At 38.1% G+C, this 136,203-nt stretch overlaps 6 protein-coding genes across 7 annotated transcripts; 3 read left to right on the top strand and 3 right to left on the bottom strand.

The window, feature by feature from the left end:
* Positions 1–2,325: 2,325 nt before the first annotated feature.
* Positions 2,326–7,976, top strand: LOC134755666 (small ribosomal subunit protein mS31). Its single transcript, XM_063692203.1, has 6 exons — positions 2,326–2,468; positions 2,553–2,827; positions 4,207–4,330; positions 4,994–5,185; positions 7,051–7,271; positions 7,708–7,976. Exons 1-6 carry the CDS (start codon positions 2,458–2,460, stop codon positions 7,965–7,967), a joined length of 1,083 nt encoding a protein of 360 aa, XP_063548273.1. The 5' UTR covers positions 2,326–2,457; the 3' UTR covers positions 7,968–7,976.
* Positions 7,977–9,857: 1,881 nt separating this feature from the next.
* LOC134755701 (uncharacterized) lies at positions 9,858–78,749 on the bottom strand. Its single transcript, XM_063692249.1, has 9 exons — positions 78,651–78,749; positions 76,293–76,344; positions 41,774–41,832; positions 34,495–34,651; positions 32,608–32,788; positions 31,273–31,429; positions 17,841–17,992; positions 15,240–16,023; positions 9,858–15,134 (listed from the first exon to the last, which is right to left on the bottom strand). The coding sequence occupies exons 1-8, from the start codon at positions 78,715–78,717 to the stop codon at positions 16,015–16,017; spliced, it is 834 nt and encodes a 277-aa protein (XP_063548319.1). The 5' UTR covers positions 78,718–78,749; the 3' UTR covers positions 9,858–15,134; positions 15,240–16,014.
* A 244-nt stretch (positions 78,750–78,993) lies between these two features.
* On the top strand, positions 78,994–93,724 carry LOC134755653 (protein disulfide-isomerase A3). The gene is made up of 9 exons (XM_063692183.1): positions 78,994–79,247; positions 79,333–79,541; positions 80,567–80,795; positions 85,075–85,191; positions 86,652–86,784; positions 87,453–87,613; positions 89,525–89,756; positions 91,590–91,724; positions 91,978–93,724. The coding sequence occupies exons 1-9, from the start codon at positions 79,099–79,101 to the stop codon at positions 92,083–92,085; spliced, it is 1,473 nt and encodes a 490-aa protein (XP_063548253.1). The 5' UTR covers positions 78,994–79,098; the 3' UTR covers positions 92,086–93,724.
* Positions 93,725–103,082: 9,358 nt separating this feature from the next.
* Positions 103,083–107,155, bottom strand: LOC134755686 (adenylate kinase isoenzyme 6). The gene is made up of 4 exons (XM_063692232.1): positions 106,982–107,155; positions 106,748–106,899; positions 104,546–104,691; positions 103,083–103,281 (listed from the first exon to the last, which is right to left on the bottom strand). Exons 1-4 carry the CDS (start codon positions 107,022–107,024, stop codon positions 103,092–103,094), a joined length of 531 nt encoding a protein of 176 aa, XP_063548302.1. The 5' UTR covers positions 107,025–107,155; the 3' UTR covers positions 103,083–103,091.
* Positions 107,156–110,400: 3,245 nt separating this feature from the next.
* On the bottom strand, positions 110,401–112,887 carry LOC134755602 (elongation factor 1-alpha). 2 transcript variants are annotated; one of them, XM_063692087.1, is made up of 2 exons: positions 112,755–112,887; positions 110,401–112,133 (listed from the first exon to the last, which is right to left on the bottom strand). In XM_063692087.1, exon 2 carries the CDS (start codon positions 112,120–112,122, stop codon positions 110,731–110,733), a length of 1,392 nt encoding a protein of 463 aa, XP_063548157.1. In that variant the 5' UTR covers positions 112,123–112,133; positions 112,755–112,887; the 3' UTR covers positions 110,401–110,730. The 2 variants fall into 2 exon arrangements, with proteins under 2 accessions (XP_063548157.1, XP_063548158.1); XM_063692088.1 differs by having other exon boundaries at positions 112,716–112,819.
* Positions 112,888–116,565: 3,678 nt separating this feature from the next.
* On the top strand, positions 116,566–130,427 carry LOC134755649 (FERM domain-containing protein 5). The gene is made up of 12 exons (XM_063692175.1): positions 116,566–116,825; positions 116,906–117,010; positions 117,091–117,133; positions 117,899–118,075; positions 120,254–120,354; positions 120,732–120,872; positions 122,162–122,314; positions 123,338–123,426; positions 123,758–123,893; positions 125,198–125,270; positions 127,633–127,791; positions 128,889–130,427. The coding sequence occupies exons 1-12, from the start codon at positions 116,742–116,744 to the stop codon at positions 129,209–129,211; spliced, it is 1,584 nt and encodes a 527-aa protein (XP_063548245.1). The 5' UTR covers positions 116,566–116,741; the 3' UTR covers positions 129,212–130,427.
* Positions 130,428–136,203: the final 5,776 nt, after the last annotated feature.

A 136,203-nucleotide genomic window follows, 5' to 3' on the forward strand; every position in this document is an offset into this window, starting at 1 on the left:
CATCATCATACGTAGGTATTCAAATATTACCACTATACAAATGAAAACTAGTTTTAATATAAACGTTTTTTATTTATTCAGGACAACAACTATAGGTATATTTTACATAAATAACGTTACATAATATTTGGTAAGTAATAGTTATCCGTTAGTTATTTTATAAAATAATTAGTAATCGTTATCAACATGTAGTTTTTTAGCAAAGCATGGCTGCCAAAAAATATACACAAGTAATTGTAGGTACAAATATTTCCTATGTATTACCCTTTTTTATTGTCTTCTCAGGATCTTAGGGCTTAGAAGTTCTGAAATAAACTTTGGAAAGTGCATTAAGACAAAAGTGGAAGAATTACGTTTTAATTACCTATTATAAGTTAGCATTTAAAAATTTGTATGATTACTGTTTTTCGCTCCTAATTTTTACAATAAACATAAAATCGAAAAAAGTCAAACGTAGGGGCATAGCTATGGTTAATATCAAGAGGTTAATATATGTATATCCAAAATTTTGTAAAAATATTTTCCATAATGTCAATATCCAGAGAGAAGAAGAGAAGCGGCCATCCCCTTTCCTCTTAAGATTAAAATACAAGTTTAAGATTAACAAAAAATAACTAAACAGGGCCTGTTTCACAATGTCTAATAAAGTATTGGATAGCTAAAACAAATAAATTAACTGCCGGATAAAACTTCCTGCAAAACTTAGCACTTTATTTTCTTCCAGTTAACTTTATTTGAAGATTTTGAAACGCCAACGATGACTTAATGCGTCTGAATCGTCGGATAAGTGGCAATAGTAATCTATTTAGGGTCGCATATTGTGAAACCATATTGTGAAAGAAGGCAGAGGACCGCGAAACATGGAAATTGCTCCACCGACAAGAGACTTACTCTTAAGTATATGATGATGATTGTGAAACCACCCTTAGGATATTTTACAGTCTGGCAAAAAGGAGTAGAAATTAAACAGTGGCAACACTGTAGTGTCGTCCCGTTTTTCTTAAATTGATTTGAAAGGGACGACACTACAGTGTTGCCACTTTTTAATTTCTACTCTTTTTTTGCCAGACTGTAGTCATCATATTCATCCTTCATACTCCTAGGCACGTAACTGGTGCATATCATTTATAACATCAGTTGGAATGTCTAATACCAGGGCTTTTACCAATTCTGGGATGTTATTTTGCATAGCAAAGGCAATGACACCATCAAAGTTCTCTGGTTTTACTGATTTGATCAGCTGAGCGATGCAATCTGCTTTCAGCGTCTCCATTGAGTAGAGGTCAGCAATCAACAGTAGCGATTCCAACTCCATGTCGGGCAGCTGCCCTAGATTGCCAGAGTAAATGTAACCCTTGAGGTACTCAAGAGTCAACACTGATACCCCGTCGAAGTCAATGCAACCTTCATTTGTTTCCTTCCATTCTTTCAGCATTTTTCGGAATTTGTTACTGTGAACGGCCAGGACACTCTTATGCACCGGCACTATACCATCGTATGCCTTTAAATTAAAATCGGTAAACTCATCATCTTCGTGTATATATTCTAACACACAAGTGTTTTTTTGCACAAGAGGCGCCACAGCAATATTTATTTCAAAATTATAAAAAAATATGCCGGCTCCACAACCATCCAGTTCGCAATCAAAATTGGATTCACATATTATATTTTTAATTTTAGCTTCTACCCATTTAGGGCTACAGAAGGCACATCTAGTAATGCTAGGTCTATGTCTGAAATGTAATCAAAGGGCCCTCCACACTCGTGCGCGAATCTGGAGCGAGCTTATAGGTCACGACCATAAAGGTCGGAACACACCATCGCACCGCACCAAGGTCATTGTGCGACGCACCCATAAGTAAGAGCGAGAAAGCGATATCTCTTTCTTGCTCTTACTTATGGGTGCGGTGCGATGGTGTGTTATGGCCTTAAGGGTATGCGCGCACGAGCAACTTAGTCGCCAGGCGATTTATTTGTCTCTTTAACACACTCGTCGTAACTCGTCGCGGGCTTGTCACCGAACCCGCGGACAAAAAAGTCTCCCGGGAGTCACGTCGCTACGTGTGCGCACTTCCATACTAGCCCATAGACATGATGTGAGTGACAAAATCAGACAAAATAGTCGCGACGACAAAAGTTTCTCGTGCGTGCATACCCTAAAGGGTCCACCACACTCGTACGCGAATCGCGGCGCGAAGCCGCGAACGCGAGTGTGGGGTCGATTTCGCTGAATAGCGAACTAGACTCCACACTCGCGTTCGCGGCTTCGCACCGTGATTCGCGCATGAGGATGCAGGGCCCTTAATAGTTGAATGAATTGTGGCGTTGTCAAAACATCGTCAAACGGAACGTTAAAATTCTAACCTTCAAATAAATTTCGAGATTAAACTAAAACAGTAAATAATATTGAATAACTTCTCCTAAACTCGGTCAAGGTTTATTGATAAAATATTTAAAATGCTAACAAGGTATTTGTACATTTTTAATTAAACCTTTTACTTAAGTTCCATATATTTATCAGTGCTAATTTTAATATATTTCACATATTTCAGACTTCGATTCAAACGGGATTTTAGAGTTATTGTGCGATGTTTATCAGACAAACCCTCCGACGGTGATGGGAAAAAACCTGAGCAACAACCAAATCCTGCAGCAAAAAAAGAGAAACAAACCGATTCCAGCACAGAAAAAATCCAAGCTCTGTTGAAAAGTATGATGGCTGAGCCTTTATCAAAGGAAGCCGAGTACAGAGCCAACTTTGCTTCGGCCCCAGACGTGAGGCGACAGCGGAAAAATGATGAAATCGAGGTTAAAATAGAGAAAATAGGTTGGTGTCTAGAATATACCATTAAATTCTAAATAGGGTCAAAGTGACGGGTGGGACATTTTTATTCCCTTTTTACCTACACTTTGATTTATTTCTTCCTAACAACTACAATATTTGTATTAAATACTATATAATCATAAACCCAAATAATCATTTTATACTTTACCATTGAAAAAAGTAATAATATATTTTTTTTTTGTATTAGAAATAGATGGTATTAGAAGTGTGACGGGTGGGACATCAAATGGCCCCTCCTCTGCGAGGGCACTGAGACACTTCGCAAATTGTAACAAACTATGCAACTTTGATTAAAAAACTTTTTTATTATATTGTTTCTAAGATTCTCTAAAGTAAATACATGTATAATTTATGCAATGAAATTTATGCAAATTGTAAAAAAAATATAAAAATGCTTCTCATAGCTTGTGACAGGCGGGACAGCACCTTGGGACGGCATGATCAAAACAACTACTATATGCACTTTTAAAAATGATTAAAATGCAAAAACGATTAAAATTCGAATTAGACTTATTGATTCCTAAAAATATGGTTCATGAACTTTCCTCTAGATATTGATTTCAATGTAAAACAGTTTATGAATTTATCACCTGTGGTGTCGTTTTCGCTGGAATGACCTAAAAGTTTTTCATACCTGTCTAAAAGTAAAACTTATACCCACCTTAGACAAATCCCCAGGTCTTTTCCCTGCGGAAGGGTGCCCATAAGGCTGGCTACATTCCCTTACCGAATGGCAATGTAAATTCTTTGGCCTATGAATGAGCCAGTCCAAGGGTCACTCGGCACCTCAAAGTCGTTTTTAGACCCTGTAAAAAGTTGTGAGCACGGGTCCACGGCCTCTACCATATATGTCTGTCGTAATTGTCTTATTTATTATGTCATGATACCTGACTTATTTATTATGTCTGTCTTATTATTATGTCATGATACCTATTCAAAAAACTTATTTATTACTTATTAAGTATTTCAATGCCTTTCACTGAGTTTTATGTATAACTGATTTCGCAAGTTCAGTGTAACCTTTTACCTTAACAAGATAGGTACTTTTTCGTGCTTCAGTACAAAGATATGTGTGAATTGAATTGAAATAGCCTTTATTTCAGACAAGTGTTTTGTAAGTACTTTTTGTTAGCATATATACATATAAATATATCTAATTTCCATCTGTATGCCTTTTGTAGGCAAAGGCCTTCCCTAGGCCTCCATTTATCCCTATCTTTTGTAATTGTAGTCCAGCAAGATATGTTTAATAAAAATGGAAACTATAGGTCTAGACTAAGAGAAGAAACTGTAACAACATTTTTATATGACCGTTTGTTTCGTATTTCAATAAGTAAATAAACTATTTTCTTTGTTTCCAGAGGAGAGCATTACTAAGGCAGCGGGCGATGTTGCACAAGCCATTGGTGGAGACGTGAAGCAAACTGAAGCAGAATTACTATCGAAAGTTTTGGGAAAGATTAATCAAACATCTACCAGTCTTAGGTAATATCATGTAGGCCGAACTACCCGTCCTTTACTAACTATATGAATTAAAGAGGGACGGGTAGTCTATGTCGCGGCGAGATACTCTCGCGCTAATCATGTGCTAGCCCGGCTGTTATATAAAATGTGAACTTTAATTAGTGTCCAACCAAAACCGGATTTTATGATATTCTAAGGGTCGGAAACCGGTATTGCTCCATAAAAAACTACCGGTATTATTACTTTCTTTTTCGTTCTTTGGTTTATTATTTCATTTTTAATGGGACAATCAAATTACACAAAGTTTTAAACTGAATACATGATTCAATCCTATGTAAAGAGCATAAAATTAATAAAAATATTGGGCTATTTCGGGGTGATTGGGGTTCCGTAACTAAAGGGTAAAAAAACGGGTCCCTGTTACTAAGACTCCTCTGTCCGTCTGTCTGTCACCAGGCTGTGTCTCATGAACCGTGATAGCTAGACGGTTGAAATTTTCACAGATTATGCATTTCTGTTGCCTTATAACAACAAACATTAAAAAGTACGCAACCCTCGGTGGGCGAGTCCGACTCGCACTTGTTTGGTTTTTTAAAAACACCCATTCCGAGCCCTGTCATATTCAATTCCAAAACAGGAGAAACAGTTACTTGAATTTTGAATATAATAAACATTACGTTCCAGTGACCTATTGATTGGCATGAAGGTAGACCACTCTAAAGGCGGAGATGAGAGAGCCTCCGTCCAGAGAGAGACGCGAGGAGAGCAAGTGAAGCGGCTGGTCAGAGCTAAGGAAGGACAAAGGCAGAGCACACAGCAAAGCAGACTAAAGCAGGATGAGACAACAGTCAGGCCACCAACCAGGGAAAGGAAGAGGTTAGTATTATAGCCCGAACTGGAGAAGAGTGGCCCACGACAGACCTCAATGGAAAGAGCTAGAGGAGGCCTTTGCCAAGCGGCACACTGAGCTACGGGACATACTCTAGCTCAGAATAAAAGGGCTAGATAGATAGATAGATTATAGCCACCAGCCGGGCTAGCACATGATTGGCGCGACAAAGACTACCCGTCCCCCTTTAACTCATATAGTTAGTAAAAGACGGGTAGTCGTATCTCGCGGCAAGATACTGTCGCGTCAATCATGTGCTCGGCCTACAGAACGGTAGTATGAAAATTCCTTAACGGTAGTATCAAAGATAGATTTAACTCCGTAATAGATAGATACAGTCTAAGGAAAAAACGTGCCTCGAAAATCAAGAAAATTTGATTCTCGTTCAGAGGGCGCTACTAGTTTTGGCCTACAGTCGTATAGATGGCGTTGACGGTTTCGTTTGTTATTTTACAATTTTAACGCATATCAGTGAAAGAACATGGATCAAAATAATATAAAAAAAAAATGCAAATAAAAAAAATCATTTATCTATATTTAAATACATTCTATCGTATTTTTATAAATCTTCATTTTTAGTTTTAAAGTGTGTCGACAGATGGCAGTGAATTTACTGGGGTTACAAAATTTACTATGACAGTACCGCTCTAGTATAAGTTACTCTATGGTAGTATGAAAATTCCTTCATAGATCGAGGAATCCAGCAACATAAAAACTAGTTTGATGTATTCAAAAGGTACGTAAATACAAAATACAGTACGTAGCGGCGCCCTTTTTAACTAATCACAATTATTTAGCAGTGGCGCTAGTGAGCACGTTGATGGGCTCTTAAGGCCGTTCCATCGGTTTGCCGCTGTCTCGGTCACATTTCGCAAGAAAGAACGGGAAAGATCATGCGCGCCAAGTGTCAATTTTGATCGAATTTTGTCGATTTTTATTTATTTTAAAAACGTTACCCTACAATATCGAAATTCGAAAGCTATGAAATTACTATTTAAGTTAAGATTGTTTTTTCTTCTTTTTTTGTTTATAGTATCACATAATAAATAACCGAGTAAAGTTGGTTTAAAAGTCCGAGTTAGAGGTTACTTTGGGAATTAATTGTATCGAGCGAAGTGTCATAATTCGTGTATCGGAAGCTATGATATTAAAGATAATATAGTCAAGAACTACATATATTTTTTCCACGTCTACGAATATCAACGCCTCTTAGAAAAACAGGATCATATAAGGAGATTTTTCGCCTTCTGGCTCAGGGAACCGCCTTAAGAGTGAAAGGGACTGAAACTATATATCTCTATACCAAATTTCATCTAGATTGCTTTCGTGGCTTAAGCGTGAAGGGGTAATGGGGTCCCTTTGTTTGACATAATTATTAAAAGTCATAATGTAATGATTGTCATATTATCATTAGTCATAATTCTGAAACCGTAATCTTGAAAAGTTACGCGTTTCTGAGAAAAACCAAATTATGACTAACGAAAATGTGGACAAACAATACATTATGACTTAAAACTTTATGGGAAACAATAGAGACCCAGGGGTAATAGACAGACAGTTACCTACTTTCGCATTTATAATATTAGCAGGTACCTCTTTTTTAGCATTCGAAAAATGGTAAACAATCTGGAATTCTTGACGTCTTTTTATTGTTTTTTTTTTATATAAAAAATAGTAACTAGTACTTAACCAAAAGAATGTAAATGTAATAATTATAATTTTGCTTTATAATCGTTACATACTTGCTGTTACTTATTTTTCATGTGTTTTTCAATAAAAAGACACTTCGAGATTGTGTGAATTTTCTTATGTAAAAAAAACGAGGTATAAGAAATCATTCATTTCCTTTCAGCGTACCCCAGCCAACCACCATCGACATATTCAGCGGTGAACCCCTAAACATCTTCGAAGCTAAAGAACCCAACTACGGCACCAAACTGCAAGTGTGGGAGAACCTTAAACAGCGGGAAGTCTCGCTGGCCACGTCGCAGCAACCGGCCAATTACTTCCAGAAGATGATGTTGTGGACGGAGCAGGGGAAAGTTTGGAAGTTCCCTATCAATAATGAACAAGGTTTATTTTTATTATAGCGATTTATTTCCGATCCTTGAGCAGTGCAGCTCCGAGCAATTATGAGGGTTGGCACAACTTGACGTCCCTTTGCGTGGACAACCACAGATAAGATAATGACTTGAATTTTGACAATCCTAAATAGCCGAAAGGGATAGTGCCACATATTAGAAAGGGACAGCATGATTCGACCCTCAATCGCTGTCAAACTTCGGGTTTGTAGGAAGTGTCCTTTTTGTACGGTAGTAGTAGTACTTATTCTGTGCCTTGTATAAAAAAACCGCATCAAAATCCGTTGCGTAGTTTAAAAGATCTAAGCATACATAGGGACAGACGGACGGACAGACAGCGGAAAGCGACTTTGTTTTATACTATGTAGTGATGTCAGTGTCTCACGGAAGTTTTGTTATTAAAATTTTATTAATTATATTATTTTCAGGCCTAGAAGAAGAAGCAGATGTCCACTTCTCAGAGCACATATTCCTCGACGCGCAGCTGGAAGGCTGGTGTCCCCCCAAGGGGCCCATTCGACACTTCATGGAACTCGTCTGTGTCGGCCTCTCGAAGAACCCATTCTACACGGCACAAGAAAAGAAGGACCATATCATGTGGTATAAGGAATATTTTGAATCGAAGAAAGATGTGCTTGCTGATGTTGGGGCTTGGAATGTTGGGAAGCCAAAGGAGGTTTCAGCGTAGTTATTTATTGTAGATAGTTAATAAATAAAATTAGTTGATGTTACTTGGGTTTTTTATTAAATGTCGGTAGGTAAAACCCCGAGGAGAGGTAAGGGTCACATGACCAGAAAAGTCCTCAGTATAAACACCGGTCCGAGGAAGCCCGGAAGACCCCTTCAAACTTGGATGTCCGTTATCAACAATGACCTAATGAAACCCCAAGTCAATGACACGACGACCCAGAACCGAAGTGTGGCGAAGAATGACGAGGAGAGCCGATCTCAAATGAAATGGGATGTGCCTAGGCAAAGAGAGCGTCGGTAGGTAAAACATGAAACTAATATTTAGGCAGGGGTCCCTTTGTTTGACATAATTATTGAAAGTCATAATGTAATTCTGCTACGAGGGAATTGCTTAAGATTGTATACACTTCGATATGCGAATCCATCCTGTCTTACTGCATTGGCGTGTGGGGTGGCTCCACTAGCTCTGCACTACTGCCTCTCGAAAGGGCCCAAAGGTTTGTGCTCAAGGTCATGCTTGGGAAGCCTCGGTGGTTTTCAACGGTCACCCTTTATAAAGACGCGGATGTTCTTAGTGTGAGACAATTATTGATCCTACGAGTTGCAACTCACGTGCATCGAAAAACTATAAATTCCGAAGAATATCTTACCCTAATCCGTAATCGAATCTTCAAAGTTCCTACTCCCATCACAAAATCCGCATTCGCGAGGCGTTTGCCTAACTCCCTGCATCCTTATATTTACAATACAGTAGTAAAGGCCTGCAACATATCTAAAAAGTCTCCTCTTGAAGCAAAATTCGTAATTAAGAACTGGTTGAAAGGTCTTAACTATAGTCAAACTGAAATGCTGCTGAAGGTCGTCACCTAATCACTTACGTATGCTAACAATCTCTGTAGCCTTAATACATGCGCAACCCAACACACACTCACACACATACACACACACACACACACTTACACACACACACACACACACAGACAAAGTTTTTCTTTAATTTTCTTTCTTTAAATTACTTAATTTCTTTAATTATTACTTCTATTAATGTCACCTAGTTTTTTACTTAACCTTTGGTTGTTTAATGCGAACCCGGCTACCACGTGACAGGCATTGCCTAGTGTGGGGCCACTGGATATTGTCGAATATTATTAAGGTTTTTTCTTTTAAATAAATATATTCTTATTCTTATTCTTCTTATTCTTAATGATTGTCATATTATCATTAGTCATAATTCTGAAACCGTTAACTTTTCAGGATTTTCCTTAGGTTATCCTATAGATAGGTTAGGTTAGGTTTGTTTTATGGCAATCCTGAAAAGTTACGCGTTTCTGAGAATAACCAGATTATGACTAACGAAAATGTGGACAAACAATACATTATGACTTAAAACTATATGGGAAACAATAGAGACCCATTAAGGCACCGTGCGCGTTTGAGAATCTTGTGGCTTAAATCCATAGAGTAACTTATACTAGAGCGGTACTGTCATAGTAAATTTTGTAACCCCAGTAAATTCACTGCCATCTGTCGACACACTTTAAAACTAAAAATAAATATTTATAAAAATACGATAAAATGTATTTAAACATGGATAAATGTTTTTTTTTATTTGCATTAATTATTTTTATATGATTTTAACCCATGGCAGTGAATTTACTGGGGTTACAAAATTTACTATGACAGTACCGCTCTAGTAGAAGTTACTCTATGCTACTACTTATAAAAGCCTGACCAGTTATTCTCATGTATAGGGTGACAGTTCAGTTTAGTATGAAAACATTAGTTCCAGTGAAATTCCGCAACATGGCGCGTGATCATATATTACTGGTCAGGCTTTACTTGTGGGTTACTACTGGTACAAGGTTTAAAATGTAAATAAAACAAGCTATAATTTTATTACTTCACTTTATTGCACCTATTGAAGTACAGTTTCGTTGCTAACTTCGATGTTTTCATCACTATAGTTACATTACAACGATATTCCATACAAATGTACAGCTCGTACACACAGTACAAAAACGAGTTATCCTTGATATTGTGCAATTAACAACCTTATGCACATACGCTTAAGGTTAACTTTACTTGTTGGATCTTAAACGTTATATTATACTCCTAAGGGCCACCATTAAAAAATCAACACAGGAATTTGAATCAATAATCTAGGACATAAGGTCGATTTTACTTTGATTTAATGTCAAACGAAACAAAACAAATCTGTCCCAATAGGGTATATAATTTGACTACAAGTCAAATCAGTTTCTTTTTTCGAACTGTCAAAACAATTTTGCTATTATTGAAATTATATGAAACACTAGCATGTGACGTCACAATCAAATTACCTATTCTTTATAGTTTAATACAGGTTTTAAAATATAAATAGTGTGTAAAAATAACTGCTGTCTATGTTTATCTATTAATCTTCTGGTGCTTTATTTCATGCATGATGTAAAATAATTTATTTTAAATACAGTCATAATACCCTATCGAAAAAGGTTTAAATTTCATTAAATACAAAAACTAGTATATAGGATTCAAACTATGTATTTACCCTGTCAGGGTTCATGTTTACATATATGTTACCTTGTATACTTATTATGTTGTACATTAATACAATGATTAAATGACAAGTATACAAGTACTTAGTACACAAGTACTTCGTACACAAGTACTTAGTACACAAGTACTTAGTACACAAGTACTTAGTACACAAGTACTTAGTTCACAAGTACTTAGTACACAAGTACTTAGTTCACAAGTACTTAGTACACAAGTACAATCGTGATCCTTAGGAAGATAAAATAAGATCTTAGACAAGTATTCGTTCATAGCGGTTATAGTTAGACGGAGTTTGGGACAATTTATATTATTCGGTTAGCAAATTATTACTTAGCAAGTCAACATTTATCGCGGGAATGTATGTCCGTCTTTCTCTAACTTGTAAAGTTAGAATAAAGAGGGATCTCAATAAGTGGGGGAGGGGGTATTAGGAGAGGGATCGCGATACATGCTGAAAAGCGTATTGCGTTAATATAGTATTTAATGGAAATGGCCAAATGTTTAAAAAAAATTACAGCGTTATTCTTGATTAATAAATACGGTCAACCGGGGTGAATAGGGATGGCCGGGGTGAATAGGGACGAAACTGAAACTGTGATTTACCTGACAATTTCTTAATAAATACCCACACAAACTGTATCATATAAAATCTACTATTATTTTAGATCGAATTATACAATTTGTGTGGGTATTTGTTAAGAAGTAGTCAGGTAAATCATATTTTAAGTTTTGTCCTTATTCACCCCAGCCATCCCTATTTACCCCACCCTCATCCCTATTTCCCTATTTGTTGACGGTAGGTACTTAAATTCGTCACTACTTTGAAAAAATCTCGAATGTTATAACGCAGTACTGCATACATACAAGATACGAGTTTTTTCAAAGTAGTCACGAAGTAATCAATATTGACCGTAGTAATCAAGTATGTAAAATGAGAGCATGAAAATTATTAAAAAAAAATTACAAAAAAATATTGTATTTATTGTATTACATTTTTAGCCATTTCTATTGAACTAAATTAAACGCTAACAAAATCAAAACCATACACAGAAACGAAAATATATGATATTTTTAAATTTCAATTCGGTGTTGTGTTAATCATACATTTTCGCTTCCTAGTTCATATCGTTGTGAACTATTTTGAACAGTGGAAATAATCATTCTAAGACATCAGGGGCCTAGCCATGGTGCCAATCGTTGACAGAAAACGCCGATCGAAACGACCAATGTCAATTTTATTTGATGTAATGTTTTTGCCTCATTTTTTTATACTACGTCGGTGGAAAACAAGCATACGGCCCGCCTGATGTTAGGCAGCCTCCGTAGCCTATGTACGCCTGCAACTCCAGAGGAGTTACATGCGCGTTGCCGACCCTAACACTCCGCACCCTCGTTGAGCTCTGGCAATCTTACTCACCGGCATTAAACCTTAGATTTCATCTGTCATACTGATACTTTGATTAATTTTCGTTTGACTTTTGTTGATGTACGATTGGCATCTTTGGTAAACCCCCCGCGGTTCATTTGTTAACCCTTAAATGCATGATTTAAAAAATTACTACTACAACTTGGCGTTTGGTTTGAAGGTGCGTTCAGAAACTTGCTTTTTTCTGTTGAATCTGTGAGCTGTCCAATGCTTTGTATACATTTGGCAACAATGATGATGATGATGCTCTCTTGACCGATTTCGGCCACAGCGACTGTGTGCTCTGGAGTAGGCAATTTTTAATTCGCGTTATTAGCGTGTAGCTGATCCGCTCTCTGGTGCGCCCTTAGGTGGCTCACGTACCCTATCTTCTTGCTAAATACTCGAGCACATTTTGCTTTTGGCAACAATATGCATTTAGGGTTAAAATCCTTATATTATATCTCGAGCACAAGCCCTCCATATTGCATGACCTCGTAATAAGGAACTCGTTATATCTATAAGTACATAAATCTTACATTTACCGTCGTATACTTTAAAAGCCTCCAAAATTCTTCAAATTAAAAAAGGTAAAAAAAATGTAAATAAAAACACATTAATTTGTACAAATCGTTCGCTTATGTACATTATTATGCACGGAATGTTTTAGAAATTTGTACATTACTTGGAAATTACAATTAGTTTAGATGTTTACGAGGCAATATATTCAGTATTATTAGTGTATAAAAGCTTAAACATTAGAGAATTAGGTATAGCTTATTATGGGGCGAAAAAACTAAACATTATAGATATTGCGATTCAAAATAACAATGAGGACAAAAACATCTGCCCCATCGAAAAAAACTTAATGTAAAATTACAACCACGGTTACGTAAATAACAATTGAATAACACAACAATGCATGAGTATTTTGAGCTATCAATAATTAAAAACGACTCTGCGACAGAAACTTCGAAACATATCATAAGCAAAATGTTTGTTATATCCTGTTGTTAAAACAGCAATAATTTGGTAATAGTACATTACGATACAAGTGCGAAAAATGGGAAATTAAAACACGACCGAAGGGAGTGTCTAAAATCGACACGAGTTGCGAATTGCCTATATATAAAGTCGTCGTCAATAGAACTTGCAAATAATGTAAAGAAATATGACAGATTTTCTTAGCGTTTGACACATAACCTAACATTTTTACGAAGGTTATTCTCCCTGAAATATTAACAATTAACATTTAATTTAGCTAAAAATTTATATAAATACAATATTTAAGTATATAGACTGTTGATAAGGTCATGGTTGCCCTTTTAAAGAGCGAGATTACGAAGTTTTATTTACATTTTTTGCAAGTTCTATTGGCGACGACTTTACGCACATGTATCGTACAACGTTTTACAGTACATCTTTGAATTTTCGACATAGTGACGTAATGTGCTAATTATCGCACTAGTGCGGTAAAGTAGTACCATATGTACTGTAAAACTACTTACAGCAAGAAACGTAAATAAACCTAGTTTGCAAAAGTGGTGTTATGCGAGTGGCTGTACAGACCATCAAATAGAGTCGATGAGTTTATTTTTGCTCCAAAAATCCAATAGCTTGGTTTTTTTTTCTCTCGGAATCAGGCAACTATTTTGTTTGACATATTTACGATTTAAACTTAAAGAGCACTTTTGCCCATTTAGTCATTTTGGTGTCAAATCTATATAACAAAGTTAAAATCCCTGGAACTAGGTACTGAAAACGGAAACTAGTGTACAGTCAAGTTACATTAAAGCTAAAGAAATAACAAGTATCACAAGAAGTACGGAAGACGTGAGAAACGAAACAGTTGTATAAAGAACACGAATAATTAGCAATTATGTTTGGCAAGACGAGTGTGCTTAAGTTAAACAATTAAACATTTTATGTTATCCGCCATTTTTAAAACAACCAATCAACTTAACTTTTGTCAAAACTTAACCCATGACATAGCCATGACTTTCTAATTTTAATAGAATTGACAAATCAGTGATAATTTAAAAAAAAAAGGTGTATTCCCATCTGTGCCCGCCCCACGTGACCACCGCCATACAAGAGGTGGGCACAAATGGGAATGATTTGTATGTAGCGCCTATTCCCACCTGTGCCCAGCGGGGACAGATGGGAATACACCAAAATAATTACATTCGAAAGTTGAAAAGCTACATCTAGTTGTACAATAATTTATGAGCGATTTTGTATTATTTTATTAAAAAATTGATAGCAAAGAGCTATATTAGTGACACCGCTATTATAGCGACAATTAGCTCCATGCATGAATTTATTTTTAATTTTGGATTCATAATTTATATCGTTGGAACACCGGAAATGATAAAAATACTTTTGTAAACCTTAACATTATTTTATTAAAAAATATTTAAAATGTTGAAAATTTTTGAGCGGTTGAAACGCTCATAATTTTTGGCGCGAATTCGACAGAGCGTGATGACGTCACACGTTGGGCGGCCCAACTGACGTTTGCTACTAATGACACTAAACTGTCGAACGCGTGACGTCACGTTGCGTTTCGAGCGTTTCGCTCACTAGCTTTTCGCGGGCAAATTTTTGTACTTTTTATTTATAATTTTAAGTGATTAAATGGTAATTTAAAAACGGAAATGCATTTGTAACATGATATAACGGTAACAAACATCCGAATAAAACATATTTCGTTCAAATATAAACTTCATGCATGAGGCTAATTGTCATACATTATTAATTAAACCCTACATAGTACATTAGTTATTGTATATTGTACACACGGGATGCCATTATACTTTTGTATTTTTATGAGTCAAATAATACAGGAAATCAAAAATATTATATTAGATAAGTCTCGATAACATTTTAAACGCCTTTTTATTTAATGATACCACGTCATGGTATAATATACTTTTGCATTATTCATTTGACATAACTTGAATCCAAATGTTTACGATCAAACTGTTTTCTATCTAATTTTGGATGAAACAACTGTTGAGGCACGATTATTATCCTTCTAAACTAAACTCCCGAGTTTTATAGCCCGCAAGAAAATTAAACATTTGAAATTGTAATCAATAGGGTAAAAAATCTGGTTAAATTTCTTTTGCTTTGAAATCGAATGAAACGATACGTTGAAGTAATTAGAATTAGTACTATTGGTAGGCCTTACACGCTGGTGGTCTAGTGGTAAGAGCGTGCGACTTTCAATCCAGAGGTCGCTGGTTCAAACCCAGGCTCGTACCAATGAGTTTTTCGGAACTCAGTCGCTTTTCGGTGAAGGAAAACATCGTGAGGAAACCGGACTAATGCTAACAAGGCCTAGTTCTCCCTCTGGGTTGAAAGGTCAGATGGCAGTCTCTTTCGTAAAAACTAGTGCCTACGTCAATTTGCATATTTCTGCGGGGTGATTTTCTTGAATCAACTGCTTTCAAGAAATCACCAACGTCGTCATACAAGGTCATATTTCGCGCCTCAACAGAATGGGTTGGGCGGGATATCCAGGGGGATTTCGCGAGCATCGAATTTCGTTATCAACCCTCTCTATCATGCAAATATTCAAAAGAAAGAGAAGGAGAATTTTATTTTCAATGCTCGCGACACGTCCTCTGCTTAAATATGTATAAAGTGGATGAACATTTGAAGGTGGAAGATGGCAGGGGTGCGAAACTCCTCGCTTCGGGCAAACTCGGCTCCGTTCGGCTCAGCATTGCTCCGAGCAATTATTAGGGTTGCTACAACTTGACGTCCCTTTGCGTGCACGACCACAGATAAGATAATGACTTGAACTTTGACAACCCTAAATAGCCGAAAGGGATAATGCCATATATCAGAAAGGGACAGCATGATTCGACCCTGAACCGCTGTCAAACTTCGTTTTTGCAGGAAGTTTCCTTTCTGTACGGTAGTATTATTATTTATTCTGTGGTGATGGAATCTGGCGTTCAAAAGTGAAACGTTACACTATGATACCTGAGGAATGTGTGTGTGTGTATAGTATTGTCTGCGGATCCGTAATTGACGTGGCGCTGGACGGCTGCGAGGCGACGATAGCGCCATCTGCTTACATCACCTGGAAAATTATAAACATGCCCTAAACATCGGATATACGAGTCTTTTTTATGCAATAGAACACTGTTTGAAAATGAAATGGCAATGGGCAGGCCATATAGCGAGGATGACCGACCAAAAATGGACCAAACGTGTGACACTGGAAAGGGCTACATAATTGAGTCATTATATGTTTTCAGACAAACAAATTAATAAAGTTTTCAAACCTGTGTGACATGATACATCTAGGTGTACTCTTTAAAATTCACCACTCTCCCCCACCCTCCACCTGACGCTCGAAGTATTACTTATTAAAATGAAGTATTACTTATTCTTAAACTCCTTCATTTGACGAAGTTATGCCATTTTGAAAATACATCGTCTTCAAATGTTTTCAAAGTCAGCGAATATAGTTATACACATACGTTATCTATAAAGATATAGTATGTGTTTATATTACCACTGGGTAATAATCGTGGGTTCACCCTCGGTTATGCTGTATAAAATTCGGTCAGGATTCGTTTTATATACAGACAAGTGGTTAATAACGATATTCGCTGACTCAAAAAACCATCACATTTCAGGGGTCGAGCGTCAGGTGGAGTGGTGAATTTTAAAGAGTACACCTAGATGTATCGTGACACACAGGTTTGAAAATTTTATTAATTTGTTTCATTTTCCCATACATTGCTTACATAGAATAACCCAATTAACAAGGAAAAAGAAAGTCTGGCAGGTCAACCACAAGATGGGTCGATGACGTCACCGACACCGTACCGCACAAATGGCAAGAGGTAGCGAGCGCAGGACCGCTCAGAATGGCGGCGGCTAGGGAAGGCCTTTACTCGCGAAGAGATCACCAATCATAGTAATTAAGTTATTTTATAAAATTAATAATTAAGTATGTTAGCTATAATTTATTTATTTTTTAAGTATTGTTCATATTGTGTGGAATTAAAGGCATTTTTATTTTTTATTATACGTGGGAATCATTAATCAATTTAAATACAACTCCGATCACAGACCTGTAAGAGGCAAACTTAAACTTAATATTAGGATACATAGGCCATTTTTTTTATAAACGTATCAAACGTCTTGAAAACGATACACTACTAGGAAATATGGATAAGTTTAATCTAGAACTAAAAAATAGTTTCAGTGTTCTCTCATCGGTCCCGGAAATGGATGCTGAATCTCAGTACAAAGTCATTTTTGAAAACATAAAGAGAGCAAGTAGAAAAATTAATAAGTTAATGGCGTTGTTGATAATTGTCTGTCGTGTTATAATAGTACATTATGATACAAGTGTGCTAAGTTGGTCATCACACACGAGGCGATATTGTGCGCGCGAGCTGTAAGCGAGCGCGCAATAAGAAAGCCGATGTGTGTAATGACCAATGCACACGCGTTTCATACGACGTTTTTCAACACACTTGCGAGAAAAAAAGAAACTTTCATATTAATCAAATTTTAATAGTTAAAACAGTTAGTATTGTGTGTTACATCTGTCATACTCGTACTGCCGGCCGGCCCTCGCCCCGGCCGCGGGCGGCGCGGCGGGCGGGCCGGCCGCGCACTGCGCAGGCGCGAGGAGCGCGCCCGTGCCCGCCAGTCCGACAGATTAAAGAAGGCTCCCTTTCCATGCATATTATTAGCAATCAGTTACCTTCTTAACTCAGTCGGATATTATAATGAAAAAGCACGAGTGGAATAATACACTGAAAGAGCACGCGTGTTTAATATCTAGGATTATGAGCCAAAAATCGGTGGAATAAAAACGTCGTTTTGAGTGTGTTGAAAAAAACATAATTAAACAGAAGTTAGGTAAGTGTAGTGTACCTGTAGTATCTGCGAAGCTTCGAAGGCGGTCCCGGGCAGCAGCACGATGGGCGCGGCGACCCGCGCGGCCTCCACGCACACCATGTTGGGGAACTCGTCGTCACCGAAGTCCGGGATCTCCTTGGCGTAGTCCGCCCAAGGGTTCCAGATCACTGGAAACAAGGATAAACTCAAATGTTATGTTTTCCTTTTTTATTGTGGGACGTACCACATTATTACAAACTATAAATTGTATATACAGATGTCAATCACAATGAAAATATCAACGATGATCAACTCTGGTCAACGTAGGACTCGAACCCACATCCTTGGATTGCCGGTCCAATGCGTTACCAATTGCGCTAATTGGGTTCAAGTCCCATGTTGACCAGAGTTGATCTTCGTTGATTTTGTCATTGTGATTGACATCTGTGTTACGGCAATACCTAAAGTGCATAGAAACCGGCGGCGGCCCGTGACCTTCAGCCCGACCCGCGCCTAGCGACCCGCGCGCTTATCCCCGGCTGCGATGCGCCCCTACCACGAGTACCATGACGTCACACACATGTCATCGCGTCATGCCCCCAGCAGCCAATGAGAGGCGTGCATCAGACATGTCGTGATCGGCAGCCAATAGTGTAGCGGCTCGTCATCCCTGCGCGCACCAATGAAGACAGAGGATGACAACACAATTTGATTCTCACCGAACAACTTACCAGCCTACTCCTGTTTTAGTTTTGCTTATTTTTTTATAGATAAAGTTAATTTAGTAAAAATCCAGAATTAATCATTTCAACAACCTGCCATCCACATCAGCGCAAATCCTGGCCAGCAGAGCTATCTACGTATGTCTATACGCGCAGACATAATTTTGATCCATCGATACCGGATATCAACCAGCCTTGGATCCACGGATTGGGTGTGAGAACGCATCGGCAGAGTGCTGAAACGACCAGAGTCATCGGCATCGGTGAAGATCTTCGGTGAGACGAGCCAGCTTACCTATCCTACCTTTCCCTTTTACGCTTGCGTCATACCGTGCTTTTCTCAATTCCAGTGCTTGTGCTTTCGTTGTGACCCTATCGCACGTCGTCGAGTCGACCTTCGCAAAAGTCTGCAAGCAGCCCGCGTCAGCTTCACTGCTAGCTAGCAGTGCTCGACCGTGGTGGTGATTGCAACTGTGAGTACTTAGCGTCTGCCTTTATTCGATTCGCAAAATGACTGGCAAATATGATTTTGTGTTTCACGCCGCGTTAGGTCCTAATCAAGAAGCGGACTCGGAAACGATAAAACATTTAAACCGTAGACGAGGTTCCGTAAAATGTAGGCTGACTAATTTCAAAAAGTTTGTAAAAACATTTGAGGGTTTAACTTTGTCCGATACCCAACGCACAGAGCTCAATTTACGCATGCAGGGAGCTCAGGGTATTTTCGATGATTTTAGTGAAATTCATATTCAGTTAGAAAGTTTAATTCTCGATAGCGAAATGGACTCACTTTTTGAAACCAGAGAGGTGTTTGAAAGCGAATATTACGCGATTTTAGCTCAAACGCAATGTATGGTGAAATGCTCGGAGAAAGCTAATGAACCTATAGTGCAAGCTTCTAATAATTTGGCGCAAACAGTTCGGCTCCCCGTCATTTCTTTACCTACCTTTGACGGATCTTATGAACACTGGTTACAATTCCGAGACACATTCGCGTCTTTAGTGCACAACTCGCAAGAAATAACCAGCATTCAAAAGTTCCATTATTTAAAATCATCGCTCAAGGGTAATGCGCTTCTTGTTATCGATTCGCTTGAGTTTTCGGCAGATAATTACGCAATTGCTTGGGAATTACTACTGAACCGGCATGACAATAGTAGATTGCTAGTGCACAATCACGTAAAGGCCTTGTTTTCTATACAATCGCTTAACAAAGAATCGCCGGCACTGTTAAGAAAGTTATTAGATACAGTTTTAAAGAATTTACGCGCTTTAAAATTGCTCGGTGAGCCCACAGAAAGTTGGGACACACTAATTATTTATTTAGTCGTCTCTAAATTAGATCCCACCACCGAACGTGAGTGGGAGCAGAGATGGGCATTAATCGATTAATCTTTTAGTTAACTAATCAATCGATTAAAAATATCAATCGTCATTTTTTAATCGCGATTAATTTAGTTGCGATTAAATTAGTTGTGAGAATGTTCGACTAACAACTAAATTAGTTTTAGTTTCAATCGACTAAATTTCACGATTAAATCTATATTAAAACTACGTAGTCGCCCGTTTTTGCATTTTTTATCTTGCAATATGTAACTACAAGTACGTATGTATGTAACATACGGAGGTACTCGTATGTTGTAACTATGTTAGTTTGGGTAGAATTTTGCGACTTATTTTGAAGCAGATATCTTCATCCGATTGAGCTAAAATTATGTATACACGTTTAATTTGAAATGCTTGAATGACAATGCAAATAATGCCATAATATTATTATAACGATATATTGGTAATAACGACAAATAGCGAAAAACTGCATTGTTTACAAATCGCAAACAATAAAATAGGTTGGTGCATTATTAATACTTTGAATTATACGATACTGAGTAAATCTTAGACATAGAAACTTTAATATACTACTTTTAACATTTTGCTGTCTCTGACAATAGTAAAACTCTTTTTAGTGTCACGCGGTGACAAAACAATGGGATAATCCTACTTACCTGGAACTGGAAGTTGTTTGTTGCATTTTGGTGCAAGTGCCGACGCATCTTCTAAAAATAACACGTTCTATTGAATGACACATCTGCATGTTGTTTATTATCTATATCTACGCGGTCTATTTTGTTTTCAACGTGTGGTCATTAAACTTACTTACTTTAGTAGCAAAATAATAGTGAGAACAGATCTCACTCCTTAGAAACGGTCAAAATATCGTAAGTAATACATGACTATTTTATTTTTAAACATCCGTTAAGATGTCCTAATCAGTCTGTCAACATAGCCATACCGAGGTATTCTATTCAATTTGCTTCTAACATTAGTCGCGAGAAAATAGTCTAACTAATTAGTCGATTACAAAATTTAGTTGTCCGAAATCAATCGGCAACTAATTTAGTTGCAACTAAATTAGTTGCACTCTATACAACTAAGATTGATCAATCGTCGTTTTCAATCGTCGGTCGCAATTAATTCTTGTAATCTTAATCGTTAATCGTTAGTCGATTACATTTTGCCCATCTCTGAGTGGGAGCAATACAAAAGCACTTTAATACCAGTGTCGAACGAAAACAAAACCGCGCTTAAGGTAGATGATTTGCTAAAATTCATTCGCGACCGCGCTGATATGATGGAAACATTATTGGTTACGCACAGCCGGTCCAACTCACATAGCACTTATCCGCAGCATGATGCTAAAAAATCATACACTCATAACGCGCAGTCGCGCACACGGCTCCAAAGGTTCACTGTAATGTTGTTACCGAAAAGTCCGTGGACAAATCTCACTCCAAACAAACACCTAACAAAAAATTATGCATTATGTGCAACGGTAAACATCCTTTGTACTCGTGTCAAGCATTCATTGATTTAAGTTTGCAAGATAAATTAAAGTTAGTTCGCGATAAATGTTTGTGTGAGAATTGTTTACGAACAGGGCATGCGCCCAGTGAATGCCGATATGGCCCGTGCAGAAAGTGTAACAAAAAACACAATTCCATAATTCACGAGGACGAGAAGGAAGGTGCCAGTGACAAGCGCTCCGTATAGTCATACTTGTTATGGCCATTTTTTGCCCGGATGCTGCACTTCATGATAAAAGCAAGCCGCTTTGCACAGTGAAAGGAGGGACCAAACTGAGTGATTTGACCCGCAGCAGCGCAAGTTTCACCCCTTAGGAACAGAGATGGCGCCACTTCTTTAAAAATATTTCAAAAAATTCTACAAGCTAAACCAATGAACCGATCTAAATGTTTAATATCTCAAATGAAAGCTTATTATATACGTTACTTTTAAAAAAATACTCAAAAAATATATACTGAATACTTTTGACAAAAAACGGCATCTTAAGTTTTTTTTTTACTCGATTGATAGTTTTTACTTGATTTCTTAAAAAAAATGTATGGAACATGAATAGTTTAATACATGTGCATATTACTGAATAAACAACAAGTATTATACAAAAAACATGACACCGATACCTCTCATACTTCACGAAATATGAAGGTTTGAATGTGAGTGTAAATTTCTTCAAAATATATTTCAAAAAATTCTACAAGCTAAACTATTTGACCGATTTCAATATTTAATATCTAAAATAAAAGCTCATTATATACATTACTTATAAAAAAATACTCAAAAAACATATACTGAATACTTTTGGCAAAAAACGGCATCTTAAGTTTTTTTTTCTTACTCAATTGATAGTTTTTACTTGATTTCTTAAAAAAAATTATGCAACATGAATAGTTTAATACATGTATATATTACTGAATAAATAACAAGTATTATAAAAAAAACCCGATACCGATACCTTTTATTCTTCACGAAATATTTAAGTTCAATTATGCACGCTCTTACAAATAAATTTATTTAAAAGAAATCTTCAACTGCAGTAAGTGCACTGATTTTAATATGAAATGTGTCATATGAAAAGAAATCACCCAATTTATTTTAATAAATAAAAAATAAATAAATTAAAACTGAATAAAGTTTTTTCCTGGTGCTGAATTACAAAAAAAATAACAAAATAGAGATAAAACTATGAAAACGGATTATATCGCGTATATTGAATTTATAATACATCCCGACGTTTCGAAACGTCGGGATGTATTATAAATTCAATATACGCGATATAATCCGTTTTCATAGTTTTATTTCATGAGTAACTATCGCGGTAACCGAAGACAATATTAACAAAATAGAGATTATTTTTATTTAAAGTGACTACATTTGTAAACAAAAAACTTAAATGTCCTCTTCGGTAGATGTAGAACTGAAAAAGAAAAGTCGTTTTGAAGCACTCGTACCATTTCAATACTCAAAATCACCGATCATACATGAACTGGTTGCTGTAGATTACTGTTGAATTATATTTGTGCCTAGCTGATTACCATTAAACCTATAATTTTGTGCCAGACCTATAATCAGTGGTCAGCATGCAAAATAACCCTGGATTGAGAACTACATTAACTTACTTTTGATTTGTACAGCCACCTTTGCATGATTTACACTGGGCCGTACATGGTATGCTGACGCGATGACACCCATAACGCATAGTTTCGCAGCCAGATTTACAGCCACAATGGTCCAAGAATCTTAATTGCGACCAAATCGCTGTAACTGCCGACCATTCTGGAGTGCAACTCTCTTTTTCCTTAATCCATCCCCAAGAAGATGGACATGGTATGGAAACTTCTGGTTTCAGAGCGTTTCCCCATATATTGCCCGCTTGGTAAGCTGCTCGAAGTGCATGATGTAGGTGGCAGGGTAGGCAGGTTCCAATTTCTCGGCCAAATCATCTGCTTTAAAATTGGCCGAGAGATTTGTTCCCTGAACGAAGCCCTCCATTAACTGACAACGAACGTGGACAAATTTGGTTTTCGTACTGGAAGAATTCGTTCAGATCAAGCTGCCTTTCTCTGGCCACTATAAAAAGACGGGAAAATAGGAGTACGTCAACTTTTAAGTTTTTGATTTTGTCAGTTGTTAGGTGTGTACCTACATATTTTAATTTTAGTATAAAGTAACCCTAGATTTGTGTTATTGTTTTGCTATAGTTACAATTTCAAAAAACAAGCTTGTTACAAGCCTGCCACCTACATCAGCTGCTCTCTATAAACATGCACTTCGAGCAGCTTATCAAGCGGGCCATATATGGGGAAACGCTCCTCTGGAACCAGAAGTTTCCATACCATGTACATCTTCTTAGGGATGGACTAAGGAAAAAGAGAGTTGCACTGCAGAATTGTCTGCAGTTACAGCGATTTGGTCGCAATTAAGCCTCTTGGACCATTGTGGCTCCCAATCTGGCTGCTAAACTATGCGTTGTGGGTGTCGACTGTCGTCGCGTCAGCTTACCATGCACAGCCCAGTGTAAATCATGCAAAGGTGGCTGTACAAATCAAAATTAAGTTAATGTAATTTTCAATCCAGGGTTATATTTTGCATGCTGAGTTGCTGACCACTGATTATAGGTTTGGCACAAAATTATAGGTTTAATGGTAATCAGCTAGGCACAAAAATAATTCAACAGTAATCTACAGCAACCAGTTCATGTATGATCGGTGATTTTGTAGTATTGGAATGGTACGAGTCCTTCAAAACGACTTTTCTTTTTCAGTTCTACATCTACCGGTGAACCCGAAGAGGACATTTAAGTTTTTTTTTACGAATGTAGTCACTTTAAATAAAAATAATTTCTATTTTGTTATATTTTTTTTTTGTAATTCAGCACCAGGAAAAAACTTTATTCAGGTTTTATTTATTTATTTTTTATTTAGTAAACTAAATTGGGTGATTTCTTTTCATATGACACATTTCATATTAAAATCAGTGCACTTACTGCGGTTGAAGATTTCTAATAAATAAATTTATTTGTAAGAGCGTGCATAATTGAACTTAAATATTTCGTGAAGAATAAAAGGTATCGGTGTCGGGTTTATTTTATAATACTTGTTATTTATTCAGTAATATATACATGTATTAAACTATTCATGTTCCATAATTTTTTTTTAAGAAATTAAGTAAAAACTATCGATCGAGTAAGAAAAAAAAACTTAAGATGCCGTTTTTTGCCAAAAGTATTCAGTATATGTTTTTTGAGTATTTTTTTATAAGTAATGTATATAATGAGCTTTTATTTTAGATATTAAACATTGAAATCGGTCAAGTAGTTTACCTTGTAGAATTTTTTGAAATATATTTTGAAGAAATTTACACTCACATTCAAACATTCATATTTCGTGAAGTATGAGAGGTATCGGTGTCGAGTTTTTTTATAATACTTGATATTTATTCAGTAATATATACATGCATTAAACTATTCATGTTCCATACATTTTTTTTGAGAAATCAAGTAAAAACTATCAATCGAGAAAAAAAAAAACTTAAGATGCCGTTTTTTGTCAAAAGTATTCAGTATATATTTTTTATGTATTTTTTTAAATGTAATGTATATAATGAGCTTTCATTTGAGATATTAAATATTTAAATCGGTTCATTGGTTTAGTTTGTAGAATTTTTTGAAATATTTTTTAAAGAAGTGGCGCCATCTCTGTTCCTAAGGGGTGAAACTGCCGCTGCTGCGGGTCAAATCGCTTAGTTTGGTCCCTATTATCACTGTGCAAAGCGGCTTGCTTTTATCATGAAGTGCAGCATTTTGTTCATAACAAGTATGGCTAGTAGCGTTGCTGGCAACAGACAACGCATCAAAGTCGCCCTCCTCCTCGATCTCTGATAATAATATCGCACGCGCACAACACGTATTGCAGGTATCGAACGCACACATAGACGAAGACTTATACGCGCGATTGTCTTCGAGGCGTCCTGTAATATTAGCAACCGCCATTGTCGAAATTCCAGATAGTTACGGTAACTATCATAAAACGCGAGTGATTCTCGATAATGGGAGCGAAGGTTGTCTAATTACCGAAGCGTTGTGTGACAAATTAAATCCGCTATGTATACAGTCCACAGAAGAACTAAACGGTATCATGAATTTAGCTACACATAGTTCGCGAGTATGTGAGATCGAAATAAATTCACTTGTTACCAATTTTAAGGCGCGATTACAATGTCGAGTTTTACCGAAGTTAACCTCGTCATTGCCTACGTTTCCGAGTAAACGTAATCAATTCCGCATTCCAGACAACGTACGTCTGGCAGATCCTAGCTTTCATGAAAGTCAACCTGTTGAGGTCCTTATAGGAGCTGACATATTCTGGGAGCTCCTCGTAGGGATAGTTGAGATAAGGCGCTTAACGAACGGATCATTTTTAATAAATACCCAGTTAGGATGGATCGTTTCTGGACCTGTCTCCTCTAATACGCGCAATACAAAGCCTATTAATTGTAATTTTATGCAATCTCTTGACGCGACCTCATTAGATAATCAATTACGTAGGTTTTGGGAAATAGAGGAGGTGCAGGTAAATAACAAATCGCACGATTCGCGCAGCGAAGAGGAAATTGCATGCGAAGACCATTTTGTCAAAACGACTACCCGTCTCGAGGATGGTAGGTTTTGCGTGCAACTTCCTCTCAAAGAATCTCCCGAGTCTCTCGGTGACTCATTCGCGCAAGCGAAAAGACGCTTTATGTCGTTGGAAAAGCGCCTCAATCGCGATCCGGTATATAAAGGCATGTACAGCGACTTTATAAAAGAATATCCCGCATTAGGTCATATGAAACGAGTATATACCTACGGGACCCCTAATTACTTTCTGGCCCACCATGGAATTTATCGTGCACATGCACAAAAAACACGTCTAAGAGTCGTATACGATGCTAGCGCCCCCACGACCAGTGGCAAATCGCTGAACGACATACAACGCGTAGGCGCGCCTATACAAGGCGATTTGATTGCTATATTGTTAAGATTCCGTGAAAATAGGTTTGTTGCATGCGCTGACATCGAAAAACATTATAGACAAGTCCTAATTGACGAATCTCAACGCGACTTACAACTAATTTTATGGCGCGATAATCCAAGCGACGACCTTGACATATATCAGCTGAGTACCGTCACAGATTAATAAATAGTTACTACGTAACAGATACATCATTCCCATTCAAAAGCGAAAATACCTACGCTATAATAGCCTACAAAATCTTAATAATAATACCTGCTGCTCAGGACGAGAAGAAATATACCATAAGTACGCGCACAAAGAGTCGAGACTGCCTTGCTCGCCGTGCGAGCCACGTGCCAACGCGTCATCGTAAGAATGCGCTAGGGTTGTACCATAGAGTAACTTATACTAGAGCGGTACTGTCATAGTAAATTTTGTAACCCCAGTAAATTCACTGCCATCTGTCGACACACTTTAAAACTAAAAGTGAAGATTTATAAAAATACGATAGAATGTATTTAAATATAGATAAATGATTTTTTTTATTTGCATTAATTATTTTTATGATTTTGACCCATGTTCTTTCACTGATATGCGTTAAAATTGTTAAATAACAAACGAAACCGTCAACGCCATCTATACGACTGTAGGCCAAAACTAGTAGCGCCCTCTGAACGAGAATCAAATTTTCTTGATTTTCGAGGCACGTTTTTTCCTTAGACTGTATCCATCTATTACGGAGTTATATCTATCTTTGGTTGTACTGTTACTTATGTTATTATTGTAATAAAACGAATGTTGCGAATCAACCATATTTTTCATTAGTCAATCAAATATTTAAAAACAACACTTATAATACCTGACTCAAAAAACTCCTTAATTTACGATTTACCTACTTATGTTCAAAGAAATAAATGATGACAAAATTCATAAAGATAGATTTAAAATACTACTCACCTTTCTTCGTCTCTCGGAAATGAAAAAAAAACGACAAATTTTCCTTTGTTTTTTGACTTTTACACCCATCTACTGCACAATAATTACGTGGTTTCGGCATTTCGAAGCGTAGGCGCGGGAAACGTGCCGTGCGAGCGCTCAGGCGGGCGTTCGGCGGCCCTCTGTCGGTTGCATCGTCGACGATACGCCGAGCGGTAGGCATATAGCGCGTGGCTTTGAGCGAGTGAAGGAGGCCTGGTACCGTTACGTACGGTACGGCGGCCGCTGCCTTCCTCAGTTGCAGGTGTCTAAAACAATTGGCGCTAGAATGTATAGATCCCGAAGTAGCTAGAACTATTAGAGACGATTTTTACGTAGACGATTTTATTTCTGGATCGTCTACGATTCCCGAATTGCTACGAATTTGTGACGAAACCGCGAAAGTTTTAAGTTCTGGTTGCTTCCCATTACGAAAATGGGTATTTAACTTCGATTGTAACGATCAACGTTATAATGACGACACGTCAAAGGAATTATCATTAGGCGAGCACGCGCATAGTAAAACTTTAGGTCTCGGGTGGTACAACAAAAGTGACGAATTGTTCTATCACTCGCGACACGAGCCAAATCCTAAACCTGTCACGAAACGCATAATATTATCCACGGCATCACAGGTTTTCGATCCGCTCGGATTATTAAGTCCAATGATAATTATCGCCAAATGTTTATTACAACGGTTGTTTTTATTAAAGGTAGATTGGGACGCAGCTGTGCCCGATGACGTCACGCAAGCCTGGCACCGCTTCGTAAGCAACCTGGCTATTTTACCTAACATTCGCATACCACGTCATGTTATGTGCAATGATCCTATATGTATAGATTTGCATATATTTTCAGACGCAAGCCAATTAGCTTATGGCACTTGCGCCTATTTGCGAACGATTGATAATAAATCAGCTGTTACCGTCCGGTTGCTATGCTCGAAAAGTAAAGTGGCCCCAATTTCGCCTCCTTTGAGTACGCCTCGACTGGAGCTGTCCGCGTGCTTATTGGGCGCTAAAGTATATAATAAAATAAAAGAATCGTTCCGCGCGAAATTCAACCGAGTAATATTTCATACCGATTCAACTATCGCACTAAGTTGGCTCCGAATGCAGCCTAATTTACTAAAACCTTTCGTTCAAAATAGGGTTGCAGAAATCCACGAACTAACAAAAGAACATTCGTGGCATCATGTTAGCGGCAAGTGCAACCCGGCCGATTTGGTTTCTAGGGGAGTACAGTTGGACGCACTTCGCTCATCCAGTCTCTGGTGGAGCGGCCCTGACTTCCTTCATGACATTAATTATAATGCTCAGACTGTAGATCCGTCATTGTTGCCAGACGAGTCCCAGATACCCGAACGTAAAACGAATCCGATGACTAGTCTGGTATGCAACGACAATAACAATAATAAACTATTTACATTCGACAGGTTTTCTCAGTTCAACCGAATGCAGCGCGCAGCCGCGTACGTAATTCGCTTCATTCATAACTCGCGCAATAAGGATGCACGTCGAACCGGCGCGCTCACTGTAGATGAACTGAGGGAATCTGAGATATTACACTCGCGCTTATCGCAATTGGAGTCATTATCGGATGTTCACAACGCATTGACAAAGAACAAATGTATCGCAAAGGGTTTCTTAGCCAAATTAAATTTGTTCATTGACAATAATAACCTAATTAGAGTCGGAGGACGGCTTACCAATTCTTCTAGGTTTGATTACGATAAAAAACACCCGATATTACTTTCTAGTAAGCATCATTTTACTATTTTGTTGTTCCGATTTGAACATAAAAGATTATTGCACGCGGGACCGCAGCATATATTATTCTCGCTTCGCGAGGCCTGGTGGCCCGTAAGCGGTAGGAATCTTGCTAGGAAAGTGGTTCACAGCTGCGTTGTTTGCGTTCGTTTTAAGGGTAAAACGTTAACTCCTATTATGGGTAATTTGCCTTCTGAGCGATTAGAACCAGGGTTCGCGTTTGTCAATTGCGCTGTGGACTATGGAGGTCCATTCTACATTTTAAACCGCAAGGGTCGGGGAGCCACAACTGTCAAGGCGTATTTATGTATATTTATATGCTTTGCTACGCGCGCAGTTCACTTAGAGTTGGTTACCGATCTCTCTTCAGATGCTTACCTACTGGCGTTGAAAAGGTTCATTTCGCGTCGTGGTAAACCTTCAAAAATATTTTCGGACAACGGACGGAACTTTGTAGGTCTTATGAATGACTTTTCAAAGTTTTTAAAATCATGTTCGAGCGAAATAAAAGAGTACGCAATCTCACAAAAAATTGAATTTATTATGACGCCTCCTTATGCTAGTCATTTTGCCGGTCTGGTCGAGGCTGGTGTTAAGAGTTGCAAGCATCACTTGCGACGTGTGATAGGCGATGTCAAGCTAACTTACGAGCACTTTAGCACTATTTTGACGGAATGCGAAGCCATTCTGAATTCCAGGCCTTTGAGTCCTTTGTCCTCAGACCCGCAAGACTACACCCCTTTAACCCCTGCTCATTTCCTTGCTGGACGTCCGCTGACAGCCCCTGCGTGCGCTGACCTCAACGACGCTCCCGTGCACCGTCTGTCCCGATACCAGCGAGTGGAACAAATTCAATCATATCCGAGCTGCACGTCAGGACAAAGTGGACGCAAAATTTGGACGACCTAAAGGTGGATACCCTCGTCCTAATCAAGGAGGACCATGCTCCGCCCCTCAAATGGAGCTTAGGGCGAATCACCAAGACTTACCCGGGCAAAGACGGCGTCTCCCGAGTAGCCGATATCCGCACATCCCGCGGCACTGTACGCCGAGCTTTTTCGAAAATCTGCCCGCTACCTACGCATGATGATGACTAACTTCACCGTCTCATCTTCACATTGGAAGTGCACTCTTCCAAGGCCGGGAGCTTATGTTACGGCAATACCTAAAGTGCATAGAAACCGGCGGCGGCCCGTGACCTTCAGCCCGACCCGCGCCTAGCGACCCGCGCGCTTATCCCCGGCTGCGATGCGCCCCTACCACGAGTACCATGACGTCACACACATGTCATCGCGTCATGCCCCCAGCAGCCAATGAGAGGCGTGCATCAGACATGTCGTGATCGGCAGCCAATAGTGTAGCGGCTCGTCATCCCTGCGCGCACCAATGAAGACAGAGGATGACAACACAATTTGATTCTCACCGAACAACTTACCAGCCTACTCCTGTTTTAGTTTTGCTTATTTTTTTATAGATAAAGTTAATTTAGTAAAAATCCAGAATTAATCATTTCAACAACCTGCCATCCACATCAGCGCAAATCCTGGCCAGCAGAGCTATCTACGTATGTCTATACGCGCAGACAATCTGTATATACAATTTATAGAGGGATAAACACATCATCAGCATCTTGCGGCGGCTGACGACATTGGTAACGATGTGTTCCTGCATCGTGTTCTGGTAGATTCGGTCCCACTCGTTAACTGTTCGAGTCAGGTAGACTGTGCGATACATACCGGTGTCAGGGAAGTTGTACTTCTGTATCCACATCTTATAGCTGATCACGTTGGTGATGATGTGCTCCTGCATCGTGTTCTGGTAGATGCGATCCCACTCGTTGACTGTTCGAGTCAGGTAGACTGTGCGATACATACCGGTGTCAGGGAAGTTGTACTTCTGTATCCGCATCTTGAGGCTGATCACGTTGGTGATGATGTGCTCCTGCATCGTGTTCAGGTAGATGCGGTCCCACTCGTTGACTGCTCGAGTCAGGTAGACTGTGCGATACATACCGGTGTCAGGGAAGTTGTACTTCTGTATCCGCATCTTGAGGCTGATCACGTTGGTGATGATGTGCTCTTGCATCGTGTTCTGGTAGATGCAATCCGTGACTAGTAGATTGCTCGAGTCAGGTAGACTGTGCGATACATACCGGTGTCAGGGAAGTTGTACTTCTGTATCCGCATCTTGCGGCCGCTGACGACGTTGGTGATGATGTGTTCCTGCATCGTGTTCTGGTAGATGCGGTCCGTCCATTCGTTGATGGTGACCACTTCCCGGGTTTCTTGGTACACTGTGCCTTCTCGCGTCTGAAAGCATTTAGTTTCATTTAGTTAACGTGAACAAAAATTACGCTTGAAAGGTCCAGAGTAACAATAGTTGAACCAAAGTTTAAAAGTTTTGAAGACGGGAATTTTCTAATTATCCATCGGTGGTGACTGGAAGTTTGAAAATCGCAGATTTTATCTCTACTTTATAGCCATCGCTAGGATTATTTGTCGCCAAATTGCAGTTTTTCCCCAGCCAGAATAAGAGTGCAGGCCTCTACGAAGTGTTTTTTCATTATCAATGTTTAGCTATATTCTGCAAACTGAATACCTACGTGTAGGTCATATTTAATAAGCTTTTACTATAGGACCACTAGACTTATATTGACCGGGATATAGACCGTGATTACCTTTTGAATTGTTTATGAGCTCCCGATATTTCGACGAAGTTACATAACCAATTCAAAAGGCAATCACGGTCTATATCCCGGTCAATATAAGTCTGGTGAAACTAACCGTGAATCTTTCAAAACTCTTACCCCGACCAACCCCGAAATCACAAGATAAATTATTGTACTTTTGAAAGCATAGATCTGATATTTCAAACTGCATTAAAGAATCTAATTTTTACGATTTCGAGGTTGATTCCATAGTAATAGGTGTTTAATATGACATAGTAAATATGCGGGGTTACCGCACAGCAGGGATGTTGCCAATATTCGCATCCGCATCCGCGACCGCGGAACTTTCGCATTATTTTCAACATCCGCATCCTCATCCGCATAAAATTGATGCGGAGCTTAATGCGGATGCGGATGTGGAATAGGTAGGTACAGGAACGTCTTAGCGGCGGCGTAAGTGCTAGGTAATTTCGTCATTAGCCAATAGGAATCTCGTTTCGTTTTTGTGATTCGTCGATCGAGCACTTTAGCCTATGACGGACAGCGACAAGAAGTGAAAAGTTTGTTTTATTTGGACTTTAGTATAGTAATGCGATTGTGGGGCACCTATATTCTTGTTCAAATACTAAGTTTAGTTTTTTTTTTTTCAAATAAAAATTACTAGTGTAATATTTGACGTTTTTTATGTGCCTTATCTCGACATCCGCATCCGCATCCGCGGATGTGAACCTTTAAAAATCCGCGTCCGCGGATGTCAAAAAATCGGCATCCGCAACATCCTTGCCGCAGAGTAAGGCTATGAAAAGAAGAGTAACGAACCTTGTCAATGAACATGCAGCCATGCATGCCGGTGATCTGGCAGCGGCGCACGTCGGGAACCTTGAAGTACGTGTGCAAAAGGAGCTGGCAGCTGAACGTTAGTTCCTTGCTGGGGTTGTACACGCCGATGTTGAAGTGGAGTTCCTTCTCGCGGAGGATCAGTCGGTATGTCAATCTGAACCTGCAAAGAGATTACGTATTTGTTATTAATTGTCTGTGATGACTGATTTGTAGCAGTAAGTTGCTATAAAAACTTACAAAGCGGAGATGGCCCCGGCATTTGCAATATTAATTGTCGTTGTCAAAATGCGCGCTGTCTCGCTGTATAGTTGACTCGCCCGCGGCACAAAAGCCTTGGGGTAACATTTGAGCTCTAGACAAACTTCTACACCTACAGTTATTCTCGTTGATACTCACTGGAAGTGCCATATGGAGCGTGTGAAGTCGTCGTCTATGAGACAGAGCACGGCCTCCACGTCGCCGCTGGGGAGCCGCTCTTGCGCCTTCTCTAGATGCCAGCGCGCTATCCGTACAAAGCCGTCTGTGTAGTCTGTAGGTACTCACTGGAAGTGCCACATGGAGCGTGTGAAGTCGTCGTCTATGAGACAGAGCACGGCCTCCACGTCGCCGCTGGGGAGCCGCTCTGGTGCCTTCTCTAGGTGCCAGGGCGCTATCCGTACAAAGCCGTCTGTGTAGTCTGTAGGTACTCACTGGAAGTGCCACATGGAACGTGTGAAGTCGTCGTCTATGAGACAGAGCACGGCCTCCACGTCGCCGCTGGGGAGCCGCTCTGGCGCCTTCTATAGGTGCTAGCGCGCTATCCGTACAAAGCCGTCTGTGTAGTCTGTAGGTACTCACTGGAAGTGCCACATGGAGCGTGTGAAGTCGTCGTCTATGAGACAGAGCACGGCCTCCACGTCGCCGCTGGGGAGCCGCTCTGGCGCCTTCTCTAGGTGCCAGCGCGCTATCCGTACAAAGCCGTCTGTGTAGTCTGTAGGTACTCACTGGAAGTGCCACATGGAGCGTGTGAAGTCGTCGTCTATGAGACACAGCACGGCCTCCACGTCGCCGCTGGGGAGCCGCTCTGGCGCCTTCTATAGGTGCTAGCGCGCTATCCGTACAAAGCCGTCTGTGTAGTCTGTAGGTACTCACTGGAAGTGCCACATGGAGCGTGTGAAGTCGTCGTCTATGAGACACAGCACGGCCTCCACGTCGCCGCTGGGGAGCCGCTCTGGCGCCTTCTATAGGTGCTAGCGCGCTATCCGTACAAAGCCGTCTGTGTAGTCTGTAGGTACTCACTGGAAGTGCCACATGGAGCGTGTGAAGTCGTCGTCTATGAGACAGAGCACGGCCTCCACGTCGCCGCTGGGGAGCCGCTCTGGCGCCTTCTCTAGGTGCCAGCGCGCTATCCGTACAAAGCCGTCTGTGTAGTCTGTAGGTACTCACTGGAAGTGCCACATGGAACGTGTGAAGTCGTCGTCTATGAGACAGAGCACGGCCTCCACGTCGCCGCTGGGGAGCCGCTCTGGCGCCTTCTATAGGTGCTAGCGCGCTATCCGTACAAAGCCGTCTGTGTAGTCTGTAGGTACTCACTGGAAGTGCCACATGGAGCGTGTGAAGTCGTCGTCTATGAGACAGAGCACGGCCTCCACGTCGCCGCTGGGGAGCCGCTCTGGCGCCTTCTCTAGGTGCCAGCGCGCTATCCGTACAAAGCCGTCTGTGTAGTCTGTAGGTACTCACTGGAAGTGCCACATGGAGCGTGTGAAGTCGTCGTCTATGAGACACAGCACGGCCTCCACGTCGCCGCTGGGGAGCCGCTCTGGCGCCTTCTATAGGTGCTAGCGCGCTATCCGTACAAAGCCGTCTGTGTAGTCTGTAGGTACTCACTGGAAGTGCCACATGGAGCGTGTGAAGTCGTCGTCTATGAGACACAGCACGGCCTCCACGTCGCCGCTGGGGAGCCGCTCTGGCGCCTTCTCTAGGTGCCAGCGCGCTATCCGCGCGAAACCGTGCTGCGGTCCGAATGCCCATTGCCCGAATTGAGCTGCAACATGAAGACATTTCTTTAAAAAAATGTCACCTTAAAAAAAACTGTGACTTGGATGTATTCCTATTTTAATAATAATAATAAAATATTTTATTGTACATAAGGAGCACGTTACATAATAAACAATTACACAAGGGTTTGTACAAACATGACAGTATGGAGAGGTCAGACTTTCGACCCCTAAACTAGGTAAGCACCTGTGCCTTAGGGGCTAAAGTTCGTCTAAATTCGATGTCGAAACAAAAATGAAGGTCGTGTACAGCAGTAAGATAGTAAAACATTAAACTAATTGCTATAAATAAATAGTTGCTTAAGTTATTTAAATTTATCTACACTTTAATTATACATTAGCTAGTTGCCTCTGCCTATGTTATTATAACGAGGAGATTTTCAGTCTCATTGTAAGTTAGATTTAGCAGCCAGTCTTGTACTTTAATTTTGACTTCCCGCCTTGTCAAGCTATAAATTGCGATTAAATTATTAATTTTGTTATATAGACGTGCGCCCTGCGCTTCGATCTGTCGACGGCCAAACGCTGTGCGGCAAGACACCGTTTTACAGACAGCGTGTCCCTGTCGTTTTTGGGCGTTAATATTATTAAATGGCACTAATGAATGCTGTCTCAAAATTGTACGCAGTAAGTATATCTGCCTTACAGAGAGCACTTTGGACTCTAAATAGAGTTGAGTTGTAGGGTAGTCGCGTTTTTTAAAGTGCATCACTTTGAGGATTGCCCTTTGCGCTCTCTCTACCCTGAGCAGTGTGGTTTTATAGGTTCCGCCCCACACTGGGATGCAATAGGTAATGACAGCTTGGCACAAGCTCTGATAGACTAGGGAGAGGATTTCAGTAGATGCAGTGTGCCGAAGCTGCTTGAAGATGTATATTAGCTTGCGGAGTCGAGTACATAGAGCGTCAGTATGCGACGACCAATCAAGCTTGTGATCCACATACACGCCTAAATACCTAATGTGGGGGACTACAGAGAGGGAGGTACAAGTGCAGTTTGTAGATTTAGGGGGGCAGGTGTGGACCCTAACTGTATTGGTAATATCCGGAGGTTTTGAAGAGTGTGGAAGACGGAAACGCACTGCTTTCGATTTTTCAAGGTTGAGCGTTAAAATGTTCTTCTTCAGACACTCCATGACCTTGACTAGTGCGGTTTCAGCGTTGATCTTGGCCCCTTCCCAGGTTTTATCGTACACAAGCAGAGCCGTGTCGTCTGCGTAGGTGAATATGTCGCAGTTAGGGATAGAAAGTTGGCATAGTTCGTTATTATATACAAGGAAGAGAGTTGGACCAAGGATGCTTCCTTGGGGAACTCCGTAGCAAATAGTTTCGTCATTACTACAGTAGGTGCCGATTTTAACACATTGAGTGCGATTAGATAGGTAAAAGGTATTTGTCTACCCCACACCCCACAGTCTGGTAACAGTTAGGGACCTCTAACAAAAAACCAAAAATCGACGTAAATGCCACACTACTTTGCTTAAATTTACAATTTTTATAGTACCTTAAACATAATTTTCGTATATTATGTCCATATATTAAAAGCAGTAATCCCTACTGCGCACTCAATATTTAATAGGTATCGTAATCAAAAGTTAAATTTATGTATCAATAAATTAGTATTACTCCGACGCCTATTTATTGCAAAAAAAAACCTTCTTAGTGCACGGAGCCAATAATAAAAACCATATAATTGTATGTGCACTCACTACCAATTACATACGATAGCTATAATAAATTTGTAAAATACCAGTAATTTTATTTTTTAACGTTGAAATAACGATATAATTTAATGTGTTATATTGCCAAGAATCAGTTAATAGTAAAGTTACCATGCAGTACCTATTGTACTACGGCTTATTAATTAGATATAAATTACTATTCAAGAATTGCAATGACACTAATGAGATTTGACGTAATACATACACACAATAAACTAAATAACTGACTCTAAACTAAATGTCCTGAGAAAGTGACCCTTTTTATTGGTTTTGAGAGATTTTCCATGATGTAAATGGAAATAGTAACTTGAGACATTATTTCTCTAATCTACCCATGGATCGAAAAAGTGAAAAAAAAAACCCGTGTGATTTAGAAAACCCACACAATTATACAATTTAAAAAAGTATGCAATTTTTTTAACGGCTCAAGAAATCAAAACCCGACATTTATACGTAACAACCTAAATTAAAAAAAAAACATACATCGTAAAATATCAACATGTACCTAAATGTACCTACATGTACCTGTAATTATGACTACCGTTTGCCCTATAGTTTTAATTGCTTAATCCAAATTTAGAATTAATAATTCACGAATATGTCCTTATATGTGTATAACACCTGTGGGTCTGTACACTGTCATGAATGTCATGATACTGGCCTCTTAAGTGTGACCAGTTTAAAATGAGCTAGAAATTCGTGATAACTATATGTATTCGAAGATCGCATTTATACGAATTTGCTTGTACCAGACCAGTTGTCAGTTATGGAACGGGTTCCAGTAGTTTATACTGTTTATAGATATTGGCAGTTTACTCTCAGTTCCCTGAGGAGTTATAACAGGTGTTACTGCATCCTACGTTGTAACGTTACAAGTGTATTTTCCGCATAAACAGTTAGGTCTAACTTTAGAGCATTTTCACATTGTCCGATCCGATATCGGATGTATTTATTTATTTTATTTATTTATTTAAATATGAAACAAACGGTCATACATAAAATATTGTTACAGTTTCTTCTCTTAGTCTAGACCTATAGTTTCCATTTTTATTAAACATATTTTTATATATAGCACGAAAAAGTACCTATCTTGGCTTAAGTTCAGCAGATTAGTAAAAGGTTACACAGAATTTGCGAATAGGTATCGACAAACATGACATATAGCCATACTTGTTATGAACAAAATGCTGCACTTCATGATAAAAGCAAGCCGCTTTGCACAGTGATAATAGGGACCAAACTAAGCGATTTGACCCGCAGCAGCGGCAGTTTCACCCCTTAGGAACAGAGATGGCGCCACTTCTTTAAAAAATATTTCAAAAAATTCTACAAACTAAACCAATGAACCGATTTAAATATTTAATATCTCAAATGAAAGCTCATTATATACATTACATTTAAAAAAATACATAAAAAATATATACTGAATACTTTTGACAAAAAACGGCATCTTAAGTTTTTTTTTTTCTCGATTGATAGTTTTTACTTGATTTCTCAAAAAAAATGTATGGAACATGAATAGTTTAATGCATGTATATATTACTGAATAAATATCAAGTATTATAAAAAAACTCGACACCGATACCTCTCATACTTCACGAAATATGAATGTTTGAATGTGAGTGTAAATTTCTTCAAAATATATTTCAAAAAATTCTACAAGGTAAACTACTTGACCGATTTCAATGTTTAATATCTAAAATAAAAGCTCATTATATACATTACTTATAAAAAAATACTCAAAAAACATATACTGAATACTTTTGGCAAAAAACGGCATCTTAAGTTTTTTTTTCTTACTCGATCGATAGTTTTTACTTAATTTCTTAAAAAAAAATTATGGAACATGAATAGTTTAATACATGTATATATTACTGAATAAATAACAAGTATTATAAAATAAACCCGACACCGATACCTTTTATTCTTCACGAAATATTTAAGTTCAATTATGCACGCTCTTACAAATAAATTTATTTATTAGAAATCTTCAACCGCAGTAAGTGCACTGATTTTAATATGAAATGTGTCATATGAAAAGAAATCACCCAATTTAGTTTACTAAATAAAAAATAAATAAATAAAACCTGAATAAAGTTTTTTCCTGGTGCTGAATTACAAAAAAAAAATATAACAAAATAGAAATTATTTTTATTTAAAGTGACTACATTCGTAAAAAAAAACTTAAATGTCCTCTTCGGGTTCACCGGTAGATGTAGAACTGAAAAAGAAAAGTCGTTTTGAAGGACTCGTACCATTCCAATACTACAAAATCACCGATCATACATGAACTGGTTGCTGTAGATTACTGTTGAATTATTTTTGTGCCTAGCTGATTACCATTAAACCTATAATTTTGTGCCAAACCTATAATCAGTGGTCAGCAACTCAGCATGCAAAATATAACCCTGGATTGAAAATTACATTAACTTAATTTTGATTTGTACAGCCACCTTTGCATGATTTACACTGGGCTGTGCATGGTAAGCTGACGCGACGACAGTCGACACCCACAACGCATAGTTTAGCAGCCAGATTGGGAGCCACAATGGTCCAAGAGGCTTAATTGCGACCAAATCGCTGTAACTGCAGACAATTCTGCAGTGCAACTCTCTTTTTCCTTAGTCCATCCCTAAGAAGATGTACATGGTATGGAAACTTCTGGTTCCAGAGGAGCGTTTCCCCATATATGGCCCGCTTGATAAGCTGCTCGAAGTGCATGTTTATAGAGAGCAGCTGATGTAGGTGGCAGGCTTGTAACAAGCTTGTTTTTTGAAATTGTAACTATAGCAAAACAATAACACAAATCTAGGGTTACTTTATACTAAAATTAAAATATGTAGGTACACACCTAACAACTGACAAAATCAAAAACTTAAAAGTTGACGTACTCCTATTTTCCCGTCTTTTTATAGTGGCCAGAGAAAGGCAGCTTGATCTGAACGAATTCTTCCAGTACGAAAACCAAATTTGTCCACGTTCGTTGTCAGTTAATGGAGGGCTTCGTTCAGGGAACAAATCTCTCGGCCAATTTTAAAGCAGATGATTTGGCCGAGAAATTGGAACCTGCCTACCCTGCCACCTACATCATGCACTTCGAGCAGCTTACCAAGCGGGCAATATATGGGGAAACGCTCTGAAACCAGAAGTTTCCATACCATGTCCATCTTCTTGGGGATGGATTAAGGAAAAAGAGAGTTGCACTCCAGAATGGTCGGCAGTTACAGCGATTTGGTCGCAATTAAGATTCTTGGACCATTGTGGCTGTAAATCTGGCTGCGAAACTATGCGTTATGGGTGTCATCGCGTCAGCATACCATGTACGGCCCAGTGTAAATCATGCAAAGGTGGCTGTACAAATCAAAAGTAAGTTAATGTAGTTCTCAATCCAGGGTTATTTTGCATGCTGACCACTGATTATAGGTCTGGCACAAAATTATAGGTTTAATGGTAATCAGCTAGGCACAAATATAATTCAACAGTAATCTACAGCAACCAGTTCATGTATGATCGGTGATTTTGAGTATTGAAATGGTACGAGTGCTTCAAAACGACTTTTCTTTTTCAGTTCTACATCTACCGAAGAGGACATTTAAGTTTTTTGTTTACAAATGTAGTCACTTTAAATAAAAATAATCTCTATTTTGTTAATATTGTCTTCGGTTACCGCGATAGTTACTCATGAAATAAAACTATGAAAACGGATTATATCGCGTATATTGAATTTATAATACATCCCGACGTTTCGAAACGTCGGGATGTATTATAAATTCAATATACGCGATATAATCCGTTTTCATAGTTTTATCTCTATTTTGTTATTTTTTTTGTAATTCAGCACCAGGAAAAAACTTTATTCAGTTTTAATTTATTTATTTTTTATTTATTAAAATAAATTGGGTGATTTCTTTTCATATGACACATTTCATATTAAAATCAGTGCACTTACTGCAGTTGAAGATTTCTTTTAAATAAATTTATTTGTAAGAGCGTGCATAATTGAACTTAAATATTTCGTGAAGAATAAAAGGTATCGGTATCGGGTTTTTTTTATAATACTTGTTATTTATTCAGTAATATATACATGTATTAAACTATTCATGTTGCATAATTTTTTTTAAGAAATCAAGTAAAAACTATCAATTGAGTAAGAAAAAAAAACTTAAGATGCCGTTTTTTGCCAAAAGTATTCAGTATATGTTTTTTGAGTATTTTTTTATAAGTAATGTATATAATGAGCTTTTATTTTAGATATTAAATATTGAAATCGGTCAAATAGTTTAGCTTGTAGAATTTTTTGAAATATATTTTGAAGAAATTTACACTCACATTCAAACCTTCATATTTCGTGAAGTATGAGAGGTATCGGTGTCATGTTTTTTGTATAATACTTGTTGTTTATTCAGTAATATGCACATGTATTAAACTATTCATGTTCCATACATTTTTTTTAAGAAATCAAGTAAAAACTATCAATCGAGTAAAAAAAAAACTTAAGATGCCGTTTTTTGTCAAAAGTATTCAGTATATATTTTTTGAGTATTTTTTTAAAAGTAACGTATATAATAAGCTTTCATTTGAGATATTAAACATTTAGATCGGTTCATTGGTTTAGCTTGTAGAATTTTTTGAAATATTTTTAAAGAAGTGGCGCCATCTCTGTTCCTAAGGGGTGAAACTTGCGCTGCTGCGGGTCAAATCACTCAGTTTGGTCCCTCCTTTCACTGTGCAAAGCGGCTTGCTTTTATCATGAAGTGCAGCATCCGGGCAAAAAATGGCCATAACAAGTATGACTAATAATAGGTATATTAACACTTTTAGATATTGACAGATCGCGGCTAGATTTACATACTAGTCCTGAATAAAAATTTTATTGAGCCTATGGTACAATTAAATATGTCTACATTTTTTACAATGTTATTATCATTATAAAGTGCACATGCTCGCTTAATAAACATATTTTTAGAATAGTTAGTTCTACTACATGGGATGGAGAATAAATGCTTGTAGGATCCGATATCGGATGTAGGATCCTACATCCGCGTAGTCAGGCCGCGGAGGCACGCCCGGGCGCCGTCTTTAGCGGTCACGCTCACTACAAGAAGCATTATGCCTAATTTGCAAGCATTAAACTTACATTTCTATTTAAAAATAATCATTTTCAAAATCAGTTGTAATGAGTTACCGTCATTTAGCTTAGAATAGTATAAAATATCTGTCACACTATGATTCTTTTAAAATTATACTTATATTTTTTATAAAGCTCATAGAGATTGATATAGCTACTTTTGACGCATATTATTAGTATCTAACTATACTTCCTCTCTATGTATTTGGTTTTTACTCCAAATTATTATAGCAAATTAAAGAAGAATGATCAAATACTTACGAAACACAAAAGGTATCCCTCCTCGTATCGCTCGCTTGCCATCGAAGACTGCTTGTTTACTGAAACAAAAATACAAACAATTGTCAAAAACTTTTACAAACAATTGTCAAAACTTTTACAAACAATTGTCAAAACATCGAAAGGATTACACGACGCCGAAGAATTTCATGAAAAAAATAAGTTTTAACAATAATTCTTCAGAAACCTTATGGAAACTGCTTTCAAAGGAAACTGTTTTTACAAGAAATAAAAGACATTTTGTTTTTGAAGTTTCTTTGAAAGTAAAAACATGGTTATTTTACACAAATTGGCATTGATAGGTCGTTATGCTACCCTGTTACGGAAAAACGGCGTATCTTAGTTATTACATACATATATATCATATCTATAACGGTGTTTTACCGTACCTAACAGGTCAGTAATGTTATAAATAAACAATTCTAGGTTAAGCATTACACCAAATCATCTTTTTTGGATTACCCACTATCCAAAAAAAATAAGCTTAAAACAAATCGTATTCGGTGTCTCTTGGAACGCTGCTAATATGAGCCTATTTTTGAGGGTTTCGTAGTACCTGCCTGCGGCGTTGTCTAACAAATCGCCCACGGTGCTAACTCTTCTCTTTTGTAATAATTAGGTTTTTTTTAGTAGTATTAATTTTTGGTTTTCGTTTGTATCTCTGACTTAACCTGTCTCCGTTGCAGTGTTATTATTTTAAACTTAGTTATTATCTTAACCATTACGGTTTCAGGCAAAAAATACTTCTAATTCGTTTTCCAGAAAGTTCGTGGAATAAATGACTTGAAAACCTCACAAAAGAAATAGAGAAAAACCCCGTAAACCAACTTAAGATATAACGTGTTGTCCTAAAATTTACAGTTTTACATATCCTTTGACCCGTCGACTTGCGGTCTAATCATTGAACAATCCAAGGTAAAAACCCCACAGGCCAACGTACACACTTTTAAATATCATCATATTAAATTATATGTTCTATTCTATAGGATACATTTTGAGTGTGCGAAGGAATACACCTTCCTTCAATGAATTGCGCCTTCCTTGGACTGTATGCATCTCTATCTCTCGAATACGAAATTGTGATAGAGGCAAATAATGAAATTCCGATTTTCGGTGTTCGCGGTAGCCTCCATGTTTCATCACTCATCAGTTCATCACCGGACGTCCAGGCATGCATCCTTACGCTTTACATACCTACCATTTATTAGCATAACACAAATTAATTTCGTTTTTGATAAGTGCGTGCGTAACTACACCTATCCACGATGAAGTCTAAAACTAGGCATACACTTTATCTCAATAAAATGATAGACAATTTGTCAAATGTCTACATTTAATTCCCTGTCCATAACTTCCACACCTTTCGCGTTAATAATTTTAATAGGCTATCCCTATACAATAAGGACTGGTCATGCCTATATCGAGTATCGAGCATCACATTGCTCTGCATTACACAGACATAAGTCTGAATAAAACACGAACCATTACTATAATGTCTACAATACACGTCAGAAGTCATGACCACAGCTAACCGCAAACAAAAAGGGTTGCCACAGGTACTTGATGAAATAATCTGATCTTCAGTATAAAATCCAGTTATCTTCAGTACAAATATTTCTGTTAATAATGTACAACTATTATAGTTGGCAAAGGGTCGGTGTCACCAAGAGAATCTTTTTATCGCACTAGTATTTGTTTACGACCCCAAAAAAGGCAAGAGTATTATCTTTCTACTGTCACTGCCAAGTTTGGCTAGCCAGACCGTAATTTTCAACTATTTTTGGTAAATCAAAACCTCGAAAGATATTTTATAACAAAATTACATATATACATGTCACCTACGTGTTCAAACGCCTGCTCGTTTGCCTCCTATATCATAAAAAAATACCTATGTGACCTAAATCGTCCCTATAATATCCTAATTCCTAACCCCTGTGGGTTCCTAACCCCCATAGCGTGATCAAAGGTCTCACACAAGCTTTTGTTAACATAAATCCTGAAATCCACATGTCATGGTAAGTAATTCCGTAATTTTGTGTACCCCTGGGCGATTTTGTGCATTGCGAAAAACGAAATTCGTAAATCGTCTATTTGTGACTCATGCATATTTTCGATATAGCGAACCAAATAGATGAACAAAGCGGTTCGCGGTTATAGCCCCGGTCTGGTAACCCTAAAGTAGTCTACGCACATCACCAAGGCATTCAACCCCTCGAAGAATTACTTCTCGAAACAAGATCAATTTTAGCGGTAGCATTCCATCACGGCTCGGGTACTGCAAAAAGCACCCTTATATTATAAATGCATCAGTGGACAGGACGGCAAAAACGGCCCGGCCGAGTTGGATATAAATTATTTATGCTATTTTAAACATTTTGGAGTCCGCGCCGAGAGGACAGCGGTGACAACGGGTGTTGTTGCCGCCACTTGCAGTCAGTCGCCTCCTACTCAGTCTTTTTGACAACCAGTCTGGTTCTTGGTAGCCTATGAAGCCGATTGGGTTCGAATCACGGTAAGGCGTAAAGTTTGGCTTATTGAAGTTAATTATTAGTATTATTTTTAAACCGATGTCTTCTTCTTCTTCTTCTTCTTCAGTCGGTCCCTCAATGCTGAGGATCGTGACATCATGTCCATCTGCTGTAGATCAGGTTCTTCCATAGGCTTCTATTCTTCGCCAAGCGCATGGCCTCGTGCACCGATGTTTTTCTATTTTAAATGATACATATTGAAACTCGTTGGTACAAGCCGGGATTAAAACGCACGACCTTTTCATACGGTTCTCTTTTTTCTCAAGGTCCTAAAATGGAAGCTACCGCAGCAGTTTCAGATGAAATTTCTTCCACGAAAGTTCCGATTCGGGTGTTGAATGAATTTCCTGCCGAAGGTTTACTGCAGTAATGGAATTACTCAAAAGGATTGCACAGGTTTAAGGGTCGCAAGGGTTGCAGACTTGGTATAAAAAGGGGAACTGTAAGATGATGATGATGATGATGATCTCCAATTACATATAGCCTGAGGCGAACGCTCGCTAATGCTCAGAGAGCAATTGGAAGAACTGCCAAGAACTACTTTGACATATAGGCTTATAGGTACACTAGAGATGACTGCCTGTAACGGATGTCTGGTGAAAAAAAATGACTTTATGTACCTAAAGACGTGACTGTATGTGTATGTCACTGTATGTGTTCAGTGATACGGTGGAAAAATGCATCTTTTAGATCAAATATGACGCGTTATGTACACTACCGCTCATATCATAACTATTTAGGCACTCGTAATTTTTTCCATACAATTGTATACAAAATTGACTTTCAGAATTATACCGCTAAGTCGCAGTCGAGTAACAGTTTTTTGTGCAGTTTACTTTTTTAATTTAACAGGCATATCGAGCTTCAAAACGACGTGCAGAATATTCGTGTACATTGCCTATTTACCAAATGGCAAGCGTAAAAAAATCCATAAATCGTTTTCCAGTTATGAACTAGTACATAAGGATTTTTTAAATCGTTGCATAAAGTAAACTCGAAATTTTAAAGGATGTCTTTGGCAACAATTTGAGGCTCAATATATTTACCTAAATAAAAATTCAATCCAACATGTAAGAGAGTTATTTGCCTGCGATCGAACAGTATGATTTTGAAAATAATTTTTGTATATGTATTGTATGGTGAAAATTGCGGGTGCATTTTTACTTTTGAGCGGTAGTGTACAGAATGCAAATGGAGAAGCCTAGATTCAACGTGCTTATTAATACTGATAATAAATTATACAGACTGACAGTTATTTAGATTGCAATTCATAAATAAAATATTGCCTTCATTGCTTCGACAAACGCAATAATTAATACGAATAAGTTTATATGGCTACTGTTCACGTTATTGCATATATGTGGTATTTTCTATAAAAAGGGACCTTATTGTCGATGGCGCTTACGCCATTATAAACGATGCTCCGATATAAATACAATGCCGCGCGACACTGTGCGGCGTAAGCGCCATCGACAATAAGGTCCCTTTTCATAGAAAATGCCCCATATATGTGTCGCTTAACTTCAAACTCAGGTAAATCCATTCGACCCTCTTAGGAAATATCTACCCTATAACCTTTTCTTAATACTAAAATCGCAAATTCTGACAGTCGACTAGTCTTTATGGTAACAAAACTGATGTATTGAGTGAGCACTCTCTACTTAGTTCTCTTTGATATTATTAATGCCTGAAGTCTCATAATAAATGCAATGTAATATAAGTAATAAAGGTTGATAAAATAATTAAACATAATTAAAAACTCTTCTCTACTCTACTTAGTTCTCTTTGATATTATTAATGCCTGAAGTCTCATAATAAATGCAATATAATATAAGTAATAAAGGTTGATAAAATAATTAAACCTAATTAAAAACAGGATAAAAAAGTTAGTTCATTTACGATATATTGAATAACCACATATCTTATTTTTATAATTAGGTTCGGATGTGCATTAATTGGTTGTAAAAAAAAGTCCCGTTCGTAATGACGGGAATACATTTAATGACATTTCTAATACCATGTATAGAAGTCACCTTTTAGCGTGGTCTATAAAAAGAATAAAACTGGACAAGTGCAAGTCGGACTCGCCCACCGACGACTCCGTACTTTTTAGTATTTGTTGTTATAGCGGCAACAGAAATACATCATCTGTGAAAATTTCAACTGTCTAATAGCTATCACGGTTCATGAGAGACAGCCTGGTGACAGACAGCGGAGTCTTAGTAAAAGAGGGTCCCGTTTTTATCGTTTACCCTTTGGGTACGGAACCCTAAAAATGATACTTGGAGGGCAATTCGTACCACTTACCTTCTGTACCACTAGTGTACAGTCGAAGGCAAAAATATTGATCCAGACAAATGGCTCAGAAATATGTGAACACGACTTTATTGTCTAAGGTGTAAGAGTGTACACATATTTTTGAAACTTTGGGAATGTATATATAAATATACACAAATAAATATTATAGGACATTCTTACACAGTTTGCGTTCAGTCTCATTTTGTATGGGATTTTGAACAGCGCGCCTCACTCAATTGCGTTATCTGTCTCTATCGCTCTTGCATATTCGAGCGATAGAGGCAAATAGACGAACGAAAGAAGTTCGAAGCCCTCAACACCCCGAATCGTCTGCAACCTTTCCACGAAACGCAGACTAGATAAACTTTTAATTGAGAATTCCGAATGAAATTCCTTCATGAATCGAAGCCGATACATTCCTTCGGCAGCCGTTTTTGTAACAGCTACATTTGACCATTGATAGACTCTATTCCTATGGTATTAAGGTTCAATAATAGTCGTTGATCGAAACTTGATCCAGACAAATAGCAGTAAATATAACCCAAGCTTTCTTCTACCTAATTATATCCGTTTCGGAAACGGTTAAGGTATTCTGCAATTAAAAAGTTTAAAGTTATGCTAAATGGGCCATTTAAAAACGCCATTTGTGCTTTTGGAAACAATGAACGGGTTCGCGGTTAAAAAAGGTGTTTAGATAATTTATCAAGTAGAGAATTCCTTTAAACTTTCACGATTTTTACTCATTATTATTTACAACGACGGGACTTAATCTTTTTGCCCGAGACCACGGGGACAACGCCGTCCTCGAAACGTCGGAGGTAAATTTAAAACTTATTTTACGCGATTAAGTCCCGTCGTTGTAAATAATAATGAGAATTCCTTTGTTCTCTGAGTCGATATTCTCTTAATCACAGACCATACATTGAAGTAGATGTACCATGAACTCCATGAATGCTCGTACTTCATTCGAATCAATCAATCAATCAATTAAAATATTTATTGTTGGTCATGAGTCCATCATCATCATCATCATGTCAGCCGATAGACGTCCACTGCTGGACATAGGCCTCCCCCAAGGCTCGCCACTCCGACCGATCCTGTGCCGCTCGCATCCACCGAATTCCCGCGACCTTCACCAGGTCGTCGCTCCACCTCGTTGGAGGCCTACCGGCAGTCATGAGTTACAGAGATGTTATTCTAATGTACAACGGTCTTCATGTCCTGCCTCAGAGAGGCGTACAATATGGAAACTTAATTATAAATGAGATCATTTATGTAAATGATGTGCTAAGATGTGCTAATGGGGCATTCCACATCCAGAATAATGTCGAGGAAGTGACATTTGGCCTGATTATTTTTCATGACTTGGATTGGCATTGGGGGCGTTCAAATATTACGTATGTGCAAAGTTTCATTACAATACAACACGTAGTTTTAAAATGAGAGCGGAACTACGTTTGTATGGGAAGGTGCAATTGGGCCGAGCTTGCCGGGGACTCTTAAAATGGGTCAAAATTCTTTTCGTTGTCTTGTTTTTTGTCCCCAAAAAATGTGAAGGAGTGGAGCTTTTTGTAATGAGATGAAATTTAGTGTTTAATTTTTCTCGTTTAAAATATAATTTACAGATAGCACGCGTTTTTTAGGGTTCCGTACCCAAAGGGTAAAAATCCCCTAGGGTCCCCTATTACTAAGACTCCGTCTGTCCGTCTGTCACCAGGTGTTAGCGATCCAACCTTTGTGGTCTAGCGCGGATGCTATTTATAACAACTATGATTTCAAATATATGTCATTATAAACATTCGCAAAACAATAAGACAAATGTCAATACACAATTATGTAAAAGTTACAATAAATATTGTTAATTATATAAATAAAAGCGTAAAAGCAATATCGAAGTTCAAGAAAGAGTTCACGCTTAATAAGGGCGTGAACACCAGGCTTTATCTCATGAACCGCGATAACAGTTGAAATTTTCACAGATGATGCATTTCTGTTGCCGCTATAACAACAAATACTAAAAACAGAATAAAATTAATATTTAAGTAGGGCTCCCATACAACAAACGTGATTTTATTGCCGTTTTTTGCGTAATAGTACGGAACCCTTCGTGCGCGAGTCCTACTCGCACTTGGCCGGTTTTTTGTTTTATATATTTGATAGAAGACGGAAATACAAGCGTGACAGAGTGGTCAGAAACAAGACAACAAAAATAATTTTGACCCAAATGTGCGAGTAGAGCAGTGTGTGGCCAGAGAGGGCAACACCGCGGCAGCGCAAGGAGCAGCGTGGGGAGCATAGTGTGGCAGGGGTATTTGTTCAATCTACTTGCCTATGGCACAGGGCGGACACGCTATACATCAAAAATCACTCTCGTTTCTATGTGTGAACGGCACGTCCGTACACGCGTCATGCGTCATAGTGTGAGTAAGTTGCTTAAAAATAGTACTGAGAGCACGCCAAAAGTCTGCCAGATTTCTGTCGCGGGGCGAGGTAATTCGAGTCGGGGCGGGGCGGTGCGTGGCCGTTCTGTATGATAATACTATTTATATGCCTATGGTCTATGGTCTTTGCTAATCATATTTGCGGTAATTACGTTTTGTCGCGGCTCACAATCGCAACAATGTTAATCCGCGCTCGGGTAAGCCGCGATAGTTGCAAAAACAGCGACCCGAACAGTTTCTCGTGCCCGTTCCCATTGTTCTCTACTTTCATAAATATTGATTAAATATGCTCGTCATGTAGACGAGTGGGTAATAAAGACTGTTAAAGCCTGATCAGGAATATATGATCACGCGCCATGTTGCGGAATTTTACTGGAACTAATTTTTTCATACTATAGTGAACTGTCACCCTATACAAGAGAATAACAGCACCCTCTTGACGTTGATCATATATTATTGGTCAGGCTCTATATTATTATACATGTGGTAGATAAGTTAACTAGTGCCTACGTCAATTCTTAGGATTAGTTGTCAAGCGGACCCCAGGCTGAATGAGCCGTGGCAGAATGCCGGGATAACGCGAGGAAGATGATGATGATGATGAGATAACCGTCCGCTAGAGGGTGCAACATCAACCGGTGAGGAGGACAATCCGAACTTAACCCTTAAATGCATGATTTTTTGTATAACTTTTTAATAAATTGAAATAGATGTGTCATGCTGTATAAAAGTAATAAATGTGATTTTGGATAGCTGCATATTGAGCCACGGACCATCAAATATACGATGCATATTTTTTTTTTTTTTTTTGGCACAAACAGTCATTACAGAAAAGTGACATTGAAAAGTATTACATATAATATTGACAATATATACATCATTATGCATTTAAGGGTTAAATTATGATATCTATATGATGTCATTGTTATCATTCGTGCCTGCATTTTGCTCGTTCTTGTATTGTGTATATATGTATACTCGTAGGTATTATATAGGTAGGTAGGTAGATACGAGCAAAAAGAAAACAAAATAGTACTTACGTAATAACAAAGTGATATTATTTAAATAGATATCACAATGTACGGTCGAATTCGACTCCCGGTGTGTGTAATTTCATCGTCCTCTCCTTAATGGGCGTATTTCTAAAAAATGCTCATATGCATCCTAATATGTATTTCTAGAGATGATCTTTATTAAAACCGGCGGAGGAGATCTTCGATTTTGAAGTTTCTCCTCTCACTTTTTTTCTTCGTTTTTGTTAAATAGACGTTAACAGTCTATAATGTACTAGTCTCTGGTAAGCTCATCATATTTCTCAACATTGTTATAATGTGAGCTTCGCGCACGACACACCCCGGCTAGGGTTTCCACATACTATACTGCATTTTTCTTAGGTGATTTAAATAACCAGTTAAACATGGACAAAAGGCTCTCTATGAATGCATGTGCTCTGTCGAATTTAATGACATTTAAGTAAAAACGTTGCCTTACAATATCGAAATTCGAAAGCGGTACAATTACTATTTAAGTTAAGATTGTTAATAAATAACCGAGTAAAGTTGGATTAAAAGGCAGAGGGGGCAAGTGCCCCGGGCGCCATTCAAGGGGGGCGCCAAAATGGGCAAAAAGCAGCAGCAGGGAAACTTTTGTCAGTCGTCAGGGGGCGCAAATTTGGTGACTGCCCCGGGCGCCATATGCTCTAGCTACACACCCCTGATTAAAAGTCCTAGTTAGAGGTTACTTTGGGAATTAATTGTATCGAGCGAAGTGTCATAATTCGTGTATCGGAAGCTTATAAATTAAAGATAGTTTAATTAAGAACTACATATATTTTTTCCACGTCTACGAATATCAACGTCATTTAGAAAAATATGATCATATAAGGAGATTTTTCGCCTTCTGGCTCAGGGAACCGCCTTAAATCAAATAAATAAATAAAATTTATTTTTAACGTGTAGCAACCCTATCAATTCGCCGATGCGCCGGCGCCGGCTACCGCGCTACACCTTAAGGGTTATAATTACATTAAGATGCAAACAAACCTGTTGTCCATATACGGCGTTTCATTAATATTGCGAGCTGAGTGGAAATTATACCAGTAATTTGTTGAAAAAATTACTTTAAACAATTTTTGGATTAACGTGGTTATTGTGCGGATCCACTTGGGTGTGTTTTGCACGTATACAGCATGTATTTTTAATACGCCCACATATTCTAAGGGTAGTTAGTATAGGCATTAATGAATTAACTTTCACATGTTTTACAAAAAAAAATACTGCTTTTATTCTTCCTTATAACAATACTAGCTTTTGCCCACGACTTCGTCTGCGTGGAATTAATTACTGACAGCATATGCTTATTTGCTTAATTCAAATAACAGGCATTTCATTAATTATCTCAATACCACCCCCCGTTTCACCCTCTTTAGGGATGATTTCCGACATAAAAACTATCCTATGTCCTTCCCCGGGACTATTTCTATGCCAAAATTCAACTAAATCGGTTCAGCGGTTAAAGCGTGAAGAGGTAACATTCAGACAGACAGACTTTCGTATTTATATATTATAGTATGGATAACATTATTCAGCACGCAATGTATATTTACTTTGTTTTGATTCAAAACGTCGTCGCACTTGGTGCCGCGACGTCACAGTCACAACTGTCACAAGTGTCACAAGTGGTAAATATGGTTCGCAATACATTGCCGCTCAAAAATTAATTACATTCTCGATTCATAGCATAAATAACCTCCTAACGCGCTGGCAACGACATTGCGCGACTGGCTTCGGCTAAGGCGACAACCATAGGTTGGAGTGAGGCACAGCGATCGGACTTTTCATTCCCACCTATGGTTTTCGCCTTAGCCGAAGCCATGTCGCGCAATGTCGTGGCCAGCGCGTAAGGCTCATGGACCTATTTACTGTACTTATTAAGTTCGATGAAATTTGAATCATATTTCAATTTGCAGTTGTATTCAAATTACACGCTGTATATGTATAAATAACGATGTCTCGCTCGCACATCGGAGCGGCGTTCGGAAGATATGAAGACCGCTTAAAGGAGTAATTATAAGATTTTTAAAGTTCCGCTTAGTCAAATGTATTCCTTATTCTCATGCTGTAAGTTACAAGATTGTAAAATTTCATTGTATAAGCAAGAATTACAGTTATTATACAATCTGCACTTCTGATTAATTATAGGCAAAAAAAGTTGTTAATATTCGCCACCGATTTGCAAAGGAAGTGAGGAAAAAGCTCACAAACACCCTTTCTTTTAAGTAATGAGTTGTCTAATTATTTTAACTAGTATACGTTGTGAAAAAGCTCCCTTGTTGCAAAACCGACGGCGTTGTTTAAAGACTACCTCATATAGAGTCTGCATTATGAAGTCAAGCTTTTACAAAGCGTCGCGGTCTACAAGCGTCGCGGTTTATAAGCCGTGGTCTACACACTGAAAGAAATAGTTGCATAGCAGTTGTTAAGACACGGGTCCGATTTTTAAAGATTCGTCTATCACTTGAATTCAGTCAAATTGTCAAAAATTGTCCTCAAAAAGTACGTTACAAAAGTCATTGTATAAGCAAGAATTACAAAGATATTATCTCACCAAAAACATTTTCATGTAAAATGTTGCCAAGACGATACCATATGGCTCGCACTGTCAAAAAGTTATCAGATCTCATGTAGAGCCAAGCTTCTAACTCTTCTACACGCCCTAACATAACAAACTACACCTTAGTCAAAATATGTGGCTTGACTCGGTTAAATCCAAATTCCAAACATTTTATTCTATAAGAACCCATAATTATTTACTCCTAGAACAATTGTATTGCTTATAATAATTTTAATTGAAGTTTACGTATAATAGGATTAGGCCGTAAACGTGAAGGCCACAGAAATGAGTTTAAATCAAGAATCGGCAAACTTCGGCTCTTTGACTTTAAAAGTACTGTTGCTGCTCGTCAAGCCACTCAAAATATTAACACGAGTGTTCTTAGACTACTGAACACAGCATTTGCGACTGAGGTTTCAAAACTCAGTAATTTCTATTGCAATTGTCTTCTTTTCAAAAGTTTGCCGAACCTTGTACTAAATCAAAGAGAGCTCCTATACGTAGTGATCGAGTCGTTTTATATGCTCCATCTAAATAAAGATATCTGTGACGAAGCTTTATGATTCGCAGCGGACCGTGTTACTTTGACATATTAAAAGAATACTGTAAACCAGTTTCTTTGAAAAAACTATGGGCGTCGAGAAATAAAGGTCGCATTAAAGATGCGACAAGTCAATAGTGCAATTAGATCATTTTAGGACCCAGCTGTATTAAAAACCGGTAATGAGATATGGACGTTATATACTATAATACACAATTGCACAGGGTGGAAGAATTCTTGGGCCCTCCAGGGCCGCTTGAGATCAGCAAGGCTCGGAACCGGTTTTTTACAAAAAAAAACCCGAAAAAGCCCAATATTTTTAATTATTTTATGCTCTTTACGTAGGACTGAATCATGTATTTAGGTAACAACTTCGTATTTATTAGATTGTCTCATTAAAAATTAAATGATAAACGAAAGAACGAAAAGGAACGTAATAATGCCGGTATTTTTTGTATGAAAAAAAAAACCGGTTCCGAGCCTTGCTTGGGATAGCTCAATTTAGCCAAAGGAAACTTTTTTTATTTGTACAAAGAAGAAAAGTACATGTAAAATATTCAGTGGAGAGTCCTTATTTTTTATAGTTTCTCACAAAAAAATCGATAATATTCCCATCAAAAACCTTTTAGAGACACAAGAAAACTCAGAGAAATGAAAGATTTTTATACAATTTAGCACGGAAAAATGCGAAAATTTTCCAAAAATTCATTAATAAAGTTATTCTTACGAAAAATAAAAGCATGTTTCCTTTTAGCAACTTAAGGTAGAAAGATTTCTGGAAGGCCCAAAAAAAACTTCCACCTGTATAAAGTTATAATTATACAAGCGTAAACCATCATTTAAAATCGCCTCCCGCCATTGGTCAAGCGCGTGTCAATTGCGCCAATATTGCCAGGTGTAACTGTAAAATTATAAAAAAAAAAAAAAGACCATGGTCGTGTGACATTAAGGTGGAGCGAAATTAAGATGGCTGTTTATATGCCGGCATGTTTTGAAGCGGGAAAATGACGATATTAGCATAATCCATTAGGCAGGTTCTGGTTGTAAAAGATAAAAGATATGAGTATAAAGTTTTATGAATGGCTTTATCGATCGGTCCCGATAGGTAATAGGTACTTTGAAGTCGAACTTGAGACGCTCTGTAAGTGCATGCTACGCCTTCTACGGCAATAAGTATTGCGATATAAATAGGTAGGTATTCACTTCAGAAAGTTTTGTGGCACTTTCGATTGAGGTAATATCTGAAAAAGCCTGACACTCTTTTTTAAGTCCGCCCGCAATCGTGACTAGAGATGGGCCGAATATTCGGTATTCGGCATATTCGGCAAGTTTTCCAATGTTCGTATTAGGCCGGAATTATTCGTTTATAGTGCCGAAGATTCGACAAACGTTTCATTATATTTTGTAAAATTTAAGCTTAATTTTCAGAACTTTTTAAGTACGTTCTCTTCCACCGGGTTACGTTTTCCTGTTGTCAGTAAAACACATGATGAGACGTGTCGAGTCCATAGGATATTTTGATTATTTGGAGTGTGTTGAAAATGTTCATGATGAACCTTGCCTTTGAACTATTTGTTTCTAGGAAAATGCCTCGATAGCGATTCATCTTTAGCTGCTAATGTAAATGAAGCGTTATCAAATAGTTTATTAGAATCATACAGATGAACCGAACATTCGACCGAATATTCGTATTCGGCCCATCTCTAATCCCGAGAAAGGAATAAAAATCCTAATATATCAGGGGAAGTCCTGACGTATGGCAACTGGCAACTCTAAAGCGAGGTTTAGACTAGAACTTGCACGCAATTTTCATTATATTGCGGTATACGGTATATGATCAAACTTTTGAATTCCGTTTACCTTAGTAGTCAGCAATATAACGTAAATTGCATGCAAGTTCTTGCTAGTCCAAACCTCGCTTAAGAAGTGTTACTGCTAAGTACAAAAGTTGATTTTGTCAATGCGACATTGAATCGCGGCTCGCAAGTGTCGCCTCCAATATTTTAGTTTCTGAAATGCATTTAAACGCTGTATATTCGCGGACACGCAGTGGGAGGTCTAATAAAATAGACCTTAACTAATTGCCAAGTAAAGCGTGGGACGACAACATTATTCTAGTTAAAACTTGTTTATCTAGAACTTGTATTCCTTTTAGTTCCTTCAGTTTTTTTTACAAGGATTTAAGTACAAGAAAACATCTCGACAAATCCAAAACTTGGTAAACTTTTTTGCGTAGTTTGCTGTCATCTGAAGTTCTTGCATTTTGCTCCCACTAGGGTTGCCACCTTTTTCCTATACACATATAGTATTTTTGTCAAAATATTGAAAAAATATAGTATTTACTGGGAAATTTGAAAAAAAAATAGGGCCGATTTGAGGCGAATTAAAAATCCAAGTCGCATACGATGCGATATCGGTGACATTTGTATACCCCATTCTTGAGTGATGAAAATATAGTATTTTTCGTACTATATTGTTTTTGTATAATATATAGTACAAGTGACTAAAATATAGTACGATACTATATTATAGTATGGGTGGCAACCCTAGCTCCCACATGCCGTATAGAAGATTGCCAATTTAGGTTTAGTGCTGGTGGTTATGTCACTTTTGGCCGATATAAGTAAGCAACAGCAGGCGTGTATCACTCCGCGATTTCGTCGCGTCGCTACAAGTACCTGCGGCCGCCTCAATTTTGAGGTATTGCCATAGTAATTGCCGCACACCGCTATGGAACGGACGCCTGCACGCGCTTGCGCCGCCTTGCGCGTAGTAGTCGCGTTTCGTTAGGGAGTGAATCTTCTGTACCTGGTAATTAGGCCCCAGCATCCTTTACTTCCGCATACAGAAGCGACATTATTTTTCATTGTGTGTAGGTACTCTTCTTCAATTTTAATAAAGCTTTAGTTTTGTTTCAAAAACCGTTTCATAGCACTAAAATCTACATCTCATTTCATTTTGCGCTTGTATTAAAAATACACGCGGTATACTGTATACTTATATAATGATCAGAGTAAGTACCCTAAGTTTAATTTACCCTTTATACTTAACCCCCAGGCCCGGAACTAACAACGGCCTCACTTTCAAAGACCGTCTTGTCCCAGACTGGATAAAAACTACAAATTGAACATACAAAGTGTCCCCTCCGGCACAGGATACAAGTTTAAAGTTAAACGTCTGACTACTAACAACGCTTAAGAGGGGGCTAATACATTTTCAATATAAGTTTTTATATTGAATTTATACACGTCTTAATCAAGGGCAACGTCCATAAAAAATATGTTAACTAGACTATATTTAGAAGGGCAGACTACAACAAAAACCTTAACGCCAACGACGGATATATCCGAATCGCAGGTCCGGCCGGTCCAACGCCAAAAACGGATTAATCCGTCACAGACCACAGAGCAACACCTACGTGCATGCATAAATTTCAATTTCAGTTTTGACACTTCGGTGACGTCGCGCGCGAGTGACAGCTTTTGTGTTTGACACGAAAAAGGTTAAAGTTGGCTGGATAGAAAAAAATCACGAAAACATGTTTAATTTTCATATAATTTCAATTGTATATCGTTACCCTGCATATCATAGCAGTATAATTTTAGTATAAAATAGCTAGTGTTATAGCCGTGGGTCCTGACTAGCAAAATTTTACACAGAAGTATGTATTTTCATAGATATTAAGGTAAAACGTTAAAACCCGCGCGAAGACCATTTCTTTCGTCGCAAGTTTTGGCGCGGCACGCCATATCTTTTGTCTCCTTCTAATTTCCTGACTACGCCCCCTCTAAAATATAGGACGATGGTTCATATTATAGGAGCTTTCCGTTATACAAACTTAGTTCATTTTCAACCTTAAGAACTTGTAATAGAGTCTAGAAATGGTAATTAGTATAAAAAGATCGGTATTGAGAAAATTACACGTTACATCAAAATGCAGAGAGCAATAATTAAATATATTCATGTTCGAATGTATTATTAATATAACCAAAGGTTTTGCTATCAGGAAGTAACACTAATCATATAGACATGAGTCAGATATCAATCATAGTGGTCAAGAGTGAATTTAACTTAATGTGAAGGGGTTTTATACTCCGTTTTACTATAAATATAACTAAGGGTCGGTTGCACCAACTGTTTGTCATCGTTAAAGAGTTCGCAATTTTTTTTATTGTATTGAAAGTTTCATAATAAACCATAGACATAGTATATACAAGTAGTTATAGACGCGCCACCGAGCGACCGGGGATAAGAGAAAGAATATTCATATAAAATTTGGGCAGCGTAGGATTTTTCTCTTTCACTCTTATAAATTTCGGTATTTCGCGTTCGCCTCCTACCTATGATGCCACCCGGTCGCTGATAAGGACAAAGCATAGCACTATTTTCTCTTTCCTCTTATAGGAATCGCAATAAGACTATCTTTCTCTATCAAAGAGTGTCAGGCCCTTGTAGTAAACCGCCGCGGCGCGCCGGGTGACGTTGATCAGTCTATCAAGTGCGGATGGTTCAACTGGCACTAAGTATTTTTTTTACAGTACTTAAGAGGGAAGTATACCATTTTCAATCGATATTCAATATGAATCTGAGAAACCATATTTTTTTCTGCTTAGGTAATAATTCTGTTTCGTTTCCCTACTAACTGGGGCCCGTTTCTCAAAAGCTTGTAACTTGTACTACAAGCGGATGTCACTTTTTGGCAGCTTTTGTTAGAAAGGGACTTCCACTTGTATTACAAGCTACAAGCTTTTGAGAAACGGGACCCTGATCAATTAAAAAGGAAAACGGTTTGACGGACTTTTGAGTTTTTGTACAGTCGCCATCAGATATATCGGAGCGGCCAAGGTGGTCACAATATCTGAACACGCACTCTAACGCCTTGACAATAGAGGTGTGTTCAGATATTTGTGAGCGCCTTAGCCGCTCTGATATATCTGATGGCGACTGTACGTTGACAGACGGTTTGGTGCTTGGGTGCTAGCCCTTACAAATAGAGTGTATTTATGTACTGTATTAGAATAGATATCAATAACGTTTTTGTACGTAGATCCAGATACACGAAATCGTGTTGTCTGTTCCTTTGTGCTGACGTGATTGCATCTAAACCTCATAAAACAATGCAACGGATGAATCACTCATCAAAACTGTTACAAATTTTGTAGACCCACAATTCAAAACGATAAATAATCGTCCAAACTGTTGACTATATCTAACCCTTATTTCAAAGCGGTAAAGTATATCAATGATCAGTTACGATTGCTTCTGTTCTTACAACTTTTAACAGCAGTTTGCGAGATTTAAAACCTTTCTTACTGGATGAAGATAGATTTCTAGTCATTGAAATATAGCTTCTATCAAAACGTCTTAAGGTACTCTAAAACCTTTCCTCAAATAGGTTATGGAGACAGATAGATAGGTTATTATTCAAATATAAACTTTATAACAAGACACGAAGGTGCTAAATACGTTGTAAGCGACGTGCTTAGCGCTCGCCTACGTTTTCCGGGCAGCAAAAACACTTTCATTCCGGCGTGCCGAAGGTTACGGCTGGAGCATTAGAACTTTAAAAATCTGAACTTGATTCGTTATTAGTCAGTACATCTCGGATCAAATACATAAGCGCGAGGGAGATGCATTGAGAAAAAAATCTAAATCAGGAACATATTTTTATGTTCGAATACGGTTACTTCTAATGATGAATTTGAGTACAAGATACGCGACCACTTTTTGGTTACATTGAGCACGTGCCACTGGTCGTAGAGTTAACAGTTCGGTTATTTAAATTACTCTCGGTTGAATAGTCATCGAGGTAGTTTCCACTGGTTAAATGTGACGTTTTCAACCAAAAGGGTGGTACCTTTTGGTACATTGTCGCTTGTTAATAAGGTTGATTTTTAATTGAAGCTATATGGAAATAGCGCCTTACTGACAAGCAACAATAAGTACCCTTTTGGTTGAAAATGGCACAAATGTTAAAGTCGGACCAAACTAACTGGCCTTTGCAATGAAAAAGTGGCAATGTCATAATGAATGTCAAACTATGAATATGCGACGTTTTAATGACACCGCTCACTTTGTTCTGTTTAAATCGATGCAAAGTTAGCTTTGACGGACTTCAGTTAACAAGTTTAAAAAATAAAGACATGCGTGGGATTTAATGTCAAACTATAATATTAAAACTAACACGACTTTTCACAAAATGATGCTCTCCTGACTGATTTCGGTCACAGCGACTGTGTGCTCTGGAGTAGGCAATTTTTAATTCGCGTTATTAGTGTAGCTGATCTATTCTCTGGTACGGTAGTACTAATAGTTATTCTGTGTCTCTGGTGCGCCCTTAGGTGGCTCACGTACCCTATCTAGGGAATTGAGATTGGCGGCCGAGCCTTGAGCTCATCTCGTTTTCAAACTCGGTTCTCCATACAAACGTAGTTACGCTCTCATTTTAAAACGACTAGCTAGATTGCTCTGAAACTGTATAGGTTGGGCCAGTGGTAAATTCTCTTTTCGTATTGACGTCTTCCGTTAAAATGCATTTATCATTGGCCCACCCTATACTTACAATAAGATAAGGTATATCTAGATCTGTAATTAGTTTATGCAGCTTGAGATACCATAGAAAAATACAGGGTATTAAAAATTTTCATACAAAACTTGTTTTTGCTCTATTTCGTTTGTTTTATAAACTGGAGCTATATAAACTAATTACAAACCTAGATATACCTCATGTCGTTGTATATGCAAAGTTTCGTTACAATCCAACGCGTAGTTTTAAAATGAGAACGAAACTCCGTTTGTATGGGAATGAAATTCGGCCGAGCTTGCCGGAGACTTCTCTGTATCCTAGATATTTTGCAAGTTACCCCAAATTAGCGTATCTTCACGCTCCGCTGCATTTGTCTGTAAATCGGCTTATCTGTAGACGTTTGTAAATCGGTGGTGTTACTGGTGTTAAGCCACAGAGGGAGGGGCGTCTTATTAATACCCTGTCCCCAGCATCTGCTGACCCCAAGGCACCCCTGAGGTGAACACTACTTACTTAAATTAGAAACGACGTAAGTTGTTGAGTGTTGTGTGTGAGATACGACGTTTGGGAGAGCACTAGGCTCTTAAAATAGAAAGGACGTAAATGGTTTGACGTTGTGTGTGAGATACGCCGTTTTGTAGTGTTGTGCAGGTTTTGCTGTGTTTGTCACTGTCCGTTGTTTGGTTTTGGTAATGGACGCCTTTTGTTCACATGTGTGTTTTTGCAAGTTGCATGAGTGAGTAGAGTATCTAGGTAGTTAAGGTGGTTCCCTGAGCCAGAAGGCGAAAAATCTCCTTATATGATCATGTTTTTCTAAGAGGCGTTGATATTCGTAGACGTGGAAAAAATATATGTAGTTCTTGACTATATTATCTTTAACAACATAGCTTCCGATAGACGAATTATGACACTTCGCTCGATACAATTAATTTTCAAAGTAACCTCTAACTCGGACTTTTAATCCTACTTTACTCGGTTATTTATTATGTGATACTATAAACAAAAAAAGAAGAAAAAACAATCTTAACATAAATAGTAATTTCATAGCTTTAGAATTTCGATATTGTAAGGTAACGTTTTTAGAATAAATAAAAACCGACAAAATTCGATCAAAATTGATAATTGGCGCGTATGTTCTTTCCCGTTCTTTCTTGCGAAATGTGACAAAGACAGCGGCAAACCGATATCACGGCCTTAAGTCGTTATGTTAATGTGGTGAAAGAGATTAGAGATTTAAAAAACAGTAGGATTGTAAGTTAATCATATGTAACTTATATTTACTACAATAACGAAATGCTAGTTTTTAAAGTTTTTAACTACATTTTAGAATTAGAGTTTTGAATGATTCACGGTTAGTTTCACTAGACTTATATTGACTTATATCGGGAGCTCACAAATAATACAAAAGGTAATCACGGTCTATATCCCGGTAAATATAAGTCTACATTTTAGAAAACAATAAAACTATGAAAGTTGCTGGTTTATTTCAAATGGTCCTTCAGATTAACTTCGCAAATTATTGCAGGTGACTAAATAAACAACAGGATCTGTATAATTAAATAACAAACTATTAATTACCTAAAATACATATATAGATGGTGTAGTTGTAGTGTATAATTACCGTAAATAAATATTATTCTGGATTCTAATTGATAATCAATTGCAGTGGTTTTGTCTGAACCAGTAAGTATCTGTCTAACGAACCGCCCTACGTGCACGATTGGCACCTTTGGCAGATTTAGCACCAATTTGTAATTTACTAATCCAAGCAAACACCCACTTAGAATATTTAATGTCTGATTGCTCTCGTGATTTAATACTATCCTTAGATTTATAGACGACATCCTGCAGACTCCACGTTATAAAGCCTACATGCCATTCTCAACCAAAAGCTTATTGTCGGTTGTCAATAAAGCGCTATTTAAATATATTTGAAATCAACTTTATCGACAAGCGACAATGTGGTACCTTTTGGTTGAAAACGTCATAAGACTACGGTGTGGTGCGAGTTTATCCACTAAACTGCCGGTATTTTTAGGGTTTCGTACCTCAAAAGGAAAAAAGGGAACCCTTATAGGATCACTTTGTTGTCCGTCCGTCTGTCTGTCTATCTGTCAAGACCCTTTATCTCGGGAACGAGTGGAGGTATCTAGTTGAAATTAAAACTACATAACACACCTCCTACTTACAGTCACTTGAAGCTGTGAAAAAATTAAAGTTCTAACTTAACGTAAAAAAAAGATACGGCCGTTTATGCCGAAAAAACACGTATATTTTTCGACACTCAAGGGTATCAAAATTTATAGGGTATTACCCGTTGACCTTAAAACTATGAAATTTGGCAAAAAATATCGTCTTACACTACAAGTCCTGGGGAAAATCTGAAAAATATAAATTTATAAAAAAATGCATTACAACCTGTATAGTACAAATAGCAGAATAAGCAACCAATTGTCACTTACCACCTAAGACACTATTGTACCTCCTTATTCTTTGCAAATAAATACTTACTTACTTACTTGAGTACAACTTTGAAACATACTCACAAACGAAGATAGGTATGTAAATAATATATACCTAAATTTAAAGATTTCATTTCTATCATAATATTTCGAGCGATATATAGTCACTGTAGTGCCTTATCTAGTGGATAGTGATCTGTGGGTTGATTACTATCCTAGATTTAGGTATCCTGCTTCGATAAAAAATGGCTTAAGCGACGTGTATTTCTTCGTAACATAACCTTTTTGTCGGACCAGGTTAAGATGTGATTTATCCATGAGCTAACTAAGCCAACGGTAATTATTATGCAGGATGATTTATTATAGTTAAATGTAGTATATTTGACGTAAGTGATATGACCTTATAGAGTATAGAGGGCACTTAAGGTGAAAAAGCTTTAAGCCGATACAACGTTCACAAGAAATAAATAAAATGTAATGCTACTCACTTTGCTTTAAAAAAAAAAGTGTAATTGTTCTATAGTCTTATGTAACGTATGTATGTTTGATACTTAGGTACTTTATTATTTATTAGTTGTGTATCTAATTGTTACTTCTGTGTATCTTCCTATTTATAGGCAGTGCCGAACAAGCCCTGTTTCTACTTGTTATCAATATCAGTGTGTTATAATTAATGGAACTATAGGTCTTATTGTATATCTGCAAGTTTAAACTTATCTGTATGTGACTGTTTGTTTCCTAAAAAAAAAAAATTGCACTCAAACCGATATAACTATAAGTATCAGTTATAATCCAACTAAAAGTAGCAGGAACATTTCATGATATTGTCGCTTACGAAAGCTGTCTTTATTAATTTATTGAGAATGTTAGAAAATCGAGTTTTTTTTTTAACTTAAAATTCGCATCCAATACAACAACGCTTTCAGAATGCTGCTGAGACTTCCAAAATGGTGCAGTGCATCAGGAATGTTCGCCCAAGCGCACACGGACGATTTTCACGCAATTATGCGTAAAAAATCACGTCGCTAATGGGTCGCGTTAGGGAAAGTCGAAACAGCATTCTGAAGGTGATTGCTAACAGATTTAGCTGCCCCATAATGTGGCACTGGATGGAGCAGGTTAGGTCTACTTTGACCTATATCAAGTGACCTAGGTGTGTAAAAAAAAATGTAATTAAAAATACTTAGTGTATGTAACTAATATAGCTTTTAAGTTAATGTAACTAACCATGACTTATGGGTCTGAAATAAAGATATATTTAATTTATTTTAATTTTTAACAATGTTACATTTTTAAACCAAGAAATTAAATTAGACCGTAAATCAACTTCTTAGAATTTAAAATGCTAGGAAGTTGATTTTCTGTCTAGGTTCCGTGTTCCGTACACGAAGCGAAGAGTGACAATCGGAACCCTATTTTTTTCTTCATATAATCACACTAACTTAATTTTTTGTTACTATTTTACACTTACAGATGATTCAGCCGGACGTTTGCGAAAATTTCAGTTTGAAATAGCGAACAATCCCAAGTGAAACAGCATTATCTAAAATGGCTGCCAAATCACGCTATAAATTGTAAACATGTGGTAATCCTTCATCTCATTATGCATTTCACAACTGTTAATCCGCACTGAGATCGTTCTTGCTTCATTATCATCCTACGCTTTAGTGTAAGTATTAAAACAATTCGTTATAGTTTAACAATAGTCAGCAGAAGTGGAAAGTGCTTCAAAAGGGTGAGGCCTTACTTAATTCTAATGTTGTTTTGTAAATTGACTGTACTTCAAAAAGGTGATAAACAGAAGTAGAATTAGTATAACTCTAACTTATGCGTTTTAATTACTGGTGTAGTTTCAAAATTGCAAAATTTCCACATGGAAAAATTTCAAGTTCTCTTTTTTTTGTTATAGAAATCGAAATTTTCCATGTCCAAAATGAAAGCCCTTTGTTTCCTGTGCAATATTTTTACGAAATTTCCGACAACTTTTCTAATTTTTTGGAAACTTTCCGTAACTTGCACATATGTAGTTTTGATTATGCGTAGTCTAAGATAAGTCATCTTTAATTTAATTCAAACCAAGATGTCAGATACATATAATACATACAGTCATACATACGAGAAATTGCATTTACAATTGCCTATCTTAAGCTAAAACAGGGGCCAAAAATGTATATTCTATTATCTCTGCCATGGTTTACATGTACTTAATGCTTATTTTAACGCATTCTTTATCATATCCTTGAGGAAAAACAGTGTCCGGACTGCACTGGCCAAAAACAAACCTATACATATCGTAACGCAAAAAGAAGCTACACACAATGTTCTTTTATCATACATTTATTTACAGTTTTTATTAAATTAGAAGAACTTCATTTCCGTTCTCATTCGTTCCATTCAGCAACTAGCTTTCTTTGCTAGTATCCTCACACTTTCCTAACACGTTCGATTTAAGTTTTAACAATTGTTAATCCTATCAGTTTTTCTGACGCATGACATCATCAGATTATGTCGTGGCCTTACATGGTAGCGGCGTATGATCTATCGATCGGTACTTGTGAACAGCTGACGAGCATGATAGTGACGTGGTTTCGGGACTTGATACAGCTAAAAATGGGCACACGAATGTTTGGCTTATCTAAGTAGGAGTCACTTGTTTTTGGGCGAAAATGTTGCCTATGCTTAATGTAGATTTATTTTATCAACTTGGCGTATGATCTTTCAATGGGTACTTGTGAACAGTTGACGAACGTGATACAAGTGACCGATCCAGCTAAGAATGGGCAGACGAATGTTTGTCTATGTATATAAAAGTCACTGGCTCACTGGTTTTTGGACGAAAAGATACCGGTCAAACATCTTGAATTTGAAAAGCGCGGAAAAACCTAAACAGTTTTAGGAAAGTTTTTATAACTTTGTTAGCTACTAATAATAATTTTCAGTTACATTCTGCACTTATTTATCATAAATTAGGTACCTTCCAGGGAAAATTGGGTCATATTCACGGCCTACTCTTTATTTTTTCGCCCAAAAACATTACTCTTAACTTTATCTTTTACCTATGCATGCTTAACACTTTAAGTTGAAATGTATAAGTAGGCAATTGACATATTATTTTAACTTTCAAGTTGGTATATATAATCAGTCCTATTATAGGATTCCTATTCTCTTAGCAACTTGATATCAAACCCGCCTCTGCCTCGTTGTTGTCTAACATTTAATTGTAAATTTAGATTCAATTTTTATTTTCACCGCTATTAACATAAAACATATTTAGGACCTCCTACGTCACTCCTACTCTTTCATCAATAGGGATATTTGATCAATGAATATACACTAAGATGATTGGAGCAGTAGAAGATTGCAAGATTTCTAGCCCCTGTTTCACTACGCTGACAATTGTCGCCTAAGGGCCTAGCCAACATGACAATATTGACGATCTCTTGAGCCGTAGCGAACGAAACGCTAATGTCTCTCTATCACTCTTCCATATTAATGCGATAGAGAGAAAGAGGCGTTTCGTTCGCTACGGCGCAAACGATTGTCATCATAACTAGGCCCCCTGATATTGAACTCGCCGTCAAAAAGCCGCTCTCTTATGCCAGCACCACACTCCGCTGTATATTTTGGCAAATATTCGTGTTGCATCCCTTTTGTTTTGTATGTCAAAGGAAAGAGATGCAACACGAATATTTGCCAAATAAGGCGAAGTGTGGTGCCAGCATCACAATCGACGTTACACTCAAATGTGACGTTCCACGGGTAAAGGTGCTTATGGGATGTACCAGTCCGCCGGACGATATCGGCCTGTCAGTTGTTCGGAACTGTCAAATTTTTGTTTTAACTGACAGGCTGATATCGTCCGGCGGACTGATAATCAGTAGACCCCTTAAGTGAAATTAAGTTTCACGTCATAGCATGGCACCATGTATTTATAGACTTTTAAATTCCTCAGTTTTCTAACTGCCATTTTCCCTAAGGAAAACGTAATAATTCAAATTACTGCAAAGGTTTACGACCTCTCTTCTAGCCTAATATCGGGTCGCACACGACGCATAAATTAATTTGGATTTATTGCGTCCTGCTCGCGCTAACGCGCAACTGTCTCGCTATCGCGATTCATCTAGGCCCGGAGATGTCCTCAGTATATCGATGGAAATGGAACCAATTGGGAAAGTATAGGTACTCTTGTATACAAAAAAAAAACCGATCAAGTGCGAGTCGGACTCGCCCACCGAGGGTTCTGTACTTTTTAGTATTTATTGTTATAGCGGCAACAGAAATACATCATCTGTGAAAATTTTAACTGACTAGCTATCACGGTTCATGAGATACAGCCTGGTGACAGACAGACGGACAGCGGAGTCTTAGTAATAGGGTCCCGTTTTTACACTCTGGGTACGGAACCCTAAAAAGAAAGAATTATACAAATTGGTTCACCCATGAAACCTGAAGAAAACAAAAATCATTTCCAATCGAAAACCTCCTTTTGAAGTCGGCTAAAAAGGAACACTGCGCGTTAACCATCTTAGATTAAGAACAAACGAATTGTGGCTCATCAATTACTGAACCGCAAAGAGACCGAACTCAGCACATGGTTCGCAGTTATATGTCTTTTCGGTTGTGGATAGTATGTAATGTAGCTATAAGTATACCGTGCGCATAGAATCATTAGCGGCTGAATGTGTTCCCATTGCGTATTAGTCGAAAGTTCGGGCAAACTGAGGTCCTACTTCGAAAATCGTAAATCGCTTATCTCATGTTACCTAAATCTCCGTCAGCGTCGCACTACGCAGTTGTCAGCAATTAGGCAAGACAACTGCACAATAGATGATTAAAATGGTTTTAAATGGTTTGTGACTACCAATTTGCTGTACAAAAAAGTCTGCCAATTTTTGCGGGGGAGGGGAACGTCAAATGTATACGTAACATAAAAATAGCCATGTCAGATAAACGTCAGTCCATACATTGTGTATGACCATTGGCCGACTATTTTCGACAGAGGGGAACGCCTGTTAATGGTTATGTCCTCCTAGCTACCAATGGATAGTCTAAAAAAAAAAACTTTATTTCGGAACGTTTAAAATTCCATACAATATTGTTAGTACCATCGTTATAGCTATGTGTTAGTAAATACATTAAAAATAAAAACAAAACCTTTAACAATGAAATCACAATCCAATAAATTTAAATAATCTAAAAAGAACTCAAATTCTTAAAAAAATCGAATCAACAATCTGCTAAAGACTCAAGTCCCCAAGAAGTTCTAAAGAAAACGAGGTCGATTAATTACTATAGAGCCAAAAAAACAATGCGATACTTTTTAGGGTTCCGTACCCAAGGGGTAAAAACGGGACCCTATTACTAAGACTCCGCTGTCCGTCTATCTGTTACCAGGCTGTATCTCATGAACCGTGATAGCTAGACAGCTAGACAGTTGAAATTTTTACAGATGATGTATTTCCGCTACAACAACAAATACTAAAAAGTACGGAACCCACGGTGGGCGAGTCGCACTTGTCCGGTTTTTTGATACACTGGAATGACTTGATCTCTAGGCAAGAGATGGAGATAGGCGATTTTTAAATTCCAATATTCGCGATTTGAAAGATCAGTATCACTATCCAGTATCCACTCATCGTGCAATTTGTGGTTAACTCGAGGCCGGGAAGTGTAATGTGGTTTTTGGTTTATCCGTTCGAGTTCTAGAAGCCATTGTTTTGTTTTATCATTTCGAACCCTTTTACATAAATAAAAGTTCAATATAAAACGCTATACAGAGCTTCTGGGGGTTATACCAACTGTAAGGATCTAATAAGAAAAGGAACAATGCATCAAATTGCTCAAATGGAAAGAGAACACCAAACCGGACACCAAAAAAGGAATTTTTTTGTAACTTAACAATTCCAATTTGGATATAATGCCTTGAGATATTCTCTACCAGTCAACCATAAGGCAAAACAGAATTTTGTAAAGTGGGTGAAGTGAGAAAAATATTTTATTTATCCAACATAGCAACTTGTGAGTTGATATGATGATGTGCAATGCAACATATCAACTCACAGTCATAAATGCTGAGCTGATTACAAATATTGAACAAAATATACTCTGGCAAGCCAGCTGTGTCAGTAGAAAAGGCGGCAAATTTCAAAAAAGCAGGCGCGAAGCGCGAAGGATCCCCCATACAAATTTTTAATTTCGCGCCTTTCTCTACTGACAAAGTTGGTTTGCCAGAGTAAAAATTGGTTAGCCAGATTAAAAAGGGATGACTAGAGAAAAAGATAAAACCTAATATAAGCGCGATAGTTATTTGCAAATTTTAACCGGTAGATAGATGGCAACCTGTCGGTTACACGTTGGACTAATGCTTCGGTATCTCCGTGAGCATACGGAATGGCATCCCTGGTCGTTTGTTAGAGGCGCTCAGAGACGAGTTTTTGTCTCTCCGCCAAATTGCATCCTCACAATACGTGCTTCTAAATTGATTTCGTATTAATTGCTATATAATTCGGCGTGTAGTCGTTGATTATTTAATAAATTTGGCTCTGGAAAATAAGACTATAGGATGACAATGCAGAAATGAAATAACGCCCGCAATAATGTTTTCGAAACTGAACTCAACTAAAACTCGGTATGCCCTTACAGAATGTTTGTAAAAAAGTCATGGAAAATGGGCTGTGCTTTGAATTTCTTATAAGATCAATCCTAACTTTTGATTTAGTTAAAATGTGTTTTGATATGTACTATTTCGTTTTTGTAACTAGCAGACTATTATTTAAAAGCTTCTTTTTACTAAACGATTCAGTTTATGAAACTGAAAAACATATTAGAGTGCCCTCATAATTTCAGCCTTTGTCAACCTCACTTATCCCGATCTTGAGCTAGTCTCAATGAGTGCCTTATAGCTAGCCAATAAGCCCCCCATACAATCAAAGTTATGAGAGCGAATACAAGTTTTGTATCTGTAACCTACTCGCTCGCAATTTCACGAAACTAATACCAAACAAACTAGAATGTTCATACCAAGTTTTATGACTGTTATATCAGCATTTTACAATGAGAGGGTTACTTAGATTGTATGGCTGTTCTTTCTATCTCTTTATATTGTAGGCACATAGTGATAAATTGGGGCATTTTCAATGAAAAGGGACCTTATTGTCGATGGCGCTTACGCCGCACAGCTTCGTGCGGCATTGTATTTATATCGGAGCATTGTTAATAATGGCGCAAGCGCCATCGACAATGAGGTCCCTTTTTATAGAAAATACCACAATTGATAATCCTTACATATGTCAGTACTTGATTCGACGCGTCTAATAAATCGCACCGACTAATGTGCGGCTAAAACCCACGTGCTCAGATCGAGCGCACATGTTGATTTTTTCTCCGAGTGACATCCATCGCTTATTACACGCGCCAGACAGCTGTGGTGAAATATTAGAGGGACTGACCAAATGTTACACGTTTTCTAATGTACTGAGAAGGTTGTGGCTGTGATATGATATGTGTAGTTTTGGCTATAGAATAGAATAGAATGAGATTTTATTCGTAAGCACAAACAAACAAGACATTACATAATATAATAGAAAACATAAAATAAGATTAAAGTGCCACGAAATGGCCTCATCTCAGCATGTTGCTGGTGACTTCCAGCGCTGATCTTCCGATGAGACCATCAGGTGAGAAGAATCACGGAAGGTAGCAGACAAGAGGAAAAGATACATAAAATAACATACAATGAACAAATAGTTAAATTAGAAAAAGATACACAGCAAGAAGATACAACATAACGCAAAAATTATTTATATAAAGCAAGCATCGTACTTATAATATAACAGTCAGTCCCTGTATCGGTCCGATCCAACCATACCTTGGCTGAACATTACAGCTACATATGCAACTAGCGCCAACTACACGATACACGAACTATAAAATAAAAAAAGCTATAGGTAAGTAGATAGAGTAGGTATTATTAATTACGAAAAAGTAAATGAACGTGTTAAAGTTGATTCGTCCGTTTGCCAACTAGAATTTACATAAACCCTTAAAGTTAAACAACACCCGCTGACGCTCTTACACTCCTGGTCATCCTCGAAAGCATAAAATTATCTGGGCATTAGCGGGGAGACCATTAGTCATCGGCAGGGGGGCGGGCCCAGTCGCACAAAAACAAGCCCGGGAGCTTCGCTGCTCCAGTGTTCCCATTTATAGTGAGATGCGGTGCGGACCAGTGTAAGGAATTGTCCACAGGATAAGTAATAGTGCTAAGTTGTAGTTCGAAAAATGTTGAGTGTCTTGCTCACTTTGCTGTTGTCGTTTAGTCGGATGGCGCGTTGTGGGCCAGTAAGGGCTGGATTGTAAATATTGGTAACAAATAAGTAATATTGCAAATTTGGCAGCAGTTTAAAAAATATTGAAGTATTGCTTTGCTCTCTTTTATAGTGTGATGGTACGTTACGGGGTGTAAGGGATGTTGTACCCACAGAATAAGAGCAGGTTGAATATTGAAGTTTAGAAATATAAACTTATTCGTGTAAGTACTTAACTGAAAAACAGGTAAAAAGTAGGAAAAGCAGCAAACTACACACATTACAACAGACATATCAGCAACCACGAAATGGCTTTGCTGTTCTTATTTATAGCCTAGGTTCCAAAAAGTTTCGCAATACGTTAGGTGCGAAATGTCAAGTGATTTACTAGTTTTCTGTGGTGAAAAATATGCACAACATACATCTGCGAAAAACTCCATACTTATAACTGAATGTGAAGAGCCGTTTCTGTGTGGGGACTATAACCCAAACCCTCTTGTACAATGTGAAGGGTTGTGCAGCAGCAGGCCACTAGCAGTGGGACATGTCTAGACTGAAGATGACCTTAGTGGTTTAAATTTAAGATCACATTTAAACTGGTTTAAAATTATTCTCTCAATAAGCATGGGAATATGACAGGGTTGCCTACACATTAGCGCAACGTTGACAAAGGCACAACAGGGTTGTGCCAAAACTAAGAAAATAATAGGAAGGGTCAAGTCGCGCATTTGACACAAAAACTTGGGGAAACTATATATCGGATATGAGACGCGTGCCCGTTTTTGTGGGGTTGAACGCGTTTTAATTCCCAAACTTGCAACCCTCATCTTTTAGGAAAGGCGGAATGTCGTTTAAGTGACAATACGAGTAAGTAACCCTATATTCACACGAGACTATTTGTTCTTTAGGGTTCCGTATTCCGTACCCAAAGGGTAAAAACGGGACCCTATTACTAAGACTCCGCTGTCCGTCTGTCTGTCTGTCACCAGGCTGTATCTCTCAAACCGTGATAGCTAGACAGTTGAAATTTTCACAGATGATGTATTTCTGTTGCCGCTATAACAACAAACACTAAAAAGTATGGAACCCTCGGTGGGCGAGTCCGACTCGCACTTGGCCGGTTTTTTCTTAACTGCTAATGTTTCATGGAATTCGCTTACCTTAATTATGCCTCACAAATATGATGTTATAGTTTTCATCAAGAATTTCTTAAAAACGCTATCACTATACGATGAAGGTACAAACAAAATCAAGATGCGCAAATTAAAATATGTGGTTTGAAGTCTCATCCAGTCAATGTCGGCTTCTACAAATATAATTCATAATTCAGGGTCAAAAGAAAACTATAGAAGAAGTATAAGTAAACAAACCATCTGAATCTGAAAAGAGACCTTTGGATGCCTATTATCAGTGACGGTTTACACTTGAGCAATCGCCTAGCTTTTTACAGTATACCCAAAGCCTGGAATCGCATTTTCATAGAAGAGCAAAGAAAAAGGGCACATTCATTTTTAGCTTTAATTTTTACCATACCCAAAGCTAAGTTCGAGAGCCGCATTGTCGTAGGTACTCGTGTGTACTTGGGCTTCATTTGTCCAAATATTCGTTGAATCTTGCTTTAAAGAGTTTAAAGTGACGCATTCGTTGTAAGGCCAAGTGTGTAGCGGGTTAAGAAGAGCTAAGACGAGTACTGGGATAGACAAGCATAAAAAGGACCAGCCTAACAGTTAGGGCGTGCCCACTTGCCTAGACACTATCAAAAATAGAATGCGACGCAAGAATGCAATCCGTCAGGCGGCGACCTCCGCCGGTCACACTCCAATGCGTCCACTCAATGGTCTCTCCGAGTCCCGATTCGTTCGTTTACCGAGTTTGAGGATAATGAACACGGTAGCGGGGTTAGATAAGAAACACACTGGGTAATCATTTTCAAAGGATTTGAACGAAAAATACCTACGTCGAGAGGTGGTGAATGATTAGACACTGGTAGATGTGTGTGTAATCATTCACCGAAACTGTAACTGTGTGTCTGTGAAGAAAAAAAGGAAGCGAATGAACGGACGAGTGAATAAGATTTAAATGCATGATATTTATAGTCGGAGTAACATAAGAATTTATTTTTAAGAGTTATGAATTGATCCTTATTTACTATATAGGTACTATAATATATTTATTTTATTTTTATTTTTTATTTTTTCTTTATTGGGGAAAAAAACAGACATAGGAAGATAATATAAAACGAAGAGAATGGTTTTTACATTAATAGGTGCAACCTACATCCTGAGACAATTCCCACTAAGATTTATAAATCAAGAGTGTATAAGTGGCATTGTCATCGGATTGAGGTACTTATAACATGTGAGGTAGGTATAGTAGATAGGTACTAAACTAATAATGATATAGGTATATCAATCTAAGATCTACCGTATAACTGATAGAAAGCTTCATTGATAAGCGTCAACTCCTGTCAAAAATATTTTTTACGTATACATAGTCATAGAGTAATAAATGTAGTGAATGAACGGACGAGCGAATGTGATTTAAGGGCATGATATTCAAGATAAATAAATTAGATAATACTTTTTGGTCATATTTCGCTGTCGAACTTTTTGAACTATCAGCCGGGATAAAGGCTGAAGGAATCGTAATTCGTAGTTCTGCTGAAATGATTAATTAAAGTCAATAACGTTTATATACTATCAAAGATAGATATAACTCCGTAATAGATGGATACAGTCTAAGGAAAAAACGTGCCTCGAAAAGCAAGAAAATTTGATTCTCGATCAGAGGCGCTACTATATTTGGCCTGTCGTATAGATGGCGGTGACGGTTTCGTTTGTTATTTAACAATTTTAACGCATATCAGTGAAAGAACATGGGTCAAAATCATAAAAATAATTAATGCAAATAAAAAAATCATTTATCCATATTTAAATACATTTTATCGTATTTTTATAAATCTTCATTTTTAGTTTTAAGGTGTGTCGATAGATGGCAGTGAATTGACTGGGGTTACAAAATTCACTTTTTTTTTTATTACAAAAAGGCAAGCACTTGACCGCAATCTCACCTGATGGTAAGTGCCGATGCAGTCTAGGATGGATCATGCTTACCTAAAAGATGTCTATTCACTCTTGATTTAAAAAGATCCAAGTTATAGTGGACTGGGAATATATTTGCAGGAAGTGAATTCCACTCCTTAGCCGTTCGCATGATAAAGCTGGATGCATAGCGCTTAGTACGAATCAGTGGCAGAGTAACGACGTAAGGGTGAAACGCAAGTCCGCGTCTAGTCCCACGGTGACAGAATGGAGATGACAGTACCGCTCTATCTTATTATAGCCTCTTTGATATTATGAACCTTAATTGACAAACTCTCTTGGAAATTTCTCTACCTCAACTACGATACGATTACCGATCACTAGACATGAGAACTTATTATCGCCCAGTTCCCTATATATCTTTAACGCCATCTTCAAGCCTCTAACATTACCATATGCAAAAGCCGACTTCCTACATAGAATTAACATACGAACGCCAACGGCAATTACCGCCATTTTAATTGCAAATTTACGCAGTGTCAAAGATTCCGGGCATTTGCATGCGGGATTGATATTTCATTACATGTGACTAAGACAGAAGACAGACCCTTGAGGCGCGCTTAGGAAAATGTTAACTTATTTCTAAGGAGGTTATTATACGAGCAGTTAAGTACCTAGGCCGGCAAACCACGGTTCGCGAGTCGCATGCAGCTCTGACGGCAAGTACGGCTCTTCAAGTTACTCAAAAGATTAACACTCGAAGACACTGAAACGACACACGACCATGTACGGAAAACAATATTTGCGGCTCTTTGAGATTCCTATAACTGGTAATGTTTAATGCGGTTGGCTCTTCTCAAAAGTTTGCCGACCTTTGACCTGGCCATGAGTAAAGTGAAGATATGTTGTTGGAAAAATAGAATTGAATACAATTTTGTGCGTTCAGATGGGAAGCCGAAAGGAGTGTAAGTGGAATATTTAAACCTTTCGTTCCAAGCGCTTTTATGCGGCTACCTATCAAACAAGATTCTTACGAATAATACTAGTCATCTAATCAATAACATTAACCATTGTCTTTCAGCCCAGATCTGAGTTTGCCAATGGTCACTAAATCGTTACACCTCCGTATTTTTTCCTGTTGATATTGACGTAAAGCCGGCAGAAATGTCTAAAGAAGAGTGCCATAATGTATGTATGTATTTTTTGTAATAAATAAATAAAAGATTCTTGCGTTTACGAAGTACAAAGTACAGTCAGTATCGGTAACAGCGGATGAAATCACGCGCCAAAAATATCTGCCACAAACTTTAAAAGCTTTCACCACCCCCTGGAGGAAAAGAGGAAATGGTAGACCCAATGCCACGCAGAGGGCCGCGAAAATCGACGTTATCTGCCTCGATTTCCACTATAAGCTCTGGTGAAGTCCGGTGGTAATCATTGTTCAATATATGAATGATACCAATGTACCTGAAGATATAAAGCCTCAAGTCATCATAAGACATAAATTGTATGATAACGGATTTTGCCAGGCATTATCTCAGTCTGATAATCATTATAATCAATAAGGTGAATCAAGCTTGAGATGATCAAATCAGACAACTAATGCATCGTTGATAAACACTATGAAAAAAATTAAGTTAAGTCATGACAGGTATACTAGTGATACCTCGTCAATCGTCGTTACAGTGCGGCAGGCATGTGTGCACGCGCACACGAATGGCGTCCATGCCATCAGACGCAAAAGGGTATCCTCTTTGCTGAGACGAGTGTGAGACAGTAATAATAACATCCTGATCCTGATGATGGTCAGGTTTGTGACGGGTAAGGCAAAGTAGCAATTCTTTTTTTCTTTTTTTAGGTATCTAACCTTTTCGACGCCGTGTCAAACACAAAAGTTGTCACTCAGACGTAGAGTTGTGCCATTCCCGGTAACATTCCCCATTTTGTATGGGGAAATTTCTCGCTCGGTAACATTCTCTATACAAAATGGGTAATGTTATCGGCAACGGCACAACTCTACTCAGACGCCACGTCACTGAAGTGTCAAAACTGAAGTTGAACTTTATGCATATGCCCGTAGGTCTGTGTTGCTCTGTGGTCTGTGACTACTCTGTGACGGATTAATCCGTCTTCGGCGTTGGACCTACGGTGCGTCATATCCGTCGTTGGCGTCAAAAAGATTAATTACTTATGTTTTTTTACACATGTAATAACATTTAGTTTCTTAATTTATTTTTTAAGTTTCTATAGAATAAGTTTAAGTTGTATACTATAAGCGCCAGTTGAACCAACCACAATTAACAGACTGATCAACGTCACGCAGCAGATATCTATGAAACTTTTTTCTAAACAATAAAATTTACACACTATCGGCACAGGGCGGACACGCTATACATCAAAAATCACTTGCGTTTCTGTGTGAACGGCACGTCTGTACACGCGGCATATGCGTCATTGTGTGAGTAAGTTGCTTAAAAACGGGTCAATCTGCTGTCGCGGGGCGAGGTAATTCGAAACGGGGCGGGGCGGTGCGTGGCTGTTCTGTATGATAATACTATCACTTCTGTGCTATCGGTGACAGACGGTTTGGTGCAACCAACCCTTAGTCTGGGTCAATAATGTTTTGTATAAAGAAAAAACAAATTTCTCTTCATTAACACTAGGATAATAGGAAAGATGTGTTTAGAATTTCAATAAAATTGGATAATTATTATGACGTAAAACAATACCTAACATCTAGACTTACCTTACAAATAACTGTTCTTGATTATTCACCCTCCATGATACAACCGTAGCTCCTGCAACAAAATTTACATTAAAATATAAAAAAAAAATACAAATACAAAATTCTTTATTTCTTTTTTTATGTAATAGGAAGCAAACGAACACGAGCAGCCTGATAGGAAGCATTCATCGCCGCCCATGGACATAGGAAACAACAGAGGAGCCACTTAGCTTAGGAACCCTAAATACCTGCTTCTTGAAGAACCCTATAAAAGTCTTTCAAAAACTTTACAAATATTACAATGGCTAGTGTCTCCTTTGAAGTTATTTACAAAATAACCTGTGCTAGGAGGCACCGCTCTTCCATATTCTAATTACAATTTATTTTGTATCATACTATTCTTAAAACTATGTTCCTTAATTATTATTTTAGTATATGGATGCTATGGATTACACAGACAGACCGATGGACATGATAATAATAAAACTTGTTAATGCTGTTTTAGCTATAAAACCCAAAAAAATATTTCCTGCAAGATTATTTAATTAATAATTATGTTTTACAAATGCATACAGGAAAAACTTGGCATTATTCTTTTTTAAAGTTGAAAAGAAGGGTTCTGTGCCATTACGCAAAAAACGGCAAAAAAATCACGTTTGTTGCTAAACATTTCAACTGTCTAGCTATCACGGTTCATGAGATACAGCCTGGTGACAGTCTTTTTTTTTTATGATGTATAGGCAGGTGTTTGACCACGATCCCACCTGATGGACAGACAGACGGACAGACAGAGGAGTCTTAGTAATAGGGTCCCGTTTTTACCGTCTGGGTACGGAACCCTAAAAACCACATTTGACCAATTTGCAAGACCAAAGTGATCCCATGAGTGTTCCGTAAAAAAATCTACTTATTTCTGCTGAGGTTTGAAGTGGTATTTATTCACATACCAGTTTTATATAACCCGATAATTGTATCTGTTACTAAGATTTGTGATATATGTTATTGAGCCAGTAATATGAATATGATTTCATAATAGATAGATAGATAGAATAGGTACTCTTTATTGGCACACCTCAGTAAAAGATACAGCTTAAAGAAAAACAATTGGTTAAAGATAGGCAGACAACAAGCGGTCTTATAGCTAAAGAGAGATCTCATAATTCTGTTATTACCTGTGTCAGTAAATTATGGTTCAGTATCAGTCAGAGGTTGCTGTACGAGTGTACTGATAAGACATATTGAGGTCTCAAGTCTCAACTCAATATTAGTAATATTAAAATAAAAATAAATAAATAAAAAAGCCTTTATTTCCAAATTTCCAATTTTACATTAAAAGTTTTTGCGTGTTGTTAGTAATTTTCTTATAGCTAGTAGTTAGTGTTAAGTTTGTGTATGTTATTTACTAATTTAATTTAATTTGGACCCCTCTTTGAGTGGAGGCCTCCTCCAATTCTCTTCATTTTTCTTTCCCTGCAGTTTCATGTCATTTTGTAGTGTTTTTCTGCGTACAGGTTCTTCATTTGTTTTGAAATTGTTTTTTTGTTGAAGTTTCTGTTGTGTAGTTTTTTGTTGTTTAGTTTCGCTGGGATTACTGGTTAGAGTTTTGTTGCGCATGATTTGTTTGTGGTTCTTTCGTTGGAGGGTAGTAATATTAAAGTAAAATAAAAACATATCTGACCATCCTCAGTGTTCTTAAAGCAAGTATTTCTACAAATTGTTATACAAACATAAACCATACTGAAAGTTATATCTTTTCCTGCTTAGTTTTTTATTTACTGCATGTTGATGCATTGGAATAACTTCAGAGGCCAGCACAAGGCAGTCACACTCAAGTTCAGCATAGTAACACTAATATTCATGTGGCTATAATTAACTATTATAATTTACAATAACATTACATCACTAAGCTCTCATACAAAATTACTTCTCAATTCAATTAGTTTCTCATACAAATACTGACTACGAATATTACTTATGAATATTTTTTGTGAGTACATCAAATACCAAACTACACTAAAGGTAAGTACCTAACCAAGAGTTTTACTTCCTACAATCCAATAGCCAAGGTCAGCCCGCCGCAGACTACTTATTCTATTCACTATGAAAAAAAACTCGTTACCAACAAGCTGAAGCGGACCACGCTCCTTGCGCACTCGACAATTAAAAAAAACTTTATCGAATCACGAAATTATAAGAGACAAATTACTAACACAATTTTAAAACTTCCGCGCGTCACGTCCAAAATAAATAATAATAAAAGCAAAGGTTAAGCGGCTCTTCTAAATATGAATAAAACATGAGAAAATAATTGAGTTAACGTAAAAATCAAACAAACCGCAATAAACGTTAATAATGCACATAACAGAAAAGATCACTTACCGAAAAGATTTACGGTACAAGTTGTATTATTTCCACGGTCGAGAACGACAACACTCGTCGCTGCCATTTTCCGATTGACAGAAGCCAAAGCCGAGTTGCTTGCTAGGGTAGCGACTTGTCGAACATTCAAGTATCGATAGAATGTGAACGCTGCATAATTCTATCGACTTTTGATCTATTATAAAATATATGTTTAAAACTAATTAATATCTCCAAAATAATAATTGAAGTATGATTTAGATTTGTAAGAGCGAATTAAAATTATTGCATTAAACTAAAACGTGAACGCATCGACAATGGACCAATCAGAAACAGCCAACGCTGTGCCGGCTTGTGTCATTCTGCAGCATCATACGTGTATTTTTCCGGTCCTTGTCCTTTCTATTCTTTAGCTTCTGTTCGGTGGCGAGCTATAGCGCACGGTTCTTAGTAAAGTGCCGGCACAAAAATGATGGGATCACTTAAAATCGTGTTATTCTTAGGTGTAATATATTTGTGTAGGGCCGCCGAAGAGGACGTGCTAGATCTTACAGATTCAGACTTTTCATCTGTACTATCTCAACATGATACGGCGCTGGTCATGTTTTACGCTCCATGGTAAGTCATTGACACTGAAGGGTGATTAATTTGAATGTATAGTGTGTAAATCGATTTTTACGATGTTGATTGATGTTTATATTAGGTGCGGGCATTGTAAAAGACTGAAGCCGGAGTTCGCGATGGCGGCCGGCGTGCTGAAGGGCGACGACCCTCAGGTGACGCTGGTGAAGGTGGACTGCACGGAGGGCGGCAAGGCTACCTGCGAGCAGTTCTCAGTCTCCGGATACCCGACCCTGAAGATCTTCCGTAAAGGAGAACTGTCTCAGGACTACAATGGACCTAGGGAGTCAAGTAAGTTGCCAACACCACACTTCCTCTGACCCTTTAGGACTAGTTTTTGCTACATTTGATAAGATAACCTGATAATCAGATGTGCATTTTTCATGTTCAATATTATTAGTTCTTACAGCAGCAATTAGCAGCAGAAATTATCTCGTGTGAATAGGAGATATGATTAGTTTTTTTTTTAGTCTACCCTCTAACTAATTATTCTTATAAATAAAATGGGTTTAGTAGAATAAATGTGTCAATAGATATGGATGGAGTTCATAAATACAGTTAATTATGTCAATACTTTTTTATATCTAAAACTATTGATAGGTATATTAATTTAATATCAGATATAAGGAAAACTGTATTATCAAACACCTACTTAATAGTTTTTATCGTTTTTCCCATAAATTGTAAACACTTGCCTTGGTATAAACCAACAATTAAATTCAATTAAATTAATTTTAAACAACATTTGATTTCAACCTTTAATATCTGTGGTTTTGATAATTGCTTGTGGTATTGATCTTTATTTCCTTTTTGAATGTCAACTATACCGGTGCTATCAACTAAATGATTTAAATACCCAACTATCATATGATGGTTGACTAACCCAGGGGGTGATAAGATAACCTTTTTTACAGGGACTAAAAATCATGAGTATATTAATGGAGCCCAGAAATTTAACTAAAACAACTAATTTAATGACATAGATTTTCAGCTTTATAAGTAACTTGGGCGGATTGAACCCTTTCTGAAACCAAAATTGTCCCATGATCCTCAAGCTGTAAAGTAACCAATACTCCCTTTTGTGCTACGTCCCTGAAGCTTTAAATAACTACACGGTTTAGACTCACTTGTTGTTGCTCGATTGACTAAAACAAGTGAGTTTAAACCATGTAATTAATTAATTATTTTATGTCAGTATGTCTCACAACAGTCCTCGAGAATGTTCTCTGTTTACTATGGAGAATATTCTTGAGCGAGTGTTTACACGAACTGTACAACTCTATACCCATCCATATACTGAAATCTCCATTCATCAGATGGCATCGTCAAATACATGCGCGCCCAAGTCGGCCCCAGCTCCAAGGACCTCCTCACCGTGGCCGACTACGAGAACTTCCTCAAGAAGGATGAGGTCACAGTCATCGGTTTCTTCGAAAAGGAGAGTGACTTGAAGGGAGAGTTTGTGAAGACTGCTGATAAGATGAGGGAGGAGGTTACGTTTGCGCACTCCAGCGCTAAGGAGGTCTTGGACAAGTCTGGTTACAAGTGAGTTTTTATTTATTTTTAATAGTTGAGCTTACTTTTTCTTTATGACGTCCTCTCTATTGTACAGTCAGCTGCAGAGAAAAGGTACCCCCTGTACAGAAGTCTGTAAGCAAAGGTGCTCCGCTGTATATCTGATTGTACATTACATAGGCCCCATCAAGAGTAAAATTTATGTTGTCAAATTTTGAAACCCAGTTGTCAGGAGATTAAATCGCCTAATTTTGCTCCTGATATAACTTTTGGCTGCACCAAAATATTTGAAACTTTTGGGTATAGAAAAAGATAAAATAAAAGTCTATGTTTTTATATATATTCGTATATGTTCCTCTAAGTCAGAGCCTGGAAAATTTTTGTTAAAAAAAGCTACCATTTTTCACCAGACAGACAAGCAAAGGAGCAATGGTAGTTTGGGGTCAATTTAATAATGAACTGCTTCTCATTTATCCATTAAATTATTCATTAAGAGCTGGGCTATTGTCAGTGCAGCGTGATGAAGTTGTCACCACCTTGTCGGACCGAAGCCAGCCTTTTAGTGTCCTGGTACGACACGGCCCCTACATGCTCCTAGGCTCATATAACTTTTTATTGGTTCCCCTCCCTCTCCTTCTATTTATTTTCCCTTCTATGATGTTTCTGATGAAGTGGTTGTGTCTTAATAGGTAGCTAAACATTTATCCTCTTCCATTAGATATTAATTTCATATCATAATTTCATAGTTTTATTACTGCCTATATAAATTATGATTTCAGCCCTCGTTATTATCGATATTACACTTATGAATCCAGAGTTGTCGAAAACTAAGACGAACAGAATATTTTAAATTCAAAAATTAATGTGGCACATAGTAACCTAAACTACAACTAACTAGGTATTGCCTTGGTAAGTGTTTGGACAGTATTCTTACTAAAATAATGTAATATTAATAGTAGTTTGAAAAATTGTAATTTTCCTTATCTTTTAGGTCTCTGTCCTACACTTACCAAGACATGCCTTGATATTTAAAATTCAAAAATAAGTGGTTGCAGATACTTTATGTACCAAATTTAAGGTCAAGTTTGCTCCATCTATCTTAGAAAAATGAAAAGTTTCAAAGTAAGTGGATCAGACTAATTAATGGGGAGATTATAATTCACGCATTTCCTCGGGCCTTATTTTTTTTTTAGAATGCTTTAATAACTAGCCATACACGCACGGATTTTCCCGTCAGATCTGCCTGAAAGATGTGCCTGGCGGACACATCCGTCAATGTGTGGCGAGAAATAGACACAGATTTGTCCGCCGGATGCCCGTCCGCTGCCCATCTGTGTTAGCTATTACTTTTTTAGTAGGATAGGGAGCGTTCATGAGCAGTAGACGGCAGTACAGAAGCTCCCTATTCATTGGCGCGAAGATTATGTCAAGTTTCCCTTTTTAGATTTAAGCCACCAGATGGCAGACTCTACTATGCAAAGTAGAGCCACGGTAGTACTATTAGTTATTCTGTGGTAGAGCCAGCGTGAAGTGTAGGGGGCAGCACCTGCTTAGAAGCGTGAATTGTTTTCGCTTTCGATTCAGGTCACGAGATCGCAGACCCTCCAACACGTCAAGGGTCTCTATAGGTAGGATAGACCAACGCGTCAAAGGTAAATAGACCACTGTAAATAGAGACGGAAGCTTGACATATATGGGGATCAAATCGGTAATCATTTGGGTGTATTCGATCAATACTGAAAAAAACACCATTTATATTTCTATATCAATGTCATTAGGTGAAAGTTTTAATAAGTTGTTTTCTCGAAGTCAAAGGTGACTTATAGAGTACTCAAGGACTTTTTATACCATGTTTACTTAGCTGCTTGTATGTTTGCTCAGGTGTTATATAGTCTGACTTTATCATTAAAAAATTGACTAATAGAATAACAAGTTTATTCAAATAGTTCATTCGTTAAATACAAATATAAATGTCACATAGTAACTGTTTAACTTATCAATTTCAATTTTATTGTTTAGTTTTTAATAATTTTAATGACCAATTCGTATAGTTTAAAAAGAACTTTACTGATAAGACAGATAACCAGCATTTTTTTTTATTATTGTTGTGAAGTAATAAATTATTTAAACTGACGTGTCCTTAAAGCTCACAATTATGTGGTACTTAAAGTAAATTAATCACCCTAACATATTTATTTATTCAGTCAGTATTTCTTTTGTTTTTCTCGAGATGTTTTTAAATTCTTCTCTCACTTGTATTCTCTGAAACCTATCTAAAGGTGTGAAATAGTTATTTGTGCAACAAGAGAGGAAAGTTGGTTTGTCTTGCGAGTGTTTATTTTGAGTCCCGAGAAAGCGAAAGATTCTATAATTGAATCACGATCGAAGCGAGTGATTCTAAGGTAGAATCTTGAGCGTAGCGAGGGACTCGAAAACACGAGATGTAAAATAACTTTGCTCTCGTGTTGCACACATAATTTTTCACCTCAGTAGTAAGAACATATTAAAGGTTAAAATGTATTTCGAATTACACAGAATAAACAGAAAAAAAAGTATTATAATATGTACGATACGATACGATACGATACGGGACCGGACCGGACCGTACCGTAGCGTACCGTACCGTACCATAAAAAAAAAAGTAATAAAAGTATGAAGTTCATGGCCTTCACTAAATTAAAAAGCTACATTGTTTCACTCCCTGGAGTGAGGAAAGTCGCACTTCCTCACTCCAGGGAGTGACGAAAGTAGGCTTGTTCGAGCTGCTGAGGTGAAAAGTATATAGTAAGTCACATTTAAACAACATTCATTGTGGGGGTGGAAGTTTGTATGGGGAATCGATAAAAAGCAGATTGGGTAAGAAATAAGCTACGCAAATTACTAACTCCACGCAGACGAAGTCACGGGTAAAAGCTAGTGGCTAATATAGTTTACTCTTTTGCATCAACACGGTTATTAGTTATTAGTTTATAAATCAATTTAAAGTGTAACTTAAAGCGGAATGTGGCAAAGTTATGATTGCGAATCAATTCCAACTCGCAACACGGAATTGGCTGATTAAAACTGCATTATATTCGATATTTCATGCATCCTTTAACTCTATTACAAATAGGTAAAAGTGGAAGTTTATGTACAGTCAGCAACAAATAGATAGTGACAGCAAAAGTGGCTAGATCTATATATATATATATATATATATATAAACGTAAAAGTCCTGACTGACTGACTCACTTAAATCAACGCGCAGCCCAAACCGTTGGACCTAGAGAGCTGAATTTTTCACAATAGTTAGTTTTTATAGCGTTAGTATCCACTAAGAAGGGGTTTTTCAAAATTCATCCAAGGGGATGAAATAAGGGTCCAAAATTTGTATGGGGTTAAAGTTTTATTTTAAGCTATGAATTAGAACCTTGAGTAAAAGATATATTATTAAAAAACAAGATAACTACTTTCAGCGGTTTTGAAAATTCATCTACTAATGCGGTGAAAAAGGAGTTGAAAGTTTGTATAGAGATCAAACATTTTATCAAATGCGGGACTTAAAACTTTGTATATAGGCATATTATTAGAATACAGGAAAAGTAATTTAAGCGTTTCATCAGTAATATTCATCCCCTAAAAGCATTAAAAAGGGGTTGAAAGTTTGAATCCATTACAAATGCTTATTGAAACTTCTTAGATAGGCATTGTATAATATTACAAAAAAAATTCAACCCCTAAGGGGGTTAAAAAGGGGATGTAAGTTTATATGTAGTACAAGTTTTCGTTTAAGCTAGGAACATGAAACTTGGTAAAAGGGCATTATATTAAAATAGACGAAAACTGATTGCACCGTGTTTGAAAAGTTTGTATTAATAAAGTTTGCATCGGTAGTATTCGGGAGCGAACATTTTTTTTAAATAGTGGACTTGAAAATCTAAGTGTTGAAAGGGATTATATCGAGAACAATTTTTTTCAGTTAGGGGCTTGAAACTTCGTACTTTGTGAAAGACGAATTTCATGCGTTGTATAATTATTAACAAATGATTAACCGTCTTTCTTCTTTTTATCTTAAATCTTTTGGTGTTGAACCACCAACATACAAATCCACGCGTACGAAGTCGCGGGCAACAGCTAGTATCGATATATTTTCCACCGTATTTTAACGGAAACGTACGAACGTGTCTTACTATTTCAGTCGGTCTCGGTACAAAAAGGACTGGGGTTGACTGAAGTAGCATGACAAATACGAATGTTTCCGAGAAAATACGATGGAAAACAATTATGCACTACATCTGTAACACCTTTACCCTTTATCTCTTGTTCACAGAGACAACGTAGTCCTGTACCGTCCTAAGCGTCTGCAGAACAAGTTTGAGGAGTCCTCCGTGGTCTACTCCGGCGATGATGCTGCTCCTTCTCTCAAGGCCTTCATCAAGGACAACTAGTAAGTTTTTTAAATATTTGTATTTGAATTAGGTATGTTAAAATGCATTAACTCTATTGATAATGTCACTTAAAACCAAGTTAACATTCATTTGTGTTTGAAAATATAACAGCCATAACCCATAACTAATTATTTTACGAATCAAAACGGTGTAAATCAGGCAGGCATAATAAATTGTGCCATTCTCAACCAAAAGGGTACTTATTGTCGGTTGTCAATAAGGCGCTATTTCCATATAGCTTCAATTTGAAATCCACTCTATTGACAAGCGGCAATGTGGTACCTTTTGGTAGAAAACGTCACAATTTATTGCGATTCTGACACTATCCACGATCTGCATGAGAAACCTCTATTTTACAAAATAAAAACTCGATTTCATAGAAAAAATTTGAAATATTAAAACCGCTTTAAAATAAGATTTTTGAAATCTTGAAGACGATGGATTGCCTATTATAATAAATGCATGTAATATTTTTAATTAGTAAACCACGGTGACTAACTTAGCGTATTTAATCGTGACTTAGTCATAAACATTCTTGATATGCTCTTACACGCTAATTAAAGCGCGGCACATGATTTTATGCTTCGTCAAAACTGTGACCAAATTAAATGTGATGTAGGCTCAAAATATCAAAGTACAAAATGATCAAACATATTCACTCATATGTTCGATTTACCAATTTATTAAGCTTAGAAATAAATTGAAAAAAGTGGAAAATTCACTGTCTTGGGTGGGACTTGAACCACGACCACTGGATCACTAGTACAGTGCTCTACCATCTGAGCCACCAAGACAGTAACCCTATGTAGCGAATATTTCCACCATATATGAGCCACTAGGGAGGCTCTAGTGACATCTACCGTAAGAGTGTTACACTTCTTAAACGGCTACCGCAGTTCCAAGTCATATTGGAAATTCACCAGTAACGATGCGCCATCCCATGAATCCCATCATCATCATCATCATCTTAATACCATCCGGCCTTCACCACTGGAGGGCTTCGTCACTTTTTCTTTAATATATGACATCTATCTATTACAGTTTTTAACTTAATAGCATCGTTCGCAGGTGTTTCTGCAAAATTAATTTACCAATTTATTATTAGGTATTTCCCAATAAGGCTTCTGTTATACCAATTATGTACCGAAATCATAGATTGGTTATGTTACGGCTTTGCAGTTTCACTCACATATATTCTGTCACTCGCGCGACATGTTGCGGAGAGCCTAAAGTTAACTCAAAGTTAGTATGTTTCACGATAGTTTAAATTCGATCATCTACATACTGGACCATATGTAGATAAACGGGTTATGATAAAATTTAGTCACTCGCGCGACATGTTGCGGAGAGCCTAAAGTTAACTCAAAGTTAGCACATCTCACGATAGTTTAAATTCGATCATCTACATACTGTAACATATGTAGATAAACGGGTTATTATAAATGTATGATCGTTACAGCCATGGCCTGGTCGGAGTGCGCCAAAAGGATAACATCGCCGATTTCTCCAACCCCCTGGTGGTCGCGTACTACGACGTGGACTACATCAAGAACGCTAAGGGCACCAACTACTGGAGGAACCGTGTACTCAAGGTGAGATGGAAGAAAAATACAAAAATTGAGTGATAAAACGCTAACGAACGTATATACACCATTCTATCACTCACTCAAAATGATATATTTAAAGTTAGCGGCGGTTTGCTTTCCGAAAATTTCATGTGTCCAAATGTTTTTCAAGGGTTACAATTTAAACCTACTCATATATGTGTTCTAAAAGATGCGTAATGTGTTTATAAAAAGTTTTGGAAACAAAATGCACTCTGCCAAACGCTTGGGAAAATATTTCGTAATATTTACGGCAAGCACAAGTTTCGTATTTCTACATGTTGCTATCTAAGTCCGATTTATTTTACTAGATAGTATTAGATTTGTATGTATAGAACCGTATGAGCTTTTTTTTTTTTAAATTGAAAACCTGATTCTCACAGATCCGGATTTTTTTGAGTTCTTCCAACTCAGAATATTCAATCGTAATGCTAAAAAAGTTCCAAATTTTTCTATGAAAATTTTAGTTTCGACTACGTCACGCACATGAGTAAAAATTTCACATTAAAACGTGACGTAATGGAATGGACATATCGGAACATCTTTTTTTAATGTAGGATGGAGAATGCTGACGATTCTGCCCAAGCCCAAGAAAGTCCAGATAATGTAAGAATCAAGAATCAAGTTAGATTTTAAAATTGAATATTTTTTATCAGGTCGCCAAAGAGCTCCCCGAAGTGACCTTCGCCATTAGCAGCAAAGATGAGTTCACCCACGAGCTGAACGAGTACGGCATCGACTTCGCCAAGGGAGACAAGCCTGTCGTCGCCGGCAGAGACGCCGACGGCAACAAGTACATCATGTCCGCTGAATTCAGGTAAATTAAACTATAGAGAAGAAGAGTTTCTTGTGACCACTGGTCGTTCTCTAAAGGACGAGTTCAAGAGCTGAACGAGTACATCGACTTCGCCAAGGGAGACAAGCCTGTCGTCGCCGGCAGAGACTGTCTGTCGTGCAAACTGTCGTAATAATATTAAGTCTGATCAACATTAGACCGACATGCAAGACTAGTCTGATTCAGAAGGATTGTCCATAGAATCTCAATAATGACATCAACTGTCTTTAGGGGTTCCATTAATTACATCACACGTTTAGGGGGGGGGGGGGGGGGGGTCAAGAAAATGTGACATGTTGTGACAGGGGAGAGGGGGGAGTAACAAACTTTGTGACGTCACATTAATTTATTTATAATAATATTTCATATTACACATATGTATTATTATTTTATTTTATTATAGGCATATGTAATGATATCTATACATTATTAGGGCGGGTCACCTGCCGCGGGTGCACTTCCCGGGCACAACCACGCAGGTGGCAGAGGCCAGCTAGCGGACGCCTTTACTGCCAAGTTTGTGCAAAGTTAGCGTGGTCAGCGTCTTTCTAGGATTTGAGGGGTTAAACATCTATAAAAAATCAGCTTAAGTATCTCTAATCTAACCTATAGCTTTAAAATAAACACCTAGCTTGTTGTAAAAAGGCAATCCACATTTTTTAAAAACTAGCCATGGACGTCGTAAATTGAAAAATTCTTCTTTTATAGTTTACGACTGCATTGTTCTGTTCTGATTATTGCTTATCGATGCGTTTTCGGAATGCTCCACTTCATTTTGATTACTTTTTACAAACTTACTATGTAGGTAAAATACTTTAAAATCAACTTATGCATAGCATATAGAGTCCTTGGCCTAACATGGCCACTGAATTCAATGAATTTGAATCTAAAATGAAACCCAAGTTTTTTTTATTTTTTAACGAGCCTATAAACTGTGTGTAAACGATATGCACCCACAGATGTGGGCTAAACTAGCCACAAAGTGGGTGCCACAATGTAAGCGCCGGCATAATCGGCCTGGCGGGACGATCTAGACGCATTTCTTAGCAACTGGACGGATGCTGCCGGGAAGATTGGAAGTCTAGGGGGGAGACCTTTGCCCAGCAGTGGGAAACCCAAGTTTACTTCATTTCAGTGTTGGCCGAACGTTAATTGCAATTAACCATTAAACAGTACAAATTGAACCGTAAACCGTAACGGATGGTTACAGTTTACAGTTCAATTTGTACTGGTTAATGGTTAATTGCATTAACGTTTCGGCCAACACTGCTTCATTTAATGTTAATATTTTTTCACAATAAGGCGTCAGGACGGTACTATCTTATGGATGCAAGGCCGGATTTAGAGGTCTGGAGGCCTCGCGGCAACAAAGAAGTGGAGGCCCCCTGGCCCCAAATTGCCCATTTTCATTGGCCATTTGTCTCTATTGTGGGGGCCCCTCTTTTGTGGAGGCCCGGGGCTGTATGTAGCCCCGGTTGCCCTCCCCTAAATCTGGCCCTGTAAGGATGCAAAGTAATCTTATTGATAACTGATACCGTTTTGCCCGAAAACGTTACATACATATTTACACCTAAAATGTATGAATAGCACTGGAATATCCGCACCTATTTGAACTTACTTTATTTGAAAAGTTTGTGAAGTTTCTAACTTAGATTTAAATTTCCAGCATCAAGAACCTCCTCCAATTCACCCTAAAATTTATGAATAGCACTTGAATTTCTGCACCTATTTGAAAAGTTTGTGAAGTTTCTAACTTAGATTTAAATTTCCAGCATCAAGAACCTCCTCCAATTCACCCTAAAATTTATGAATAGCACTTGAATTTCTGCACCTATTTGAACTTACTTTATTTGAAAAGTTTGTGAAGTTTCTAACTTAGATTTAAATTTCCAGCATCGAGAACCTTCTCCAATTCACCAAGGACCTTCTCGCCGGCAAACTAGAGCCCTTCATCAAGTCCGAAGCCGTCCCTGAGCCCAACGACGGCCCCGTCAAGGTCGCCGTCGGCAAGAACTTCAAGAGCTTAGTCACGGATAGCGGCCGTGACGCGCTCGTCGAGTTCTACGCGCCTTGGTGTGGTCATTGCCAGAAGCTTACCCCAGTGTGGGAGGAGCTGGGAGAGAAGGTATGTTGTGTGTAAGAGACAGAGCTAGTCTAGGTCGTCGTCGCCAAGAACTTCAAGAGCTTAGTCACGGACAGCGGCCGTGACGCGCTCGTCGAGTTCTACGCGCCTTGGTGTGGTCATTGCCAGAAGCTTATCCCAGTGTGGGAGGAGCTTGGAGAGAAGGTATGTTGTGTGTAAGAGACAGAGCTAGTCTAGGTCGTCGTCGCCAAGAACTTCAAGAGCTTAGTCACGGACAGCGGCCGTGACGCGCTCGTCGAGTTCTACGCGCCTTGGTGTGGTCATTGCCAGAAGCTTATCCCAGTGTGGGAGGAGCTGGGAGAGAAGGTATGTTCAATGTTGTGTGTAAGAGACAGAGCTAGTCTAGGTCGTCGTCGCCAAGAACTTCAAGAGCTTAGTCACGGACAGCGGCCGTGACGCGCTCTTCGAGTTCTACGCGCCTTGGTGTGGTCATTGCCAGAAGCTTACCCCAGTATGGAAGGATCTGGGAGAAAAGGTATGCTCCTAGTGTTAGACAATGTCTAGGAGTTTAAGACATTAGTTACGGACAGCGGCCGTGACGCACTCGTCGAGTTTTACGCGCCTTGGTGTGATTCTTTTAAGATATACAGATTTTTGAACCAGGCGCGGCTTCCTCTAAGGAGCGCTTGTGCAGTGCACTCCCATAAATAATCATAATGAAATTATAGTGCCTAATTAATATATTACTCTTTAAGATCTATCGTACAAAAGTAAAATACCAATTAAATAATTACCTTTATTCATTATAAGTTTATAGACGGCCTATACTACTCGGCCTACTCCTATAATTTCATAGGAATCATAGGTAACGCGCGAAGCGGAGCGCTTTGGATTGCGCTCCTATGAAAAAGATTTAGTACATAAAATCAATACGAAATTCAATGAGAGCGAAAGAGAAGTTTCGCTACAGTTCCGCACGTGAAACAGAAGATTTTCTATGAAGAAAGAGGTAAAATTGGAGCGGCGCTCCGTAGCCCGTTTGACCTTGCGCCCTCTCGTCGAATGCGCGCGCATTGTGCGCGCCATATTGTCACTTGTTTGTAAACAGACCTTAGTTAGTAGTCAATTTTAAAGTACGCGCGTGAATGGAATTTTGGCATTTTTTTATTATAAATAATTAACCAAGAGTTTAAGCAGTAAGTGCACATAATTTGTTTGTTGTGAGGTATTTAAAATGAATGAATTTAACGGGAGAATGTGAAAAAAATTTACAAAATCGACTCGAGTTCAATATAAAAGGAAAACCTTGAACTTTCGTAACAATGTTCGTCAAAAACAAAAACTTATATGTCATTAAATAAGATCAATATGCAAAAACACCGTGGTTGTGTTATGTCGCTGTGATAAAAGTAACTAGGTGTTTTAGTTTATCGTGTTACCTACCTAAGTACATATGTCTTGTTTGGAGCGGGCGCGGGCGGGCCGGGCGACGGCTGTGCGGTGAGTTTGCTTGGACCGAAACCGATGTGTTAACAATTTAGCACATATTTCCATAAAATTTTAAAACAACATTCACAACCTAGAATCCATTTGTAAAATGAGCTGCAGTTAGCGTCTATCGGTAGTCAAGATATTCGTAATAGCGAAATTCTATAAGAGAGTTCAATGACCGTATTTTGTGTCGGTTAATTGAATGTGTAGTTTTTTACTGTGATAGTGAATACCCATAATATAGAATCACCAGCCGCCGCTGCTTTGAACCGAAATAAAAATCACACCCTGTTATTATCTATCATGTTTTCTAGATCCAATTTAATATTATATATCACTAATATCACCCATAGCACAAGCTAATTCGATATTTTCTCATTACAGTTGAAGGGAGAAGACGTTGACATCGTCAAGATCGATGCGACGGCCAACGACTGGCCCAAATCCTTGTACGACGTGTCAGGATTCCCCACCATCTACTGGAAGTCCGCCGACGGCAAGAAACCCGTCAGATATAATGTGAGTAGTGTCATGTCATCTACCTACAGCAAGAAATACTCATTTATAATTTGTTCAAGAAATCGCGAAAAAGTGCTTCCTTATGTCCGGCGGCTCTCCTCTACAGGTCGCATTTCTCTACCGATTCTCGTGAAATTTCGTGAGCAGGTTTTGATTATTTTATGGATTATTTGTCGAGTCAGGGCATCAAGTGACTGTGTCTTAAATTTTTCTACCCTTACAGCTTATTATAAAAATTATTTTATTTTTCCAGGGCGGACGTGCCCTCGACGACTTCATCAAGTACATCGCGGAGCAGGCCTCCAGCGAACTCAAGGGCTTCGACAGGAAGGGCAGCGAGAAGAAGCGGGACGAGCTGTAATCCCAGCAAACAGATCTGAAGGTACCACTGGTCGCTACTTGTCTCTGTCGCACTGCACTGGAAGAATGAGATGGATATACGTTTGAAAGCTTCGGCCTACTTTTCTATTTTGAAGCGCTTTTCTACTCTTTATAGGTAGTCGGAGTGAATGACCTTGCGCCGTAAACTCTTAAGTTAGAGTGAGACAGACGTAAAACTTAGGATGGATTGTAAGTAGCGACCAGTTGTGCAATCCTTGTGTGCGAGTGTGTGTCTCAATCTAAGTGGGAAAATATATATAATCTGTAGGCAAGTTACACTGGTAACACTTTGATAGTACACAACTACACTGATCCGTTATTTTTTAATTCAAGCCTAAGCTAACGTTTCGAGTGTTGCCAGCATTTAAATAGAAATAGTGCCAATGTGACCGATTAATATATGGGGCATGCGCTTGCATCGACAGCCGTCAAACCAAATTGTCAGTAAATAAGAACAAAAAAAAGTTTACAAATCCTTTTCTTTTGGGTACTAGTACTAGTGTAAGATAGTATGATTCTCTTTGTCTATGATTGAAATGTGACAGTCCTTTGACAAACTATAGCACTGAAATGAACAATGCGAAACGTCGGTAAATAAAGGTAACAAAATAAATTCGCGATAGACCCGTTTCTAAATGTGATTTAATAAATGTGAAAGGAGTCCGAATAAGTGTAGTGGATGAAGATGATAGACCCAAGAAGACACATTCAAATGCTTGTACTTTGAAAGCGTCAGAAGCAAGTATACTTACGAACGGCACATCAGTCGTGGCCATTTACTGTAACAGCTTTCAAACTTTGAACATAATTATTGAAAACTGCCCCAATTTGGAAAGTCTAATGTTGATCGACATGTTGCAAGACTACTCCGATTCGAAAGGATTATGCCAATAGAAACTGAATAATGACGTCAACCGTCTTCTCGTTAGTCAGTACTGACGATAGCGGAATGGCTCGAGCCGCCCCGGTTCCCGGTGCGCGTGCGCGTGCGCCGCCCCGGTCCCCGGTCCCCGGAGCGCGTGCGCGTGCGCCGCAGACGCGTCAGGCTGTCGAGTCTCGATGCGAGCGCATGCCCCATAAATAATTAGTGTTGCATGGTACATTCAAAGTTTATTTGTACTTTGAATACATGCTCGTAGTTGTTTATTTTTACGCTGGCAACATTACGTGAAGCGTTATATTTATGACTCGATAAAAAATGGCGGATTTTGTAAAAAGTAAAAACACCTCGTCGATCTAGTTTTAAATAGCTTATAAATAATTTATAGTATTGTATTGAAACTGATAGGCACAAGTCTAAAAATGTTTTTTTATAAAACTTTTTGTAAATGTAACACTGAAATTGGTTATTAGCTAGCTTCATCGTCATCGGGCATTAACAAAATATTTTTTTGTTACGAGTATATCTTAAATTAATATTTACACGCCTAGTGGTCTCAATCACCAGTATTTGTTTCTCATGTTAAGAGGCCGGTGTCGATTTTAGTCGCAAAAATATAAAATTGATAGATTTAGTCGGTGAAATTGTACACCTTTTATTACCAAATTGAAATAGCAAGTACTGGTTTCTATTAGCACGTCTTCTTATCTTGCCTTTTATTAGATCAATTCTTTGAAAACAGATTTTTAGGTAAACGCGCGTAAAGCACTGATTTTGTCGCTCTTATTTGTAAATTTCGTAAAGTTTGGACTGCTAAAAATGGTAAATTTGTATTACACATGTTCTGTACTTGACCTTTATCAGATTACATTTTTGTTATATGACTTGGAGTTCGAGGAAATGAAAGTTAAACGAATTCAATTTTCTCTAGAAATTACTTCAAAACAAGTGACAATTTCTCTGAAAAACGACTTAATTTCAACGTAATTTTGATACTTAAACAATCTACAACATTTGCTGAAACTATTCTTATACATCAATTTGTATAATTTACCACCATAATTTTTTGATGAATTTTTAAAAACTGCCCCTTCTCTTCATATATTACCGGTGACGCACGCTCGCGATCTCATTATTAAGAGGCAAGATGAGAAAACGTGCTAATAAAAACCAATACTTGTTATTTAGATATTACGTAACAAAACGTGTATAATTTCAACGACTAAATCTATCAATTTTACATTTTTGCTCCAAAATCGACTACGGCCTCTTAAGCAGTTACATAGACAGAAAAGACAATACTAAAGTGAAAGAAAAGTAAAGTTTGGTTTAAGTAATAAAGCATGCATTGCATGGGATATTTTACCTATAGTTTACCATCTTAAGTGTGTAAAATAAATCCACACTGTTTTTGCCATAATATACGCTACAGACATAGTTTGTTATGCCTTCCAACTTCAGTGATATTTACATTCTTGTATATGCTTTAAAAACTATTGAGTGTGAATTTAAGTAATCATTCCATTTCGATGTGACCATTTTTCAAAGTATGAGATTGTGAAATTATAAATATTTTCTAACTTGTAGGTTGCTCTAAATACAGTAAATTGATGCATTTCTTAATAATGAATAAATTAGGTTGTATTTATAATAATTCGTTGTTTTATTTTTGTTTCTCTCGACCGAAGTGTATTGGGTATTGGCAAGGTGCGAAGTCGGAGGGAGAAGTGGCGCTGATTGTCACACACACACAATATCTTATGGAATTTCGCACATTAGTGCCATCGGCAGCTGGTTGAACTAATACTCCATAAGATAATTATTATGAATTGTTAATTATAGGTATATACTTCTCATATATTGATGTAGTATAATTAACATCAACGTTTTCATCTAAATATCTTTACCATGGATGCCGGTAGAATGTGTTGACTAAGTTCTATTTACTAACCAACACTACTCATAGGTACCATATTCTTAGAAATGAAACTATTGAATTAATATTTAACGTAGATAAACTCACAAAACGAGGGCAGCACCAGTCGTGCACCTAGCAAACACTAATCTAATAGACCGCGGGCCAGGAACAGATTTCCATGACCAATCACCTCCCGGGCGAAAACTCGTATAGTGGTTAACGGCTATATGATGAACCCTCGTGAACGTCAGCTGCCGCTCCGTTGGTGGCTTGAGGAATGGCAGCAAATAATCTATAAAAAAAATTCGTCATCGCCTCCCGCTTGATACTTGGTCAGATGATAGTTTAGATGCTATTGTTAATGAAACAAATCGTCAGCCTGTCGTATCGCGGTGGAAAGACCGTGTTACGCGTTTCGGTGGCTGCCATTCCTCGACCCACCAACGGAGCGGCAGCTGACGTTCACGAGGGTTCATCATACATAGCCGTTAACGGCTATACGAGTTTTCGCCCGGGAGGCGATGAATGACGAAATTTTGCGCCTCGCGATGCATGAGTGTGGAGGGCCCAGGAATAGCTCGTACTGGCGTGGACTTCCACACTATCGCACCGTCAAAACGGTGCGATCCTACAGTCTGGCAAAAAAAGAGTAGAAATAAAAAAGACGACACTACAGTGTTACCATAGTGTCGTCCCATTCGATTTGGGACAAAGTATATAATACTCACTAGGAGGTTCACGTTCACTTATGAATATGAATACACAATTTTATGACATAACACACCATCGCACCGCACCAAGTTACAATAATAACATATACTAATCTATGCATTGTGCGACGCACCCATAAGTAAGAGCGAGAAAGAGATATCGCTTTTGCGACCTTGGTGCGGTGCGATGCTGTGTTACGGCCATAACATTGCCCCCATAAGCGCATTTCGAAAAGGCCTCTAGGGTTAGACCAAGATAACTATTAAATATAGTTTGTCAAAGGACTGTCTCATTTCAAACATAGAGAGAATCATACTATCTTTGTCTTACACTAGCACCCAAAAGAAAAGGATGAGTATAGTTTTTTTTTTGTTCTTATTTACTGCCAATTTGGTTTGACCAACTATATAATATATTAACAAGTTTGGGAACAAATCAAATTATTTTATTAAATATTTTGATTTGTGTTTTTTAAAGTAGTCACACTACTATATATAAATTAAAAACTGTAATAGATGTCATATATTAAAGAAAAAGTGACGAAGCCCTCCAGTGGTGAAGGCCGGATTCGAACCGGCGTCTTTAGCTATCGCGGCTAACGCCATGAACCCCTAGGCCACCCCGCCACGGCGGTGCCCGTCCGAATTTCTCGACTATATGCCATCTTAGTAAGACTAGGCGTCTTTGACCAGCTCTAAGGGCAAGCAGTGCGCGCTTTGCACCTCCTAAACGAACTCCTTACGGATTTACGTTGTAGCGAGAGAGACTGGTGCTGCCATCTATGAACAAGTTTGGGAACAAATCAAATTATTTTATTAAATATTTTGATTTGTGTTTTTTAAAGTAGTCACATTACTATATATAAATTAAAAACTGTAATAGATGTCATATATTAAAGAAAAAGTGACGAAGCCCTCCAGTGGTGAAGGCCGGATTCGAACCGGCGTCTAGCTATCGCGGCTAACGCCATGAACCCCTAGGCCACCCCGCCACGGCGGTGCCCGTCCGAATTTCTCGACATATAGTCGAAGACATATCGACATATAGTATAAGATGGCATATAGTCGAGAAATTCGGACGGGCACCGCCGTGGCGGGGTGGCCTAGGGGTTCATGGCGTTAGCCGCGATAGCTAAAGACGCCGGTTCGAATCCGGCCTTCACCACTGGAGGGCTTCGTCACTTTTTCTTTAATATATGACATCTATTACAGTTTTTAATTTATATATAGTAGTGTGACTACTTTAAAAAACACAAATCAAAATATTTAATAAAATAATTTGATTTGTTCCCAAACTTGTTCATAGATGGCAGCACCAGTCTCTCTCGCTACAACGTAAATCCGTAAGGAGTTCGTTTAGGAGGTGCAAGCGCGCACTGCTTGCCCTTAGAGCTGGTCAAAGACGCCTAGTCTTACTAAGATGGCATATAGTCGAGAAATTCGGACGGGCACCGCCGTGGCGGGGTGGCCTAGGGGTTCATGGCGTTAGCCGCGATAGCTAAAGACGCCGGTTCGAATCCGGCCTTCACCACTGGAGGGCTTCGTCACTTTTTCTTTAATATATGACATCTATTACAGTTTTTAATTTATATATAGTAGTGTGACTACTTTAAAAAACACAAATCAAAATATTTAATAAAATAATTTGATTTGTTCCCAAACTTGTTCATAGATGGCAGCACCAGTCTCTCTCGCTACAACGTAAATCCGTAAGGAGTTCGTTTAGGAGGTGCAAGCGCGCACTGCTTGCCCTTAGAGCTGGTCAAAGACGCCTAGTCTTACTAAGATGGCATATAGTCGAGAAATTCGGACGGGCACCGCCGTGGCGGGGTGGCCTAGGGGTTCATGGCGTTAGCCGCGATAGCTAAAGACGCCGGTTCGAATCCGGCCTTCACCACTGGAGGGCTTCGTCACTTTTTCTTTAATATATGACATCTATTACAGTTTTTAATTATATAATATATTGTTATAGACGTTATAGTTTAATTTTAGTTTAGTTTAGAATAGTTAAATTTAATATAGTTGGCATGTGCTAATTATTATTATTTTAATGTAATGGGTTGATACCCGAATAAATAACATTTTTTTATTACATACAACATTTATTATTTATTTCATAATAAATAAATACAAGACTTCAGTTTCAAAAAAAAAAACTGAAATAGAAAAAATATAATGGTACCATTCGATTCCTTATATTTTATTACAAAATATATTGTATAGCAACAATATATTTTATTTTAGAATACTTAGCCGAAAAATCGCAATTTCCTTGTTTTCCACGGCTTGTAAGCAATAGCGACGTTACATGTTGACGTCACGATGTAATGCCAATTTGTTAGAAGCGTTTCGTCAGTAAAGCGCGGGTGCCAGACTGACCATCATTTGTGCATACAGACATTTGATCCTCAAAACAAACCTGATCGACTGATACCATTAATAAAAATTTGTGGAATACCCTATTGGTAACAAAAATAATTTTGTAAATACATATACTAATTATTGTTTAAACAAAAAATAATAACGTTACAATGAATCATAGAATATTAATTACAAAGATGCCAATAACTGAATTAACATTAGTAGGAATGAAAAACATGTTTATAATCTTAGCATAGAGAAATAACGTCAATAATTGATTTTTAACCATCAATTGTATATAAAATCGGTCACTACAAAAATAATGTAAAGCCTGACCAGTAATATATGATCATTGTCAAGAGGGCGCTGTTGTTGTGCATGTATAGGGTGACAGTTCAGTATAGTATGAAAAAATTAGTTCCAGTGAAATTCCGCAACATGGCGCGTGATCATATATTCCTGGTCAGGTTTTATTTATCTTGAGCTTAAAATAACAGAGCTTGTACCAGTTCAGGTATGTCATGCTTACAAGCAAGTTTAATGAGACTGTCTACGTTTTCCAATTTGATTGTTTGAATCAATTTTTTACTGCAATCAACTTTCAGTTTATCCATCAAGTAGCGGGCCGCAACTACTATAAGTGATTCTAGGCCCTCATCAGGTAACAACCCCCGGTACATATAGTCCTTCAGGTGCTGAAGAGTCTTCACGGTCACCCCTTCTATGTCGATATGTCCTTCTGCTTTTTCTTTCCACTCTCCACTCAGCATTGCTTTGAATACATCACTGTTTGCCGCAAGTAATGCTTTGTGCATTGGCACATTGCCGTCTGCTGCATGCAGTTGGAAATCGATAAATTCTGTGTCTTCATAAAGTTTGTCAATATTTGGCAGGGAGGCCGCAGGAAATTGTTTCTGAACAGTGATATCTATATCTATAAAACATGCCCATGTATCCAGGTCTTTGACTTTTACACATGAATCATAATATGGAATTGTGTTCATAGTATCTTCCAACCATTCAGTAGAACACAATATTTCCTTATTAAATATTTGCTGCTTCAATTGTCGTCCAGTAACGTGAATCCGAACTATATCATTTGGTTTTTCAACTTCATCCTTATATATGGTGTTAAACCACTTACAAACTTAAATTTAAAACTAACCTCAACCATATCATTAATAGTTATTGTTTCAGTAGTTGTTTCATCAGAATCTTCTGGACCAACTCTCAAAAGTGAGATTACTACCTTCAAGGTTGGACCGCACTGTAGTTTTAATAGGGATCTGAAAAAAACGTAAAAAAATCAGATGTGATGTAATATAAAGCAAACATCTTAACAATTTAATGGTCATGGGTAGCTGATTTTGTCAAATTTAAGTTTATATTTTTAATTTAATGTACTTGTTATTAATTTTTTACAAATAAGTAATTATGTACCTAACCAATGGATCATAGAAATCTGAATAAAGAAATTATATTATTATTATTATTAAAGCCTGATACCTGACCAGTAATATATGATCATTGTCAAGAGGGCGCTGTTATTCTCATTTATGGACTCAATGGAGTGACAGTTCAGTATAGTATGAAAAAATTAGTTCCAGTAAAATTCCGCAACATGGCGCGTGATCATATATTACTGGTCAGGCTTTAAATATTGCAAATCCTGCTATGTAGATATGGTTAAAAATTCTTTACTTTTAAGTACACCTGACTATTGGTGTGCCTAAAATAGTGGAAGAGTTCCCTTGATTTCTCAAGGTCCAAGGATCCCAATCTTGAGATCCAACAGACTCACTGTAAGTGTCAAGTTTCCCCTACAATTATCCTTTAAAACAAAATAATATTTTTAGGGTTCCGTACCTCAAAAGGAAAAAACGGAACCCTTATAGGATCACTCGTGCGTGACGTGCGTCTGTCTGTCCGTCTGTCACAGCCTATTTTCTCCGAAACTACTAGACCAATTAAGTTGAAACTTGGTATACATATGGTTTACGAACCAAAGACGGACATGTAAGTAAACAAATGAATTTTATACATGGGGCCATTTTGGGGGGTAAACGAGTAAAGTAAAAAAATAGGTACATTGTTAAAAATGGTGTAATGTACGGAACCCTTGGAACACGGGTCCGACTCGCACTTGGCTGGTTTTTTCAAATCATGCAGCCCAGCCAGTTTCAAGTATAATCGAGAAACATGTAAAAAAATATTGTACGCCTTTTTTAAGGCAGGATATGGAATACCTACATGAAGCATTTGTAAACGTGATGGGCATGATATGAAGTAAAAATATTTTAATTTTGAAAATTTCTGAGCACGCGCAGGTCACGTTGTTACCGGCACTCTTTTACTTTCTAGTTCAAAAGCCCACGGCAACATACATGTATACATTTCCTCGAAGTTTCCTCGTCATAAAAAAAGTCCATAAATTTTGTTGAGACCATCAAACCCTAAGTGACTAAATTAGTATCATTAAACTTATATTTACTTACACGTGAGGCATTGTTGTAGCGCACACAATTTTCAGTGAATGAAATTCAATCACTAATACAGTCGCATTACGTCACAGAATAAATAATAGTTCTACCGTCACATTGTTAGAGAATAAATAATAGTACCTACCAAAGAGAATATAAAATCACTACTACACGGATGTAGATTAATTAAGCCGGATAGAGTACACTGGCCAAAAAGTGTGTCCACTCCACTTGAGAAGTCAAAATGGGCCGTTGCATCTCTTTCTAATTAGGGTGACCATAAAGGTCATATAGCTGGTCAAGCAAATTTTGTCAGTAGAAAAAGGAGGCAAATTTAAAAAATGTAGGCGCGAAGGGATATTGTCCCATCTTAGAAAATTTGAATGTCGCGGCTTTTTTACTGACAAGATTTGCTTGACCAACTATATTATGGATGGTATAGAAAGGATGCCAATCTCTTATGGCAGAATTGTTGCAAAAGTGACCGCTTTCAGCTTTAAATAATAGTTCCTAATCTCTCCGGTGGCGCTAGTTAGGCTCTGGGACATGAGTATAATAAGGCAACAAATAACCCGACCAAATTACGTAGGTTGTTTTTGGTAGTATTTCGGTGTATGGTGGCGCCGCCTAATTACTGTTTTTTGATGGACACTTTTCATAGATAGAGATTTGGCTCCTTTATATAGTCTCCATGAACTATATTATAAATAAATGTCAGCCATTGTCATTCAGCCTATGGATGGTATAGAAAGGACGCCAATCTCTTATGGCAGAATTGTTGCAAAAGTGACCGCTTTCAGCTTTAAATAATAGTTCTTAATCTCTCCGGTGGCGCAATTAGGCTCTGCGACATGAGTATAACATGAACCAATAAATAACCCGACCAAATTACGTAGGTTGTTTTTGGTAGTATTTCGGTGTATGGTGGCGCCGCCTAATTACTGTTTTTTGATGGACACTTTTCATACATAGAGATTTGGCTCCTTTATATAGTCTCCATGATTCAGCCGTTCGCGTCCACTGTCAAACTCAAAAATGGCCAAGTTTATTCATTTGTAGTCTGCCTCTTTCGCACTCATGGTATGTTCATATACGTGATGGCTTCCCTTTTGCACACTTCAGCTATTCTTTAAGCGTCATCGTAGATAATTGCAACATTTTTTTTTTAAATTTGCCGCCTTTGTCTACTGACGGAAATGTGTGTCCAACCTATATAGAATCCATTACATAATTATATATAAATAGTTTGAACTAACGTTTCAGTAGACTTATATTGACCGGGATATAGACCGTGATTACCTTTTGTATTATTTGTGAGCTCCCGATATTACGACGCAGTTACATGCATCATGTTCACGGGTGACTGAATCATGTTCATGGTCCCGTGAACATGATGCATGTAACTGCGTCGAAATATCGGGAGCTCACAAATAATACAAAAGGTAATCACGGTCTATATCCCGGTCAATATAAGTCTAGTGAAACTAACCGTGAATCATTCAAAACTCTAACGTTTCAGTAATTGATATTATGTAGGTATATATGTGTTTGTAATATTTAATAACTTCAGAGTATGGTACACAAATTTAATGCGGCTTGCAAACTCTTTTCTATGTCGATTAATGTCAAGAAGACAGTCGTAATGGCTCAAGGCATAAATCAAGACCCAAAAATACAGTTGGATGATTTGCCTTTGGAAGTTGTTGAAAAGTTCTGTTACCTTGGATCACCCGTAACCAATAATCTCTCGCCGGAAGCAGAGATTAATAAATATTGGCAAGGCATCCACGATGTTCGGAAAGCTCAGTGCAAGAGTATGGGACAATAAACATCTAACCATAAACACGAAGATGATTGTTTATCAGACATGTATTTTGTCCATACTCTTGTACGGTGCTGAGACTTGGACATCGTATGCCAAACAGGAACGGAGGTTGAACAGCTTCCATATGCACTGCCTTCGACGTATTTTAAATATCTCATGGAAGGATCGGTTGGCTTAAAGCAAAGGGGGTGCAAAAAAGACTAAAAATTTTTTTAGTAGGTACAATAACATGTCTGTTCTGGCGCTCGCCGGCCGCTACCGCGGCATGCTCGCTTCGCTCGCTCGGCTCAGAGCGCGATCATCGCGGTCAACCTAACACACTCCTCCTCGCTTCGCTCGTCGTCGCACCTATCTTGTCTCTGTTACTTAAATTTACTGTTCCAAATGATTGATTTTAATTTGTCAAGTAGTGGTTTCAACTTGCGGGTCAAATATCTCGGCCATTTTAGATTTTAGAGAAAAGTTTTTCCTACAAAACATGCTTATTTTAGCGTATTCTCTACGATAACACAATAAAAAATATGTGTCATAATAACATCACTATGATGAAATTTTTTTTAAGTGTCTGCACCCCCTTTGCTTTAGTCCAACCGAAGGATCCCATTTACATGTGCAGTGATATACACGGATCAGCTTTCAGCTGCTAGTGTATTAAACAATATAATAATAATAATAACAGGGTAAAGAGTAGGTACCCAATAAGTAAAACCCAGGGGAACGTAACTATGACAACAAGTGACAAGAAAAAGTTGGCAGGATGGAGAAGACTTGAATTTTCCAAATAAAAGACTTTTGTTGAGTATTAATTATTTTTATAAGTTCTCCTCCTTCCACCTCTCTATCCATTCCACGATTGTGTTCACGTTTTGTTGCAGCTGTTCTTGCGTCTCGTTCTGAAGCTGAATAACTATTTCCGGTTTGTACGATGACTGAGCTTCTTCTAACAGAGTCTCGAATATTTCACACTGTATGTTGTCTTCTAACTTCTTACCAGTGTATCCTCTGCAAAAGGAAAACGATAATAAATTATACCCGATGTTCTCTACGGTCGCAATTCTGAACATTTTGGACTAAGACTCCTCTGTCCGTCCATCTGTCTGTCTGTCACCAGGCTGTATCTCATGAACCGCGACAGCTAGACAGCTGAAATTTTCACAGATGATGTATTTCTGTTGCCGCTATAATAACAAATACTAAAAACAGAATAAAATAAATATTTAACTGGGGCTCCCATACAAAAAACGTGTTTTTTTTGCCGTTTTTTGCGTAATGGTACGGAACCTTTCGTGCGCGAGTTCAACTCGCACTTGGCCGGTTTTTTTTGTCAATTCCGTTTTTGGATTTTTTCCAAAATGGCAGTCATACAAATATTTAGTTTTAAGCTATGCTCGCAAGGTCTACAGCTCAAAGAGATATTAAAATGTTGTAGTTTCATTCGCCTTATCCCACATTAGGATCTTTATTTCCTGGGGTTGTATGTTGTCTATGTTGGCTATGTTGTCTTCATTCATCGTCAATAATAAATCATCATCATAGTTTAAATCAAAGTTGCTATCCGCTGTCTGTCTGTCCCTATGTACGAGTATGCTTAGATCTTTAAAACTACGCAATGGATTTTGATGCGGTTTTCACCTATCAATAAAGTAATTCTCGAGGAAGGTTTTAGGGTATAATTCGTAAAGGTTTAGTGCTTAACGAGGATGCTGAGTGTTAGGATTGGCAATTCGCATGTACACCTTACATGGGCAGGCATACATAGGCTAGGGTGACTGCTTACCATCAGGTGGGCTGTATGCTTGTTTGCCACTGATGTAGTATTAAAAAAAGATGGCTAAACAAAAACTTATACATAAGCTAAAACTAATGACAAAAAGTGTATTCATGAAATAAAACTATGAAAACGGATTATATCGCGTATATTGAATTTATAATACATCCCGACGTTTCAAACTTTTTTTTTTTTATCGCGTATATATATATATCTTTACTTGGAAATAATTGTAGTGTATAACTAGCCTTATGAACCGATTTTGCATGTACAACCAGCCTTAAAGTTTGTAGTCTATGATTGTTCATTATTTTAGTATGTGGGTATTTTTGCACTTTGTAATTTTTCCTCAGTCACCTGTTGACCACGAACGCTGTAAAGAGTTCGAAACGTCGGGATGTATTATAAATTCAATATACGCGATATAATCCGTTTTCATAGTTTTATTTCATGAGTAACTATCGCGGTAACCGAAGACAATATTAAAAAGTGTATTACCGAGTCGAAAGTCTGTCGTACAAAATAGTATTGCTAGTTCTGATTACGAAAACTGCATCAAACCACCGCTCGGGGAAGAAGTCGCAGCCATGGTAGTCCACAATGTTGCCGCTTTTCGCCATCAACCCTTCCATCATGTCCAGTAACTGAAAAAGTTATGAAAATATAGTTAATTCAGGTAAGTCATAAAATTCCATGACTTCTAAAATTAAATGTTATTTTTTTACAGTTCATCTACAAGTCATTATGTACCTATGTTACAACTTCTTGAATAAACATCTTTTATTATTATTCTCTTTATTTATCTTTCATCTTAGGCTAGGTTTTTATAATATGGATATAAAAGTAAAATACAAAAACACTTACAAAACATTACAAAAAAAATATATAAACACATTATAAAAAACCTAACCTAGGGTACCGCCGGCAGCGGGGCAAGGCCCAAGCTGCCGGTGGTCAGGGCCGCAGAGAGAGGAACCGGCGGACTATCCGCGCCGTGTCCAAGATCACCGCCTTCTGCATCTGACCCTTGATCCAACCACCCAGCGAGAGTCTCTCTAGGTGTTGGTCGAGACTCTCGCAATGAGACCGTTCGCTGACACGACTATAGGAACAATGATCGTCGAGTCAACATTCCACATGGCGGTTATCTCGTGAGCCAAGTCTAGGTACTTGCTGGACTTGTCCTTCTCGGCCTTCACGAGATTCTCATCATGGGGGATGGTGACGTCGACGAGCACAGCCCGGCGCTGCGTTCGATCTATCAGCACGATGTCAGGCTTATTGGCTACAATAGTCCTGTCAGTGATGATAGACCGATCCCAATAGAGCGTGGCACGACCATTCTCGAGAACTGGCACAGGTAAATACTTGTAGTACGGTACTTCGCGGTCCACAAGGCCATATAGAAGAGCAAGCTGCTGGTGAATAATCCTGGCTACGAGATTATGTCTGTGCAAGTACTCGCCGTTAGCAAGATGAGAACAACCGGAAATGATATGCCTGAGTGACTCTCCGGGACGGCGGCATGCCCGACAAATGTCGACCGTACCGTCCTTCAGGATATATTTCCGATAGTTGTTCGTCATCATAACTTCGTCCGCAATTGCACAGGCAAAACCCTCGGTTTCTCCAAAGAGGTCCCCGAATCGTTACCAGTTCACCGACGCGAGCAGGTCTACATCGGGTCCCGTGAGGGCCTTGTAGAACCGCCCGTGTAGCTGCTTATCCTTCCATACCGCCCTGCGGTCCACAGTACTTTGTACCACAGGTTTGTGCCAGTTCTCGTTTGCCAAGGAGAGCGGCGTGAGTTTCCTGTCTACTGCCACCACGTCACAATGTATCCCACACTCGTTGTTAAGGAAATAATTCCTGAGATTGCACACCTCGCGGTTGTGGAGATCTTTGGCGTTTAGGAAGCCTCGGCCTCCACACTTCCGTGGGATGTACAATCTCATAACTGACGAGCGTGGGTGTAACATACGGTGTGTGGTGAGCAGTAGCCGGACCCTCCGATCCAGGGCATCCAGCTCGGTCTGAGTCCACCTTAGTATGCCAAAGGAGTATATGAGTAGGGGCATTACCCAGGCGTTGAAGGCGCGCACTTTGTTGCCTCCTGACAAAAGACTGTTAAGGACTTTTGTGAGCCGACTGAAAAAGCGCTCCTTCACCGTCCGTCTAATACCCTCATCCTCAATACCCAACGACTGTGACATACCAAGGTATTTATAGGTTTCTGATTCAGAGATAGATCTGAAAGACATAGTCTCAGAAAGTTGTAAATTTGTTGAATTTACAACCTTCCCCCGCTGTACATGCATAACCGCACACTTAGCAACATTAAAAATAAACTTATGTTCTTTATTTAAAATATGTGACAACAGTGATTTTCGTTACTATAGCGACCTCTTCAATTCTAGCCTTCAACATGTAACGTGCTTCTTAGAATAAATCTCTATTTTTCCATCATTTTTATCATTTATTATTATTATTATTAAGTCCACCAACCACCAACTTAACCAATGAAACTGAGCCTTTTTAAATAATGGACGTGAAAATTCCGCCTCACGGCGCGAGCGGCGTGACTCGATCAAAATGTATAGACTTTGAGAATTTATCTGTTTTGCAGCAGCTTGCCATCCCACACATTTCACGTAAACGGAGTTGCGGCTAGACGCTAGTAACTGATAATGTCCAATTTACCTTATCCTCATTGAGATATGGACACTGATATTCCGGGTCATACTCGTCTAAACAATGGAATTCTTCAGCCAGTTTTGATACTTCTCTCCAAGTAATCTTGGTCCTATCTGCCACCAACTTTGACAGCGTGGATTTGCCGACACCAGGGGTACCTAGAACATAAATTTAATAAAATAATTATCTGATACCCCTTAGGAGTCTTAAGGTTTTGTTTTATTTTATATTTCCGCGCACCTGTTATTAAAATATTCGGGACCTGCCTTGGATGGGATGCCATGCTGCTATTCTTATCTCATTAATGTAACTTAATTAAAGTATCAACATCAACAAAGTTTTGTAACTAGCTGTGTATATTATTTTATTTTTTCATTTCCCATTTACACTTGAGCAACGATACCCACGTTGAGTTGAGATGAGATATTTACTGTCAAAAGTGACACTGACGGATAGGCTACATCGGCTACATTTAGGAACTCAAGACTAAAAAGTAAGATATATTTAGTTGGTCAAAGGAAATTGGCAGTAAATAAGAACCAAAAAAACTATACTCATCCATGACTCATCCTTTATTTTGGGTGCTAGTACTAGTATAAGATAGTATGATTATCTGTCCATGTTTGAAATGAGACCTTCCTTTATATTACTTTTTTATTTACATAAGTCCTCAGACACACGAGCGCTTTTTCAACGCGCGTTTAAAAAGCGTTTGAATGGAATGACAAATAGAAGTTGGTCAAGTAAATCTTGCCAGTAGAAAAAGGGCGTAAAATTTAAAAAATGTAGGCGCGAAGGGATATCGTACCATAGAAAATTTGTTTTTATTTTCTACTGACAAGATTTGCTTGACCAACTATAAATCTTAATGTCAAAAAGCTACTTCCGGTTATAAGGTTTTCAAAAGCGTCCCTAATGTCATAGAGTAACTTATATTCTAATGTCTCTATAGGTCTGGGTTAAAGGACTCCCATTCAGGTCATAATTGTTTTTAAAAAAAACTAAATTTTATAGGTTATGTTGTGATATAACCTAAAATAATTTTATGTTATTATGTTATTTATAGACTTAAAACACTATTTCGCACTGAAACAGCATTACTAAAAAATCTAATTAATTCTTGTGATAACGCTAATATGCGAATCTACAGACCAAGAGGCATAACAAGAGGTCAGATTATTCTCGTATCAATTGTGGGTGTTTTTGGCGGAGTTTATATCTGGAGACCGCTTTTTGACGAGCATTTTCCCAGGAATAAGCGTACCTCACAGCCTGAGTCAGCTGTTGAAGTTAAATAACGATGGAGGCCGTCAAACGTTGGTTCAGGACTTCCAGTCCGCTGGTGAAAACTTTGATGGCTGTATCTGTCACATCTGGCCTGGTTGTGGTCCATAGGCTAGTGTACGCGCCCCATATACAGAAGAAAAGGTATCGGCAAGCCGAGGAATGGGCTAACATGATCTTAGAACAGGAAGAGGCGGCTGAAGCCGCGCGGCTGGGTGAACAACGTAACTCTTACTAAACTGATATTAGTTTACCTTAGCTTAGTAATTTAGTATTTTAATTAATATATTAAAATGTTGTAGTTCCATTTTGTTTTATTCTCCTTTTCCTATCTTATAATCTTCATTTCCTGGGGCTGTGTGTTGGCTGCTCTCCAGTCATCATTCACAGAGAGGTAAGGTTAGGTCATTGACATTTCACAGAGTAGTCGCGGGCGTTCACGGTCATTGATTTAGTTTAGGCACATCTCATTAGATAGTTCGCGTAGTTTCAAGAGAGAAAGTAGGATAAATGAATTATTAAATTCACCCTGTTGTCAGAAACACTGGTTTATCTATCAAAATAAGTAGGTAACGAGTTTTCATAGGTACTAAGTAATATTTTACTATTGGTTTTATGAGTGCGGAAGTACTCGTAACTTTGTTACGGTTATACTGCTGAACTGATTTCGATGAGATTTGGCATGTACCTACTTGCTTAACTAAAGCATTAAAGGTCGAACCCAGGTAGCATTTATACGTCATTATGACGTCGCTGACGTCATAATGACGTATAAATGCTACTGGGGATGGTAACGGTAACCGATTATCGTCGCCCATGGACACCCGCAACACCAGAGGGGTTGTAAGAGCGTTGCCGGCCTTTAAGATGAGAGTACGCTCTTGACCCGTGCCCTTGTATATACACGGTGGCTAAAAAATAAGTGCATTCCCGCGATTTCGCGGTTAGCCCCATAGTAAAAGTTGCTCAGTATAATTCCAAAACCTCCCTGGCAACGAAATGCGCTTATTTTTTAGCCACCCTGTCACTAGTAGATAGAGGGATGAAAGGTACTCATTTCTGCAGAGGTATTTTGACGCGCGAACGCAGTGAGAGCGCCAATAGTCCGAGCCTGAAATGATGCCTTTCACCCGAGTTGAACACTACTTTTCATTTCAAATACGAGGAAAGTACAATGCATGTGTTTTTTTATAAAACATGACTAAGTATAAATCTACAGTAATTCTTACTTTTACTTTTAATTAACAATTTAGGCAAAAGTATCGTTATCTATGGAATGGGGAGTCAAATATCAGAATGGAAATCGTATAACAAATCCATTTAAACTCAAAATTGAATTGCTTATCGTAAAAAAATTAAAAAATCGTACCAATGCTCTAGTGCAGACACATCATTTTCTGCACACCTTTGGGAACAACAATGACCCTCTTTCAGAACATGAGAAATGAAAAATTTGTTTAACGCTCGTGCCTTGAAGCCCTCAAGATCCATGCAATTTTGGAATTTCGCTTACTTCTGTATTAATATTATAATTATTGATGATAACTCAAATAACAATTATCATTCTTTCGGAAGTAGCATCATACGTACTTAATTTTCCAAATCGGTTTTATCAGTCACTTACCTATAAAATTTTATCAGGCAACGCATCTTTCTAGATACGGACAATGTACCTACATACTTACCCACGTTGCACGCACAAAACCCTATCCGGGATCCCAGCAACAGCAACCCTGCGTTTCGCTAATTCCAAAAATAGACTATGCTACTTGACATGCGCGGGCCGAGCTCCCGACCCCGGGCTAGGCTTCCAGACACCCCTCTGTACCTAACTACCTATCTAGAAAATCCAGACTGCGTATTGATTATTTTGAATGTCGGCTCTGATGGCCTGAGACATGTAACAGAGTTATAGTTTGTCTAAGGACTCTCATTTCAAACAGAGATAATCATACTACCTTCGTCTTACACTAGTACTAGCACCCAAAAAAAAGGATGTATATTTTTTATGGTTTTTATTTATTGCCAATTTGGTTTGACCGGCTATTGTATGTATAAGTACCTTTCTCTTTGTTCGTGAGAGGACAAGGGTTGGGCATAACATTTAATTTTATGAGCTGACAAATTGTTATAGCAAAGTGAAAGCAATTACTTTTTTTATTTTACTTCGAACAGATTCCTTTCACTATTGAGTAAAAAAATTTTGGTGGGCATTTATATTTTTAACTAGTTGACTATTTCAGAATTTAAATGTTCAAATGGGTAATGATTGTTAAATTCAAGCATTAAGTGATAACCAGATGACAAAAGGAATTTACTATTATATCACTTGATACTTGAATTGTAAGTCTGGCTAGATGAAATAATGGAAAAGATGTCTGGAAATTTAAATTTATTTGTGTACCATTACTTAAAACAAAAATAAATTATTTACTGCATCTATTTCAAGGTCTTAAAGAAATGATACAATTCTGTACTGGAGGCTACCTTTATTTCTATGAATTTACACTTTCAGTTGCAGTCATAACAAAATATTTCAGATATATGTATAACCACCTTATATAAATTATAAAATAATGTTACAGTATAAGCCTTGTAAAAAATATAGAAAAGGAATGAGTTTGTAGCCCTTCTTTCCTTCTGAACACCTTTCGGTGAATGAAGTATCGCAGTTGGATGAAAAATTGTGCTGTTAAAAGGCCTAGCTACTTCTTGCCCTTGGTGGCTTTCTCGGCAGCTTTGGTGACCTTGCCGCCGCCAGCCTCCTTGAAGTTGACAGCCTTGATGACACCGACGGCAACCGTTTGCCTCATGTCACGCACAGCAAAACGACCGAGAGGAGGGAACTCCTGGAAGGATTCCACGCACAGAGGCTTGGAGGGGACCAGGTTGACAATGGCAGCGTCTCCTGATTTGATGGATTTGGGGTTATCTTCAGTGGATTTGCCAGTACGACGGTCAACCTTCTCTTTGATTTCTGCGAATTTGCAGGCAATGTGGGCTGTGTGGCAATCGAGCACAGGCGTGTAGCCGTTTGAAATCTGTCCGGGGTGGTTGAGCACGATGACCTGTGCGGTGAAGTCTGCGGCACCCTTGGGAGGGTTGTTCTTGGAGTCGCCAGCGACGTAGCCACGACGCAGCTCTTTAACGGACACGTTCTTGACGTTGAAACCGACGTTGTCGCCGGGCACGGCCTCCTGAAGGGCTTCGTGGTGCATCTCCACTGACTTTACTTCAGTGGTGATGTTGGCGGGCGCGAACACGACAATGGTGCCGGGCTTGAGAATACCTGTCTCGACACGGCCTACGGGCACCGTACCAATACCGCCGATTTTGTAGACGTCCTGCAGGGGCAGACGCAGGGCCTTGTCTGTGGGGCGGGCGGGGGGCAGGATGGCGTCAAGAGCCTCAATGAGGCACTTGCCTTCAGCCTTGCCTTCCTTGCGCTCGACATTCCATCCCTTGAACCAGGGCATCTTGGTGGACGCCTCCAACATGTTGTCTCCGTGCCAGCCAGAAATGGGTACGAAAGCGACGGCAGCTGGGTTGTAACCGATCTTCTTGATGTACGAGGAGACTTCCTTCTTGATTTCCTCGAAACGGGACTCACTGTATGGGGGCTCAGTGGAGTCCATCTTGTTGACGCCCACAATCAGCTGCTTCACACCGAGGGTGAAGGCGAGCAGGGCGTGCTCGCGGGTCTGTCCGTTCTTAGAGATACCAGCTTCGAACTCACCAGTACCGGCGGCGACGATGAGCACGGCGCAATCGGCCTGTGAGGTACCAGTGATCATGTTCTTGATGAAATCCCTGTGTCCGGGAGCATCGATGATGGTCACGTAGTACTTGGCGGTCTCGAACTTCCATAGAGCGATATCGATGGTGATACCACGCTCACGCTCAGCCTTAAGCTTGTCCAACACCCACGCGTACTTGAAGGAGCCCTTGCCCATCTCCTGGGCTTCCTTCTCGAACTTCTCGATGGTACGTTTGTCGATACCACCGCATTTGTAGATCAAGTGGCCGGTGGTGGTGGACTTGCCGGAGTCGACGTGTCCGATCACGACAATGTTAATGTGAATCTTTTCCTTGCCCATTTTTGGTTAGTCTAAAACAAAACGAAAAGATATCGTTAATAAAGTGCAATAAATTCAAAGACGACGATAGGATGCACACACAAGGTCGGACGGTGCCTCATGTACAAGATGTGCGACCGGCAATATGGCGGCCGCATGGCCGCCTCGCCCTATCTTGACATCTCACAATGGATGTCAGCCATTACAGCTTGTGGAAAGTTATTGATTCAATTAAATTATTTTCACAAACCGTTTTAAACGTATGATTACATTGAAATACTTGAATGTAAAACGAGTATACAGAAAACAAATCATTTCCACTACCACGTGGTGTAACGCATGCCGGTGCGCAAGTGTGACGCGTAAGCAGATTGAAAGTTATTGAAACTGGCATTATTTAACGTGGTTTACAGAAATAAAACATATGAAAGCTGCAAAAGCTCAGTTTAAATCCGAACAAAAGAATTCCACGTAGTTAACTTGACAAATCGACAGGTTTTGAATTACACCACAGTGGCAAACTTTCCAGAGAAATTGGAAAATAACTCGTTTGCGGGCAATTAAGTTGCTAATACTGTTCTAACACTATATTTAACAAAAGTTAAGATAATTACACTTTTCACTGCACTTAACTATTTTCTTCTGACACTCACCACGGATTACTACGTGTAATATCCGAGATAGACTCCAACAGAATGGCCGAGAAATGATTTTTCCTTCAGCTGGAAGGACGAGTCCCACTTCCGTTATCCGCCGAATGTAGCCATATTATAAAAAACATTTACCCCATTTCTCTACTACAAACATATGTCAAATTGAACACTTATCATGTAAAAGTATAACAATGAAAGCGTAGAATTTGTTTTGACAGATGTCAAATTACACACATTTAGATATGAGTTATTTAACCTTTCAAGAGTTATAAGTAAGTAATTTATTTGAATAAAATAGTGTAAAGTAAGATGGTCAATAGGTACAATTTGGTTCAACTATTTTACCTTAAAAAGGCGTGCAAATATTAATAACTATCTAAGTACATATACATATAGTACATTAATCTATTCTTAAACAAATATTCTAACTACAATGAGGGCTACCGCGTTTAATTTCGTCGCCAGGGGCGCTAGTGTAGATGGAGGTCTTTCAAAATGTCAAATGCATAGAAGTTTTGGAGGTTTCAAGCTTTTTTATCGAGAATTTTCACTCCTTATTCATAATTGTGGTAAATCTTTGTCCATCTTTGATTAATCATGGTAAACAATAGATATAGCTCAATAAATGTTAGTGGTTAAAAAAAGTGCCAACTATAATATATGCAAAACTAAACAGGTTGAAAAAAATGGCACATTTAGACGTCAAAATACTTTTGTGTATATTAAAACTTATTGATTTTATAACGAGACTTATTCGAAGGGATAGCAAGCGTAAGATTAGCACTAGAACGTAAGCGGTGATCACTTCCTTCAGCCAGATAGTTAAATCTCTCGGTTAGGTAAGATGGGGAACAGGGGTTGAAGAGTATGTTGAAAAGCAACGACAGAACATGCACATCCCTGCGCTGGCGGATCGGTAACCACCCGAGCTGCTTACGAAAATTATAAATGTGGTCGTATTTACGGAGGCCATACACATACCTGATACAGACATTTTGTAAGCGCTCAAGTTTATTCAGCAATTCCTCATTAAGATCCAAGAACGCAATGTCACCATAGTCTAGTAGAGGGAGCAAGAGAGAGCGGGCAAGAGTCAATTTGGTATGAAGAGGGAGGAAATTCTGAAGTCGTCGAAGAGAGTGTAGGGAACCAAACATTTTTACTCACCTCAGCCACGTGGGGTTCCCAGGAAATGTCATATATAATAAGAAATGCAAAAACAATTCATTGAATCAACCGAAAAATTATCTAGCAATTAATGTTATTGTGTTACAGTCTTTTATTGTGATAGGATCTCATTAATAGTATAAAATCTATTTTCTAGTAGCCAATTATGCGATCTTGACATACAGGTTTTGTCATTCGCTTGCCCTTATGCCATTAATTTGGGGTCGGCGTTCCATGCCTCTCTCTCGCCCGTCATCTTATCATTCACTCGCGTTCGTGTCATATCATCTCTCACACAGTCTGGAGAGATTTGGAACTGTTATTTATAGCTGACAGCTGGACACTTGCAACTGTTCTCCCATAAGAGAGATAAAGATAAAGAAACGAAAGATAAAGAAAGTTTAAGTGGGCTTATTACAATGCGCTTATGAACGTCAAATAAAGTTACGCCGGCTCTAAACCTACACCTCTTCCCCGAGAAAAGTTTAATCCCCAATCAATTGGAGGAGGGTATCTCAATATTGGACAGACAACAAACTCGGCGTGACACATCTTTCCTTAAGGGACAGTTTTCTCCTCACGTCTACCCTCCACAACTTAAACATAACCCTTGCCATAGGTAAACGAGATCCAAAAGATGAAGCCAAATCTAGCTGTCACCGTAGCCACTTAGTTTTTATGTACAATCACGGTTGTTAATCTACGTACAACGGAATGTGTACGATAGCGCCATGTTGTTTTTAGACGACACTGACAACTTGCCGAGCTCTGATTAGCCGATAGGTAGGCCCTTAAACGCAAAGACTACAAAGGTTGGAACTGCAGTGCTACCCTCACAGCAGTGCCGGCCCAAGTCCTTGATCAGGGTAGAGCGAAATTGGGTTTTGGCGCCCTTCGTTAAAGTTTTTTACCCAAAAGCAAAACGAACCGTATTTTGGGCCCGCGTCACACTCGCGTCTTTTAAAACTTATTTTTTTTTCTCATTTGCCATTTTGGCGCCCCCTTGCCATCCGGTGCCTAGAGCGGCCGCTCCACTCGCTCTACCCTAGATCCGGCCCTGCCTCACAGTACTGAACTACTACTATAGCTGTTGATCATTTTATTTCATTTCGTTTTATTCAGAAACATTATTGTTATATAATAATAATTATTATATAACAATGCAGGGCAGCTTGTGGCGAGCTGTTGGGGAGTAACGACCCCACGGACCCGAGTGCTCCCGAGAGTCGGTCAGGGTCTCCGTCTCCGGCGTGTCTTCGTCGGTCGGAGTGGACCCCAAGGGGACCCGCAGGACTCTCGGCTCTGGCTTGCCTTCATTGGCTGTCCAGAGAGGAGTCGCAAGAGCTATATGCTCCAGGGGTGGAAGTGAAAGATGCATATAACGCGAGTTGGCACAGTGGCTGTTAACATCAGTCACTGGGTAGAAAGCGGTGCACACTTCTCGACACCCCTGAGCCGCTCACACCGGTGTTGCTCCTGATGGTCGTCTTTACGACGGTAGTTTCAGGGGCCCATCTAGTCAGCGGCAAATCACCACCTGCCTCGATAACTTGTGAAAACATTGTTATGGCAGGTGTCCGGACGTCTTTACAATAGCCCAGTCTCATTGTCCACCCAAACTTCAATCCATAGACCGGTATACTGTTCACTTTTTCTACAATAGTCCCAATGCCTGCTGCGACCGGTTCATGGGTGTCTATTGTTGCGCCTGTGAACGGGTTCCAGCAGGCGTTCTACATGACATAAAAACTCTCCAAGGGGCCTCTACGTGTTGGATCTATATCCCCACGCAAGCCTATTAAAGACCGGGATTTATAGGCCCGTGAAATCCACAAGGAGATACAATTATTATAATAAATCATGCCCATTTTAAATTAATTTACGAATTAAAGAAATTCTTTTAGAATATAATTTTACAATAATACCTATAAACATATCATAATACATAATTGAGCCTATTATGAAAATTAATTAAAATACATAATAAAATTACAATATGTCACGAACCAATAAAATGAATCCATAATTAGCACACTATTGTATTAAGTAAAACATTATTGCAATCAAATCAAATGGAGTGTCTCGTCTCTCTCTTCAAAAGTGAATTTAGGAATATGAAATATATTCGTATGAACATAATTATTCATCTAAAGAAAAAATATATCCGTTTTAGCTGAAACAATGAACAAGTAATTATTTATTTCCCTTATACTGGGTAATAGTTTTTGACACTGGTAACTAGTGAATGTTTATGACGTCACTACCTGTAAAGAGGCAGGTTAAATAAATACGTTCGGAAATAACAATCAATAATGTTAAAATAAACATATTGCAATTTTATTTTTATTCATCAATTTAATTGCATTGTTCAAACTACTTTTATTACTTTATTTAACAGTTGTTTTCAAGAGTAACAAATTACACATCCGTGCCCGTTAAGGTCATAACTAGAGATTTTTTAATTCAACTATATTGATAAAGTGAAAAATAAGCAAAAAAAAAGTTTTATTATTTTGCTATTTAACAGCGTAATGAACTTATGAAATTACAATACAATATTGTCTCGAGTACGTTTTTCATAAAATTGCTTTTTTAATTTTGAACGAAAGCCATCGAAGAAATGTCATCATCCCCTTCCCCTCCCCATACCTCATTCATACAAAAAATTCTAATGCGAAATTGTAAATGAAACAAATGAAAATTATCACTAATTTATAAATGGAACCAAAACAAAGTTAATGCAGTGGATTTAATTAAAAATGTTAAATTATTAAATGTTAGCTTGTATTATAAAAACACGAGTAAACAGCACAAACCGACATGTTCAAAAGTCGAGGCGATATTGTTTATAAATGTACAGTGCGACTTTTAGAGGATACAGAGATATTAGAATGTGAATTCCACGTAAGTAATACTACGCTAATATTGTTAATTCTTAAGTAATATCGAAAATGTTGTATACTGACGGCTGGTTTACGTTTCAGCCGAGTTACAAGGGCAAATACTTGCTAGAGCATGTATGCCAACAGTTGAACCTCACGGAGACTGACTATTTCGGGCTGCGATATGTGGACGCCGGCGGTCAGAGGGTGAGACCACCACAAACATTATCCTGTAGATATCTTGTACATTTAAATCGTTGATTATTAATTAATCATCTGTTTTTCAGCACTGGCTGCACATGGCGAAGTTAATATTGAAACAAGTCAAAGGTAACTGTTGTTTATAGTTTGATTTGTCATCCGATTTGTGCAAAACAATAACTACTATTGCATCTCCTATTTTAATAGCTATATTAATATTAAAATAGCTAATAATCAGCCAATTTTTACGTTTTTTTTCCCTTTTCGTTCATCAAGGGAAGACCCGATTTCAATTGAGACATTTATTACGAAAATTTTGATAAAAGCGCTTGCATTACTTTTTCTGCTCTACTGGCCTGTAAATGGAGTTTGTGTACAAACACCAGAGTTAAAAGCAACAACAGAGCTTGTGGACGGCCTTACCTGATAGAAGGTCTTCCCCACATTTCATCATCAATATTTAAGAGCTACGCTCTTATCGGTGGAGTAATTGCTACTCTTCTCTTTGCTGGGCCAGCCTTTTACTCTCTCGTACGACACGACAGACACTTTATCGTTTATGTGAGCTTGGGCCTTTCTTTGCGACTGTTCCCCTTAATCTTGCCGTCCAGGATGTTTAAAAGAGAATCTGTTGTGCCGCATCAGGTGGCCAACCATCTTGCCCCTTCTGTTAGCTATTGTGGCTAACAGGCTCTTCCCTCCTGCCATGCTTAGTACCTCAACGTTATTCTTCCTTTCTGTCCAGCTAATCCTTAGCATCTTCCGCCAACACCACATTTCAAAGGCCTCCAATCGCTCTCTGTCCCATCGTGTCAGTGTCCACGTCCCCACACTTACCTTACAATTCATTCCTTTCTTACTGTATTTTTTGATTATGATTCTTATGCGTCACAGATGCATCGCCAATACTGTTCAGTTTCCGGGTGAAGTTCTACCCGCCCAACCCGCTGCTTCTCAAGGAAGATGTCACGAGGTTCCAGATCTACCTGCAACTGAAGAGAGACCTGCTACATGGGAGACTTTATTGCACTTCAAATGAGGCAGCTATGCTTGGAGCCCTAATTATCCAAAGTATGAATTCATATTCTTTACTTGCATATTTTTTTTTTTTAAACACATGCCTCTAGTTTAAATAGGTTTTGTCCCTTTTTAGGGTTCTGTACCCAAAGGGTAAAAACGGGACTATTACTAAGACTCCTCTGTCTGTCTGTGTGTCTATCTGTCTGTCTGTCTGTGGGTCTGTCACCAGGCTGTATCTCATGAACTGTGATAGCTAGACAGGTGAAATTTTCACAGATGATGTATTTCTGTTGCCGCTATAACAACAAATACTAAAAACATGAAAATATAAGTTTCCGAAACTTGTCAATGTAGCAATTTCGCAATTTTGGAAACTTACTGATGGCATTACAATAATTAGGAATATTTTGTTGTCCCCAATTGTGTGTCCTCTATAGATTATTCCAGTAACTAAAGGTAGATAACATTAATTAAAGTAATGATAACATTTGACATATCGATAATGTTTTAATTCTGCCATCTAGCAAAACAAAACAATAAAATTAATGCACACGTCTGTGGCCATTTCAGCATTTGTACAGTAAGGATTATTACACTTTGCTAAATTTAGGATTCTAAATGATTTAGAATCCTAAATCGCGTTTAGCAAGTAAGGATATCCTAATGAGGAGCAAGGATGGTTTCTGATAAGCTGAATGATTTAGCATCCTAGTTAGGATAGGTGTAATAATATTTAGTGCAGTCAGTTCAGTCGCCTAGGGCGGGCGGACGTGTCTGAATTTAGCACTGTCGTGACTAAATTTAGAAGAGAATTTTTGACCCCCACATTGCTAGGTTTAAGAAATGGTTGGCTGGCATCCTCTTCTCCTCTTCTCTCACTGACTGATGACATCTGCTTTGACCCTGTAAGTTTGTTTCATTTGTGTAGTTTAACCTTAATAATGTAAAGTTTAACTCCCTTATATTGTTATGTTTAGATAGTTATTTGTTCTCTGATATTTTTTTACTGTAGCTATGATAGTTAAATTAACTTGTAACATTTCCGCTAAATTTGAAAACATGCTGTGTACACTTGTTTTGGATTTCGTGCTAGTTCTTAAGCCATAATGTGAATTGTATGTTTCTCATGATATTGTACGATATCTAAATATTTATCAGTAAGGTTTTTACTCACTATTAATTTTAGTCGCTTTTGGCGACATGTTTCGGATTCTTTGGGAATCCATCCTCAGGCACGATTGTCCGCGGCGGTTGTACGTCGTGCACTGCCCGCGCCGCCCGCCTCGTCGCTCGTTGCGGACGCGCTGATGGGGCGGGGGCGGGGGGCGCGGGGCAGTCCGCAGATGGAGTCGTCAAGTGAAGGTCTGGTAGGGCGGCTGTATCGAACGAAGTCAAGCACACTGCACTCACTATGTCCCCGCGATCGTCACAACACACTTGCCGCTTGACCCTAGGTATTATAGGCTTCCATGCAGGTGGCAACATCCATCCAGCCTCCGTCCCGTAAAAACCGTACTGATAAATATTTTGAAATATGTCTCACGATAGTTTATGTGCGATGATTGAACGATATCTGTTTAGTGTACCTAATGAAGTAAAAAAAAAAAGAACAGTGTAATCAGGAGCGTCCTTCCTATCCTAAGCAGTCTAATTAGGATGATGCAGTGTAGACGATGTTGCTACGCTTCACTTGTAATTTTTTGCAATTTTTTTATCAAGCAGTTATATTACAAGTTACAAATACAAGCTAAATTACAATTCTTTTATTTAAAGGGAAAGTATAGATTATTAGTTTGTTTTCCCTTTAAATTTATCAGACTGTGCGTCAAAAATATCTACCATTCTCTGATAGCTTAACAAACATACATATGGTTCTAATACAGGATGTAACTGTAACAAAAATAGTGGGGATCCGTTTGGGCATATTCGGTATCGTGTTCTGATTAGGAAAAAGTAGAAGAAAAGTTTTTGTAGCCAACATTTTTTTTGTAGATACTATTGAACGCGAAATGTCGAGACTCGATATATACGAGTATCTATGACGAAAATATTCAAGGGTGGCAGATAATTTTGGCACGTTGTTTCATACGCCACTATTGATGCTGACTACCTAATGATACTGACTAATTCTGGTTAGGATAATAATGCAAAAAAAGAGGGTCAAAGTTAAAGGCTAGGCCCTCTAGTATTTTGATGTCGAATTAAGGATAATTGTACTTTTTTTTTCAGTTGAGCTTGGCGACTATGACCCGAACATCCACGTGGGTAACTACGTCACAGAAATGAGACTGCTGCTCAGACAAACAGACGCTATTGAAGCTAGGATACAAGTAAGTTCTTTTTAGGGTTCCGTACCTCAAAAGGAAAAAACGGAACCCTTATAGGATCACTCGTGCGTCTGTCTGTCCGTCTGTCACAGCCTATTTTCTCCGGCTCTACTTTTGGGGGGTAAATGAGAAAATTAATAAATAAAGTTTTTCAAACTATATCGTGTTACATATCAAATGAAAGAGCTCATTATGAGAATCTCAAATACATTTTTTGTATAATTTTAGGATAAACAGTTTAGAAGTTATTCAAGAAAACAGGCAAAAAATTACTGAATATTCGGTTCGGTATGATCTGATCCGAATATTCGACCGAATATTCGTATTCGGCAAAGTACATATTCGGCCCATCTCTAATTATAATTATAATCTGATTGCAGGAGTTACATAGGGAGCCAGTGGAGGGTACTCCGGGGGGCAGCGGGGGCGTGAAAGGCATGTCCACGCAGGAGGCCGAGCGCACTTTCCTCAAAATTGCGTGCCAACTTGATACTTATGGCGTCGATCCTCATCCTGTTAAGGTAAAGTTTCAGTCAAAAATCTTACGAAACTTACTTACTTACGATTAAGAAACATACTTACGATTTGTATAATATGATAATTATTTTGTATGGTATGGAATGGCGTTAATAGGGTTATTGAGCAAAAGCATAGAGAAATATAAGTAAGAAAAAAGTGGTAACTCCATACATCAGTTTTCTTATAGCGGAAGCCGCTCGACCCCAATTACAAAGAAAAACCACAAATCGATGTACAGGTTAGTCGTTTGGCACACGCATACTAGAGGTGAAAACAAGATTTTTGACCCGCAGTTCCTAAAAAAATTCCCGTGGTAAAACCAGGCCTCCGTCACTCGCTCAAGGTCACGCGCTATATGCCTACCGCTCCGCGTATCGTCGACGATACAACCGACAGAGGGCCGCCGAACGCCCGCCTGAGCGCTCGCACCGCACGTTTCCCGCGCCTACGTTTCGAAATGCCGAAACCACGTAATTATTGTGCAGTAGATGGGTGTAAACTTGTAAAGGTCAAAAAACAAAGGAAAATTTGTTGTTTTTTTTCATTTCCGAGAGACAAAGAAAGGTGAGTAGTATTTTAAATCTATCTTTATGAATTTTGTCACCATTTATTTCTTTGAACATAAGGAGGTAAATCGTAAATTAAGGAGTTTTTTGAATTTGTTGTTTTTAAATATTCGATTGACTAATAAAAAATATGGTTGATTCGCAACATTCGTTTTATTACAATATTGACATAAGTAGCAGTATAAATACAATGCCGCGCGACCACCGCGCGACCCTGTGCGGCGTATATAAGCAGGAGTTGAAAATACAGTTCCGGTTATAATATTAGCTGAAAATCGTTCAGTATTAGACTTTCCGTTCGTCGGGACATCTATTGTCGAGTAGCAGTACTGATAATTCCGCTACTTGCAGGGTTTAAAAGGATAATTATCAATGATAGTTATCTTGATAATTATCACTATAATTATCGTGATTTGATCATAATCTAAAATTTACGAAGATTATAAGACGAGATTTTAAAATTTACTAAAGAATTCAAAGAAAGTAAATATAGCACCATTCATTCTTGGGATAATTATCAACGACTATAATTATCTGGATAATTTCGAACCCTGTCTGATGTCGACTACGAACATAATAGTCGTTTTAGTAACAAAACTGATGTATGGAATAAGCACTCTGTCTATTTAATTCCCTTTGACTTTACTTAAAGTAGCTGTCACACTGTCAATGTTTGACTCATATCCTTTTCATCTGACAAAACTGTTTATTTGTTTTGTCGTCAGGATCATAGAAGCAATCAACTTTACCTGGGCATCAACCACAGCGGCATCCTCACGTTCCAGGGCAGTAGAAAAACGCACCATTTTAAGTGGAACGAAGTGCACAAGATCAACTTTGAGGGTAGAATGTTTATTGTACACCTCAACTATCCCGAGGTAAGATATTATTATACATGTACACCCAATACTGGCGTTTTTTGCTTACCAGGTGGTTCCAATCGCCTTACATTATAGTATGAATTTTCTCAAATGATTTTTACGCCTAAGAATCTAATCTGTTAAACAAAAGCCATTGTTTCTTTTGTGGTAGCGGTGGGCTACCGTGTCTGAGCGCGTGCTAAAGAAACAATGTATGTATGTACTTGTAACATGTTTTGGTAATGTAGGACCACCACCTCAATGCAGGCGAGCGCTCATATTATTACATAAATTTGAACCTTAAAACCACCACGGTACAGCCGCAATTTTTTTTTTTTTTTATTTTTTTATTTTTTTTTTTTTTTTTTTTATTTATTTGGGAAACATACAGCACATAATAATACAATAAGGTAAAAGATATAGTAAGAACATAGGCCAAAAGAGTTTCCACTTATAGTTAATACAAAATTCCTTTGCTCCGAAAAAAAAGTACAATTATTAGGTATTTTGAATTTAAAGTTGAATTTAACAATAACATTGAGTAATAATAACAAGCATAATTTAAAATATTTTAACGACATTGTTGCTGGTTGAACGGCCTGGGTCAGGGCTGACTCATCCGACACTTCGTTTTCGATAGAAACCATCACGTGATCACCAGTCAAAAATATGTGTAGAAAATTATGTGTCGGTGACCCGGACCGTTCTGGCGTGAGTCATCCTTAATGGTGTAAAAAACCGGCCAAGTGCGAGTCGGACTCGTGCACGAAGGGTTCCGTACCATTACGCAAAAAACGATAAAAAATCACGTTTGTTGTATGGGAGCCCCGCTTAAATATTCATTTTATTCTGTTTTTAGTATTTGTTGTTATAGTGGCAACAGAAATACATCATCTGTGAAAATTTGAACTATCTAGCTATCACGGTTCATGAGATACAGCCTGGTGACAGGCAGACAGACAGTGAAGTCTTAGTAATAGGGTCCCGTTTTTACCCTTTGGGTACGGAACCCTAAAAAGTAAAGATTCCTTTTGTTTTCAGAAAAAGCACACAGTGGGTTTCAAGTGTCCCAACGGTCCGGCGTGTCGCCACGTGTGGTGCTGCGCCATCGAGCAAATGCTGTTCTTTACGTAAGTCTTCGTTTCATTGCCAACCTTATTAGAACGCATTAAGGTTTATATTAAAAATGTAGACAGCTGTGATGGACTGATGGTCAATAGGTTTTAAAGCGTACTGGTTGCTTGCTTGTCATAGTATGAACTTTCTTAAATGATTTTTACGTCTAAGACACTAATCTGTTAAACAAAAGCCATTGTTTCTTTTGTGCGAGCGGTTAGCTCCCGCATAATCCACGCGTTTTTGCCTTATGTTTAAACTTTGCTCATGCAAATTGACTAGACACGGTTGACTTTAGTTTAATTTTACTCTATTTTGCCTTATGTTGAAACTTTGCTCACGCAGATTGGCGTCATCATCCGACGCATGCGTATACTCCGGTGGGGGTCTGTTCTCATGGGGCACCAAGTTCAAATACGTGGGACGCACAGAGCGGGAGATACTAGAGCGAGATGGACTACTAGCGCCAAGAGATTCACAGGTAAATTCATTATATCTATATGTTGAAGGAATGCTTTTATTTTATTTTATGTGATAGTCAGCAAACGAGCAGACGAGCCGCCTGATAGGAAGCAGTCATCGTCGCTCATGGACATAAGCAACATCAAAGGAGCCACTTAAGCATTGCCGACCCTTGAGAACCCTAAATACCCGCTTCTTGAAGAATCCCATGTCGTAGCACAAAGGAAATACCTCAGGAGGCAACTGATTCCACATTCTGCACGTTCTGGGAAGAAACGAGCGGGATGCCCGCTTATTCATGGTGTGCCATGTGTCTAAGAAGTGAGGATGAGCTTTGCTCCTTTGGCGGGAGGTGCGGTGATAGAAACGAGACGATGGCACCAGATCAAAAAGTTCTTCGGACAATCATTCTTCATTTTATTAGTAACACAGTGATGTATAAATCTTCTCAAATGATTTTTATGCCTAAGACCCTAATCTGTTAAGCAAAAGCCATTGTTTCTTTTATGTGAGCGGTCGGCCATTGTGTCTGAGTGCAGGGCATGAGTTCAGACAGAATGGGCGACCGTTTGCACAAAATAAACAATGGCTTTTGTTTAACAGATTAGGGTCTTAGGCGTAAAAATCATTTGAGAAAATTCATACTTACATCGGGTGTATTAGACTACTCTGGGGGTGGAATGGGGCACCAAGTTTAAATACGTGGGACGCACAGAGCGGAAGGTACTAGAGCGAGACGGACTACTGCCACCCAGGGACTCTCAGGTTAGTTTTTGCTTTAATTTTATTCATTAGTTAAGTCATTGACAATTAAATTCTAAGATACACAAAGTAGTGCATATAATTTTTGTGAAAAATATGTTCAAAATAATCACATATCTCGAAACTAATGAGTCGTCTACGTATATTCAATTGATTGTCTATACTATAGTTTGGCAATGCCAGTGACAATGACAATTTCCGTCAGTAGAAAAAGGCGGCAAATTTGAAAAATGTAGATTGTAGACGCGAAGCGTCTTTCATACAATATTTTAATTTCGCGCCTTTTTCTACTGACAATATTTGTTTACCAGACTGTAGCCAGGCGTGGCTCACTCCGCAATTTCGTCGCGTCGCTACAAGTACATGCGGCCCACACCGATTTTGGTGTCTAGCCATAGTAGTTGCCGCGCGTTACGGAACGGACGCCAGCTCGCGCTTGCGCCACCTAGCGGTCATATCTGTCGTAATAGACGAGTTTTAGAGAGTGAATCTTCTGTACCTAGAACTATTTATTCTGTGCTGTAGCTTGGGATGATATTTTTGATACGTATATTTGTTTAGGAGGAGGGCGGTGGTAAGCGGAAAGCGTCAAGCGTCCCCGCGACGCCTTCAACTCCCATGACGGGCGACTTCGGTAAACACACGATATATGTCGTCATACACAAGTTCTATGTCAGCACGCTCTCTCAACCTAATGGTGCTGCCTAGTTCCTAAAGTAATAGTAGATAAGCACATGCTCCATATCGCCTTACACTAGATAAAGTCGTCGTCAATATAACTTATGTAAACAAACCATTTTACCTTCATTACTTCGTAATCTCGCTCCAAAAGGACAACCATGACCTTATCAACAGTCTATATACTTAAAAAATTTATTTATATAAATTTATAGTTAAAATAGTTAAATTAAATGTTAATTATTAATATTTCAGGGAAAATAACCTTCGTAAAAATGTTAGGTTATGTGTCAAACGCTAACAAAATCTGTCATATTTGTATACATTATTTGCAAGTTCTATTGACCACGACTTTGTATGCCGGCACGCTTGGGTCAAACACATTTTTGATAACTATAATTACTCGTTAATTAAAAAAAATGTGTCCCGCCTTTTAGTATGTGCAGCGGAAAATTCACTAGATTTGCTTGATTTTGCGATGTCTACAGGAGAGACGCGAACGAGACCGTACAAAAAAATGTGTATGATCCGCTTACGCAACCTAACAACAATCCCACTTATTAACAGTTCGCCTCTCATGAACCGTGATAGCTAGACAGTTGAAATTTTCACCAATGATGTATTTCTGTATGCCTGGTGACAGACAGACAGACGGACAGTGGAGTCTTAGTAGTCTTTGGGTACGGAACCCTAAAACAACAGTCATTCAGACCAATATTGCATTGCATGCGACTAAAAGTTCCATTGGTTTTGTTCTAGTCAGAAAATGTCTTATGGTACAACTTTTTTTTTTTGCGCCGGCTATATTCGGGTTCTGTTCTGTTATTTTTAACCGACTTCAATTTCATAGAAGGAGGAGGTTCTGTATTCGGTTGTGGCTATTTTTTTTTTATGTAATGCCACCGATTATTCCGAGACCCGTGGTCCGATTTGAGTAATTCTTTTTTCGTTCGAAAGGAGCTACTTCCAAGTTGGCCCCATATTAATCTGGTTCTGATCTGATGATGGGATCCCTGAGGAATTGAGGGAACTCCTCAATTTTTAAACGCACATGTATGGTGATTTGGGTGTTTTTATACCAACAGTTTTGTGAATTTAATTGCCATTATAAATCTAGTCATTATTTTTTTTTGCCATGAATTTATATATTTTATAAATACTATACCATTTTTTTAAGCTTTAATAGTTATTAGAAAACTTGCTTTATTATTATTATCTGGTTAATAAAACACTTCATTCTATTATTTTTTGTTTTTATCACACCTTCATTTCTCTATTCTTTTCTATTTTATTTTATGTATTTATCTAAATTTTATCAATGTGAAAATAATTAAACATCTTTATGCTGTAGCTTTAATTTGTTCTTAAATATATGCGCTTTGCCCCATCTTTATTTGCCATAGAATTTTCTTTTGGTATTTTTTTTTCATGATGATTTAACTTGCACCTTTCAAATTGAGACGCTCGGGCTCGTCTCGGTTGAAGCATGATCACCTACTTAGCACCTACTACTTGATCAACATTTTATAAGGTAAGATTTTGATCAATATTACGCGAAACTGCGCAGGGGGCGCCACTACTACAATCTGAGGGTCTATCGCAAAACAAGAAAACCAAAATTTCGTTATCTAACATCTCTGTCACTCTGCAAGAGCGATAAAGAGGCAGATAGCATAATTTCGGATTCGTGTTTCCCGGTAGGTTCCCTGTAAACAAACCGCCTTGGTGTATCCATGTCATATTTTATTATCTCTGAAAACTTGTCAAAAAACTGTTAAAGGTACAGTATGTATAAGTTACTCTATGGTTTACTAAACGGGCTAGTGCTGCATTCTGGTGGCAGAACATTGCAGTAATATCCCCTATTGCTTGCCTAATTAGCTTAATTACCATGATAATTATGTCATCACCGGGCAATGGAACCATTAGTTGCTAAGTATATTTTAAGCAATTTTTATTTCGCTTTATTAATTTATCTCATTTGGTTTATTAGCTATGTACCAAACTTTAGTGTAAAATTACCCTTTAAATTAAATGTAGTGAAGAAGTTTTCGGCTTTAGTCGACTTATGGGTTACTAATTTACATATGTGTCGTTTTCAAGCAAAAGGTACCATATTGTCGCTTGCCATAAGGACGCTCTGACTGGTTATACGAATAAAGATAATAGTAAATTTCATCTTTATTGTAAGCGACAACAAGGTACCTTTTGCTTGAAAACGACACATATAGACATTTATTTAGTGACATTTTCAACTGTCATGGATTTTCGCAAAATAAATGTTAACAAAATTTACACAAACATTCATAATATTCCAGGATACAGCAGCCTACCTCGATCAACGCACAGTGCACCTTTAGAAGAAAGTGGGGGCCTAGCAGGGGGGGCCGAGATGTGCAACGGGGCTTGCCTGCTGGCCGGGCCCGCCGTCGACATAGCGCTGGCCCCACAGGAGCTGAGGGCTCAGGACAAACCGGGTGAGTTGCTAGTGTAGGTACATGACCACTTCCGTAATGGAATTCATTCATAAAGTGGCCATGCTCTTTTGCAACTCGCCGTACACTAGTTTTGACGAGGTAATTTAGAGGGCAGGACACTAGTTGTTGAATTTTCTGAATTTATTTCTTTATAGTAATAAAATCGTGTCAAATCAGTATCGTAATTAGAGTTTTGAATGATTCACGGTTAGTTTCACTAGACTTATATTGACCAGGATATAGACCGTGATTACCTTTTGTATTATTTGTGAGCTCCCGATATTTCGACGCAATTACATGCATCATGTTCACGGGTGACTGAAGATAGCGGGTGGGTGTCAAAGTTGTGTAGACAGCGCTCTGTCTACCCTCATTCTTGCGCGTCGGCTGCGTTCACTTTCAACATAATACAAAAGGTAATCACGGTCTATATCCCGGTCAATATAAGTCCAGTATCGTAATTTTTCGCAAAGTCCAACTGTATGTTTGAATGATACAGACTATGGTAGTTTATACCGAAGATGTGCTATGCTTTTAAATTGTTGATTGATTACGAATGCCTCCTCTATAGATGTCATGAAAACACTTCAAGGAACTCCTGTAACCTCACCATCGTCCGATGTTTCCAAAACTATCTTAACTGACGGAATCCGTCATACTAAATTAAAATTGACTTATAAGTTATAAAATAATATACTCTATCTAACTAATGAAAACAAACGAACCAGAAAATGTTTCGCAATATTCTCAATAACTCCGAAAGAAACCGACCGATTTAATTGCGGTTTTCAAGTAGGTACCCAATGTAACTTATGAAAACAATTTTAAAACGGACCACAAAAATTTTCGCAATATTCTCAACATCGAAACAAACCGACCGATTTAGTTGCGGTTTTCTGGATAGGTTTTGTGATACACCAGTCATGACTCTTCACGAATTAATAAACTATTGGATATGAAAAGACAGCTTTTTAGTTTTTAGTAACTCCGTGTGATTCCTAGATACATTTTAATGCAAAAGATGGCGCTGTTGAGGGTTTTAAATGTAAAATTTTACGGTTATTCTAATTTTAACCTATTATTTCTCTTCGTTCCAGTCCCCTTCGCCTCCGAATACATTCTCCGCGACTCGTGCCCCTCCTCCTCCGAGTCGGGCGGCACGGGCGCCCCGCCCCCCGACGACTGGCGTCCCCCTCCCGCCCTCCAGCCGCCCCCTCGCCCCTTCTCCCTCTTGCGCACCTTCATACCCTCCTTCCTATTCGTGTGGTTGTCCTTGGCTTTGATCGCCTTGCTTGTGTTTGAAACTGATTGGGCGTTGTTCAGACCGTTGAAGAGGAAACCGGAGTTGGTGTCGCTGAGACATCATTACTATGCGCCGTTGAAGGAGTATTTGAAGAAAAAGGTGTTGGAGTTCTTCTGATTTTATCGAGGTAGGAGGTTTAATTTGCGCGTAGGGTATTAATATTAAGGCGTCTCTGGATGGCAGTTAATCGGCTAAAAGCGTAAGTTTATACAGGTGATTTCATTGTTTAAAACTAAATATTAAATTTCTCGCGTGCTCTAACCGAGTTGTTATAGTAGCGACATCTTTTGTGAAAAATGAGCAGTTTTTAGCTTCATTGACTCCTGTTTTCTTATTAGCAATCATTTCAATTGGCTGCCGGTTAATTTTATTCCACAAATCTTGACGAAATAGAAAATATACTTCTTTCCTTTTTGAATTATGTTTCTTAATTCCCGGCCACATATATACTTAATACACTTCTATAAACTTATACTTTTGTTAGCAAATATTCGCGTAAATAAGACCAGTTAACGGAGACTTTGTAAATGAGGTTGTCATTTCCAAAAAAAACCATGCCCTGTGAGATTTGTACGATAGGAAAAAGTCGGTTGTAAAATATAGTATAGCACGGAAATATTTTAGAAGTAGGTACGTATTTTCGAACGCTGGCATGAGAATGTCGGAATCTGAACGCTTTTGAGAAAAAATGTCGTGACTTTCATTTGTCTTTAAGGTCTAGTGTCAAATTTAAGTCCGAGTGCAAATGCGACGGAATTTCGGTGCTTTAATATCTGTTATTTCTATCTGATAATTATCCTTTATTTGGAATGTTCTTCAGTTCCTAGTAATTAAAAAATGTAAGAGGTATAAAATAATAAAAATGCACAAAAAACATTTAGGTACTAGATAAAACACACAACTTGTAACTTAGAAATATCTTAGTAACCATATAAAAAGATAAATGGTCGAAACAGGCCAAAATGGCCTCTTGAAAATATGCTTTATAATTATGCGACAGCCTGTAATATATAGGTACTAAATCTATTTCAAATCAACGTAAGTATATTGCCCTGGTAGAGAGAAATGAAAGTCACTTAATTTTTTATAAATAACAAAGTACCTTATAAAAACTCTAAACAAATCTTTCATCCACCTTCTTTTTAAGCTTTTGCCAAACGAAAAATCCATGATGTAACAAAGAAATAAATAATAACTATGTATAAAATAACTGCTGACTATATCTAATACTAGTTCCTTTAAATGGACCCGAAGTGCAACATTTAAAATGTTCTTAGAGGATTCCGGAAGTGATTATCTAGCTAGGCTTTAATAAGTACGAAATTCGAAACTATAACAATACCTACATAACATAAAAAAAAAACTATTCACACACAAGTCACAATTCGCTATTAATAGTATATCTATTAAAATAACTAATTGAGGCTTGTAAAGTTTTATGAAAATAGGGGTAAAAGTACACAAGGTAACTTGTTATTCGTCACATCTCTCAAAAAACCGGCCAATTGCGAGTCGGACTCGCGCACCGAGGGTTCCGTACTTTTTAGTATTTGTTGTTATAGCGGCAACAGAAATACATCATCTGTGAAAATTTTAACTGTCTAGCTATCACGGTTGATGAGACACAGCCTGGTGACAGACAGACAGCGGAGTCTTAGTAATAGGGTCCAGTTTATACCCTTTGGGTACGGAACCCTAAAAATGGTTAAAAAAACACTCCACTTGGGCCTCCAGTTCACTGGACTAAAAACCTTTAGCTCTAGTATATGTGTCGATTTCGTCGTCGAAAGAATGTGTTTTTAAGATTCGAATTTGGTACTTAACTAAAGAAAAAGAACGGCAATATGTGTTTTGGCAAACGAGACGATTCCAAAGTGTCAAATTTTTCCGATTTCTTGATTTTCAAAACTTAAAATAGTCTGCAAATTAGGTTAGGTCACCGCTATACGCTTTTTTTACAGTACAATTATATTTCAGAATAGCACAAACATTTTTAATCTAAGCACAACCTTTTGTGATAGTCGCTTATTTTATTATCAAGTCACTGTTATGTATATTGGTTCATAACGAAATAATCATTGCAATAAATATTAACACTTTCGTAGTGTAGCCAATAACATGGCTTTTCCGCTTTGTAGCGAAAAGCGTCTACGAACAGAGAACCCGCCTAGCGGGTCGCTGACAGTGAATGTGTTAATGGTTCATATTTTAGTACGTCTTACAAGCATTAAGTGAGTTTTTACTGTTGTATTGTATTTTTGTTAAAATCGACCTTTATGTATGTCGGATACAATTTAGTATTAGTTGGCGAATATAAATCTTATACTTACTACTTAATGTCAATATTTAACAAAAAACATGGTACAAATATTTGTACTTATTTGTTGATACCATGCAGGTTGTATTAAAAATCCTGATGATACGCCTAAGGTAACAATTGGTATCATAGTCCGTCTAAGAAAAATGGAATAGCATCAGTATTTTTAGAAACAACTCATACAACCTGTAAGTTCATTTTGTGTAACTGTCATGTAAACTATTTTTTTAATGATAATTTTAAAATAATCAATCGAAGCCTTATCGCAATGCATGAAGGTTTTCAAATGTCTTTATTATTATTATTATATTACATGGAATACAGACCCTGTAAGGGCACAGCAATTGAGGCTCGTTTTTAACTGGACACATTGTCACGTATAGCGGTGAGTGGTTTACAATTGTTAATTATGTTTATTTTAGTTTATTATCTGTTATTAAAGCCAATCCGTATAAAAGGCTCACACGTAACACGAGTAATGTAAATTCACAATCGCACAAATTTTGAGTTTTGACACATTATTATTATTTGTAGCCGTACGTGTCCCACTGCTGAGCAAACGCCCCCCAATTTCTCCACAGATCTCTTTCCAATGCTGTGTGGCATCTCCTTCAAAAAGGAGTCTATATTCTGTTTTTTTATTCCGTAGACTAAAATGACATTTCATGTGGTACTAAGAAATGTCATGTCTTACACATGAAACGTCATTTTAGTCTACGGAATAAAAAAAACAGACCTTAGTTCATCCCGCCATCGGCGGCGGGGTCTGCCAAAGTCCCCAATTTGAGTTTTCGGGCTCCCACTCTGACACTTAACATTGGAAATTGACTAGGTAGTCCCCATCAGATATATCAGGCCGAGGTGCTCAAAAATATCTGAACACGCACTCCAACGGCTTGACAATAGAGGCGTGTTCAGATATTTGTGAGCACCTACCTGCCTATGAATCTCATGCTTGCTTTTGTTACATTCCACTTGGCAATAGTCTTCCAAGTTTATTTATTTTTTTAGACATAATTTACACAGAGCATTTATTTTGTTTAACGAAATCCTACTTAAAATGTATATAATAACTCAGGATTTAAGTATTGTTAAGTCAGTCGGGGCAAGTGCGTCCATAAGGTTGGTCATGGTGGACGGGCCTAACCTTTTATTGACGGGTAGTCGCAGTTGTCCCAACTGACTTTTTCAATCTGTAAAATGAGGTTTCTATACGGTCAATATTATTGTGCCATAAGGAATTTCACGCTAGTCATACTGAAAATATATAATATAATTGACAAATGTAAGTATAGATCTTTTTAAACGTTCCTCAAGGTTTATTTTATTTTTATAGAATTTAAGCTTAATATTAATAAAATACATGCACAATTATTGACATTAAACAATTTTAACCACTAAGGAATTGTAAAGAAATGTACTTATTATTTTTATTTGTTGTTACTTGAATTGCTATTAATTTTATTATTCGTTTGTTATTGTTAATAACGCCTTATTAGAGTGAGTGTTTTAGAGTAAAGAGTAAGACTTCGCCTAGTCATGCGTTTATAGAATTTCTGGATGCCGGTTAAACAATGCAATGGTAGGTAGTATTAAAAAAACATAATTTCTAGTATTTTGTAACAAATAATAATGACATGTATTTAACCAAGTATCTAAATAGCAATATATGCTACTAAAACGATTAAATTGAAATATTTTGCCTAACAATCAATATGAAATGACTTGTTCCTTTTTTAAGATGTTCTAAAAATATTTATTCCTACCTTTATCAATAATCATTATTTACACCTTTGCTTTAGTCGGGTAAAAAAACTGTTGAAGTACCTATAATATAAATTATATAATTAAGATAGAAATATACCATAGCATTGCTTAGCCTGTTTTTTTAGAAAAAAAACCTATACGCACACAGTAATACTCATCTGATTTTCTCTTTTGCCGATAATAAAGAAATCAAAGTTATCTGATATTGTTAGTGAATTAAATATGGCCATGTACCTATTAATATAGTTTTTAAGCTGTTGAAGGACTTGAAGGTTGAGCCAAAATGATCTTTAGCTAAGACATGTTACAGCAGACAAATAAAATGCATATAGCATGCTTTGAACAATAATGCCCATCAATGAGTGTTTTACCTTACAATAAATAGGTACTATTAGTGTTAAAAATGTTGAAAGACTGTAGTCAACATTTTTGGTGGCCCATGAGGGGATCTAGGATTTCCTGGCTTTGTAGGCATCATTTTTGGTTGCCCACAAGTTTCTGATTTTCTCACAGTTCTTCACTCAGGACTTAGGTTTAGACTCAGGATCGATGATTCTGACTACCTAGTGGGAATCCCAATAAGTGGAGTCTAAAATAATGCCATACTTTTGTATGAAAATTTAATGTCCACTACGTCACGCCCATACAAAGGAGAAAATTACATACTAAAACGTGACGCAATAGAACTGACGAATATAACTAAAAAAGCCTAGATTTGTGAGAACGAGACGGCACATTTTACTTTAAACACTGATCTTGAGTTTTGGTTCGACTTTCAGTAGCTTATAATTTTATCACGCTGGTAAAATAAACAATTTTATTTAGATTACTGTAGACCTACACTCGGCGACTAGATTTTCGCAGTGGGTTTTTTTCTCCATGGACCAACGGCTAAAGAATTAAGTTGATATTTATACAAAACTTATTTTTATATTCTCATTCCTTTACGCCGACTTACAGTTAGCGTCTGTACATTCTGTCAATGTGGCACACACTGTCAATAAATTATGACAGTATTCTTGTATCGCATATGTGTTAGCGCCACTTGCACCATCCCACTGACCCGGGGTTAACCGGTTCACCCCGGGTTAGTGTGATGGTGCAAATGGCGCTTATTACACTAGCATAACTAATACGTCAATAAAATACCTCAGCCTATTGGTTTAACGTATATATTTACGCCAGAAGTATTTCGTTAAAATATTTAGGTGCATCCACACCGCAGTTACTTTTTGTAGAACGTTTCCAAGTGTTACTGCTACTAACCATCAGAGGGCCTACCGCGAACCACGTTCGACGTGTTGCCTCCCTGTCATACTTAAGTACACATTTACAAGTGCGACAGAGAGGCAACATGTCGAACGTGGTTCGCGGTAGGCCCTGTAGCCACAAATGTTACCAAATGTCACACACATTTTGTTACCAGATTAGGCCCTATTCAGTTAAACAAAAGCCATCGTTTCTCAAATGATTATTACGCCTAAGACCTTAATCATTAGGGTCTTAGGACTCTTAGGCGTAAAAGTCATTTGAGAAAATTCATACTATATTTAATATACATTTTGAGTATATGTAAATTAAATTGTGAAAAGCGTAATTTAAGGTTCTAAACTACTAAATGTAATCGTATAGCATATAGCTCGTTGCGTATATCTGTCAATAATTCGTCCATACTTTCGTCATTACTTCTCAAACGAAAGTAACTTCATTGACAGTGTGTGGCCACAAATTATTAGTAGTTGAACTAAGACTAGGTAGTTACGGTAAGGTTTTGGAAAATCTTAGAGGTTTTGAATAAAATATCCTGCCGAAAAGTTTATTCGTTTTATTATTAAAAATACCTCAAAATAAGCAACAAACAAATAACAATGTAAACCGTGGTTTAAGAACCACGTGTGAGCGGGAGAGAGAACGCTTTAGCAAACTTTTTAATTATTTTTTTTGCTTGTAATGTAAGTTATTTTAAATGTTAGTACCGATCGACCAGGGACCGGCCCGCTATCCCTTATCGGGGTTTTATAAGGGTATTGCATAAGGCTTAACTCACCATACCCTTTGCCAGACGAAACCCTTTGTTTTGGTTTTAAAAACCCTTATATAAAGCTACCACATTTGAGTAATCGGTAGCCCAAATACCCTTACAAAACCCTTATCATCCGCTCACCAACACCTTGCATATTGCGTATAAGGGTTAGCCTTATAAAGGGCTTCCCTTTTAGCATATAAGCGTGCTAATTTAAGTCGTCTACCTTGTTCATAAAGCACACATTACTTCGAATCCGAGCGATCGTCGGCGGCGACGGCGGCGTTCTTTGACTAGACACGTATTTTCTTTCCTTTTCATACACTACCGTAGATTTCAATGTGTTAGCCGTGTTTAAGTGTCGCCCATTGAAAGGGTTTTATCGCGGAAAGGGTTGTCCGGTCCCTGTGATCGACTATTATTGCAATATTCTTTGGGGTCTGAATCAAGTATGAATTTTGAAATAAGGGATTTTAGCACAAATAGTACAGAACAAAATCAAGAAAACGTAAGAAACAGAGCTAGTAAAATGTTATTAGAAGATAGTCGAATCTTGTGTGAAATTAGTCGGAAAGCACTAGAATCAATATTTTATGTTCTTACATAGGGGGCGTTCAAATATTACGTAACACAATTTCCAACCCTCCCTCCCGCCGCTGTAACGCATCGTAACGTTTTACAAGACTCCCCCAAATTGCGTTACGTAATATTTGAACGCCCTCATATTTACACCGGTGACTGTGACAGTTCGTAGCTTATATTTCTAATACTTTTTGAGGAACTAAAACTAAAAATGCCAACAAAAAGCATTCTCTCTCCCGCCAACTCCAATGTGCATGTCATAGTACAGTCGCCATCAGATATATCGGAGCAGCCAAGGTGCTCAAAAATATCTGAACACGCACTCTAACGCCTTGACAATAGAGGCGTGTTCAGATATTTGTGAGCGCTTCGGCCGCTACGATATATCTGATGGCGACTGTACATATAATATGATAGGAA

The sequence above is a fragment of the Cydia strobilella genome, chromosome 3 (assembly GCF_947568885.1).
Source record: "Cydia strobilella chromosome 3, ilCydStro3.1, whole genome shotgun sequence".
Taxonomy (NCBI): Eukaryota; Metazoa; Arthropoda; class Insecta; order Lepidoptera; family Tortricidae; genus Cydia; species Cydia strobilella.

Bases quoted from the DNA above. Each gene is read 5' to 3' on its own strand.
- LOC134755666 (XM_063692203.1), top strand. The intron at 2,828-4,206 runs GTTGGTGTCTAG...CTTTGTTTCCAG, and splicing joins GGTTAAAATAGAGAAAATAG to AGGAGAGCATTACTAAGGCA. The intron at 4,331-4,993 runs GTAATATCATGT...ATTACGTTCCAG, and splicing joins CAAACATCTACCAGTCTTAG to TGACCTATTGATTGGCATGA.
- LOC134755701 (XM_063692249.1), bottom strand. From the start codon at position 78,717: ATGGCAGCGACGAGTGTTGTCGTTCTCGACCGTGGAAATAATACAACT. The intron at 76,345-78,650 runs GTAAGTGATCTT...ATTTTGTTGCAG, and splicing joins TTGTACCGTAAATCTTTTCG to GAGCTACGGTTGTATCATGG. The intron at 32,789-34,494 runs GTGAGTACCTAC...ATCTCTTTGCAG, and splicing joins CGCTCCATGTGGCACTTCCA to GTTCAGATTGACATACCGAC.
- LOC134755653 (XM_063692183.1), top strand. From the start codon at position 79,099: ATGATGGGATCACTTAAAATCGTGTTATTCTTAGGTGTAATATATTTG. The intron at 85,192-86,651 runs GTAAGTTTTTTA...TGATCGTTACAG, and splicing joins GCCTTCATCAAGGACAACTA to CCATGGCCTGGTCGGAGTGC. The intron at 89,757-91,589 runs GTATGTTGTGTG...TTCTCATTACAG, and splicing joins GGGAGGAGCTGGGAGAGAAG to TTGAAGGGAGAAGACGTTGA.
- LOC134755686 (XM_063692232.1), bottom strand. From the start codon at position 107,024: ATGGCATCCCATCCAAGGCAGGTCCCGAATATTTTAATAACAG. The intron at 104,692-106,747 runs GTAAATTGGACA...TAACTTTTTCAG, and splicing joins CATATCTCAATGAGGATAAG to TTACTGGACATGATGGAAGG. The intron at 103,282-104,545 runs GTAATACACTTT...TTCCTTTTGCAG, and splicing joins TACGACAGACTTTCGACTCG to AGGATACACTGGTAAGAAGT.
- LOC134755602 (XM_063692087.1), bottom strand. From the start codon at position 112,122: ATGGGCAAGGAAAAGATTCACATTAACATTGTCGTGATCGGACACGTC.
- LOC134755649 (XM_063692175.1), top strand. From the start codon at position 116,742: ATGTTCAAAAGTCGAGGCGATATTGTTTATAAATGTACAGTGCGACTT. The intron at 117,011-117,090 runs GTGAGACCACCA...TCTGTTTTTCAG, and splicing joins TGGACGCCGGCGGTCAGAGG to CACTGGCTGCACATGGCGAA. The intron at 120,355-120,731 runs GTAAGTTCTTTT...ATCTGATTGCAG, and splicing joins CTATTGAAGCTAGGATACAA to GAGTTACATAGGGAGCCAGT.